Source organism: Echeneis naucrates, chromosome 5 (genome assembly GCF_900963305.1).
Source record: "Echeneis naucrates chromosome 5, fEcheNa1.1, whole genome shotgun sequence".
NCBI lineage: Eukaryota > Metazoa > Chordata > Actinopteri > Carangiformes > Echeneidae > Echeneis > Echeneis naucrates.
In genome coordinates this window covers 15,509,212-15,615,030 of record NC_042515.1, presented here as the reverse complement: position 1 = coordinate 15,615,030, position 105,819 = coordinate 15,509,212, and the positions used below count along the sequence as shown (strand labels likewise).

General features: G+C 42.8%; 1 protein-coding gene across 2 annotated transcripts; it reads right to left on the bottom strand.

Moving 5' to 3' along the window:
• Nucleotides 1-963: 963 nt before the first annotated feature.
• Nucleotides 964-104,280, bottom strand: foxp4 (forkhead box P4). Of its 2 annotated transcripts, none has more exons than XM_029501386.1 (18): nt 104,157-104,280; nt 54,412-54,591; nt 39,074-39,163; nt 28,932-29,054; nt 26,004-26,123; nt 22,250-22,388; nt 19,633-19,834; nt 19,127-19,225; nt 17,574-17,672; nt 14,449-14,536; nt 13,256-13,339; nt 11,208-11,433; nt 10,211-10,287; nt 10,018-10,119; nt 6,516-6,637; nt 5,785-5,851; nt 4,654-4,826; nt 964-4,135 (listed from the first exon to the last, which is right to left on the bottom strand). In XM_029501386.1, the coding sequence occupies exons 2-18, from the start codon at nt 54,580-54,582 to the stop codon at nt 3,988-3,990; spliced, it is 2,130 nt and encodes a 709-aa protein (XP_029357246.1). In that variant the 5' UTR covers nt 54,583-54,591; nt 104,157-104,280; the 3' UTR covers nt 964-3,987. The 2 variants fall into 2 exon arrangements, with proteins under 2 accessions (XP_029357246.1, XP_029357245.1); XM_029501385.1 differs by lacking the exon at nt 104,157-104,280 and adding an exon at nt 87,246-87,858.
• Nucleotides 104,281-105,819: the final 1,539 nt, after the last annotated feature.

Below are 105,819 nucleotides of genomic sequence, written 5' to 3'. Positions count from 1 at the left end.
AGCGTCCCAGACGTTTTATGAAGAACTGAAAAAATGGAAACGAACAAAACAAAAACAAAACTATTAAACTAAGATACCTGCAGCACTTAATATGATAAATACATATACTTCAGCATTAGCAGTACAGTATAGGAATCAGAGCTGAAAGCTTTACAATAGCTAAACAGGTGCAGAGAAATAAAGAAACAAACCCCGAAAAAGAAGAGAAAAATCAAAGGACAAAATGGGAAAGAATGCCCTGGAGAGATAAGTCAAGCATTAATATACAAGAATACATCATGTTATGCCAAGCTGGAGAAAAAACAGAAGTGTTACATGGCGACCTGTGAACAATCTACATCTTTATAAAACAGCTTTGTTTACAGGTGTACCTTAAAGCACGAGTCAGAAATCATCTATGTACTGTATGCAGCAGTTCCTCTTGGTTTGGATATTACTAGTAATAGTGATGAGTTTCATTAAGTGTTTGTTGCTCATCTCAGCATCTCAGTGTTTTGGTGAAGGGGGTACTGCTGTGTTGTGGGTCTTTGGATATCTGGATGGTCAGAGCTTCTGTTTGCACTAACCCATAGCCCTGCTTCTAAGCGTCCTTTTTATGTGTGTGTATGTGTATGTATGTATATGAATGTGCGTCCTGGTGGCACTGACATATTCTGCCCATCATTACCCCTGACAACCAGCTCCCTGCAACACCACATAGCCATTAACAACCAGTTTGTCATTGGCTGAGATCATTAATATGCACACGTACAGACAAAGCACATAGCTGGGAGGCTGTTCACAGAGCTCCGTGCTCATTTCTATCATTAACACAGCTGATAGAAAACTTCTCATATATAGCGAGCACTTCACAACACACTTCAAGACATAGAGAGTGCTTTAGATGTGGTTTAAGGAGAGGTAGTCATTTTTAAATCCATGGAAAGTGAAACGTCTCTATGTTTTTGGGCTCAAGCAGATGTGTTGGGGAATCCGGATCACCAAAGAGCTTTTTTTTTTTTCTTTTTTCTCGTTTTTCTTTTTTTTTTTTTTTAGTTCTTTCCTTTTTTCGTTTGTCAGTCATACAGTAAGTGTAACACAATTTTGGCATCCATTTATCAGAGGAAGAATGGAGAAAAAGAAAGTATTTAAGAGAGTTCGGTCTCCCATTGGCTATGTGTTGAACTGTTTCGAAAAGGAGGTAGTGTTATTTTTGGTTTTTATCTTGTTTCAAGATGTCTGTCTGCCACTTTGTACTTTGTTAGAAATCAGTCTCTATTGTGACAGGAAACAGTCCTGTTTGAACGCAAAGTCATCAGAAACGTCCTTTCATTAAATAAGAAAACTTGTCTGAAGTGCAAGAGCTAGTTTGACAAAAAATATGAAAATGTGAACCCAACTTTGAATTACATGATGTCCCTTGGTTGTTTTCCTCTTACATTTTGTTTATTTCCATTGTTTTTGAGTTGTTCCCTCTTCATTGAGATTTTCACAGATATTTGGTTCAAAGGTGTGACTTTTGTTACCACATTACAGTAGATTCCATCTTCCTGTTAATACACACATTACGAGGGCATATTTTTTTCCTAGATTTAACTTTTTCTTTTATTGTTGTTGCGACAGCTCCGGGTCACAAAGCCAGGCCAGGTTTTTCAACAGAGCCAAATGTTTTCATTCTCTTTGACCTCTATTTTTGTTGGCATCTCAGATTATGAAGGTACACATTTTCAAATGTCAAATGTTCACGAGTGTCTACTCATACAGTAGTGGGGCCAGTCCTAAGATTGTGTTTGGAACACAGTTTAGCCTGAGAATGGGAGTTTCACCTCTAAGTGCTTTTTTTCTTATCTCTCTTTTTTCTTTTTTCTTTTTTTTTTTTTTTTCAGAGGAACTGTGCGAGGTTTGTTGATAGTTGTTTTTTGGCCTCATACCGAATGTGAGTCATTCATTACCACTTTTCATGCAAAAGCTTTGATGTCTCCAATTTCTAGTTTGCTTTACACACTTTGGTTTTTGGAATGGTGAGCACTGTAAGTCATGAACGATTTTCAACACAATAGTTATATGAATACAATAATCAGAATTCAAAATCCGTTGTTGTCTTTTGGCCAGTTCTTCAAGATGAAGGAAACTCAAAAAGGGCAAAATAAACTACAGGGTTTTTGGTTTTCTACAAATTTCTTTGGTTACCTGTAACAAAAATAAAATGGGAATAAGCAGATAACAGATCAAAACAAATGTTAAATTTGGTATGGCACTGTAGAGAAAAGTAATGTATCTATGCTCACGGAAAACAAACAAAAAAATAAATCTTGCGTGCTTCCTTAAACACAAACTCACACAGTGAATTGCAGATAGCTTCTACACAGTAACTATTACAACCATAGAGCTTTGAATCTGAAGCTGAGCAGAGTTGCCACATTTGGTGTCCCACGTAAAGAATTCCCCCTTATTTCTTAATCAATTTGGACACAATTCCAGGCAGAACCTTTGTGGGATGAGGTATTCTCTGACTGCAGTAATAATATATATATATATTTTTTTAAAGCATTACTGATATTCCTCAACTAAATACACAACCGAAAACAAGTGAATGAGAGAGAATTCAAACAAAAGATTCAACTGTTAAATAATCTGTCTGGATAATGGCAACTTTAAGTGCTATTTCCAAATGTCTTGCCTGCTACACTTTGGGGGGAGAAAAGGAGAGGGTGGGAGTTGGGGTCAGGTATCACAAGTTGGGACAATACTGCGCTTTCTTTCTTTTTTTTGTTGTCAATACTTATTTGGAATGGTGTGGACAACCAGAGTAAATCAAATTACAACACAAAAAACAGCATAATTAGAAAAGGTATGTGGAAACAGAACACCACCATGAAAATATTGATCCTCAAAAATAAACAATGACAATAACATCATCAACATAAGATCAAATAAAAAAAAGAAATGACAAAAGCTACCACACATCTTTTCTTGTTATATTCCATAATCAACAGTTTTTTTTAAGTCAATATTTCTGTAGACGCTTCCTCCGTCTTTTCTCTCTGCTCCCTCTATTTTCTTCTCATTCTCAAAGTGTTCCATGTTCATCCCTTCAATCACACTCAGAGGAGAGGAGAAGGACAGCACCAAAATGTCCTATTCCTGCATTCTTTTTTTTGGGGTGGGGTGGGGTGGGTGATGGAGGTGGGTCGGAAAATGTCTTCTTTTTATTTTTCTCACTTAGAAGCAAAGAGTTTAAAAGATGTCCCCTTCCCTCCTTCCTTCCTGCCATCCCATCTTGAAGCCCGACAGTTTAATTTCAATCAAATAAAAGAAAATGAAAAAGCAAGTGATTGACTCAAAAAGGGGGAAGAAGGAGAGGTATAATGCACAGCCCCTGACGACTGCTCCAAACCTATATACACATGATCCCGTGTTTCTTTTTCTTTCTAACAACCACAAACATACACACACAACAAAATAAAACAAAACAAAACACCAGTGTGTCTTCTCAACTGACAATTAGACACAAAAAGGCTATCCAGGCAGCCTGGGACACAGTGAGGAGGGTGTATTCAGAATGGTGGGAGGGGAGTGTCACCACCTCTGGGGGTCTCTAATGTGGAGGGTGAGGTTACCAGGGAGGAGAACAAAATACGGTTCAACAAGTGAATGAATGTGAGTGTGTGCGTTAAGTGTATGCATTAAGTGGTGTTACACCTCTGAGCCAAATGTTGGAAAAGAAACACATGGAGATAAAAGCAGTGCTCCACAGTCTTGTTTTTGCGTCTCAAAGTAACGGAGGTCATCTAACCCTGTTTGGAGTTACTCAGCGTCGTCCTTCGTTGCTTGCATTTTCTTATAAACAAAACAAAACAAAACAAAACAAACAAACAAAAAAAAATTTTTTTTTTTCTCTCTTTTCTCATAAGTGTACTGTAGCTATCTTTTCCTTTTCACGCTGACAAGAGGGCTTGGGGATTGAGCTCGCTATGTCCCTTCCCTCTGGTCGGTTTCAGGTCTGTTTTACTCCAGCTCCTCAGTGGGAAGATCCTCCTCCAGATCGCGCTCATCACTCGGCAATGGCAGGCTGTGTGTGACGCCAGCCAGGAGGGATACTGGCCGACTGTCCTCCTCCACCTCAGTGGGCTCCTCCTTCACATGCACCGGGTGGCTGAGGGAGAGTGCAGACTGATATCAGCAGGGCTTTCAGAGGAAGATGTTCCCCACTGACTCAGCTGCCAAATACACTGATGCTATTTGTACTGTCAAGTTCAGCTACAAGTAGTTAATTAAACAATTAAAGCACAAAAAGGATGATTCAAACCAGGGTGTATTTGGACTCGGTGGGTGTTTAAAACAAGGACCAACAAAACTATGTAAGTGTATGAATTTGCCTGTAAAGTGTCATTTTAGGATTACTAAAATGCTCAGACAGAATTTTATCATTGTAAAAATATTTTATCCTGAATCAGAAACAGCACTTAGATCATAGAACCAATGTCATTAATGAAATCTTGAAGAGGGAACAGATGTTTCCTTTGATGGTTTTTATTTGTGCTTCTGTGTAACATCCTGCTACACTCAGTGTAATGTGGTTCTCTGGTCTATATCCCTATGTCCCTATTTATATGAATTCTAGACAACATTGATCTGCAGCTGAAGAGGTGTGTGTTTATATAGAGTACATACCTGTACTGTTGAGGGCTGAGTGTCGGGCTGCAGCTGCCATTGCTGTTGACCTGCTCCACAGTGGAGCTGACATCATCGTGGCCCACATGCAGCATATTGAGGCTGGCCGCGGATGGAGGGGTCACCAGGGGAGGGCTGTTTAGCAGGGACAGACTGCTCTCTGCCAGAGCTGCCTACACACACACACACACACACACAGACATACAATGTTGCAAAGTCACTTTAATTAAACCTGGGTAACATGACGTCGGAGCTATATGGAACAAACATTAGAACAAATACCCTCGTCTCAAAATTTTGTTAGACTTAATATTTGTTTTGAAGTTCAGTTGATACATAACTAGATGTAAAACACAGTATAATAAATGGACCCAGCAACACTGAATGACTGATGGAGAGCTTTTGATGACATAGTGAAGAGAGCTCTTCCACAGTGAGCGCATTTGATTCCTCTAACATGATAGTGAACTCTATAAACCACCAGGGGGCACTTACACACAGTACTATCCCCACCATGGCTCTTACATGTACATTCAAGCCCCTGTTACAACTGTGTGTGTGTGAGAGTGTGTTTGCATGAAAAGTATCAACAAGAATGTTAAGTGACACCAGGACAAAACCTCAACTTAAACACACACAAACACTGAAACATCAGTGGCTGCAGAGGAGAAAATGAGTGAAGCAACATGGGCAGCTTCTGTTGCTCGCATGTGAGCACAGGAAAAAAGTGGGGAGTGGGGGTGACAAAAGGAGAGGAACTGTGACTCAAAGCAATCATTTTAAACTGTAACCTCAAATGACAACTACTTGAAGCTATAAATCATATCAGTCACAAAATTGCACGTATGAGTGTTTCGCATGTATGCCAGCGTAGGAGTAAGGAGATGGGTGTATGTGCTTGTGTGTTTGTGTGTGCAGTGGGGGTGGTACATTTGTGAGAAAGTGAGGTGGGAGGTGAGACCGTGTTGGTGTAGGAGAAGGAAGTGGTGTGAAAGTCGTTAGGGAATCTGCTAATTATAAGTGGGAATTGATATTAGTGCCCTTGATTGCAATTGGCTGCTTTGTGTGTGTGTGTGTGTGTGTATTTGAGAAAGAGAAAGAGATGAACGGGGAAAAAAGGGGAATCCTTACCTGGTAGCTGGCATTTAGGGATCCAAAACCCAGGCCAGAAATCATGTTTTTCACCAGAGTGGGACTTCTGTACACAAACACACCCACACACACACACACACACACACACACACACACACACACACAACACAAAAGGAGATCAGAGATTGGAGTGAGAAACAGATCAAATGCACATGCAGAAAAATGTCATGCCAGCCAAAGCGCGCTGACAAATCTTAAATAAATATGTTTGTTACAAGAAGAAGCACATACAAACTGTAAACAGATGCTAAAACACATATGAACGTGTCTGGTGTGCAGGTGTGCGAGTGTGTGTCTGTGTGCATGTGTGCAATTATCCCTGGATTCTCTGGCGGTTGGAGCGAACATCTGTTTACATATGCTAACAAGGTTTTTTGCTCTCTTGCATCTCACACAGCTGCTTACTAATGGTGTCAGCAAACAGGGAAAAACACACATACATATACAGACACACACACACACTCATGCAGGACCTACATGATAAGCCAACAGTCCTTTCTTTGATTGCTGGGTTGGCCTATTGATAGTAACAGAGGGCCCATTTAGGCAATCATAGTGCCAAGACCCATAAGCTCACACTCACATCTCACTCCAGTCAAATGTGTGCACTGGCTGTATGTGTGTTCATGTGTGCATACATGCAGATCACTGTGCACCGGTTTCTATGTGTATGTGTGCGTTTTACATGAAGGGTGTATATCCAATCTTACCCGGTCATCTTTGGTGGTCTCCTCTTTTGGTATTCAACTTCATCCACAGTCCACACAGCCCCCTTCACATTCTCAACACGGACAAAACATTTGTGAAGACTCAGGTTGTGGCGCACAGCATTCTAGGTAAATGGACAGAAACAGGAAAGAAGAGCATTAATAGGACTGAATATCAGTCAAGGAAATGTGAGCGCTTTTGTTGTTTGTCTAAGTCTTTATCTCTCAGGGGATTGACAAATAAAGACAGGAGTCAAAGAAGGTATCCTTTGCTTAGGGAATTTATAATACGGTGTCTGTGTGGGAGCAGGTTGGCCCAGTTTTACTTCGTAGATTTAGTTACATTCGTTAAATTTTTTTCTATTCACTACATATTTATTCCTTTCTTCTCTTCTTTCTTTACATTCAGCTATTAAATATTCCAGGATAACAGTTAGGATTGTGGTGGGAACATGCACCTGAAAATAACCATCTAAAACAGAGTTACACATTTAGTTAAGTTATCTATATTTCCTATTGTCTCCTGTTAATTTAAGCTTTTTGTTCTTTGCCCTTGATGGAGGTGAGGACACTCACTCGGCCTGTGCTCCGCACACTGAGTGCTTCCAGCATGTTGTTGGTTACTATAAGTAGTGCGACCTGAGAATAACGGTCCTTTTCACCCATCAGTTTTACACATACACACACACACACACACACATACTGTCACTCATGTACAGTGCTAATGCAAGGCAGCAGTTCTCTAGTAGTGTTATTTTATCTCACAATTTTTCTAATCAGTCATCATCAGTGCACGCACACGCACGCACGCGCGCACACACACACACACACACACACACACACACACACACACACACACACACATTCACAGGCACTCAGACAGGCGGGCAGGCAGGCACACCACTATCTCCGTCTCACCCCCCCAGGGACAAGCCTCCCTTTTCATCTGCTATTTGTAGTTTGTTCATGCCCAATTTCATTACCAATTTTAATTCGTCTATAATTAAATCCTGCATATTCTCTCTGACACGCTGTTCTAAGCCGAGAGGGAGGGACAGGCCAGGCATGCATCACTCCTCACCGTAATTACACACACACACACACACACAGACACACACACACACAAACACACACACGTAATTACACAAGCCATAATCAGTGGAGGAACCCTTCTCCCCCGCATCCCCTCAACCCCCCGAGCTGTGATGCTAAGTTTTGTAAATGAGTCTGACCCCAATCTCTGCTCGCCACCCTGACAGTGCAAACACACACACATAGACACACACACAAATGCCAGACACCAGTGCTATTGCAGTGCTATTTGCATTCGTCTCCGTGATGAAAGCCTAATTCTCCCAGTTAAAACATTAGCAGTCATTTACAGTGGGTCACAGCACATGTGCCACTCATCTCCACTCCCCCTGACTGAGAGAGAGGACAGATGCTGGAGGCAGAAATATTTTGGTAGAGAGATTGGACTGTGTATCATATAAAAAAGAGGAAAAAAGAAATATTACATTTCTTTCAGGAATCGAGGTGTTATGGAACTATGAGTGTCTTCACCCTCTAAAGGTTGGAGCATTTTACTTGGCCCGTTTGTGTTTTCTGTCTGACAACCGCTGGGATGGGCTTCTGGTGTGTGATTTCAAATAGGAATTGATGAAAGCATACAAAATGATCAATGAAAAAGAGTGAATAAACAAGAATGAAATTTGGGATATTACAAAAAGTAGCAATACAGCAAATACACTATTAGTAACAGTGCACACAATATAGCGCAAATGAAACTAAGTATCTACAAAGATGTACTTAAATGTCACAAGCAAAGGTACTTTTAATGCATTAAAATTACTATGATGAATATCATAAATCAGATTTTTAATTTATTATAACTGATCCAATGTTGTCTAAGTAACACATTACAGTGGATAATAGCCTATTTTGAGGGTTGGTAAATCTATAATGATGGATTATCTCTGGTCATTGGAAACTAAACCTAATTAGTACAGTATTTCACTCTGAAATGTCCAGAAAACATATACATTATAATTTGTAATGGACATACTTAAATTTAAGGAACCCCAAATTTGTTCTTCAGAGGAGAACTTTTCAAGCTTATATTGAAGAATCTTATCATGTAGTGAGTGTATTTGTTTATCCTTACTCTATTTTGTTCTTTTCTAATTTTCTTATTTTCACTTCTCTTCTTGCCATACTCCCTTTCTTTTTCTCTCTCTCTTGCCTCTTCCTCATTGATTGTCCCTCCGTGTCTCTGATCAATGACTTCCACTCCCTGACACCACTGCTCTCCTCATGAAATATAACGGCTTCATTAAAGGACATACATCTCTATGGTTCTATTTGACTCACACAGCTGCTATATAAAAACATAAGGCCATGCCAAGCTATATTTAAAGGTCTGCAAGGCCAACGGCACAGGAAGCAGACACCAGGCATTAATAGTTAAAATTCATAAAAGTCAGATGAGGAGGTAAAGATATTCCTGGCTGCCCTGTCTCTTAACCCTCTCCATACCGCATCATCATTCATCTCTCCCTCTTTGGTTTACGGCTTTTAGAGGGAGGCCAGGGTCTCTCCTCACCCCTCCTCCATCACCATTTCTCTCCCTCCTTTCTCCAGTCTTTCACTTTTCCTCTCTCTGGAGGAACTGACACTCAAATTAGTGTGAGGTTTCTGAAGAAATGGGTCAGCACCTACAATGGTGGGATCAGGCCAGGATTGTGTGAGTGCCTGTGTGTGGGTCTGTGAGCGAGAGAGAATTTAATGTGTATGATCATGAAAAGTGTGTGTGCGTGTGTGTGTGTGTGTGTGTGTGCGTGTGTGCACCAGCTTTGCATGTACATTTCTATAATGAGGCCATATAACAGCTCAATGTGACTCTGCTGGGCTAAGTGGGGCCGACTCTCCATGTGCCTTGTCTGAGGTGAGAGAATTGTTTAGTTCCGTGAGGAAATAACAGACAGGGAGAGAAAATGAGAGAAAGAGAGAGGTAGTAAAGTGCCTCATAAAGGATAAACAGCCTTTCCCTGTCGAATCAGTCTTACCTATAAGACTACAGGATAGTCAGCTTTTAGATTTGTGGTGTTGTATCTGAATCATTCAGGGAATAAGTGACAGTCATTTTGTCTGTCTTCAGAGTTTAAAATAACACAGCAAAACCTGCCTACCGGCTTTGTTTCTTTCATTGTGGTCTAAAACGTCTACTTGCGTTGGGGGTTTTGTCTCTGTGCAGAGACCACAATTACTTTGCAGGAAATAAGCACAGCTGATTGAGTCAGAACTGCAGTCCAAACTTTCATTTTCTAAATATGGTGCTGTTCATTTTCACCATCATCAACTAGTTTATTCATTGGTCTGGTTTTTCCCTTTTTCAGTTTTGTTTTCTAAAATGTGGTTTATATTAAAAATGTCATTTATAGGCAAAAAAAATATATTTTGAAAGATGCTGTAGAAGTTATGACTATATATTTGTCTGTGGCTGTACCTTCCATGTGGCTGTGTTTCTTCTGAAATAGGCAAACTTCCGTGTAAACCAGTTGTAGATTTCATTGAGAGTCAACTGTCTGTCTGGAGACTCCAGAATGGCCTGAGGACAGAGAAGGTATGAGACAAAATTTAGAGGAGAGCAAAGACAAAAGAAAGAACAAATGGTTAAATGTATAAACAGAGAGACTTACATGACGTATAAGGGAGGCGTAGGTAAAGGGAGGCCTGACATCAGCGTTCTTGTAGAACTCACAGTTCTGAGCCAGCTCTGGGAAAATAAAAGCAAGATAATCTGAAATCTGCCAGTTCACAGTAAATATTCATAGCTAAATAAATAAGGGAAATAATTAAACAGTCTCAGAGGAAATTCTAATTAAAAAAAAAAAGTATCCTTTACATCACAGACTGGAATGATTGCAAAGGAAAGAGCCTGTCAATGTCCACTCTTATATCGATATTTACTTTTCTTAAGAAAGTCATCATAAATTCCTGCCTTTCATTTTTTAATTAATTCATTCATTCATCTTCAACTGCTTATCCGTTTCTGGGTTGCAGGTCTGCTGAAGCCAATCCCAGCTCACATTGACAGTCAATTAGAGTTTAGAGTCACCAGTTAACCCAAACATGATGTCTTTGGGCGGTGGGAGGAGACCCATGCAGGCATGGGGGAGAACATGCAAACTCCACACAGAAAGGCCGTAGGCCGGGAACCGAACCCATGAACTTCTTGTTGTGGGGCGCTCACCACTATGCCGCTCCCCTTCTTTCATTTTTTGTTGCTGTAATTTTTTGTTTTGTTTCTTAAAGATTTCCAGTGCAGCAACGTGAAGGAATATAATTGATTGTGTGTTCATTCTAAGCCTTGGACTTAAAAATATGTTACATAAAAATAATACAGTATTTAGAGCTGGCAGACACGGTATCTTATTCTGAGCGATAAAAGAATGCGATGATTGAATAAAGATGTGGTATTATTTCTTGCTTGTGGGGGAGGAAACAGAAAAAAAAAAAAAAAAAAAAAAAAAAAGCACTCCAAATAGTGAGACCTAAAATATTTATGATTTGAAGTTAATAGAAATCAATTACCAATTAGATAATACGGGATAATAACCTACATAGAAAAAGGTACAGAGTGGTGGGTGTGGGGATTAAAGAGATGTGGATAAGAGGATATATGATTCAGTCTACCTGAGGCGATGGGGGTGCAGTACTTGTCGGAGTTGCGCCTACGTATGGGCCCGACAGCATGTGTGTGGGAGTGGGAGTGTGTGTGCAGGCTCGAGGAGCTGATGACCGAGGGTCCCTGGCGCAGTGGGGTGATGGGAGTGGCGGCCGAGGTGGGCGGGTGGGGAAGACCCTCTGGATATGCATCGCTGTCCCGCTTTAACAGAGAGCCACTGGAAGCCAGGTTCAGCTAGAAGGAAGCACAGATGAATAAAGGAATTTTTTTTCTTTTTTCTTTTTTCAAATCCGCAAAACTATTTCATCCTGTGTTTGCATGGCTGACTGTACCTTCAGTAAGATTTGGGATAATGCTTATAGCGTGTATCAACTTACTGATGTCAACTTTACATTGCAAAGACAAATTTGTTTAAACTTTATTGGTGTAAAAATCTAGAGTTTCTGGCCAAACAGAGGAGAATTGCTTCAGTCCAGAGAATGGGTTTTTTTATATGACTAACGCTTCCCTCATGTTTACTTTAATACTTCACCATCTGCTAAGTGCAGCTGCTGTTTACAGCAAAGCATCATCCAGATAAGACCAGGGTCAGGTGATACCGAGGGTTCTGAATCATGTATATAATCTCTTCCTGGAAAGTGTTTCTAAACAGTTTTGTCTACTTATTGTGTAATAATATTAACACATTTGGGGCTTAGCGGACAGTCCCGCTGTCCCATCTTATAAAACATTACGAAACATGTCGAAGTCTCCCGATGAGTCTCTGTCCCTTCTGTTTCCCAGAAGAAAACTACTGTACATCGTTGCTTCAGAACTACATACACGCACACACAGTGAACATGCACGTATATTTATATACACAGCACTGGCTGCAATTAACCCTGAGCTTACAAAAACAAAACCACACGACAGCATGTTTCTAAGAAGGGAACACACACATGCACTCTGCGGTGGCAAAGTCTTCACGGACCAATACAGCCCAATTAGGCAAAGCTTTGCACACACATTCGCACAAAACCAGCACTCCCAGTCTCTCTGGGACAGCCGTTGTAGGGCTGCTAGTTTAGGACTAATTAAAACCGCAGTGTGCGCCTATGTGTGTGTGTGTGTGTGTGTGTGAGTGTGTGAGTGTGTGTGTGTGCTGTCTATATGTATGTAAAATGTGTGAATCGCCTGCTCTCTACTCTTCCCCCTCCCTGTACCATTTAAGCTGGCTGGAGGGGGCGGAGCTGTTTAACAGGTACTTCATTAACGCTGCAACCCTGCCACATCACCACGGCAACAGTCGAACCCTGTTAATTGAGGCCAAGCTTTGTTTCCATTCCTGACGCCCCTCCCCTGCCCCTCCTCCTCCAATCCCTGACCCTGAGGCTCGTCTCCAGTGGTGACAGAACACGCCTCTTCCTGATTTCCCATTAGATGTTAATGGCAGCTGATCCCCCTGCGATCAACACATTATCCAGACACACAAGTACATACAAACACACACACACACATACTGCCACTCCGCTGCACACATTTATATCCCCACAAATTAAGACACTCTACCTCTAATTGACAATTAATTTCAACATCTTCATATTTTAATAAGACTCCTCATCAATCTGAATCATGAAATATTCATTAGATACCTAATAACAACTTTGCCAACCAGTGTAGACACACACACAGACACATCAAATCTGTATCCCTTTCATTGGCATACACTAAAAATACAGTGCAAGTTAGATTTGGCTATTTTTTTTCTCATGACTTCCCCTGAAGAGCAAAATACTCTGTATAATGGGAAGTTTACAGTAGACAGAAGAAAGAGGTAAGGAAACAGGTGGGACAAAGAGAAGGGAAATAGTTCCTCTGGTTTCTACATAATATAATAACCCTAAGTGGTCAATAGAGGGCGCAGATATCAAGCGAGACAGAGACAGAGGAACGATAAATTCCAAGAAGGTTAAGAGGTGAAGGAACTGATGAAGAGGAGTGTGTTTGTGAAGATGTAAAAGCGGAGGCCTGGGTCGAAGGGTGAATGAAGAGGGTTAGAGTGCCAGTGTGTACTCACAGGTTGGTTAAAAGGCTTTGGCTCTGAAGGACGCATGTGCAAGTGGGTCATCATGGCCTGCAGTCGCTCGCTCTCTTTTGCCAGCTGTGAAACAAGACAGGTATCACAAAAACCAAAAAAAAAAAACCCAAAACAAAACACTGTTAGTGTACAATATTGACTCAGAATTACAATTACAATTACACCTCAGGCAGAGCGATGAATATGAGAGTCAGCTGCCTCAGCACCTGGAGCTCTTTCACGCACTTGCACTTGCCTACAGACACAGTTGTCCCATTTGACATTGTTAACTACTGTTTAATGGCTTCTGCTACAGCCTGTAGAAGAATGCTGTATTCTGCATGTGTTTATGCAAAAGTACAAGTGCCCACACCTGTAGCCTCCAGAAACAACGGATATAAACTAAGACTGATGGTGCCATTAACATACTCACACACTACATCAATGTGTGCTAAGGTGTAAATATGAGGCATTTAAATACAGTGTCAGTGCTTCTGTGTGTGTGTGTGACATGTTAGGGAGGGAGAGACGTCTGTCCTGATGTGATGTGACACCAGCTGCCTCTCTGTCACTTTGTGTTCCCTGGTGGTGGCTTCAGGGGCTCAGCTAAACGCTGTTTACCACCACCACCAAACACAACCCTAACCCTAATTCTGGACAACACACACACACAAACGCAGTGATGTGAACAGAGTATTCAGGACTGTTTTGAAAACTATGTCAAGATGTGTGTGAAGAGCATGTATCGCCACTTTGTAACTTTTTCACATACACTAGTTGAGAACGGCATTTCACTTCTTATCCAGTGCTGGTATGTTGCTGTTGCTGGGGCATTCAGATGTTTCAAGAGGATTGGGTGGACAAACCAGTTTTGAAAACAAGAGAGGCCATGCAGCCTGGTCCTCTGCTTTCTAACTCGTCTCTCTCTCTCTTTTCTCTTCTCTCCCTCCCTCTTCCCATCTCAGCCTCGCTCTCTTTTGCTGGTGACCAGAGCAGCTTTATAATTGGAGCAGCGATGGCAGCTTCCCTGCCGACTGCTCCTTTTAAATTACAAGCTCCACTGCTCTCCATAAACTCTGCCCTGCCTCAGACAAGTTGCTGCCATTGACTGGCTGACACAGTCTTCATGATTTTGTTTGTGAGCAGATGAAAATTACGTGTGTGTTAATGTGTGCAAGTACATTGCAACTCACCTGTATCTCCAGCTGCTGAACCACCTGCATCTGGACTCGGCACTGAGCAGTGCTGCGGTCATCTAAGGCGTGCTCATTGTTCAAGTGCCTGAAAAAAAAAAAAAAAAGAAGAAGAAGAAGAAGAAAAAAATTACGAGGATCAGCATGTTTGGAGAAATAAGTAGATATCTCCAAATAAGAGGTTTACAACATACACTTAAGTCAACAGAGTCGTTAAATTATTTCAGTGGTCCTGAATGATGAAGTAACAAACTCTTTCCCTTTTATTTAAACTGAGTTATGAGCTGTTTCAGCACTATAAAAATAAATCAGAATCTTAGAGGTTTATTTTGTCTAGTGAAGGACGTAGCAGCTGTGTTTTGTGTGTGTATACTTCATTGGTGCTCAGTGAGCCGTGATCCAAGACAACCACCTGGATATGAGCTCATGTGTTATAGCACACAGCCTTATCTTTAGACTTTCTCTCAGCTAAACTCCAGTCTTCTTATTAACACTGCTGTGTGCGTGCGTGTGTGCGTCTGTGTGCACAGACGTGAGTATGGTGGCGCTGTTTGTTTCCTCCAGTGTGGGAGGACCCGAGACCTTCTGATCTTTCCCAGTGCACCCCTCCCTGCCTCTCTTCCCTCATCCCTTTCTCTCCCCTCTGTCACTGCCAAGGTTATTCACAGGTTGCCGCTGCTCATCCAGTGAGTATGAGTGTGTTTGCTCGCATATCATGGTGTGAGATATATCAGAGTCAAAGAGACTTTTCTCTTAACATGTGCTGGAAATAATATGAGTAATCTACAAAGAGAGATGTTAGCTTGGTTATTGTTAGAAAGTATGTTACAAAAGGAAGCATATGTGTCCAGCTACAATGTGAGGATGTGTGTGTGTGTGTGTGTGTGTGTGTCTGTGTGCGCGCGTGTGTGTGTGTGTGTGTGTGTGTGTGTGCGTGCGTGAGTGAGTGCATGTGTCTTTAAGAAAGTAGAAAGTTAGGCAATATCAAGCGAGGGCTAGAAATGAAACAAAAACAATGATGTCATGGCGTGGCTAATCCAGGCAGATAGACGGCTCAACACAAGTGCACGATAATAATAACAAAAACATGATCTCACCCCTCTCTCGCTCTCTGACTCTCTATCAATCTTTCTAGCTCCCTCTCTCTCTCACTTGTACTTCTGTCCACTCTCCCCCTTCCCACTCTTCTTCCTCCACAACTCCCGAAATGCCTATGATTCACACTCATTCCAACCAAATCTGCTCCCAAAAACCCTCCCCTCTCTCTATAGCTGGGCCATAAACAGTAGCAGGGTTTTTTTTTTTTTTCCGTTGTGTCCCGACAATGAGGCTCTGTTTACTCCTCTGAGTGCTGGCAGACAAGGCTTTAACCCACATTACACCCAGCTCCACTGACCACAGCTAGAGTATTATACCAGAGGACATGGTGGGGGGAGGAGGGGGGGAGAGAGGTGGGCAGGAAGAGGAGAAGAGAAGAAAGGCTTGAAACACTGGAGTGTCCCCCTCCTCTGTTCCTCTGCTCTACCCTTTTCTCTCCTGGGGCGATGACTAAAGCTGGCTGGAAGGGAGCACACTGTTGGACTGACGGCATTATCTGTCACTGCCTCCATTTTTTTCATCTCCCCTCGCTCTGTCCCACATACACACACACACACACACTTTCACTCTCTCTCTCTCTCTCTCTCTCTCTCTCTCTCCTTCCATCTGCCCCCGGGCTACGTGAAATGAGACACCAAACAACAGCTTTCCTCTCCAAACTTTCCCAGCCTGCCTACAAGCTTTGATCTGACTGTCCGATGCCATCACAATCACTACGCGTACTTCTGTGTTTATGCGTGCGTATGCGAGTACATATTTCATCACCCTGGCTTATTAATATCTCCATTGCTCAAATAGCTAAAAGTTCCAGATAATTAGAGTGTGAATTTGTTTAGGGCTTCATTAGAGGCTTGTGAAGCCTTTGTTAGCAGCCACAGTGCCACAGGGAAGTCCAATGTACTGCATGTGACAGATGAGGAGGTAGCAGAAAGTCAAGGCCAAATACAGCATTAATATCTCCCCATGAGTCTGAACTGACAAATAGCAGCATGTGCAGGGGGAGGACAGGAGGAAAACTGGATGAAGATGGAAGCGGCGTGGGAATGAGTGACAGAGAGGTTTTCTGATGTCTTCACTGCTGTGGAAATGTGTTTATGGGTGAGATAATGAAGAATGATTTTCTAAACAGATAGGAGAGAAAAAGACAAAAACAAAGTGTATTTGAGGAAGACAGAACTAACTCTGACACACATATTTAGATCACTAATTTCTACTGATCTTCTAGCGCACAAATTATTAGTGCAGACACACATAGACAAGGAATTATATATGAGCTGTGAGAAAAACTATAGAAGAGGTTAAATTGCAGTGGGAGATTGAAGAGTCCCACAAAAACTATTTTGACTCATGACACGTGTATGCGTGCACCTGCATGTATGCATGCGCGTGCTTCAGAACAGTTGTGATGTGATGCAACAGATTGCAACTGAGGAATTAGTGGGGCAATATATGTGACTGACATTCCACATTTAGCAAATACTGTAGCTTCACTTTGTTCTGCTTCATATCTTGTGCCTACAGGTAATCTGAATCAGAGGATTGTGTCACTTTCTTTCCCGCAATAATACTAGAGACTAGTGTTGTTGGGAGTTTTTACGGACCAGGAATTGTGCTTGTTATCAACTGGTGATGTAATTGCAGTAACATTTAATGCATTCTTAGGAATTTGTGCCATTTGTGGTTAATGTTAGCAGAATATAACCCTAACCTTGAAAACAAGGCAGGCAGCACTGCAAACAAAAGGTGACAACAAGATTTTGGTGATGATGTGATGATGATAATTTTTTCTTTTCTTTTTTTTTTTTTTTTTTAGGAAGGAGTAGGTTAATCCTGTTATTAATAAAGGGAAAACAGACACTATAACAGGAACACTAATCAAAGCTGAACCTCACTGTTTGGTCATATAAATATACAACTTAGCATGTGGGCATCCATATTACATACTAATATATATGAATGCTTTTCATGATGTGATGCATCGTTATCATCTATGACCTCTATGGCCCAACACATAATTGTTAACTTACTTGATGAACTGTCCCATGTCCTCACACAGTGCTTCACAGCCGGGCCACTTACACTCTCCGTGGCCGTAGAGAGGATGGGAGCCAGCATGTTCCTCATGACTGTGGACGGAAAGACACAGAGACAAACTAGTCATCCGTGATCCTTTTTTTGATGTTCATACAACAAATAAACACAAATATTTGCTCAGAATAAAAAGCAAAGTGTTAATAAACTACATTCTCGTGCGCAAACATATGCATGCAAAACCAACTGAAGCAACAGCAGCAACATCAATACAGCCATCTGAGTCTGGTTAGCAGTCATTAGTTTGTACAGTTCACAAAGCCAAGTGTGGAGAGAGGAGGATAGAGCAGATTGGGGTCAGTTACAGAAGCCAGGCAAATAAAGGAATTGGTCCAGCAACCTCAGAGGCACATTTTGAAATCCATGACCTGTCTTTCTAACCTTGGCGTGCATGTTGTGCATGTGTGTGCTAGAGTTGGTGTGTGTTCTTACATTTCAGGAGTTGACACAGAGTCGGCACAAAACCAACCAGCCATGACTGATTGGCGGCCGCTGCCGTCATGTGCTGGTTGTTTTTTTGTGGTGAGTTCATCTGTGAGTGTGCATGCATGCGTTTTTGTGTGTACATCAGTACATATTTATAAGGGTGTGTGTGTGTGTATTTGCATGGGTGTGTGATGATGAAAGACTGCGCCAGGTTTGGTTTGGGCTCTGGGTAAAATAACTGTATCCGTGTATGTGTGTGCGTGTGTGTGTGCTGCAGGTCCAGTAGCACATGTGGTTCAGACCTGGACCTTCGCCGGCGACTGCTGTCTCCACATATATTTACATGACTGTGTATGTGTGTATTTGTATGTGTGTGAGTGTGCACGTGTGTACGTGTATGTGTGTGGACCGGGATCGGGATTCTCCTAAATCAACATCAGAAGGTTGTCTAACAAAAACCATTTGTCTCACAGATGGAAACATGCCTCTCTCCCTGTCTCTTTGCTTTTTCGCCTCTTCCTGATCATATGCGCAGGCTGAGGTTGGAGCTGCGTATGCATATGTGTCTGTGTATGTGTGTGCTGGCTGCGGTTGAGTCAACTCAGGAGCAGCTCAGACAGCAGACATGACAAACTGTTGGCAACCACATTCTCTTCCACATCAGCCACGCATTAGCTTAGCAAGCTAACACACTAATGCTACCCCCTTCACGATGCGCCATAGTCAGATCTGTTAGGATAACAACGGCCCACTGTTTCTGTGGTGTGACAGTGGGTGACATATTGATATGATCAATTAATGGAAGATCTTTTAATGAATACTTTCTCACCCGTGCTGACCCCCTCAGAAAATTAGATTCAGGGTGGGGGTCAACAATGTGCCTGCAGCAAGCTGTGAATCAGTGCTAAAGGACACGTCAGACCAGACCTCCTACAGAGCACTCCTCTGTCTTCGCCTCGTCCACTTGTGTGTGTGTGTGTGTGTGTGTGTGTGTGTGTGTGTGTGTGTGTGTGTGTGTGTGTGTGTGTGTGTGTGTGTGAGAGAGGGTAAATGTACTACTCACTGGCTGCTGGGGGGTTGGCTGCCTTTGGAGTAAAGAGGAGCATGGTCATCTCCGCTGTCTGCCTTGGTGAAGGAGGATATCCACTCAAACAGTCTGGCTCTTAAAGAAGAAGACAAGCCCATGAGCAGCCGAAACAGCCATGGGACAACACAACCCTGACACAGTGTGCGCAGTACAAATACACCTGACACATGCTTTCCTGATTTATCCTCACATACTACATAATACTGAGAGGCATTTTTTACGGTAGCCCTCTCCTGTCCTCTCCATACAGCATGCAGGCAGAACTAACTGTTCCCCGCAAACTTTCCATCAAAGGACCTGGGAGACGTTTTCACCTCAGTGAGGTGAGGGGTGCTGCATGTGCGTGTCTATGTTTGCAGACATAAAAGAGGCGCTAAAAGCTAAAGGTTGCTGTGTTGAAAATGACGGGAGGTCACACACAGGACAGACACACCAAAATGATGTGCACCTAAGGTGTGCTGACAGAGTGTACATCACCATACCTGTCTCTCTTTGGGGTGTGGCTCTGTCCGTTGGGCAGGCTGTGCAGTGGGATGTGAGCACTGGCAGCTTTGGGGAAGGCTGAGGTAGAATTGGAGCTGTTGGTGCTCAAGTCCAGGCCCTCGGCCTGTTTCAGTGCCTCCTCACTGCTCGGCACCCCCGACACCTCCTTCCACAGCTGCTGGAGGTCTGACGGACACATCGCTGGAGAAGGAGCACAGCGTCAATTCTAACTGTAATGAATGAACTTACATGTTCAGAGCAAATATGACGATGTTTCAATTAAGTTAGTTCTAACAAAGCTAAGAGGAATATATACATATATATATATATATATATATATATATATCACCCACACATACACACATTAGGATACTGTAAGTAAACTCATATTGTAAAAAGAAGCAGTTAATGATTGTAAAAATCATAAAACAAACACAACTGTTACTGTCCCCTGGGAGTCATTAACAGAGGAAAATACGACAAACAAAAACAGACGGGGAGGTTTATTTCTCAATATTTTTGTGACCTCTTTATTTCCAAATAATGTCTGCAATTACTTTGGTCCCCCAACACCGCTGCTCCTGTCAGTACACAATGATACCACTACCACTCTGAGCTCTCCAACTCACAGCTTTGTTATTTCATCGCAAGAGAGACCGCTAAAATGCCATACACATACAGACCTCACAGCAATCCAAATATTATGTCTGCTTTCTCTGCATTCTTCTGTGGTCCCGCCAAAACAAAAGTTCTCACTCTGGAAGAATGAAGTGCTGCGTGCATTGATGTATGTGTGTATGTGTATTTGAACCCGATCAATCTGCGCACACACTCAGAGAGTGAAAGTGTAATGGAGTTTAGGCATTGTTAGATAAAGTGTTTCCTCTTTTAACTTATCAGACTGGCTCATGCCACATCCATCCATTCAAATTAAAAAAAAAAAAAAAAAAAGAGGGAGACATGAGATTCCGGTTTCTGGTGAAAGTAAATAGTTTACTAATAAATGTAAAGCACAGACAGATTTGGGAACATTTGGGTGAAAGTGTACCTTGACAAATATTTCTCAAGATATTGGTGACGGATGAAAAGTATTCAAGAAGATGAGAGTGCTCTTATTTACCATAACTGTCTCACTCAACTGTGAAAAAAACCCTATACTTGGCTGTTACAGTCTCACATGCCACATTTCTGGCTGTAGACGGATGAGACATGCATGTGGGGCATGAATCAAATCCCATGGATTTTTTGTCAGAGTGAAACAAATTGCGAAAGTAGTTAAGTCCATTATCACAGTTTGACTTACATTCAAATTTGCTTGTTGTTCTTTGGGGGGGGGGGGTTGTTTGTTCAGTTTTAGTTTTTTTTTTATATCAACTTGGCAGGATTTCTCATGTGCCCTTCCACCATGCTTCAATATGAGAAATTTCAAAAAAGCCATATCAGAGCTCTCCGTGTCGCCCCCACTGCCACCTACCAACCGGACACAACAGTCCATTGAGGCGGGGTAACATTGTGTGCATTTGTGTGTGCTGGTGTGAGTGTTTATGCATGTGTGTTTGTGTGTTTGTGTGGCATGGCTGGCCAGAGGAATGCTCTAGCTCACGCCTGGCTGAGCCGTCACAATGGACCGGCTCTCTCACACTGCAGGGAAATTCCACTCTCATACGGAGGGAGAGTGATTGAAAGAGGAGTAGATGCCAAAGCCAAAATGTTTGCAACTGTCTGAAAAATTATGCCCTTCAATCCAAAACTGTGGCCTCTGTCTTTTCATTTGTGTTCAATTTGTATGCATCGATTTGTTTTGTTTTTTTTTCTCTGTAAGCTGCTAATTCCACTTCATACGCACACACGCGCACACACAAACATACACCCTGAAATATGAACTCACTGTGCAATTAATTTTTTTTTTTGTTGTTGTGCTAAGCTTATTTGAAGCAAGCCTTTGAGAAATTAAATTCATACGATTGAGTTATTTTTGGGGTTTTTTTGTTGTTTTTTAGGGGAAGTGTAAATGTGTGTGTGTGCATGTGACTGTTCAGGAGAGAAAGAAACAGAGCCGACAGGCAGGGGGAAGGAAACGGGCCTGTTTGGTCAACTCTGTCAGCGCTTTAGCAATGTCATGGCCACTTAGGAGCCCCTTTAAGGATTCTCCATGTGTGAGAAAGTGTGTATGCACGTTGGACGTTATGGTGGATATAAAAAAAAAAAAAAAAAAGTCGGATGTGTGCATGTGTGCAAATCAACAGTCAACATTTATTGTTCTAAAACTCGGCTGACCAAGTGAAGGGACTGTGGGAGAAGTTACACATAGCACAGTAATGGCAAAACAATGATGTTCTGGTGTCTGGCTTGTCTCAAGAACAGACACAAGTAAACACATGTGTGCAAGCACATGCACACCTTCAAGCACGGGGCTTAGTGGCATATTTTACCTATTATCCAAATGAGTACCTTCCACAAACCAACCAATCAGGTTTCCTTTTATCTTTTATAGGCTGATTAACTTAACAGGCTTCACATGTGGCAATGGGTACAGGCCTGTGTGTGTCGTGTGTGCATGCATGTTGTTGTGTTGCAGCATTGTCTGGTGAGGGAGGTGTGTGTGAGTGCTCGTACCTTGCTGCAGAGACTGCATGGCGGCAGTGGGCTGCAGTGGGACCAGGCCTTGTCTCTGGAGGTTGAGGATGTGTTGCTGCTGAAGTTGCTGCATCTGGATCAACTGCTGCTGGAAGGCCAACTGCTTACTGCCTATTTGCTGTTAGCCAGAAGACAGAAGGACATGACAGTGGATGGGGAGTTAAGCAGTCGTCCATGTTTTTATGTTGAGAAATCTTTTTTTTATTTATTTTTTTAATCTTGTCTAGCCTGATTTGCATCATTATAAGGAAATCATGACCACATACATTTTGTGACCAAAAATGTGAAAAATCCTGGACTTTTTTACATCTGGAAAAAGCTTTCCCTTCTTTTGTGATGGTCAACTGATCACCACAGTGCATCGATATAACTAATTCAAAGTACACTAAGGCCATAGGAAACAGATTAATGGATGATGAAGGTTAATGATTAAAGGTTAATTGTCTGCTGCTGAAAAACAAAGCGAGACTTTTAGGCCAGAGAGAAAAAATGTTTGCCTGTATTTAAACGATGATGAGCCCGAGCTGTGAGAGCCATGACGAAGAAGCAAAGGAGTGGAGGGAATAGACTACATGGCGTACTGTGATAATCTCGGTGTGTGTTACGATGATAAATGTTCCCTTTCCTGCTCTCACAGTCCGGAGGAGACCTGGACTGCGCTGCGCTGTTTGAACTCACTCTCCCCCGGGTAACCCACAGCAGAGAGTGACTTTATCTTTCACAGATAACTAGCGGAGAAGAAAAATAAATAAAAGCAACTTGAGCAACTAGTCTGTATGTGCGTGTGTGCGTGTGTGCGTGTGTGAAACAGACTGGCAGCCTGGAACTCTTTGAAAAGAGAGGAACTCACAGGAAGGGCGGATAGGTCACTTCCTTTCAGACTTGGTGCCTGGGGAGAAGAAGTGTGGTGGCAGTGTGTTTGTGTGTGGGATGGGACTGTTGGGGAGCTGTCACCAGAGGAGTAAGCACAACAACTGCTTTTTTACAAAAAGAAAACAGTGACAGGCAAAAGAGGAGAAACACATTTGCCCTCCTCTCAATATAATAACATTTAAGTCTTACATTACATTTGCCTGCACCTGATCTTGTTTTGACGAGGGAGGTTTGAGGAACAGGGAATACATCAATAACTGAGAAAAAGTGGTGACTGTTTCATAGCCACAGAGAATTTTTTGTCAAAAGCAGCTATCGGCTATTCTAATTTAAAAACTAAATTTAAAGTCTCCATAAGAACTTCACCAACTGAGGATGATTGTGTGTGTGATTTTGTCTAACTGAAAAGCTACTAAAGGTCGTTGTGGTGAGAGAGTTTTATCCTTTAGTGATTCAGAACAGCCACAAGTCAGTTCATCTAGTCCTGTGAATTACGCATAACCACAGTTACAGCCCCTGAAAACGACCTGCTGTTGTCACATCCTGCATTGCTCATTCTGTTTGTGTTGGAGTGTTTGCGTTGTGTAGTAACTACAGTTTAATGAATGAACATGAATCGCTTAGGCTTTGTCACAGGGAAGTGGCATCATGCTTGCAGACAAAGTGTGTGTCATACTTACACACTTCATTTCTCTAAAGTGAACAGCCAAATTCTAATTTGATCAGGTAAATAATTCATCATGATCAGAATGTTCAGACTGAGCTAAACACCCCCAGCCAAGCCCCCATAGCCCCCACCCCCCCTCCCCGCCAGGCCTGGCCTTCCTGCCCCCTTTTCTACTTGTCTGTCCATTTTATTTCTTCTGCTCCCCCATCTGTCTCTCATTCCCTCCTGAGATATGGCCATAGTTCTTTAAAACACACATTGTGTGTATGTGTGTATGTGTGTGTGTGTGTGTGTCTGTGTTCTGTTTACATTAGCTGTGGCTGAGTGGCCAAAGCTAGCGCAGTAACAGGCTGTCAATGTGATTTATGAGCACATCACACACTGTCTGAGCCTGCCAGTCACACAGATCTGTGCGCACGCACACACACTCAGGACACTGAGAGAAAAACTCGTACACACAAAGCTACGCTGTAGATGGACGCTCATAGACACCCATGCACATGCACACATTTCTTGTGATGGTCAGAGTCAGTTCATTAAGCTGACTCCTGACCAGTTCCAAACGCATCAACAACACACACAAACACTGGCTCAACACACACATACATACTCTCTTTCAATGCATTACTTCCACGCAGACAAGAAAGTGAAGAGGAATTGCAGAAAAGAGGGGAAGGGGCAAAAAGTCACAGCCACTCATGCACAAACACTGCAAAATGGCAAAAGAGAGATTTTCTTCATCTATTGCCTTTACTATCTCCTCCAATCCTCTTTGTTTTAGTTTGTTGAAATGCTGCTTGAGTCCAAATGTGGTTAAAACTACCGAGCTAGGTAATCACTACTTAAAACTGGTTTAGTTTGGAGCTCAAAGACAATATTAATCAGATTAGCACAAATACTTGGAAGCTTATAAACAGCACGAGACCTATTATGAAAAAGGCCGCTGTATCTGTCTGACAGCACCTACTTAAGCAGAAGAGATGCGAAAGTTGACAAAGAAGGTGTGATTGATTTATAACAGCAACTGAGAAACACTTGACTGCAGGAAATGGCCTTCGTCATAACAGCTGTATGCAGCTTCGTAGGGAGGTATATTCTCCCAAGTGTATGTGTTTGTGCAGTGACCCATCACACATCAAGCCTCTCCCTCTCTGCATGTATGTGTAGCTGTGTGACCAGTGTTTGCACTTGTCTAGTTGTTACAGGACAACAAACCTGAAAACTGGGACAGTGGCAGAGCGCAGTGAGAGTGGGAAAGCGCTTCAGACACCCTCTAAACATGCAAGTCAACCACAACTGGTTTGCTTTGGTCACGGTCGAGTTGGTTGACCGCTGTCGGCGAGGAGTTTGCGGGCGTGAGGGGGGTGGGGGGGTTTGTCTACTAGGAGATGGGGATGAAGAAGAGGAGGAAGAGGGGAAATCTAAGATGCATCTCCTCATGCATTTATAAGGTCTTTTCACTTAGGTCTGTCCTCGGTGGCAGCCTCTGCATTTAGATTTTTTTTATTGGTAACTGACATTCATACAGTACACACGCGTGCGTACACGCATACAAACACGCACCCCTACTTGTACACACAGGCTGTGGGAGTAATCTTGTCTGATCGATTGAGATCCTCTTTGTTGTGCCACAATGTGATCCTTGTTGATCCTCTGTTATCCTACTGTACCACAGCTGTGGTTAAACCTAGTGTGTTCATGCACATTAGTGTGTGTGTGCGTGAGTGTGTGTGTGTGTCAGAGAAAGAAAGCGAGAGCAAGGGAGGCTCCCACTGCTAGCGGGGTTAATTGTCAATTAAAAGAGTGGCAAACCCCTCCTACAGAGACCTCAGGCTTAGAGCTGAAGGCATGCAAATGAAAACCCTGACAGGGCAGCGTATGGCTTAGCAGAGTACTCTTTCACTGATATAACATGGCATGCTGATGGTAGAGAAAAATGGAAATCGATATTCACTAAATTTTGTTTTCAGATAAGTTGGACACAATAAATAAACTATAAAAATAGGTTGATGAGAGCAGGGGGAGAAAGAACTGGAAAAAGAGTCAACTTATGCATCCTACATTGTATACATTGTATATGTTTTTTTTTTCCTTTTGCTGGCTCCCATGTCAACCACTTTTAATGTGTTTAAGGGTACTTGTGTAATTCCGAGTGTACTTGAGATAAGTGAGTATGTACTTGGTAAAGTTCACCTCTTTTGCCGCTTGTTTCCCGGCCTGCTGCTGTTGCTGCTGCTGCTGCTGCTGTTGCTGCTGCTGAGTCAGAAGCTGGAGGTGCAACTGCTCCTGCTGCTTCTTGTAGTACTCCTGTAACTAGAGACAGACACGGGGGTTGGCAGGGCAAGGGGAAGGAGAAGGACGCAGGGGGATGGAGGGTGGAGGGGTGGAGAAACATGACACGAGTGAGTCACAACACACTTTGTATCAACCTCAACAATACCACAGTCTTCCAGCAGCGAAATATTCAGACACCATAACTTGAAAACGGGTCACAAAGAATGAAGATGCTTTCTTTTCACCGAAAGCTGCAGTTTATTCTTGTGGCTGTGTGGTTTCTACACAAACCACACGCAACAAGCAAATACAGACCTCGGAAAGCCTACTGAAGAACGTGATGGAGCTATTATGGTGCTACTGAAAAGCTACTGTTTAATGCTGAACCATGTGAATTCAGGTGCTGGGTGGAATGATCTGACTGTGGCACAATGCAGACTAACAGCAAGACCAAGATCTGCTCACATGGACTGCAGCACGCCAATATAAAAGAGGAACAAACATAACAGATAGAAAATGAGTGCGCGTGCAAACACACACACAAAATGACTGAGCAAGACCTTTCTATGTCTCCAGGGAAATACACATGGTGATATGTGATATTCCTCTGTGAATTGCAGCTAAGAGAAGTGGCCACAGGTTATATATATTTATTAATAGATGGTCCATAATGGTAACAGCTTGATGAACTTGGAGAAAAGTGAAGGTGAAGTTTTCTACTATGTTCTTTACCTTAATTAGCATTTAGCTTTATCTCCTGTAATTATGCAGATATTCTGTGAAATTAAATTGACTGCTACTCTAAATGCTATAATTTAAAACTATGGGATTTAACATTGTAATCTCTGGCTTTTATGGTAACATACAATAAGTTGTGAGTCACATCTGCTCATACACACAGTCCTGTGGCCTGTGGTCTGTTGTGTTTGAGTTACTAATCATTAATTTACTCCATTAAGATTAAAAACTTGCTGGCAGACAGAAAAACTCACACTGACCACACTGTGACTGTGTGTGTACACCTGCATGCGTGCCTGTGTGTGTATGTATTTGGGAGGAAGAGTTATCGTCCTGAAAACAAATTGTATAGGTGTCAGTCTGTAGTTTATCTTTGTTTCATGGTGCATCAAATGTTCAAAGAGGCTTTTCAGCAGAGAATGACTTCACAGTGCAGCAGCTGTATCGGTCTCAAATCCGCCTGACCCTAAAGTAACTAGACTACACACCAGTGCCCATCCTCACCACGAAACCGCTGTAATGTAATGGACCTGCTCTTTTTGTGCAAAATAGATTTAAGTTTCCAGTTACAATATTATCACAGCCATAGCTTCAATTTCGAAGAATTCTCTATGCTTTTGTACTATGACATTCCTTCTTGTCCTTAATTTATTTTAAATGCAGGACTCATTCCTTCTTGCTGCTCTTTCTTATCCATCTGTCTTTCGTCTCTTTTATCGCTCCTTAGGCAGAGTTAATCTCTCTTTTCTGCGTCACTAGGCCTGATCACCTCCTCATCACACAGACAAATGCATATGCAAGCACACACATAAGCATGCATACATACACACTTGGCTGGAGAGTGGTGAGTTGAGGGAATAATTAAGTGATAATTAAGGTCTTTTTAATGATTTGATTCAGTGGCTCTGAGCATTAAGAGTATGTGTAAGTGAGGCACTCACCTCTGTAGCCTATTACCATGACCTTGGCTTTAGTGAATACACCAAGAAAGAAAGGCAGAGCAGCTGTAGCATAAGTAAAGGTTAAGGAAAACTTAAAGGTTAAAACACAAATCCACAAATGACTGCTTGTGCAAATACACAACCAGTTTAACAGTGGGCCGTAAACCTTACTTACACACTCTTACACAGTGCCGTATTGCCATGGGGATATGAAATTTAATGCTCTAGTGAGTGATATGTTGGTTGATTGTTCTGTGTGTGTGTGTCTGTGAGGAAAAGTGCCTGATTTGCAGATATACACTAAGTGCAAGTCCATACTGTGGTTAATTAAGTGGGAGAGCAATGTTAAACTCAGTGGTTTTAATAGCTGGAGTGTAGTGTGTGTGTGTAGTGTGTGTGTGAGTGTGTGTGTGTGTGTGTGGTATTATTAACCCCCCCCCCTCCTTTCTTTTCTCCTCGTTAGAGAAAAAAAGAGCTGGTGAAGTGGGTCTCAGTCGTCTGAATGTCTGTTTCCAGAAAGCCAGCACATTTCACATATCCATTATGATACATGTTGTCAGATCTTCCCACTGCAATTTATACTCGCCTGAAGCTACCGCTCCTTATTAAATCTATCCACATGTATGTGTCGTCTGTACGTATGTGTTTTCTAGACATCCCCTATGCTTCAATTACTTCTTTATCCCCACTCTGTTAATAGCCCTCTTCACAGCTTTCACAAGCTTGTGTGTGTGTTTCACTTGTGTATGCAGGAGGTCACAGGTAGGTGTGGCTGAATATTTAACAGATGAAGAGTGTTTATTGGTTTTTGTCGACATGGCGACGCCTTTATCACCTGCTGGGCATCAACACACACTCTTGAATCACTATGATTCACCCGCTGATGCTAAAAAGTGCATGTGTGTGTGTGTGCACAAGGCAGATGTGCAAGTGTGTCCGTGCAGGCATGAGCATGCACATTCTCCTAGCAACAATGCTATAGAGGGGTGTTTGAAATCACAATGTGTGTATGAGTGGATATGTTAGTGTGTGTTTATCTTCAAAGATCTGTGAGCATTAAATGAGAGACAATCACGCCCAGTGTGTGTCAGAGCCTACCAAAGCAGACACATCTCAACATGCTGGCCTTGGACAAGATCCAGCCAGAATGTGTGTGTGTGAGTCTTACCTGCTGTAGCATTAAAGCCTGCTGTTGCTGCAGCAGGGCCTGGAGCTGAGGGGGAGACAAGATCTGTTGCATCTGTTGAGGAGTGATCATCTGTGGACTCATCATCGCCATGGACACAGGCACCTAAAGACAACACAGGGACAAGCGGAGGTTGAAAATTCTTGACACACTCAGATTAATCTTGCGAAGGGAGGAGAGCTCAATTATTGGGAATACTAGGAAAAAAAAAACCAAAAAAAAAAAAACACTCAACCAACACAGAAAACTTTTGGCATGACTGTACCTGCAATTGAATGCTCAACTCAAAACAAACAAACTCATCGGAGGTTGCACATTCTGCTGGTATGGACAGGTAAAATAAGAGGTGTGTTGTCTCTTAGTCTCTGCTGTCAGTCAGTGGTATGAGCCGGCAACACCAGCCAAAGATCAACAGACAGACACACTGAAGTGCGCCATGTATTGTTGACAATTTCCTACACTGGGATGGCATTATAAGAAGAAAAAAAAGTATATTTCTGTAACAAAATGCAGAGGATGAAAGGACATATCTGCAATCTCCCTACAAAATATAAAATCTTATCTGTGTCCATAAACAAATGATTAGGGCTCCCTCTGACTTTCTTTCCACACAGTCAAGCCCGGCTAAGAGAAAAGGAACAACAAAGTGGCTATCTGATGAGATGCCTATCTCATCAGATACAGGCTACAAGCAGTCAAAGACGAGCGTGAGAAAGTGAGAGAGAGTGTGCGAGGAAGAAGAGAAAATCGTGGTGATTCTTGCAAATTTGTTGTGCAGACAGTCTTAATGGACTTGCATTGTACACAGAGAAGAGCAGAGATACTAATCTGATTACAAACACTGCAAAACAAGACAAAAGACAAAATAACCATACTGAATTAAAAAAAAAAGACACTTGCTCATGATACATGAAAAAACACAGTGACAGACCTGCTGACAAAGGAAAATAAACAATGGGGGAACAAGGACATACTGAAAGATATTTAGAGAGCGAGGAGGGAATTGTCTGTGAAGAAGTGATGGCTGTTTTACTGAGAAATAGAAGGATTAGTTATCACCTCGGAAATTGGTCATGTATCTGTATTCAGTCTGAGGTGTCGGTCTCTGTGTATGCATGCATGTATGTGCGTGTGTGCTCTGTGCCAGCATGTGGAGCTCTCTTCAGAGCAGTCTACCTACACACCACCTGAGGGGAGAGCAGGCAAGAGAAGGGACACGCTGTCAATGACAAATTAAGTCAGTAAAGGGCTGATTTAACTTTGTAAACAAGATTGGCCATAAATACTAACACCCTCTTCACCACCTGGCCCCTGTGGCCCCCTCCAACCTCCCTCCTCCCATCCTTTCCTGCCTCCCTTTCTTTATGTGTGTCTGAGAGTTACCCTAGACTCTTTTATCAAAACAGACTTCCCTAACTAAACACATTCCTCGCCATATGTAACAGCAGAAAATAGGCCCGGGCTGGACGGGTGTGTTGGACCACACAGATGAATGAGCAGTACGGCATGTGAAAGAGTGTCGCATGTTTGAGGTGAAGGAAAGAGAGATAGGAGAATAAAAGAGTCAGAGTGGGGTGAGCGAGGGGAAGGGTGGTTTTGTGGCGGTCGGTAATGGAACAGGCAGAAGGGACTGTGGGGTGGGGTGAGGTTACGAGTAAGGTGGGGGTGGTGATGGGTGCTGCTTGGCGTCATGCCAGCTTGCCCCCGCCGCCAGGCCTTGTCAGTCTAAGCTGCCAAATGAAAAGCTGTAATTAATTGCTCTTGTGCATCCCATTCTTCCTCCCTGACAACTCGTACATTCTATTTTATACACATCGCCATTGACATTTTCAAGTCACAGGCGTAATAATTACTGGAGTTATAGCACCTTTCTGTGTGTTGGCTGACGCTCCAATGCCAAAGCCAAATACGCATGCATGTGTGCAAGTGCTGATATACTGTACCACATGTGTGTGCAAATGTGAGTGTGTGAATGTGCACATGTACATGTGCTTAAGGCTGAATGTGTGTGTGTGTGTGTGTGTGTGTGTGTGTGTGCATGTGGCAGGCTGAATGCTGAGTAGTTAAGGTTTGACGCCATTAATTGCCCCTATAATCTAATATCACAAAGCGTAGTGATTATGGGGCATGCGTTGCCACCGCTATACGACACCGCCAGCCTGAGAGCGCAGCCACAAAACAAAAGCCTCGCCATTAGCGATTTGACGGGCCAGGACAAAAGCGCCTCACAATGCAGAATTATATTTTCATTCGGCTTTGTCTCTCCCGGTGAATGATTTCTCCCCTTTCATTGGACTATGAATAGGGAGAGCCTGAAAAGCCGGGCGATTTGAAGTCAGCCATTTATTAAATGCATTTAATTTTTTTTTCTGCTGTCGTCCCATTTTTTTCATGTTGCATGTTAATTTAAAAGTGAGAGATGGGTGGTAGATTAGTGGAGAGAGGTGAAGTTGTGGGGAGGAGGGGAATGGAGGGGCAAGCATAAAGAGGGGAGGACGTCAGATACCATCCATACAGTGAAATAAAGAAAAGAAGGATGTACGAAAAGCAGGAAGAGAGGAAGGAAGGAAGGAAGGAAGTAATAGTTGAAAAATAGATAGATGTATGTGAAGAGTCATGCAGCAGAATTGTGGAGAGAGAAAATGTGGCCTCGAGCTGAAGGCAAAGGCTACAACAGTGGAGACGTGCGCACACGCGCGCACACACGAGTGCTGCTGAACTCAAATATTCTACAGGAGGTGACTGATAAATACGAAAGTTGGATATCGGTAATGGTAATATTTAACCACTAAGATGTCTCTCCATCATTTACATGGCAGAATCAGCCATACGTGCACGCACACATACACACAAAGCAGCACATACATGCAGGAATACACTGCTGAGGGACTGGTGGCTGACAGAGGTCAACGTCTGCCATAGTGAGAGGGAGCTGCTGGAGGGAGGAGTGGAGGAAGGAGAGGAGAAGCGAGAGACAGCCCTGTCGTTTACAGAGAGTGGAGGAGTAATTAGAGGGGATGTTTGAAGAGGGAGTTTAACTGATTAACAAAGGAAGAGAGGGAGCAAGGGAGAACCCGAGAGATGGGAAGGAAAAGGAGGAGAAAGGCATGGAGTCCCAGAGGAGTGAAGAGAGAGAGTGGGGGGATGTAACTTGCATTTCAATGAGGCTCCATCCCTCTCTCCTTTCCTCCCTTGATGACTTTTCATTCTAACAAGGAGGAAAGCCCCACTTTCCATTTCAGATGAAACCTCAGGAAGAGAGGAAAGAGAAATCACCCCATTGCTGCACAGAACCAAGTTTAAATAGAAGGCAGGATTTTTAAACAACTACACAATCCCTGAATTAGGAGGGAACCTCAGATTTCTCACCGTCACTGTCCTTCTAATTAAGGCGTCCAATTAGAAAAACACACCCAAAACAGAGCACTCCCTAATAGACTAATTTGCTTTATCATTACCATATACTTGACCACAATAATCACATTTTGAATAAACAATGAAAGTTCTCTGGTGCCCCTTATTTGGGGGATGATACAAACATATAAACACTAATCCCCCCCCTCCAAAAAAAAAAAAAAAAAAACTAAATACTGCCAGTGCACCCTGAGTACTCTGAGTACTCCCTTAAGCTTTGCAAGCAGGTAAATCTACTGCTACAGTTGTTCACCCCATGCTGGCTTAAAACTATGTCGCTAGTGTGTGTGTGTGTGTGTGAGATGTCAGTGGGTGAGAAGAAAGGAGACTATAATCACAGTCTAAACATGCGCTCAGTCTAAATGATGCAGGTCCTGCCTCTGGGTCTACGGGGACACACAGGAGAGAGGGATAATTGAAAAAATGACAAGGAGAAGGCAGGAGGAAAAGAGAGAGGGAGGTTGACACAGACATCCACTTCTCCTCCTCCGTCTCTTCCTCCTCTGCTGGTAGGGGCAATCCACAGCTCTGTTTATCCTTGTCACTGAACATTACCACCTCGCACTGGAGGGGACGCCTGCCTCTCTGTCACACACACAAACACACACACCCTAAGAAAGGTGTATACAGATTGGCTTCTGCCTTTCAAAAGACTACCTGACAGTAATGTTTGTATTAAAAATGTCAAAAATTATTTCAGTTTATTGCAGAGCTTCAGAGCCCACTCTGATTGGACAGCTGCGATAGTTACGCGTATCGGCAGCAGTGGAAGGAGAAAAGACAGAAATCTGTGCTCATTCATGCAATAAGGCAACGACATGACCCTCTTCTGCCACTGTAGCTGCCAGCAGGCTGGGGGGTAAATTAGGGCCTCCTGCTGATACGCAGCGGGCACCATGCCGTTTCGCGGTGTATAAAGGCTTTAATGGTGTGCGGTCAACTCCCTTTCTTGTTGGCTCAGGATTTGTTAAGTCACAAGCTCAGCGTCACTGCGGCCCGCTCCTTCTTTCAGTCCTGCTAGGTAAACATCTTGAGTGTGCTTGTCATGCCAAGAACTGAGAGGACGGCAAGAGGATGAGGAGGTGGGGGTGGGCTTACTGGGTTGAGAGAGAAAGAGGGCCAAAGAGAGAAGCGGAGGAATGAAGGAGAAAAGCATTTGACTGGAAAAGAGAAATAAGAGGAGTGCCTACTGTGCTGAGAGCATTGTTTGGAGCTCAGGGCCAGGTCTCAACTGGGAGTAAAAGGGCCCTATTGTGTGTGACGAGTAGCCCTCCTCTGGCTAATCTTCAGTGAGGCCAGGGGCCACATTACTCTGGGGGGAACTGATGAGCGAAGCCAGGTGGGGTCGGAGATGTTTTCAGGGCATCAAACTGCAAAACTTTTTTGCTGATCAGTGTTTCTGTCACTCCATTGGGTGTGTGTGAGATAGTGCCAAAAATATAAAGTATATTGAAGGAGGTTTGATTTTTACTCAATATGTGCATGTTTTTATGCATTTCTCTTGATTTCACATGAAAGGAAATTTTGTGCCAGCTCCAGTTAGGTGCTGTCTGCCAATGTAGCTTACAGATGTTTATGTTAGATATCTGGTGAACATCAGCTATAAAATGATGCATAGAAAGTTTATGTAGCATATAGCATCAACTCTGGCTTATTTCAAACAGATGTTGGTGATTTTCTTTTGTGGTTGGCTGGTTTGAGGACACGAGACAAGCCTGGGTCCAAAGTGGTAACATGGGATCCTGAGGACAGTAAATTGGGGTCTCTAGCAGCCTACTGCTGAGCTTGGACTTGTGCACATAGAGACACTCACACACACAGTATCCATGTGTGCAAAACACTCAGCTCTCCGTGACAGGGGCCAGCAAATGTAAAAGGAGGAGAGAAAAAAAAAAACTTCAGAGAGGACAGTGAAAGACCAGCAAGTTCAAGTGGAAAATCCTCCTCCTCCTTCTCATCTCCCTTCATCCCCCACCCAACACACCCCACCCCACCCCCAATCTGCCACCTCCCTCCATCTAACGCCCCAGTGCTTCAGAATAAAAATGACAACACATTTCCAGAAACACACACACACACACACTCATGGCACTTCATTGGGAAGTGTGAGAGGCCGTTATCGACCATATTTCATTACTGATTTCACTCATGTTTCAAATCACAAAATAAGAGTTTCACACTTCAGTGGCCAGACCCAAACCTCTCCTCTCCATCCTTCCCCTCTGTCTGTCCAGCCGTCTGCCCAGAGCCGAACCCATTCCACTGGCTGCTCAACCTCCTCCCATGCACCCTTCACAAACTGTCAGGACCCTATACCACCCCAACACACACAAACGCACACAGCCACTAACCTACACATACACGTGCACACACAGCCCCAATTCCCTCCACATCAAATAAGAGAAACTGCCAGCTAAGCACTTTCTTTGAGTGGACAAAAGGAGTGCTTTGGGAAAAACACTTTGAAAGAAAATAAAAGAAAACGAGAGTAGGAACCACTTCAGTGGTGCAGACTCTGGGGGGCAAAACACTCATCTTTCCACAGAGTTTTGTTGATTAGTTGAAAGACTTTCCCTCAGAATCTTTATGTGTGGTAGTTCTTCACAAATTTAGAGTTTAAATAAGCCAGCTGTGAAACAGTAGACAACAGTTTAGCCAGATATGAAAAAAAAAAATCAAAAAACAAAACATGAAAATTAAGATTTGTAATGTTGATTAAAAGTAGTTTGACTAAAAGAAAAAAATTCTGCTCAAGACTGACATGACTCAGTTTCCTTCTCTTTCCCACGTGGCTCCCTCTTTTTCTCCATTCAACTGTGCCGGTGCCAGCCCTCTCCAGAGAGCAGAGAGCAAAGCTAATTAACATATCTCTAATGAGTCCTTTCATTTTTTTCCTAATTAAACGAGCTCCTCAATAATACATGAAAACAGGACACCACGCTATTCAATTACATACGTATGGGCCACAGCCAAGCACTGCATTAATCTGTATGTGTGCATGCCAAGTGGCAGTGTGTTAAGTGTGCCAGGCGTGTGGCTGCCAAGTGGGTGTATATGTGTGTGCTTGTGCCCACCCAGTGTGTGTGCCAAGTGTGTCCATTGTAGAGAACGTGTGGCAGGTCATGGAGGCGAGCTACGTATCATGCTGGGTAATCCGCCAATTGCCACTCTGTCTGCCAACAGTGTGCCAACCAATTCTCTCGGTTCCTCTTGTGTCGCGACCAGTTAATGTAACCACGGCCGATTACGTCCAAGACCTGCTGCAAACACACACCTGACACAAAGCCACGTAGTGTGGGGAGATTTCAAATCAATTCTATTCCATGGGAATCCTCACTTTTACTTATTTAGAGGGGACTGACTGAGCATGCAACTCTCATGATGCCTACTGCAGGTTGACACCTGGGAGCGTCTGTGTTCACCCACATATCTCTGCAAGCTTTGTGTAGAGGCACGTTAGCCTCAGCTGTTTAAGCGGAACATTACATACTATGGTCTCTACAAAGCAGTACAGGTTTCAAACCTATGATGATTCGTCTATAAATTTAATTTCTTTAAATTCAATGATCTGATTTTATGACATTAAACATCTAGTGTATGTAGGCCTACTGGGAGCTTAACAATTCAGGACGATTAACCATTTGTGGAACATTTCCGTGACATTAGTAACTATTATTTTCCACTGTTTAAAATGATGTGCTTGTTTCTAAGGTCAAATTAAAATGCCTCTTTCATGTTGAATCCTCTTGCGCCTAAATAATCAGAGTATTGTGCTTTTCAGCCACTGTGGCTGCAGTTTTGTTGCACACAATCAATTTCCCCCACAATTGCCTGTCTAGAGACTTGAGCTATTGTCAAGTTTCTCCTGAATGTGACACATGACAGTTTGACATACACATACGCACATGTGCACACATAAGCACACATAGTGGATTGATACCATCTCACACAACCAGCCAAACACAGAGACAACCAATCAAAAAGCAGATATAATCTCAGAGTTTCTTTCACTCTCCACTCAGATCTTCCCTTCTATTATAAATAAAGAAAAGAAACGAAATACGATGGGGAAGGGGCGAGGAGCATGTGGGGTGAGGTTAGTTGACAGGACAAGGGGGGGGATGTCAGCGCAGACCAAGGCAGGGAAGGCAAGACACGAAAAGAAGTCTTCCCGCGCTCCCTGTCTGCCTCTGCCGTTCTCCCTCAGAGAGAAGGGAAAAATCTAATTATCGAGCTCCTAAAGATCTCATTATTGGCTGAGGCTCATTTGCATGTGTGAGAGTGGCCCAGCAGGAACCAACCTGAGGACGGCCATTTTGTGCCTGATGTAAGACACCATGCTAATGTACAGTCACTTACTGCCACCTTCAGAAATGACCAGATTAAATGTCTGGCTTCCCTTGCTCCTTCACTCTCTCACCGCCCTCGGGACGGCAGATTGCTTCACTTACAGGAGCTGAGGGTGATCTCTGCAATTTAAGAATGATCATAAAGCTGGAAATTACAGTTATTAAGAAATTTCTGTGTGCCACCCTCGTGATGCTACATACAGATACACAGACAACAGCTGGTCTCCACTTTGTGATGCGCTGTGTGCGTTTGTGGTTCTGACTGTGAGGGCCTAAGCACTGATAAACACACATACACAGAAGTTATTCCAAGGGTTTGTGTGTGTGCGTTGGCAGGGTCTGCGGGGCCATGTGAGTTGACAGCTCAGACAACAGAGATGTAGCATGGATGCCCTGGAGAGTGCAGCAGAACTTGCCAGGCCAGGCACAGACAAACAAGACAGAGATGGAGAGAGTGGAGAAGCGGGGGCGGGGGGTTCCAGAGCAAGTGAGAGAGCAGACATGGGAGGGTGATACTTCTTTTGATATAAGATGTGCATATGAGGCAGGTCAACTAAACATGCATTTGACCTGCATTTGATCCCATTAATATGGGGCTGCTGTCACAGTGTAATCCCCCGTCAACATTTAAAGGAGACCTGCACAAGATCCTTTTGTCTCCATGCTAAGATTTAGAGATTTACATTACATCCTAACTTTTGCTTGTGCTCCCTCCCCAACACGATGGATTTCTCCTTCCTACCCATCTATTTATGTGTTAGGAAGTAAAAAATTTTAAACATCTATGACATTTAATTGCATTTGGAGCCTGCACACCAAACCAGAGTAATGCCCAACATGAATCTGACCCAGTTCAGGAGGAGGGTCTGTTACCACACTGACCCATTTGGATCAGCTGCCAGTATGGGTTTATACTGTGTCTTGGTCTAAAAAATGATGTAGGCAGGCAATAAAAAGACAGAGATGACAGAACTGTAGGTCAGAGAGTTTATAATATATATTATAAGCTGGCTCATAAATTATATCAGAGCTGAGTTACAGAATAAATGCAACTTTAATCTAAAATCTTTATTTCATTCTCTGACAACCACAAAGTCATCATGTAATTTCTACAACCGTCAGTTTATATCCAAAGTAAATACTGATTCAGATTCCAATTCAAATTTTGATTAAAGCGTAATCCACAAGATCCCCTTTTTAAAGCTTGATTTCACTTTTGACTTTGGTAATAAGCAGTTGTTAGCTCTGTGGAATTTTTTTGCTTCCTAGAGATCACTGGACAATCACACTGAGAAGCTGACAGTCCCTTAACTGGAGGACTTTTGATCTAAGTTTGCTTATTAGCTTAGTTTTTGTCTTTTTTTGCTTTGTGATTGAGGCCACTGCTGTTCATGATAAACACCAAACTATTCCTTTATTTCGCCAAATAAAGCCTGCTTGCTGTTACTGGAAATACACAGGGCAGCTTCTCTGCACCAGAGGGCTTTTCTTGGAAAAACATGACACCAAAGACCAAATATTTATGAGAACAAATGAAAATGGTCCCTTGAAGCATGGATTTTATGTTACGTTATTCGCAGGTGTCATTTGAAACATATCACTTTAAAACATTATTGATGCGACCTGCACATTTTTATTTCCTTCACATGCGAAAAGTTCTATCTTTTCTTTCTTTCTGTGAGCAGCTGTATATGAAATCTGAGCCTGGCATTGTCTTTGACTTGCATCCATCTCCCTCTCTCTTCCATCGTTCTTCATTTACCATACTGCAATGGCCCAGCTGTCTGTTTGTCATGTGCCACATTAGTGAGGAGAGCAGTGCAATAGCCAGACTGCTTGCTGCTCTAGTAGACCCAAGGCCCCACTTTATTGATATGAGACACAGCTACAAATCACATTTGTGCATGCACTCTACACATCACATAATTGTAAAGAACCGCCAGAGGTACTGTCATGTGTGATATCTATCAGCATACATGGATACTAATAGTGTGTGTGTGTGTGTGTGTGTGTGTCCTAAAGTGTCTTTCAGTGGGGATCCTGCACTCCTGCTAACCCCACTTTCTCTGCTAACTGTGGAATTCAGCTCTGAAAACAGCTAGCTACCCAATCACTACAAAGACCTCATTCAGACGCACACTCACAGACACACAAACAATGACCCACACATGCATTCACAGAAAAAGAGAGACACCGACAGAGAAAGAGAGAGAGAGAAGTATGTGCCTATATCACACATTGTAGTTGACGTGGCAGGTTGGTGAAGGCAAAGCTGAGACAGCCAGAAGCCTAATAATATACAGATTCTGACAGAGCAACTCTTGGATTGTTGGGTGTGTGTGTGTGTGTGTGTGTTCTGACCTGCACAGGGCTTTGTTTGACCTCGTTGCTGCTAGGAGAGTTGAGTCCAGAGGCCTGCTGCAGGAGGAACTGTCTGGCTGCCTGAAGCGCCTACAAGTGAGAAATAGAAATGACGCTATTAGAATACATTCAGTAACGCAGGATGTAAATACACCAACACATTTCAGAAAAGTAACACACCTGGTAAAGTTACACTTTATTTTCCAAAGTAGCGTATGTGCACATTCCAACTTTTTCACATTAAGTAAAAGAGGAAGACTAAAACACTCTCGCACTGGCCACTCTCTACATCCTCTGCTTTTTGCCAATCTGTCAGGTCTGATTTCCTCAACCTGAGACGTCTGCCTGGCACACACAGTGCGCTCAGAAATATGTGTCTCGTCTCATGTGCGTATTTGTGTGTCTACGTGACTAAATTCATCCCAACTCAGTCAAATGCTGAAATTCTGATCTCTGGCCATCTCTTCTTTCCTATCTTTGTTTCTCCTCCTTTTCCGTGGTTCTTTCCCTCTCCTCATGCACCTCCACTTTTTTAGAGGAAAGTGCAAAGTAGATTTTCCATATCCTCTGAGGCAAAAGTGTGTCAGCGTATCTTCATGTGTGTCAGTAGCTCTGTTTGTGTGTGTCAGAGTAATGTAAGGAACCATTTGCCCCGATGTGCCCTAAAGAGCTGTGACTAACCACCACCCACCTCTTGGTCTCCCCTCCTCTTCCCATTTCTCTCCTATCTGCCCTCCAGTGCTGTCTATTCAGGCCTGTAACGCCATCGCTCTCTGGCTCTGTCTTCATTCGTTCACTCTGCCCTTGAGTGCTGCCCATTCATCCTTTCGACAATGTTACCTCAGCCATTCCTCCTACTGCCTCTCCTCATGTCTCCTTTGTCCCTGCTACCTTCCACCTCACACTAAATTGTATTTTAAAGTGTCTTTCACTGCCCCATAATATTGTCTTTATCCTTTGCTGTGTTGCTTGTTTCAGTGTGAAAAAGCTCAATCATTCTGTCAGAATGACAAATCAGACCCCAAGGAGCAGACATTTTTGTTGGAATGAATGAGTGTCTCCAAAAACATCCATGTCAAAACACACAAGCCTCCTCGCACTTACAGTAACTGTGAGGTGGTACATAACACAAACACACACACTCGCACACACAAACACAACCTCATGACAGAGGGGTGTGAGAGGGGAGACAGCAGGATGCACATTTGCTTCCTCTGACTCAATAGGGGAAAGGTTCCTTAGTAAATATTGATTTATGAAAGTCTGTGTGTATGTGTGGGTGTGGGTATGTGTGTGTACGTGTGTGTGTGTGTGTGTGTGTGTGTTTGTGCGCATGCATGTGTTGACACCACAAATTAACGGCCAGAATGAAGGACGTTCTTCAGCATGGAGGCTCTTACTCAACCATGCAGCAGGAGAAATCAGTTTTTTTTCCTGTAGTTATGCATCATTTCACAACTTTTGAAAATTGCAATGCTGCAAAATTGTACAGCACGCACTTACCGTAAGTTTTCACATATTTAATGATTTGTCAAATTAGAAGCCCGAGTACATTGAGTAATGTTTAATTATAAAAACAGAGGGGAGATTAGAGGGAGGCAGAAAGAGAGAGAAGTCCTCTGTGCAGTCAGAGTGATGAAAACCATCTGTATCGAGCACACTTGCTACTTTTGCTGAGACCGCAATTAAAACACACACACACGCACACACAGACGTGGCTGTGGATGTGCCTATACAAACACACACACACACACACATGAATTTTAACGCTTTAACAAAAATCTTGGGAACCCCCTCCCATTTACTGGTTTGACCTCAGCATTAAAGCAGGAACAGACATACACACACACACACACACACACACACACACACACACACACACACAGAAACACCAAAAAAAAAAAAAAAACACAACCGCCCAGTTTGTTGGCATGTGGTGTGAATTACTCCTTGAACACCCTGTCTGCCCAAAAGTGAGAGTGTGTGTGTTTGTCTATGTGTATGTGTGTGTGTGTGTGTGTGTGTGTGTGTGTGCATGCACGTGTGTTGGCAGGAGTTGAGGAGGCATGTCTGGCAACAATAAGGGACAATTCCACCCAAATTACCACCCTGATTACCACTATATTAAAGAGCCATTTATGGCTTTCATAAACGCTACAACCAAGCAGAGGTGATGCCTGTCTCCTCTCTTATGCTAGTATTCACCGATGTGTGTATGCTAGAGAGACAAGGACTACTCATGATGTATGTGATTATCGAAATATTCACACAGCATTTGCATTGTGGATTTGGATACCGGTTTTGTCAAAGGTACCACACAGCTACAAGACAGAAAATTACCTTATTATTTTTGTTACAATACTGTTTACACAGTCATACTGTCTGACAGGTGTCAGTGACTATTTAAACTGTGGCTGATATAATAGTGAAATGATGAAGTTGTATTCACCTGTATTGTATCACCACAGTGTATCCAACACCACTGTATCTTTTTTTTCTGCTTCTGTTTACAATATTCGGGCATTACTATTTTAAATATCAAATATTTACAAAACCCGATCATATCGTCAGAGCACTATTCTGTTGAAAGTCAGGGAGCAATAACATGCAAGTGTCCCCTTGACAGACATTGTGGTATGAGAGTGATAAAACCAACTGAGGTGTCCCAGTGTAGAAGATAATGGACTCATCTATCTCACCTCCTCAGACAGTTTGTTACAGGTGAGCTTGTCTACAAGTAGATTACTGATGATGTTCCAAATTCAGAAGCTTGAAACACACAGAAAGAGAGAGGGGGAAAGCGAGAGAAGCTACCAACTGGAGCCAAACTCCCTCCTATATCTACTCCTCTTCTTTGACTCTTCTTCATATCTCCTCTTCACATTTACTTCTTGCATTTTTCTCTCTGCGACCTCGGTGAGCTGTAGGACTGTCAAGAATACCCCCCTACACCTACACACACACACACACACACACACACACACACACACACACACACACCAGCTCCAACTAGACTTCCCCAACTCCTCACTCCCCCTGTGGCATTCTTGGGGGCGCACTGCACCTTTAAAGAAAATATGAGGGAGGCCTAAGAGGGAGGCCCAACAACAGAGTCTTTGTGCTGCCGCAGAACGCACACACACACATGCACACATCTGCACACACATATACACACATCAGTGGTGTCAGACAGGTTTTATTAGAGTGGGAGAGGGAGGGAGGAGGAGGAGGAAGGGGAAGGAGGGGTGAGGAGGTCACTGCTCAGCTTGGAGGCCTGAGAGCACTGTGTGTGTGCGCGAGTGTGTGTATGTGTCAGTTCAGTGTGTGAGTTCTTCTGACTTGTCATCGCTCCCCTCTGTAAATCATCGCCTCTGACACAGCCTTTAATAACAGTGCATTTTTTAATTCAGCAGGGTCACACACACACACACACACGCACTCACACACGTAAATACTAGTTTCTCTCCTTAACAGGATTCCTGAAAAAAACTCTTTTTTTCTTTGAAAAGAGGGAATGTTGATGTCGCAGTCAGAGGATCCATTAGAAGACATTGATAGAAATTATATTTTACTGTGTGTATGTGTGTACCATGATCGTATTGTGTGTGCATATATGTGCTTGTGCCATGGCTGACATGTCAAGTTATGAATTAAATCTCAGATAAGAAAAAAAATTAACAACCAACATGTAACAAAGCTAGGTCTCCTTAGATCAATGTGTGTGTGTGTGCCTGTGCTTGGCTCAGGTTGCTAAAGCAAACAGGTCTGCGTGTGTGATGAATCTGGCCTCTAATCCGCCCTGTGTGTTTGGGTGAGACAGGGAGAGAGAACGCAGGAATAAGCAAAGAAATCTAAACAGACAGAGGGGGAAGGGGGGGTGGGGTGTGGGGGGGGGGGGGGCAGGGGGAGAGGGAGAGAGACAGGTGGGTACCATATGTTGGAGTAATCCGTCAGCACTGACTGAGGTCCATTGTTGACGGCCGAAACGAAACAAACCCGTCCCCTTTCTACCCTTTCCTCCTCACCCCCCCATAGATAAACAGCCCTGGGGCGGACAGTGGGCTGTCCTTGGGGGAGAAGGAGGAGGAGGGTAAGAAGTTAGGAAGGGCAAGGGGGAGGCAGGTGGTATTGGATTTCTGCACTCTTAGACCAAGAGGAGGAGAGTGCAAAAGAAAGGGAAAAAAAAGAAAGGAGCCCAAGTAAGGTTGAGTGAGAGGCTCAGGTTTTCATCTGTCCACGACAGAGCTAAACCAGGCTAGACTAAGCAAGTGATTCAGATGTTTCACATCTCTACTGTGCCAAACAAGTATCCCCTGTCTGCCTTACAAGCTCAGCAGCCTGGCAAGAGAGGCTTGTAATGCACTACTCCTCCACTCCGCTATATCTTTTCTTCCCCTTGAGAGACCGAAGGATGGAAAGGCAGGCAGAAAGATACAGGCTGAAGAGACCTTGTCACACCCTGCTGCTTCTCTACAGACCTGCATGCTCTCTGATTTTGGATCAGCGGGAGAGACTGGGTTCAGAAAAGAGCGCTGGATCCTCTTTTTAGTCCACACTATTTCCCTCTTCCTACTATATGTCCCTTCTTGTGTGTTGTCACTGGAGCTGAAAGCCAAGCTAAAGCTTCATCACTGTTGCCATCCTCATGGGTCACCTTGGTGATCCCTTGTATCCATGTGCATCCATGGCACCAAAAAACCCTCCCAAACTCCAATAAAGCCCCCCAACCTTTGACTTTAATTCACTCTCTCTTTCTGCCTGGGTATTTGCTACTCTACTAGTTTTTCTGCTCTCTTATCTTTGATTCCGTCTTTCTCTGGCTACTCAGGGGGAATAATGATCAGAAACGAAGATGAAACAAGACTGAAAAGATGTAACACAATCTACAAAGGATGTAAATTTGTTAAAAGGATGAAACACGCTACAGTACGAGCTCACCTGCCTTCAGAGGTTGGCCAAATGTTTACTCTAGCACATACTGTGCACATAGTCCGATCACTGAGGAGGTGACTTTGGAGCATTTTTGAATGAAGGCTTGGTTACACCCGCAGTAGAATCTCATGTATCAAATGCATCACTGTCAGTCACCACAGAAACCAGAGTGCTTTCCCAGATTACCGCTACTTTCTTTCTCTCCGTCTCCATCACCCGATCTGTCTCTTTCCCTCACCATGCCTCTCCTTATAATGTGTAACTCTCAAAAGTTTGGCTGGCATCTTTCCAGCTATTCTGCCTTTAGTGCGTCCTGCCCCTGCCCCCCCTCTAGAAATCTGTTACCCATACCCTTATTCACCACAGTCAGTTTTGAGAGGAGCTATGGGTTAGACAAGGCCTAAAATAGACTGTCCAGACCTACCAACAGAAACCAAACTTTGTGAATGCAGCTGTTGGCCTTATGAGAGGACCTTTGCCTTTACTGTCAGTCAAACACTCTCTGCCGTGACAGCAGCTGTGGGAATGTTTTAGGTAGCTAACGGTACAGCCATATTAAGGATCAGCACCTTCATTTGAAAAATGGTTATTATAGATTTGTAGATTTGTTTGTGTTACTTTGTTTTATTTTTTGCTAAATCTACATATAAAGTTTTGTGTAGATACTGTAAATAGCTGAGGGGATTAACAGTCTTGTTGGAGTTGTTAATTAAGTAATAAGACAGGAGAGAGGGCTGCTGAGCAGGTAGTAGCATCTATATTTTCTGCAAAAAAATATCAATTGCACAAAACTGTTTAATTCAATCATGTCAATCACAGCTCAATTTGTTGTTCGCGAATACAAAAATAGAAGAGCTAATTTGCCAATAATATACTGACTTGACATCACAGCATAACTCTTTAATGTAAGATGCAGATTTACTATAGATCAAAGGGGTAGGGAAACAGGGAGTACTATATATATTTAAGACCAATCAGGGGTTTCCAGCGGGGGTAAACATAGTGGGGTAAGGGGCAGCCTAAAGCAAAGCCTGCTAAAGCCGTTCAATTTCATGGTGGGTTACAAATAAACTATGCACTGCCAAGAGTTCGCCCCTTTCCTCAAACTCTTCCTCACGTACGCCTTCTCTTTTTCTGGTATTAATCAGGTCTTTCCGGCCTCCCTTCACCAGCTTTCCTGCGATTTGTTTTTGTTCATAGCAACGTGGACTTCAAACCAGTTGTCCACCAATATATGATCTTAAGCGTCGCTGAATACCTCAATCTGTTTCGGCTGCCGTCAAGCTGGAACTATCTGGGACACCTTCAGAAATACCAGCCAGCCGCAATCCTGTTCAGCTATTTAATGTAATGTTTCCGCAATATAAAGGCACCGTTCGAGAGCTGAGGTTTTAAAACGGCTGAAGCAAGCTTGTCTGGGCCCAGACTGACCATTAAAGAGAGGAAAGACCGCATTCAAGAGCCAACGCCATAAAAACTCACAAACTCCAAAAGAACTTCAAAATATGCCGTAATGTTTGAAAACCCCTGGCTGATTTCAGAATTTTTTTTTTTCTTCACATCCTATTTTTCACAAAAGGGACCTGTTCTAAACTCCAGGGACCCTGCCGTTTTCCAGATGGTTCTCTTCAGTTCAAAACTGTTTTGTGAAACGAGAAAACCTCTCTCCTTCAACTATGTCCCTACACTCATCTAATGTTTCTATTGATTCACTGGGGTATACGCACGGCCATAAAAAGGAGCTGACTGAATACCCAGGACTGCTCTATATCATGACACAATTCATCATCATGTGCGCACACAGAAAAAATCTTCCTAAGGAGTTGTTGTCAGCTTTTCTCTGTTAAGTGAAAGGAAAAGGGCATCAAGAAATAGACAATTAGGACCTCCCTTCCACGAGAATATAAAAGCAGCTCCTTCTGTATTGTAGGCCTCATCTCAGCCCAGGTGGCTAATTGATGGCAAATAGCTCTACAGCAGTTTCCTCACACACACTGACAAACAAATACACGTCATACATTATATACACATATGCAGTTTCCCTGTGGTTTTCAAAACAGCTCGTTTGGCAAGAGAGGAAGGTCTCACTCCATATAGACCCAGCCCACAGTGGAAAACGCACACACACACACACACACACACACACACACACACACACACACACACACACACACACAGCGTACCTTGTAAATTTATCCCTCATCTTGTTTAAGGTAGGTAAGTTAAGTAATATGGTCATGGTCCTGGGAAGACAAGGCAGTTTAGGTGTTAGGTCTAAGTTGGGTGACCTCCAGAGTTTAAGTTGCTTCTCCTGCCCAACAAGAGCAAATCCTGAGAGAGGAGACTGTGCAAGGCCAACCCATGATGAGGATAGCACTAGCCTGGCAACCAGGCCTCACATATGGAAACTGTTTAACTGTTATTATTAATAACTCAAAAAAAAAAAAAAAATCAAACTAATAACACATGCAAGACCCTGCCAAGACTCAGCTCAAGAGACAGAGGGAAAACACATACATACACAAACAGAGACTGTCTGCCATGTGCGCAAGCATAGACAGACATACACAGAGGAAGACGCCTATTGGTTAAACAAAAAAACCCGTTCTTAGTCAGTGGCCTGCCTGCTTCCCTGCCTGCTTCGATGGAAATAAAACTCTTTCATGTTTTTGGTTCAGAGGGTTTTCACACCTGGTTGTGGGAGATGGGCACACCCTAACACCCACCATTGCCACACACAAACACCGGAAGTGGCCACGCACAACAAAGGCCAGCTGCTGTACGAGAAGTTAAACTTCTAAACAAGCACAAAATCTTTAACTTCCCTAAATGAGAAAAAGTGCTGGGGTGTGTTCTATAAAAGGAAAATGGGGAAGTGGGTGTGTGTGTATGTGCACGACACTGTGATTTAGTATGAGGGTGAATCCATCCAGATGTAAACAGGCACATTTTTCAATTAAAAGAACCCAACTCAAGTCCAATTTCCTTTTCTTTTCCTATTCTTGTAAAAAGATTTTTTGACAAGATTTTGCTTTTGCTGATCTTCCCAACATTTATATTACTAAGTCTACACATACCTACAGACACACATTCAGACATACTGAAGTCATGCACACATACACACTCACTATCACCTCCAAAAAAGTAGTTTACACAATATAAGTTGAAGAAGTATTCTTGATAATGAATGTTAACTTATTTTTTTCATTATTGAGCTGTAGTGTTATCCTATATAACAGTTTTTTTATTTTCAAAATAGCCTTATATTAGAACATCATTTTGGGCATCTGAGTTTAGGATTTATTTCATTACTGCTGTATTTTACTTCAAATGGAGTCTTGAGTGTACTTTTATTTTGTATGCTCTGAGTTATGGAGAAAGTAATTAAAAAGACAACAAATATTTTCTGTCAATCAGGTGGAAAAGGGCAGTCACACACTGTCCCAGAGCTCAAGAGAAAATCCTACGAAGGAACGAGAGCGAGGAGCTACATTCCTCTCCTCCTCCCTGTTGACTCTAATCTCTCCTTTAAAATGGCTCACACAAAGAACCAGCACAGACTACCTAATTAGCAACACTTTAGGACTCTGCTGCTATTGTGTGTGTGGTGTGTATATGTGCGTATTCATTGTGTGCATCGCGGGCTCTCGACTGTTTCCAGGGTAACTACTTGCCTAGCAGCCTTGTAAGCGTTGCACATTTTGTCTTTACACTTTACCTTCTCTCATTCCCAGTCAGTGTTTGTCTCTTTCTGTGAGCCCAGAGTGAGGGAAGGAAGAAGTTAGGACTTCCAGAAAGGAGAGACAAGGACCAAGACACTGGGCTTTTGTGTGACCTGGGAGGGGGGGGGTGCTCTCTTGTGTGAGTACCTCTCTCCTAATGAACTACGAAACTGTGCATCTGAGCAGCTGTCAATTAAAAGCAATTACTGCCCTTTCTTTTTGACAGAGACAGCAGTAGACAGTAAACAAAAAGAACAGGCGCGCGCACACACACACACAAAGTCACAGCTCGGTGTCATGACCAGTAATAGTAATGAGGTCATGCAGCCTTGCTCACTGACCTATGGCTTCCTAAAAAGGCCTCAGTCGCCATGGTGATAACTTCTGAAGAGTGAGAGTCAACTATCGACTTTTACACCCTCAGAGACTTCGCCATGAAGAGCGCTCATCCAGGCTCATTTGTGAGGGCGTGTGTGTGTGTGTGTATGTGTATGTGTACATGTGTTATTTACCTGACAGCAGTGTGTAAGTGCTTGGAAACACTTCCATGGCAACCAAACCCAACTTAAACCTTTCAGGTGCCTAAGGTTGTGTTCGTGTGTATAAAACTCAGTCTCCACAACAGAGGGAGGACACACACACACAAACATCCTTCTTCTGCTGAGATCTGTCTATTCTTGTCTCTAAGCCTCTTGACTGGTTGCATCAACCAACTGTGACGGTGTCCATGCTGGCTGATTTGGCCTGGCGGACCATGCTTACTGTCCATCTCCTCCTTATCCTGATACTGGTAACTTTGTAGCAATCTGTTATGGAAGCTCTTAGAATATTATTATTGAATATGTACAGTTTACATTTTTAGACACCCCATTAGATGTTACTTCAGAAATACATCTGTCCATGTTGGTGCCTAAAGAATTAAAGGAGGAGGTCATGGAGGTCATTGAGTGGAAATACGAAGGGAACTATTTGAGAGCACATCAATAGTGAGAGCAAAAATCAGCTCTCCAACACTCACTCAGTGAATTCTCCAACAGTCAATGGCCTCACTGGAAAAAGCAGTAAAAAAAAAAAAAAATTATGGGCACCCATAAATACAACTTCTCAGCATCAATGTGTGAAAAAGTCACTGAATGAAGAATATGGAGAAGGGGTGTAATGTCAAACACGTTACAGATTACATGAGTTGTACATGCAGGTGTGTTTGTACCCTGGTGTGTGTTTAATACCAAGTAAGTGTCTTAATCTGTCAGTTCACACACATCCTAATGTAGAAAAGGTTGGCCAGGGGAGAAAGGGAAGTAAAAGTTAAGGAAGACAGAAAAGGAAAGCTGCTGCTGCTTTTGAGACTCTTAGAGGAAGTTAGTGTTCTATAGATCTCTTTGTATTGCTACGGTAACAGCAGTGGGTGTTCTGCGATGCTAGGCAACCCAACGTGCCCCTCCTCTGTCTCCACGTGACCTCTCGTGACCTGTGAACTACACGGACCTCAAACATAAAGAGGACGGTCAGGCACAGACCCAAGGAAAGCTTTTAAGAGGTGACAGCACTCAGAGAGAGGCCTGGAACTGATTTACTTGTCCGCACACACCACAGGCGGACACACACACGTGCACACGGGTTATGCATGTAGACAGACATACGGACAAGATAGTGACACACATGGGACACAACCTGTCATGCAGCCGCACAAAACCAAGTATAATTCAATTCCATTAAATCTGACCACACTAACAAACCAGGAAATGTGTCTGAAAGTGCACATTCAGACACTCTTCTAATCCAACCTCCCCTTTACCTCTGTCTCCTCTGCACTCCTGACCTGAAAGTGAACTCTGGTGAAGAGCTGGAGGTCAAACAGGACATAACTGTCTGGGTGACCAACATTTACCTCCCATAATTTAGTGAAGGCATGGCAGCCAAAGCTGTAGAGTCACATATGTCTCAAAAACCTCCCTACTGCTGTACAGCCCATAATTATTCAGTCTGGCCTACCTAACAGGAAGTCATACGTTATCTGAATCGTCCAGCGTCACTCATCATCCATTAGCATACATACCAATCTCACATCTCACACATCTGTCCGGAAAGCACTCCTGGCATGAAATGTACTCTCTTGCACATGTGCAAGCTCAGAAAACAACTATCTATCATCAGTGTTTGTGTATATCTAAGATCTGTATCAGCTCCCCCAATCTCCAGTCATCACTGTGGCTCCTTAATTACACCCTTCATTAACTCACATCAGCAGTGCATGTGTATAACTGCCTGAGTGTGTGTGTGTGTGTGTGTGTATGAGAGTGCGGAGAAACAAAGATTGTCAGTGTGTGTGCGTGTACGAAGGGGAGTGTAAAAGGGGAAGCGCTGAGGAAAAAATAGAACATGACAAATGGGAGTGGGGATCGAAGCTCCAAACCAATTTCTAAGACTGCCTTTTTCTAAACCAATGTTCCTTTTAAACCCTCGGGGAAGGGAGACCACCGATACAGTCTGCCTCTCACTTTCCATTTGCACATAAGAGTGCGCTAAAGGTAGGAGCGAGAAAAAGAGAGAGAAGAAAGAGGAAAAAACACTCCGTAAAGGGTTTCAGCCAAACAACAAGTGGCATTCCTCAGAGGAAATGGCACCTTTTTGTCACATTCCCTTTTTCTTTTTTCTCCCTCCTACTTTCCCTTCTTCTCTGCCCATCATCACCAGCCACTACTACTGTAGCTGCTGGAACACCAGAGCCGATTAATTGATGGCAGGGGAAACGAAGGAGACAGAAATGGGTGAGAACGGAGGCGAGAGGGGAGTGACGGTGCTTAAAGTATGGACTCACATCTGCAGCGCAAAAAAAGAGGAATGAGGAACGTTAGGAAAAGGCAAGAATTGAAGACACCTGGTTCTCGTCAGAGCACCCTCCACCCAGCCACACACACACATGCACACACACACACATACATTGAGGTTTGTTAGAATATATCCTGCTTACATTTCTCCTCTGCTATGCATCATTTCATGTCTACACCCGTGCCCAGCACCTCAACAAAGTGCCATACACTCTCTGCTTCATTCTCACTTTTCCACCTCTCCCTCCTCTCTGCCCACAACTCCCCTCTTTGTTTTCCCATCCCTCCCTCCTCTTTTCCCTCGATGATGGGGAAGAACTGGTCTTCGCCCCCTCTTCCCTTTCTTGTCCCTCTCTTCCCTCCCTCCATCTCTGTTCTTTCTGGGGAGGCAGACAAGCCACATTCCACAGGGAGGCCCAGGCGCCCTTTTCTGACACGTCTCAGCGTTACACCCCTCCCTCATCCCCCAATTCCTCCTCTCCAGCTCTCCAATGCCCTCCTCCCCCCAATGTGCTGCCTCTTTACCCCTCCTTTTACCTACATTCCCTCTGGCTATATGTCCCACATCCCCACTCCTTCCTCTCTGGTCACCCACTAAGTCCTTAAGGCCACTAACTATCTAGGATCTACTGGTGACCCTCTTCTATCAATCACTCTATCTATCTATCTATCTATCTATCTATCTATCTATCTATCTATCTATCTATCTATCTATCTATCTATCTATCTATCTATCTAGTGTGGAGATAGAAGACAGAGAGAGGTCTTTGGAGGGATCTGACGGCTGGCGATGGCTGTGATTTCTCTCAGATTCCCAAGGGGCCCAAGGAGAAGACGGCTTTGTGTTCTGACAACACCGCGCTGTCAGTTTTCTGTGTGTGTGTCAGTGTGTCTTTTCTGCTCTACTGCACATTGGCATGGTGTTTAAGCCCAAAACCAGTCTGCACTACACCTTCAGGTGAAAGACTCAACCGTGGAGGAGAAAGTAGGAGGAGGAGGTGGATGAGGTACACCAAAGTATTCATTCATTCATTCGTTCATCTTCTACAGCTTATCCGTTTCCAGGTCATGGGGAATGCTGGAGCCAATCCTAGCTCACACTGGGAGAAGGTGGGGTACAACCTGGACAGGTCACCAGTCCATCACAGGGCCAACACACAGAGACAGACAGAGACCAACAATCACTCACACTCACCAATTGACCTAAACATGCATCTTTGTATGGTGGGAGGAAACCCATGCAGACATGGGGAGAACATCCACCCAGAAAGGCCCCAGACCAAACCTGCAACCATCTTGTTTTGAGGCAACAGTACTAACCACTATCTCACCGTGCTGCTGCACCAAACTAAAACAACCCAATTTCTACAATGTTGTCTGCAACCAGTTTCAGCAACGGGACTGGCAGTATCAGACACGATTGATTTTATGAAGAATGGGCTATAAAGTCCAGACACCTAGCCAAAGTCTTTCATGGAATCAGGGATGAAAAAGAACCCCCCTCAAAACAAAGAAAGTTAACTGAGACAAAAAAATGGTCAATGTGAGGAACAAGAAATAAACGATTTGTTGCTATATGGCAGGTTGATAAAAAAAATAAATATATATTCTATGCTTTATCTAATAATATAAAATCAAATTAGTTTTCTTATTTTGTTTTAAACCTTGTTCAGGTTTTAATTTACCAATGGACATTGAACACAAGCCAACATAATTATACTCCAACTCCAAGAAATTTAACATACTTCACAGTTTCATCAGTTTGCTATGCTCTCTAAGTGGCCACTCAACAGTGCTTTTTGGCACAGAAGCCCTATGTGATCCAGGGGGCAAGGGATCACAGTAGACACACAATGGACACACACAAAAATATAGAGTGACAACACAATGTGTTAATAGAAATTCACAGTGGGACACTTCAGGGTTTATGCAGCATTGGCTCTTGATTATGGCCTCATTTCTGTGTGTGTGTTATCTGTGGTCACGAGAAGGTATCATGACATAAATTGTGGGACAAATGATATCTTCAAAATGACTAACATACAGAAATCGAGCTGTTACTTCTCACAAAGAACAAGGTGCAGAAGTCAAATCCTTTTAATCTGCGCAAACTGAGTTCAACAGAAAGCTTTAAGTAGGGAATTACTGCAATAAAATGACTGGGTATTTACTGCTATATGTGTGGATGTTAACAGTTTTTGTTAAGTAGGGTCGGGATCTGGAGGAAAGGTTGTGCTTGTCTTTCATGGTCCAGAGTGGATAAAAAGAAAGAGAGGTATAGTGAGAGAAAGGAAGAGAAAGAGATGGAAGAGAGAGGGAGGTATGTTTGTGGTTGGTAACCCGCTCAAGAGAGGAAATACCAGCATGTGCATACACACACACACACACACACACACACACACACACACACACACGCAGGTGCAAAAACATAGAGAGCAGAGACACATCCAAGAGAATAAAGACCTGCTTTGTGTGAGTTACAGGTTTAGTGTTTATATGTGTGCATTTGTGCATGGCCATGTGCGTGTGTGTGTGTGTCCTGAGCTGAAGGTTGCTGAGGAAGCAGGGTGAGGATGCAGTCAGAGGAAGGAGGAGGGAGAGCAGGGCAGGAGTGAAGGGCCTTGAGTGTTCTTCATTCACCTACGGCTCTATCATTATAATTAAGGGGAATAATTTTAGCAGCAGGGAGGAAACCCTGATTTTTTTTTCCCTCCGGGTTTCCTCAACGAGAAACTCGGCTGGTCTCGGTGAGCCGAGAAGTCACACTGATGCTTTGTGATGGGTGGACACGCAAACGTTTACGAAGACACACATGCACAGAAAGAGAGAGTGAGAGTGATGTTAATGGAGCTTGTATATAAACAAGAGAATTTCTTCTATCCTTAATCTCTTCATCAACTGCAGCAAATGCCACATCAGTGACTGAATAACGGGAATTACATGATAAAACACAGCAGACATTCTTGTGTGGTTAAGGACAAATGACTAATGTAGAGACCTCTGGTTGAAAAAACATTTGTGAGAGGACGTGTGCCTGTGTGTGTGCTATGTGCAAAGGCCTGAAACCTTCAGAGAGCAATCAGAGACGAGCTATGTGGATTTTTGGGGGAATGAGAAATAAAAATGTAGAATTTCTTCCAAGACGTTCCGGGAAGTTTGGAAATTCCATTTGACACAGTGGCCAGCGTGTGTCTGTGTGTGTGCTTGTGCATGTGTGCGTGCGTGTTTGGAAGGGGAACTGACGCACAGAAGGCAAGATAAATAGCAATACCGAAGACACTACATGCTGACGTGTCAAACACACACAAACACTCCTTGATTGATCAGTGAAAAACAAAAATGCTTCTCTCTCTGCAAACGTGACACACACACTCCCTAAGTATCTGATTCCTATATGTAGTGTGTAAATGCCGTTGTACGAATATTTTAAGCAGCACTGGGAAAAATTGCTTCTCTCACCCCAGCACATTACTGCTTTTCTCAGCTGATAATGTTTAATACTGTATCAGTGGCAACAGCGTGCATATTAAATGAAGAATGGCAAACTTTGTCCCAATGGAGTTAGTCGGCACATTATGAGCGGTGGATAATTAAAGCAGAGGCAAGCCAACCTGTCAGAGCTTTTCACTGTTTGCAAATGCAAGGCTGACAATTACCAGAATGTGGCTGAATATATGTTGTCAGATCTGTACATTATGTAACAGCCTCGTGCGTACGTGTGTACATCCTGTTCCAGGTAATGTATCGTATGGACGAATTGCACAAGAGGGAGGTGTTGCGAAACAAGTCTCAGAGGTACATGAGCAGGTAGATATGTAAACAAATTGTTAAACATACACACACACGCACACACCTGTTGTTGCTGCAGGTGCAGTAAGTCGACTGGACTTATCTCTCCATTGGTGTCTCCGTTAGACCCGCCCTCTCTACCTCCCCCTCCATCTGATTGGCTGCTGAGGCTGCTGACTCCGTTCTGGTTGGACGGTGTCGTTCGAATGGTCTCAGAGGCTGATTCCACCATCATCACTGGCACCTGAGTACAGAGTGGAGGTGGGAGGGCAAGACAACAGTGATTGAACAAAAGTAACCTGGGCAGTTTGAGCAGAATGTCTGCTCCCATCTGAGTGAACAAACAAGGCAGGAAAGCAAAGTAAACACACACTGAGATAGAGACGAGAATCGTGTGTGTTTGTGTACTTGGTGAAAAGGGTTTTTGGTCATGAACCACCATCACACAAATATGCCTAAGTGGCCACAAAGCAACTCCTGGGGCAGACACTTTTTGTATGATCGTAAATGTGTGCCTAGGAGCGTATCCATAGATTTAGATCAGACGTGCAGCAAATCTAAACTGACAAGGCAGTTAATACTCTGCTATATAGTTAAATAATACACACATATCTCCAATAATCAGAGGTGGCATGTGTGCGCTGTGTGTGAGCCATGAGCAGGTTGGTCTTTGAGAAAAATCTGTTTGATGCACCTTCATAGGACCTCTCTAATTAGAGCATGTTCCTTCCACAAAACCCGACAAAACGAGCCGTTCCTGGTTGTGTTGTTGTTTTTGAGAAACAACGCTTCGCAAACACACAGGCACATTTGCCATCGTTAGGAGCCTGAGCGTGGGAGAGAGGAGACAAAGAGACACACACATACGTGTGCAGAACACACACAAGGCAGCTAATACAAAACAAAACAAACCTTCAGACAAGCACGCAGGCTGTGAACCCCTAATGACAAGCTCAATCTCGTCTTTCTGCCTCATCCAGTTTTAGAAATTAACGCACACAAGCGTATAGTTTTAAAGGGGAAAGTTCTACTGCTTTTATTTCAGCAACCCGGAGTGGGTATACAAAACGCCATCGAGACATTCTACCCGCCACCTGTGTGTGTGTGTGTTTGTGTGTGTGAGTATGTGAGAGATTTTCAGAGGCGTACAACACATGCCTTTTGGGGAAACAATAAAAGGCGTTTCATGGGGGAATCTAACTTTTCTTTTCCTCTGAGGCATCACTGGATTTTCTGCAGTTGCCTCAATACAATGGAAAAGAAGAGCTTTTTGTGCCAAGGCACTGAAAAAAAAAAAAAAAGAAGACATTTAAAAAATTCCACAGAAATTTGTATTTTCACACACAAAAAAAAGCTTGTTACTGAAATCAGTGAGGTCAGTGAAAGTTACTGAGAAATTTTATTTTGTACAGAAATGTGGCAATCAGTAGACTTTTTAAAAAGGCATTAAAAAGGCATCGTCTGTCATCTGCTGTTTCTAAGGTTCAAACTTTTAACATGGACAATGAGCCCTAAACCAACTCTTGAAATAGAATTAATTAAATTGCAATTTACATCTATGTCTGTCATGTAGGAAATTAAAAAAAAAAAAAAAAAAATCCCTCAAATGACTTTGGCCAGCACAAAAGCATAAGAACTCCAGACCATCAGCTGCTTAGCTTGTATGAAGTGACAATTACATTTTTTATTTCCGCTTAGGTGAACTAAACCTTCAGGCAGATGCATTTGGACAAATGTCCCCACTGCAGCACCACTTAGAAACTACAAGTTACAATCCAGTCTGCTACCTGGCACTGGTCAACCTGTGAAGTTAAGACTGAGAAGCAGAACATTATTGTGACATTTAGAGCTAGTCACTTAATCTCCAACCTCTATTGTCTTCGCAACACTCTCCCGTTCTCCTTCATTCCCCGTCCTCCCATCTCCTCCCGCCTCCATCCAGACCCCTGCTAGGTCAAACTGCTCCCTGAGGTAATATTATGAAGCAAAGCACAGTGCTGAGTGATCAACAGATCCCACCGCACACTCCACTGACTTTGCACTGCAGTAGAAACTCCTCACATCATCACACGTCTCACTAAGCATGAATCACCGGCCTGCTGCCTAGCCCACACTATACTGCGCTCTGCTGTAATGTACTGTACACCCATCTGCTTCTTACTCTTCCTCATTGACCTTATTAGCAATGAAGGAAATAGTGATAAAGACAGACAGACGGAGCTCACAGGTGGACTAGGACCTAATGGGAAAGTGGGGAGTGCGTGAAGACATGAGCGCATGCCCTCTCTTTCACACACACACACACACGCCAATGTGGTATGCTTCTCTAAAGGGTGTGTACTCTGTCATATCCTGTAATGGGTGTATATAAGCTGGTGTAATGGAGGTCGGGGAAAAGGCAGGGGCATAAATCTACCCTGAAGTATTAGGGCTATGATACACACGCTCTCTCTCTCACACACACACACACACAGTGCCTGAAGTTTAAGTGTTTCTGGTAGTGAGGAGGAGCTGCCCGCGCAGAGGCCTGCCTCAACCCGCTACTCACTCTTTCTGAGTGTCTCGTTCTGCCGATCTCTCTACATGCTCAGACCCCCTCCAGCTGAACCCCTGACCTGAGAGAGTGTGGGGAGAGACATTCCCACTACCCCGAGGGGACTGAGTGAGCGAGGGAGGAGCACAGATCAGAGAGATAAAGAATGTGTTCGGTGGAGAGGGAAATAAAAGGCCTCCTTTGCCTTTTAATTGGGATGGAAAAGACAAGAAGGGAAATGGGACTCAACATGTTTCTGATGACTCTGGTGTATACATGTGTGTTCATGTGTGTGTGTGTGTGTGTTTGGCTAAGAGGCTGACACCTACCTTTGAACTGTAATGGATTAACTCACAGCAAATGCTAGGTGCATGTGTTTATGTGTGTGTCTGATGTGATTGATGAGCTGAGTGGAGCCGGGATGAGTCCTGTTCCAACATGTACCCTATTCAGATGTTCCCAAAGATTTTGCACTAATAATTATCAGAACTCAGGACTCTCCATCTGTTCCTTTCTACTGCTCTGGGTGTATGGAGTTCAAACAAGCTGAGCCCAATGCCCAATGAGCTGGCTCACCGCGGCTGACTCTGAGGCTTTGTTGGAGGGATTGGCTCTGTCAGATTCCTCCTGGTCACTGCTCGTCAGAGCCCTAAAGCCGGACCCATTTCACTTTCTGTCAGTCTGTGTGTATGTGTGTTTGTTAGAGACAGGGAGTTGTGCATTTATGTGTGCATCTGTGTTTACAGCAGCTTAGTGAGATAATAAGTCTTTATCATGTTATGCCTCATGTGGGAATATTTCCAGCAGTCCCAGAACGCCTGTTCTGTTTCCTCCGCCTTGCATCAGCTCACAGGAACGCTGCTTATTAGGCAAAGAACTGAGGGAATAAGGGTGGGAGGGAAAGTAAGGGGAGGAGAGAGAGGGAGGGAGGGGGCAAGGGAAAAGATTGTCTGTACCAGTATCTACACTCCATCATCTGTCTACTTTCATCTGACTCTTGAATTATCTGTCTTTCTCCTACTTTCGGCGTGCTGTCTTTCTGCCTCTGGTTACGCCTGGTAACTAGTGGCAGGTTCAACCCTGGAAAACATTCAAATTTTCACCCTGAAATAGAATCCACACAGGTTATTTCTATAATCTTTGATAGTTCAATCAATATTTGTGAACAAAGGAGACACTCTTCCTGAGAGAGGAATCTGAGGAATTGGAGCTCTAACCTGTTTTGTAATCAGGAAACAGAATTCGGGGCAGGTTTTGTTGACAATTAGTAGCTGCGTGGATTCATAAAATATTTGGTTTAGCTGTTACACCCAAAGGGACTTTATTTTATTATAATTGACAGTCATGAACTAAAAAACAGGCATGAAAAAATTGCCCTGGATGTTGTCACTCTGTCCACAAATTGTTCTACTTAGTGTCAGTGCAGCAGCACCAGGATTTGTCTTTTAAGCGTATCACAAAGAGTCTCAGCTCGTTTTATTTCTGTGCTTTGACAGCAACATGAATACTGACATACACAGTAAGATCATAATTTTCTAAACATGAACACACCCATATTCTTGCAACTGGCAACAACTCCTCCACTAAATAAACTGTGACACCAGCCCCGAGGGAATCTGCTTTAACCCTAAACCCCAGAACAAACCCAACTTTTAGGTCTGGGTTCTTATGTCTCCATTAATCACTTCTTAGGTTCGCTAGTTTATGAGTTAGCCTAGAGCATTGAGCAATATAAACTGCATAAAAATAAATAAATAAAAAGTGTTATGGTTAAGCAGCAAGTGGTGTTATGTGCATAGGGAAAAAAGAGCAAATAAGTTAGTATTATTAATGTCACACATGATCCTGGAGCAGTGACTCAGAGACGAGGTGTTCTCACAGTTTCAGGGAGGCATTTCCTGCACAGCCCTCCACCTCTGTTATATCCTGCGACTGACATCCATTCCACTTCACACCTCAATCTCCATTTGACTACTCTCTAAACACAATAGAAAACATTTTTGTGTCAAAGAAAGCTCATTAATTTTCTTGTGCAAATCTGCACTGCTGCACCTCTGTAATTTGGCTGTTTGGCTCACCATTAATATTGCACAATGTTCTGTGTGAACTGCTAAGAAATTAAGCAGTTAATTTAATTTAATGTGACCTCTTGGATCTTTGAGTTTAATATAAATGCATTTTAGTTAAATGTGTGACCTGAGCTCAAAACATTTAACTGTTTTGATGACAACTACAGCCTGCATGTGTTTACTGTCCTCTGCGATATTCTCTGCTCTCATGACTCTCCCATGACTCTGAAATAATGACAGGAGGCAAATGGAGAGGAAGAGAGATAGGAGGGATATCTGCGTGGCATTTCTGAGCTGACGTGTATTTGTTTCAATGGAAGAGAATTAGGTCAGAGGAAAGCTGAAGAAATAACACACACTCTTACAAAAGAAGCGCACACAAAAGGATACAGCACAACTCTTTTTCCATCACTTCCCCGTCCAAGTTTAGCTGTTTCCTCATCAGCTGATCACTGCTACATGCTAGCCAGGCCTGCAGCGGGAAACGCAGCCAAGTAGTCTCCTGCTAAAGCTAAAACGCTAAAGGTAGCTGCTAACAGAACTGCTGCAGGCTACTCTGGCTGCCAGCCAGCGCTAACAGGTTGGCTAAAAGCAAAAGGGCTAATGCTAGATGTCTGCGGCTGCCCTGGCCCTGCTCCAGTGCTAACAGGTGAACTCCATTATCCCGCAGACAGATAGTCAGTCAAATGTGGGCCAATATCTACTACAGGCTGGCTGGTGGGCTGGCTTCAAAGAGAATCGTCGACTCAGAGAGAGAAGCTAGTCGTACAGGCCTACGGCTTGACCTCCAGTGTGCACTACAGCTGGCTGCAGGAGAACGAACTTTTGTTGTTGGGAACCAAACAGAATACGAGAGGTCTTCAGGGCCGATAAGGAAATCCCCTGCAATAGTAGCATGGGGAGTTCTTCTATGCTTTTGTAGCACTGTCTGCCATATGGCGTTCTGTTTGTGAGAGCACTTAAGCAAGCGTTTGTGTTTCCACGTGTGCGTCTTTGTGAACTGGCCGTACAGTATGTAACCTGCTACATATGCGTCCTCCTCCTCCTCCTCTCCGACACATATATCTCTGTGTGTGCATGTGTAAAATTGTGTGTCTGCTTGCCCGCCTGGTGTTTCTCTGAAGACAAAGTCCCTGTTTACAGAGCCCATAAAGATTAGCCTCCCTCGGTCAGGTGGGTTGTGGAACCATAGGTAAACACACAGCACATTCCGCACCGGTGAGATCGCTCCGTATGTGTGTATGACCGGGGCAAACATACACTCCTGCCTTCACCTCGACCCTTCCTTCTGAGTGCAGTAAGTGATTTACCAGCCTGCAGACTGTTGTCTGTTCGAAATACAGACAGACACCAAGATATGCACACATACGCACACACATAATGCACACACAAATATTTGTAGAAGGAGCGGACTTCATGCACACCTCATTAATCTGGGCCTAAAATCACGGGTTGTACATTCCAAAAGAGGTAAAGCACGCATACGTGCATGTTAATTTGTGCCAGTTGGAAATCATCCCATGATCATGAGGATGAGTGTAATACCCACAACCCCCCCAAACCAACTCACTGTCCTGAGAAATTATGGAGGCTGAGGTCAGGCTATGACAGTCCACGCCACTCACACTCTGATTGTATTTAACATGGTGGAAAAGGGGTGAAGACGGGAGGTGGAAGAATGGAGGGCAAAAGGCAGAGGAGCTTGGAAAAAGGCAATGTGCCTTTATTTGGATCTGAAACCAGCTAGTGCGCCGCGGAGCAATTAGCAGCTCTGTCCTATGAGAGCTCTTTATTAGAATGACCTTCACAGTGAGGGGGGAGGCGGGGGAGACAAGGGAAAGACAGGGGAAGGGAGAAGAGGAAAAATTTAGAGAGATGAAAGGCTGTCAGTGGGGAAATGGACAAATGACATGAAGGTGAAATAGATGAGTAAACTGAGACTTAAGTACACTGAGATTTAATTTTCGTATTTGCGCGACAGATGTAATGTGCAGATGGTGTGTGGTGAATTTGATCTGTCTGACCCTTAGTCCACTGTGTAAAAGAAGCAGATGACAGGAGATGACAAGAATTCATAAATGTGCGCACACACAAATGCAATTTCAGTCTTCAGTCCTCAGGTCTTCTAGTGCCTCACAGGGCAGCTATCTCTTTTTATATCTGTGTTTGTCAGAGTGCAGGTGCATGTGATGAAAACACATGAATATTCACTCCATTTAACCATCAGCAAAGTGAAATCCTTCAATCCATATTGAGAGAACATTGTTACCTTCCTGACACTGAAATCCCCCACCTTCACCAAATACACAACTAACTTTCTATTTTTAATTACATGCGGCAATCTGTATTTATTGCATGAAAGGCCCAAATTTTCCCAAGAGGCAAATTTGTTGTAGGTTCCTTGTGGGTAATAATTTTCAATTATAATCAAAATTTGCATTATAAGGAAGATTAAATAAATAGATTGAATAATACCTGAAAATGAGTAGAACAGACTACAATGGATAAAAAAAATTGTAGTGTAAAAATATAAATAAATAAATATCAAAGTGGACATGATATAATTTTATACATCGGCTTTCAAGTTGGGCACTTTGCATTTCCGAGTTAATTAATAGATTGGATCAGAGCAGGTTTAATCAAATATAATTGAATAAGTCCACAGTAAAAACAGGCCAGACTTTAAAGGAGACATGCGGAGAAAATGATAGCATGTCCACTTTTCAAATTAATTGAATTTTAGTACTTTTGAACTTGGTCCAAGCTGTTACAGAGGTAATTAATTCACATCCTATCCAAAAGCGCTAAAACAAGATGATATCCCTGAGCATTCAGTATGGGTGCACGCACACACAGACACACACCCACCAACACTCACACAGTTTTTTCCTTCCAAAAAAAGCAAAATAAAAATCAACAGTGTTGCACACCAATGACAGTCTCTAATGTATTCCATGTAATTGTTAGTTTTTGCCTTCTTGTAGTCCTTGTGCTCTTTCCTCCTTACTTTTGTCTTGCAGGCCACAACTGAAATATTAATAATTTCTCAGGCAGTTCTCATTGTATTAAAAAATGTCTCCTTTATAATTTATCAGAGAAAGAAAAATCTTTGTTATACTGACAAGCATGCTAATTAATAGAAGTAGAGGGAACATTGAGAGAAGTCAGACTAATTTGGAACATGCTAATATTAATAGAATAATTTATGGCTCAGTATAAATAAATTAATAGAGTAATTCATTTGAAAAAGGGATGCCTTCAATTCAATTTAGGAAAAAAGAGCACCAAAAAATCTGCCTCTTGGACAAGGACATTAATAACAGTGCTCTATCACCAGAAAAAGAAAAGGAGACAAACTAAATATGCACTGTTCACTTTTAAAACACATCAATATTTCAGCCAGTTGATGAAAATTGGATGAACAACACTTGCATTTCCTGCCTTGTTATTTTCATTTGGTGTTTAAGGGCTTCTTGACTTGATTTGTGCAGAATCTGCAAAAGGCAGCTAATTTTTTTTTTTCTTTTAAATTAGATGTCTCTTGCTCTTCCCATTGGCTTAACGCAAACTAACAGCTGTGAGCCAGGCAGTGGCTGAGCGAGGCAGAGAAATAGTTGGAGTGTGAGAGAAAGAGAGAGCAACAAAGGCCCAGAGTGAGGAAGAGAGAGAGAGAAGTGGACTGGGTCATTACTATCCTTATTACTCCTCATTAAAATACACCCATCACAAAGACATTCTGCTGTGTGTGTATATGTATATGCGTGTGTGTGTGTGTGCGTGTGTACTACGTTTCTGTGCTTTGATATGCACAGGACCAAGCATGTGCATGTGCATTTCTGGTGTCCCCAATGTGCACGTGTGTGTCTGTATGCAAAAGTGACAAAAAAAGAACAATATAATTGGAGAAATGTACGCAGTAATAATAGGTATTCAGAAAATGATAATTCATATTAAACAGGGTGCACAAAGTCAGCCTCATTTGCATGTTTTAGATTATATGCATTTCAAAAGTAATTTCCGCAGGGCATATGAATGACATTAATTCCCGGGCGGGTTCTGCTATAGACCTCAAACTATCAAACACTCAAACATTTAACAGATGAAAAAAAGAGGGAGCTTGTGCCTTGGCAAGGGGAGATTTCAAGGTTAAAGTATTTGAATGTGAATTTTTTAAACTTCTGTCTTGGTTTGTTTAAAGTTGCTCCACAGCGAGACAAAGACTTCCATTAATTTGGAGATTCACTGAACCACTGATATTTTGTTCTTACTCAGCTGTGTGTGTATGTGTGGGTATCGATGAGAGAGAGTGTGTGTGTGTGTGTGTGTGTGTGTGTGCGTGCCCGAGAAAGACACCTTCCTCCTAATCCAACACTATTTCCTTTCCAATAAGCCTGACTTTCTCTGACTCATTTTGTGAGTCATGTGCTTGTGTCACTCCCGAAACAGACGAGCACAATCCCACATAGCGAGCATAGACAGAGCTCCAACGGCCCACAGTAACCGACCCCAACAGATGAACCGGGAAGAGAAAGTGAGGATGAAGAGGATGAGAAGGATGTGGCGAGGGAGGGGTACTGGGACAATGGGAAGAGCAGAAAGAAGGAGAGGGAGACAGAGGGTTCCCTCTCCTCGCCTGTTCATGCTGAGAGGAAGACCCCAGGGCAGGAAACGGCCTGGATGAATGTGTGATTCCAGTGGAAAACTCTGGATGCCATGGACAACATTCTTCTCTTATTAGGGAATCTGGTCTGCAGCCACATTATAGCGCCTGACTCATTACTGCGTATGTGATTCCATCAGACAGACACATGTTACACTGTGCACACATGCATGCACACACACACACACACACACACACACACACACACCCTCAAGATGTTCCCCACCTGTTATTCTACTAAGTTTTGGCCAAGGCACAAAGTCAAAGCCAGCAAAGGGCGGGGTGGGGGGAGGGGGGGGGGCAGTGAGCAGAGAGCAGATAGTAAGGGAAAGCTAAAGCGCTCAGCATGTCTGTGTCTTGTTTGTGGTTTGTCTTCATCTGTAAACAGCACTGCTGCTGTGAGTATGTTAGTATGTCATTATCTCATTAAGAATTGATGGCTTCTGCACAGACGGTTCAAACTGTTTTGTTTGCTAGCATTCAGCGTCTGATATTGTACAAACACAACAACCACAAAACACACATATCCTACAGCGCAGCTGACACGAGGATACAAGAAGAAGATGGGATTGAAACTCTTCCAGACATATTCGCTAAACAGATTCAGTGTAAATCCAAAAACACTGATTTAATAGGATGTACGAGGAGGAAAAAGGGAGCATTCTCCCTTTTCATTCCTTCCTTCCTCTCCCATCACTGTGTCTCCTCACCATACGTTTTTTATTTTGTTGCTGATGTGTAAACACATTCACTGATGTGAAGCATGATGTGTAAGCAGACTTCAGAGGCGGAGGAGGAGAAGTGAGAAGGAAGAGGGAGCATATCTAGGGGCACTAAAAGTGGGCTAATTGGGGCCTGGGAAACATGCTTGTTTTCTCCCTTGTTCTTTTTCCCTGTTTAATTTTTTTCCCAGCCAGTCACAGCAGATCTGCTCATCTGACGAGGACAAGCGGAGAGAGCAAAGAGGATTAGAGTGTGTGAGACTCAAATCATTGCATACACATGTTCGTATAGATGTGCAACTGCACACATGCTGGCACCTACATAGAGATTTAACGTGCCATAGGGCAGCTGTGGGGTGTGTGTATTGAACAAGATCTGTCTGTCTTAACCAAATGACCAACAGGGTGCAGGGCTCTCCACCGATCCACTCTGCCTTATCAATACACCATTGCTCGGCCTATTCAGCAGCAAAAAGCTTTCCTACAGCTGCAGCTCAACACCGGATCGTTATGAGCAATGCAGACAAACTGCTGCTGAACAGACTGGCCCCTACCTTGAAGGCCCACCACCATACTGGCTCCCCCAGGCTTGGATAGTTCCACTAATGGAGGTCTCCACCGAGCCCCTCGAGGGCTCCTAACCACCAAACAGGGCTCCAAAGAGTCACCCCCCTTCTCTCCAGAATCTCTCTCTGTCAACCCCCTGCCCCTCAATCGTTTCTCCATCCAAATGGTGGTTGACCTCCACTTCTTTAATCATGGCCATGACTTGTCCTCATGTGTTTATTTGCATGTGCTCACACTATCTCTACCAAGATGGAATATATGTGTGTTTCAACTGGTGACTGTAGAAGTCCAGCTCGACCGTTTCAGGTAGTGGAAAAGGGGAGGGAAAAAAATTCCCTCCCTCCTACCCTCCCCCTGAGCGTTGCTGGGATCCCTCACCGCATGACTTCTGACTAGTCATTCTCCTCGCCCCTGCATTTGTCTTCTTTAATAACAGTGAAAATAGCAAGAGGTGAAAAAAGAGAGATGGAAAGAACCTGCATATTTGTCATTTCCGATTGTTTACTTTTTTCACGGCAAATTGATTTTTACATCTCCTGTTACTGGAAGCTCTCTAAGCTCGATTGCCAGGCCTGTCTGGCTCTGGCCTCGGCTGCCAAGCCAGTCTCTGGGCTTTATGACCTGGCTCTGGGGAGGACTTTTAAGGCTTTCAACTCACAAGCCATTTCAATGATACAATACTGCTTTTGTCCTAACCACCTTTGTTGTTTTCTTTCTCTCCTAGCCCCCTCTCACTCTCTTTCTTTTATTCTCTTTTCATCTCTCATTCACAAATCCTTTTTCATCAGCTAAAAGTGAGTTGCAAAGACTCAGGTCTTTTTTCTTGCCCATACCTGTTTGTTTGCAGCAAAGGTGGACTTGTTGCATCATGACAGGTTGCCTATCAAACAAGAAAATGCGCGCTATAGGACACACACATCAAAACCCACCAGCTGACATTTAAAGATTGCTGTGGGGGGAAGCTGGGTTAAAGCAGGCTAGAGTTTCTCTGTGGTGGCTGGGCGGTGCGCTGTGGTTCGGATTGTCCCGGGTTCTGGTAGGACTGAGGTTTGCCGGCAGGGACCTCCAGTGAGCCAGGCAGCAGGCCTGAGCTAAACTGAGGCCAGAGCCAGGAATAATCCTCAGTGCAGAAGGGCAGACCTAATGGTGTGTTTGTAAGGGCGAACCCAAACAAACAACCTGCAGTTTGAATTGAAAGGCTGAGGGTTGCTTGGGCCAGATGCTGTCGAATGGGAGAAACACACACAAACACACAGTGTGCATGTATACAGAGAAGCAGGGGCTGAAATAGATTTGTGGCAAAAGAAGAAAACGTACTTCCAGACTTAAGTCATGGCATCAGCCTCAGCTCTGTGCACATGTCGGGACTTCTGCCTTACACACAGCCTCTATTGGTGTGTGTGTGTGTGTGAACGCACACTACATGCTAACCAAGGTTCCACAGTTCCTCTTTATATTCACACTAATGAGAAAAAACGGCCAGAAAACCTCTTCTGTAATTACTCCCCAAGGAGTGAGGTTTCAGTATGGCCATGGCGCATAAACAAATACAAGCTCACACAAACCTACACACAGATGTACAGTATGCTGATACATCTGAACCAGCATGTGGTTGACATTTATATGCGCTCACCTGTTGAACACAGTGGGAGCATGTGTGAGAGCGAAAGGGAGAATATTACTAGCAATAATATCATATCATTTTGGAGGTAAGGACATCTGCTCATTAGAACTCTGCCAAACAGGTAGTGTGTATGTGTGTGTGTAAACAAAAATTCACACCATTCAACTCACAATTAGACCCTAAGCAACACTGGCAACACAAAGTGGTTGTACTCAGCCCAGTCTATCATAATGACAAATCTAAATGATGATTTGTCACAAAAAACACTTTCTTGTTTTACGTACGTGTGTGCGTGTGTGTGAGTGTGTGTGTGTGTGTATACGTTGCGTCACAGCAAGAGAGCAGAGGACTGACAGAGAGATAGTGGGGCATCCATAAGGTCAATGTTTTTTGAAATTGCTGTCTTTGTCAGTCTGCATCAGTTCTGACTTTTTTATATTTAATAGGCGCTTTAATTCAGCCAATGTTGGCCGTAGCAGCTTTAACAACTACAATGCACTTATTCAGCCCACACACACACACACACACACACTAAATTTGAAAACCCACTCACTCACAGACAAAGAAGCTGAGATATATGACAAAATCAGGCAATCATTTTGTCTGTCTGTGAGTGAATATTTAGGAAAGGAGTCTTTGAGGCGCACACACACTCCCTGCCCAGTATTTGTGGTGGCGGAGCACAGCTGGTAACATCTGGATGTATTTTAGAAGTGTTTACATTTCCAAAATGCTGAAAAACTACACAGAAAGACAGAAACAGAGAGACAGAATTCTGAAAAACACTGCAGGTGCCAGAAGAGTAATAAAGAAAGGAGCAAGTCCCAAACGAAGATTGTTTAAAATCTATCACTGTGGAGTTATTTCACTTACACACAGACGCACACACACACACACACACACACAAACTCATAACCGTTGGCCAACTGCAGTTATTGCCATAATCCTAGTCCAACAATAACTGACATCTGGTGCGCTAATTGGCAGACTACAGCTTCTCCATCTGACTGTGTTTTGTCCCATCAAGCTTCCCTTACTGCAGCCGCTCAAATGAAAACTGAGACTCTACGCATCAGCTTCACTTCAGAGTGTGTCCTTACTGCTTACCAGCTGACAACCACTCTTACGCGCTCACCACTACACACCACACGGTAATTTCCACACACACATACACTCACGCATGCATGCAAAAGCAATACAACACACACACAGACACACACACACAGAAAAACAGCTGCATTTCCATTTTACTTCCCCTAAATGACGAAAACACAAAAACAGTTGGACTTCATTCAGTCTAATCAGGACTGACACAGAGTACAGCTCTGTGAGGTGACGTCAACAATGAAGAGACACACACGCACACATACACACACACACACACACACACACACACACACACACACACACAGTCTATAGGATGTAATTTCAGTGATTGGGTGTAATTTACCAGTGTAAGCTGAAACCAGGCAGGCCAACACAACTGATCCCCGCTAGATCAAAAACAAGCCCTACACACTGGGGTACAGGGCCATACACACACACCACAGGCATAAATTCAAAGTGTGCTAAAATGATTATACTCACAATGATTTGTGTTGTTGAGTCGTGTAGCAAAGGCCTAGGTTGTCTGAGGTGCTACAAAAAATCGACAACAGACTTGACTTGACACGAAATTAGTATTTGAATGTTGTCCCACACAAAGTGTCCTTGGGATCATTCTAATCCGCTCAGGTATGCCACTTTCCCATGGCCCACCCTAACCTCAACACACACACACACACACACACATACACAGGGGAGATTATTAAAGCGACCTCGTGGCACATGGAGGTTTCTGATGGATTTAACATCAGGAATGATTGTTAACTTTTAGGACTAAAAGGACTTGGAGAGACTCCTGAGAAAAGCGGAGCTCTTAGCCAGACACATGGATCACATGACAACTGGGCTGCGGCAGCAGGGACCCCTGGGAAAACGGCACACTGCCATCTCTAAGATCACACAGACTCAGGAGCCAAGTAGTAATGACGCTGTGGAGCTATATCATATTTAGGTACGAATATAACATTCACATGTGAAGAGGGTTGAAGTGGATTTTGCTGTGAATATGTACATCACAGTCAAGTAGTTAACCAAAAAAAAAAAAAAGATAATGACCGTGAAATAAATTAAACCTATTAAGAGGAACGTATGCTCAAGGTGACGGAAGAAATTAATTTGGCTCAACTATTGAGACCCATACCTCCACCCCGCTATAGGATTTCTACCAAACTAATTATCACGCTCCACTTTCAGAAATAATAAGGAAAGTACTTAATAGGTTAGGATTCACCCCTGCATTCATATGTCCATTTAACATCCCTACTTTCATGCCCACACACTCTTGCCTTAATGTAATTTCATATCCGTGATTTAAAATAAGGGAAGGAATTATATTTCAAGTGGTGTGAGGATTAGTATATACAAGCAGTGATATTAAAATACTGTACGCTCCTCTGTGTGTGCGCTTAGCCTTCCTGAGTGGCTAGAGCGGAAGTAAAGATGTTAAATAATGTTTTTTTCACAGTTTAGGAGAACGGAGGAATTACAATGAAACCACAGATCTCTGATTAGTCTTCCCTCACTGTATATTAATTTGGTTCCCTCTCTGCTTTATGCTGGTTTGAAGTTTAATTTTTAAACAGAGCGCAGATATGAAAAGACCCCCAAGTGTGCGCTTCTTTGCCAGCAACAGAAGTCTCTTTATCTAGTCAGCCATTCGCTCCAATTATAACAACATTCAAATGCAACTATTGTTTCATTTCAAACATTCTTTAAAATTAAAACCACTTTTTTGTGTTTTTATCCCTCTACTTGTGCACCACTGAATTTGCATTCTAGAGCCTCAGGATATGGAGAAAGTGCAAAGTCAAAATGCAGGTTAGGCCACTTTTGTTCATTATCAGCACAACAAAAGTTATCATAAAATAAGTAAATGATAATAATTAAGCCCCTAAAAAGTCCATAAGACCGATTTTATCAAAATTATGTTTTTCACTGCTTATTTTTCAAAGAATTGAAATGCACGTTAATCATGCATATGTGAGGAGCTTTTTGTGAACTCCTTTTTTCGTATACAGTCTATCTTCCCATCCTTGGTTCATTTCTCCTTGTGTGTTATGTCGCTGAGCTCTGTGTTGCTGTCACTTTGTGCCCTGTGAAAGGTAACAAGGCTGTACTCAGTGAGAAAAAAAGGAGTCAATATCCTTCTGAAGCCTGAGAGGCTTACAATATGTCACTACATCTCAGGGCACACCCCTCACACCCCTGTGTATCCTCCACACATGCACAGTGCCAACCTGACCACAAGCACTGCTTCTCCTCCACAGGCATCAGCTGAACCACTATCAGAAACATGAATGTGAAAAATAAAAAACTAAACTAAACCTGTATAAAAAAAAATATGGGGAGACAGAGAGGGAGAGTCTATTAAGTGCTGTGGTTTTCTATTAAACTGTAGTGAGTGAGAAAAGGGGAAGAGGAGTTCACATTATCTAAGAGAATTCCAATTAACACTCTCCCCCTCAGTAATTAGCTACTAAAATAGCTAACGAATAAACCCAAAATCCCAACCCTGACGCCACTGCTCTGCCTAATTAATTCTCAAATCAGGAGCATCTGATGCGGAAGAGAACCTGATAGTGTAGATGACAGACAGACCGGTCAGAATAAGGAATAAGAATAATGAGGAATACCAAAGTAATTTGGGAAAATTATCTGTCTGCTTGTAAGCTCACAATTTTTGTTCCTCATCGTTTCCGCTACATTCGTGTGACTTCTTTTGGACTTGTGACATGCTCTTGATATTTCAAGAGACAAAAGTACAGAGCTAGATTTCCTGTGACAGAAAAGTGTAGATTATTAATAGGTACACTTAGTCACAAAGACTTTATTCTCGATCAGGGAAAAATGTTAAATAACTGAGATGAAATTGAAGATGTAAAATAAAAGGAGGGCCATACTGAGAAATCTAGGCTAAGGAAAATGAAGAAAATGAGGAAGGGAAAGCTGACTCGAGGGACACAGTCAGTGGAAGCAGATATCTTTTAGCCGTCTGCCGCTCATTTGCTCCCTGACTGGTCAGTTCTTCCACTGTTTAATGCAAACAGATGAGGCCTTTTCTTGCTCTTTTTCCAAATCCTTTCTTTTTTAACGGTGGCTTCTTGGCCTCTGCAGCAACGTCAGCACAGCGTCTATTAAAACAGCATGTGGCCTGTGCTGTTACACACACACACACACACACACACTGCAACACACAGAGAAAATCTCTGCACTTTCTGGATGCTTTCTGGGGAACTTCTAACCCCTTTCCATGGAGTGACATCTGGAGCTTTGGGTGTTAAGGTGCGCCTCAAGTTTTCACACATGTTGCTAATGGTGGCACATATAAAACCAATATGGAGACAGACCCTGTACACTCAGAGGCAGGTATCAGTGCAAGGTTTATTAAGATGGCATCTATCTCCAGTTCCTATCAGTGGCCAGTGCTAATGGATAATAAGACAAAGATAAACTCACTCAGCCAACAACCTATCTTGCCACAAGGTGCGCCGTAAGATCCCACTATAATTATTCATCTGCTCTTCAATATGCACATGGTGGTCTGTTTCATCAGACAGAGCTTGTCAGCAATACTGGAGCTCTAGCAGTAACTTTTAATATGCTGAGATACCCATCAGGTAGATTTTGCAGCGATTTTACAGCCAACGCACACCCTCACACAAAAGCTTATGTAAACTACATCTCACATGCACAGACACAGTGGCACATTATAAAAAACACACGCTGTCACATGCTGATCTGTATCTGGACAAGTCAAACTGTGATAAAGTCATTCTACAACTACAGCAATCGATGGAAGTAATTTATTTACCTCACCAGGCAATTTCTGCTCTGTCTTCAGAGAGACTGAGAGAAGGAGGAAGAGCGAGAGAGAGACAGGGAGATTTGGCAACTATGTGTGAGTGGTGTGTAAATTAATCTAGCAGCAGCGAGATCTAGAGCCATGTAAAGTCCATAAAACAAGAGGAGGTTAAAGCAGCTCACATCATACACACACACATCAGGCAAAGGTCCAACACCAAAACCACTTCTTCCAGAGAGAGGAGACGTGAAACGTCATCTCAGTTCCATTAATATGATGTGCTATCCCTGGATGCCACTAAAAAGAAGAAAAAAGAACAGTTAAGAGTTCTTTCTCTTCTTTTTTCTTTCTTGCTTCCTTTTTCTTCATTCAAGAGCAACACACGCCAGAGAGAGGCCCGTCCACGGTCCTTAACTTTAACTCAATGAAATAAAAGGCACTTAACTAAGCCTCAATGATCGATACAAATACTGCTGCTGGCTGGTGCTAACACAAGCACACACACACACACACACACACACACACACACTTATCCTTCCTCCTCAGATGCTCATGCATATGCATGGCCATTGTGATTTATGCATCCTGGCGGGGGTGTGAGCGTATCTGAGAGCAAGGCCAACACACAGGTCAGCTCATTTGTAAATCAGTTGCCTATTTATGGATGTGTATATGTGAGTGTTTGTCAGTATATGTGCATAACTATGAGTGTTTGTGCCTATAAATCTGTGTGTATGGGCCTTTGGGTTGAGGTCAGTGTTAGAATCAGGCTCATAATCATTGTAGCGCCTTCATTCATTGTATTTATTGAATTCTTTCCAGCTTCTGCTCATGGTGAGTGTAAATCACACAAGTATGGGTTGCTATCCGTTCTGTGTGTGTGTTCCAAACCGTGTCTGCTGAGTGCTGACTAGTTCTGCCAACTGCCGTTCTGACCCCACTCTCTGCAGCAGGAAGTCACAGAGCTTTCTGACCTTTCTTATTATTCCCATGGAACACTGGGGAAACGCCTTTCGAAAAGAAAAAAGAAAAAAAAAAAAAAACGCCTTCCCATCAGAATGGTTGTCAGTTAAAGAGGTCCCCGCGGCCTCTTCTGTCCTGTGCAATGAATTATGGGTAAAAACAAGACATGACCTACACCCAAAGAGGTGCTGACTGTTCAACGTACATCAGTTTGTGGCATAATCTCAGAACGTAGCCTTCTTTGCAAACAAAGTGCATAAAAGTGTGTGTTTCCCTTTGTGGAAATTCAGGGGTGTTGCTCCACCCTCCTTCCACCTCCTCTGAACAACAGATTTGGGCTAATAGGGCAGCTGCTTGTCCCCCCTCCCCGAAAACGCTGCTAAGCTGCTCCCCCTGCAACCCCTCCACAAAAAAAGCCCAGGAGGAAGCCTGTTGTTTTCAACTTGTTTTTAACATGGCTATGAATGGAAAAGTTCACACTGTTGTGGAAGCACTAACCCTGAAAAAAGTTACATTTAATTTTGTCCTCTATTTTCCAACACATTTCCTTAGAATATATACTCCTAGCTCATTTAGAAGACAGCGATGAAAGTAATGAAAGACACCATGCCGTAAAGCTGTCTGTTCATCCATCTATACATCTCTCTCGCTGTCTGTCTTCCCTCTCTGTTCTGCTACATTGTCAACACAGGCAACTGTCTCCCAGGAATAAACCCTGCATTAAGCTGGCCAACAGGCAACCATGGTTTGTAATGTCATCACATCACTTGCACACAAACAGTTTGCACACTCCACAATATATATATATATATATATATATATATATATATATATATATATATATATATATATATATATATATATATATATATATATATATATACATATATATATATATATATAGGAGGACTACAGCAGAAAATGAAAACAAGTGCTTAGGTATCCTAAAAAGGAAACATGAAAAATATTGCATGTTATTGCAACACAAAAAATTAATACTAGAGGAAACGCTATGAAGATAAAAACCCATAAAACACACACAATCAACCCCTTGTGGTGTGTGTAAGTGAGCGCATGGAGATATTTCAATGGATTGAAAGCTACCGAGTGTGAGTGTCCAATCACATAAGACACCAGGGTCTAACCTCCACGCATGCTTACGTGTGTTTGTTTGTGTGTGAGTGTGCATATTCGTGCACATGAAAGTGGTAGTGGTTGTGGGGGTGGGATGAGAAGGGTGGGGGGGACGGGGGGGGGGACGGGGGGTAACTGGAGCCAAACTGTAAGCTATATGCCACTTTGCCTCTGGTGCCATCCAAACCCTCCGCACCCACCCCCACCCCCAAAACCAGAGACTCACACACACAAACATTTAAATGTGCACTTTCTCATATACACACTCATATGAACACACATGCACATACACAGGCTTCGCTGGGAAAAAAAACCCCTCCACTTCATTAGGAAAGTAAACACAAGTGCTGTCTGAAGTGGCTAATTAGAGACTAATTACTCCCTGCTCGTTACTAATGCAAATTAGATTACGCTGCTTAACTTCCTCGTGTCCACAACGCTGCTGTTAATTGAGGCCTTTTGAAATTAAATTACCCGCTAATTAGCATATCAAAACCATTAATTCTGAGCAAGGAGGGAAAAAAACAACAACAAATGCCAAGTTTTGCTAATGAGTTTTGCTAATTGAATATGTACGCTCAATACAGGGGTCTGTGCCAGGAATACCTATTCAGCTGATCAGCATCCGTGTGCAAATGTGTACGCGTTATATGCGTGTGTGAACGTGAGCAGCCAGACAGAAACACCATGCATCATAAGAGCAGCGTATAATTAGAGGAGCCTTTCCATCTCTCCAAATGCTTTGTCTATATTTCCCTCTGAACGCACGGCTCCACTGATGTTCAGTGTACGGGGTGCGAGGGATACAGCTGAGAGAGGGGTGCCAGAGAGGATGGATATTCATCTCATGAGAGCTAAAAGAGCCACTGTATATGAATGTGGAGTGAGTGAGTGTGTGTGTGTGTGTGTGTGTGTGTGTGTGTGTGTGTGTGTGTGTGTGTGAGAGAGGGGTTAGCATTTGTCCATGCTTTAAGCCTTCTTTGAAGTAAAGAACTCTGTGTCTTTGCTGCTCTCCTAAAGCCTCGGACCCCCTGCCAGCTCTTTCTCTGCACCCCCTCCTCTCTTCAACTGGCCCCTCTTCACCTCTGCTACAATACCTGTCCAATTAGGGAAACACACACACACACACACACACACACACACACACACTCACATATGTACATAGGTACACATTTTACGGCCACTAGTAGGTGAATAGCCCAACTTTGCTTCAATCAAAGCTGAATCTGTCCTTTCTCTTTTCCAGCTGAATAGATTATTTGAAACTTTGTGGATTAGAAATGTTGAGCATATTCATGGCTGGGCCTACCTGCTCATGAATACAAGAGGAGAGACATAGAAGAGGAGCCAGGAGCTATTAGTTACTTTAATCTGCTGACGAAATAAAATAATCATACATCTAAAGATCCATCTCAGCTTTGCATGTAAAACCAGCAGAAATAATATAATTTTGAACAACTCTCCCTTCGCTTCTCCTAAATATCTATCCAATCAGGGTGGTGAAAAGCCCCATTCAGGTTGGCCCTTATAAAAGTTTCATCTTATTACACTTTCCAACTTCTCTTTTCATTATCCCTATAACGGCAGATGAAAAAATGAATGGTAAAATTGAGAGGTAGCCATACAAAAAAATTAAATAACCATGATAATTAGATGTAAAGATATTATAATTCCTTTAAGAGGATGCATAGAAACTGCTGCTCAACAATATTTGCCCTAATTGCTAGAATTATCATATTAACCAGTTACCATTTGAGTAAGTTGATTAAAAAATTGATTATTCGTCTATTTCTTTTAGGAGTTTCTTAATCAAAATCTAACATCCTTGAAAAATTAATTTGAAGCCGTTTCTTATCAGTTAATTAAATCGGGTTGGAAGTCATTTTTTCTGTGCGGCACGATTAGAACGGTTCTGTTCTCTTCTGTTCAGACACCATGACGTTAGAGGGGGAACTTTTCACTGTCTCATCAAACATTCACAGCCACAAGAATAGGACTTCTTTGAAGGGCCCGTCGACTTTTTTTCCCTTCCAAACCTCTGCCTTTCTGATAAATTGCGCTATACCCAATAGATCTTTCTTTCTCGTTAACACATTCTCATTAACGGACAGAGAAAACGAAAAGAGAGGGGAGGGGAAGCGGGAAAGAGAAAAGGGGAGCAGCGTGGGGAAGGGGGGGGTTGGGGTTCATGTGTGCAGGGAGGGACGCGGCAGTGGAAACAAGAGGTGGGAAAAACAAGGCATAAAAAAATTGGAGCCAATGGCAGAGATAAAGTCAAAAGGAGAAATGAATACACAGATTATTTTTTGTACAATTTTTGTCATTTTTGTAATGAAAAAGATTTTATGATACACACACACACACAGACAACGTTGCCTGGGTGACAGCCTTGGGGCGGCCTGAGCTGAGACTAAACAACTAAGTAAAGAGCCAAAACAAGACCTGCTGTTACTGTAGGAACAAAATATCGGTCTGACTCCCTCCCTCAGTCACCAAATGCTTGAAATGATTAAATGGTCATTTTGTTAATTTATACATATAAATTATTGTTCGTGAAAGCAGTGTTTGACAGGTATCTACAAAAGAGAAATCTCCTAATGCACATTTAAAAGATTTCACTTACTCCATATCAATTCAAATTTACAGCTTTAAAAACTACACATCAGAGGGTGACTTCATCTCAGAAAACTAGTTTTCTATTTCTGGAGGAAGACTAATTATAAAGCTCTACCCCTGGGAAAGAAAAGCCCCTCTTGAAGGAGAGACGGAGGAAGAGAGTCCATTCAGCACTGGCGTCAGTGGAATATAAGTTTGTCTCTCTCTACTTCAGCAAGCAGCAGAGCAGAACCGACCAGATACAGCGCTCTCCACTCATCTGTCCATCCCCGGCTCCTCAGGGGAGGTGTGGAAGGATTGGAGAGGGAGGGAGGGGGTTCAAAAGAAGAATTAAAAGGAGAATCATTGAAGATGCGCAGCAGTATGGTGAGTCTCTCTGATTGGATAATGAATAATTATTAGGGCTCGGCTAGTCGAGTTATGCAGAAATCTCAGCTTGTCAACAGCCAATCAACACACTACTTCATCAACCAATCAAACCCCAACCCAATGGGGTGCGGCGGTGGTGGTGTGCAGGCGCCTCTTCGCTTTTCCATCTGCCTCTTCCCATATTTCTTTTCCCTTTTCCCTCTCTTTCTCTCTCCCTTGTATAACACCTCACTCCGTCTTTGGTTCAGCTGCCCTCATCTTTCTCCATGGGACACAGAATTCTCAAAGCCACAATTACCGCACAGAACTATCAATTTCCCCTTCAATTAACCCTGTGGGAAGAAAGGGGATGAGGGAGAGAGCAGAGAAGGGGATGAGAGATTCACATTTGGGATGAAGAGGTCCAACCTCCCCCCCCCCCACCCGCAACAGACCTCCCTCAGGGCGCAGTTATGTGTTTGGGATGAGGGGGAAGAGAATTACACCTCCTCAGGATGAACTTGACCCCACCACTGAAGGTCAACCAAGTTACTATACGGCGCAGCGCCCCATCTTCATTACCAGCAAATAGGCCCAGCCAGCGTTCCACTGGCACGAATGCAAACTGTATGTTAATAACCAGCTCTCAAACCATAGCGCAGAGCTGTCAAAAGCTAAGAGAGAGGCAAAGATGGAAGCAGAAGGATGGAAGAAAAGAGAGGAGAGGGGGAGGAATAAGAAGGGGGCATGAGCCAGGAGTTGTGTTTCTTAGATCAGCGACTAAGGGCCTGTGACCTGCAACAACGGACGACTGTGACGGCATGCTCTGTACTCTGCTCCCCCTCTCCTCCTCCTTTTCCTTGCTTGCCTGCCCCCCCACCCACCCAAACTCACTCAGCCATCCCCCGGGGGAGCCACTCCACCAAAACCAGCCTTCAGCAAAGTTTCGCAGGCAAACTTTTCACAAAGCCCCCAGAAGCCATACGCCTGCCTGACACCATGGAGCATTGCAGGGTTTCATTGCCACTCACTCTCCCTCCTATCGTCTTTTTTGTACTTTAGTCCTTCGTTCCTCCCTCAGTCCCCTCCCTCGTTTACGCCAACTATTTTCTGAGGCTAATGCACACTGTTCCTGGCTGACCTTTAGACAATGGAAACCTGCAGCGGCAGAAGTTGGCGATTAGGTCTACAGGTTGCATATGGCAGCACTGACCTTCACTGGGCAAATCAGCAATGTGACGTCTGTTAATCCAACGAGCCAATGGCCGCATTCGGACCTGCTAGTAAAAGACCTCATTCTTTCAAGAAAAGCATCACTGTTTTCTCAAATTTTTACTGATTATATATATATATAAAAGACAAGTCTGATGCTGGAAATTATGAGGAAAATAACAAAGTACTTGTATAATGTTTGTTGTCGTGCTGTTTTTGTCAAATAATGGTGGATAAAATCTCCTCTTTTTTTTTTCTTGTTTTTTTTTTTTTTTTTACAGCATAGCACAATTTTTTTGTCCAGGGACAAGTACTTAGACAACACAGCGCATTCAGTTTCATTATAATCACAAAATGAATAAAGCTAAATTTATCAGCATAATTCAACACATTTTCTTACACTGCACATTATTCTCTGAAAGAGCAAAGGCACAAAATCCAATGCATACAACTAATAATTATCAGGAATATGTGTTGATGTGCTGCAATGATCAACATCTGCCTATCTTTCGTGAGACGTCTTTGCATTCAAAGCAAAATTTGTTACATAATGAAAGCTGTTTTAAAAAAAATCTCCTTGAGGTTTTCTATTATGTTTTCAATTTCATGTTAAACACAACACTTTCTTGTCATTTTATCACACACTAAAAATAAGGAAATAAATAAACAGCCTCTGAGGGACTGTTGATTGATCTTGCACTGAGTCTTGGCGTTTCAGTCATTTATTAAAAATGATTCCTATTGAAATGGGGCCTGAGAGGAGGGAGCAAATGTTGGAGGTAAACTGTAATGACAGCTTCGATGCAATGAAGTGGCCGAGGGAACACAGAGCCGTGATAATTAGTGACAACAGGCATTACAGAGAGAGGAGGAGAGAGGGAGAGAATAGACTGAGAGAAAGAGTAGATGGATAGGAAAAAGTGCAACAGAATACGAGATGAAGAGGAGAGAGAGAGAGAAAAAAAAGACAGCAAGTGCTGAGTCCTTCACAGTGAGTGACTATTGGAGCTCCGACAGGGAAAAGAACACTTTCCGACCAACCACGGACCAGAAATGAAGGCAACCCTGGCAACTGTAGGCATGCATGCTGGGAGTGTGTGAGTGTCGCCTCATGAATGACACACAAACATCGTTCCTGATATATTTATTTGACAACTGATACGTGGAGTTGTGGTACAAAAATACAATAGCTAGCTAAATGAAAAGGGGCCTGATATGATATTCTTTTTTTAGTTCGCATATGTCTCATTATAAGTCGACCAAAGCTGTCTTTGGAGGGAGGAGAATACAAAAAGTCTGTCTTTAAACATTGTGTTGTTCCTTTGTAGATATAGCAGAGCAGCCAGAATGTGACAGCAGTATATTTGAATTGTGTTTTTCTCTTTTAATCCAGAAAAATCATTTAATTATTTGTTAAAAGAAAATGTAGTCCATTTCTTCATTTTAAAACTTGAATTGATGTATTGAACTTGAAAAAGAAATACTATACAAAAAAAAAAAATAATTCTAAAACTTTAATTAACATTAAATCTGATAACAGTATACATTAGAGCAGAATCATATGCAGCCAGTTAGAATAATTAAATGGTGAGCCAAGAATTTAAAAACTGCTAGAATCAAACATTGCACACCTCTCCTCAAAAGTAAATCTATTTCCTTCTTTCCAGCTTTTTTTTTTGTTTTGTTTTGTTTTACAGCACTCGGCACTCATTTCTTCTCACCCTCTAACCAGCATCCTGCCGGCGAACAGCTGACACTCCTTTAAGGCCAACGGCCCACAGTGTAAACACACACATGCACACACTGCCTCCTCTCTCCTCAGGAACATGAGAGCTGGCTCTAATTCACAGGCTGGTAAAGCTGTGGTGGACAGCAATCTTGATCTGGCAGGATTAGGCTACTTTTATTTCCCCGAGAGCTACGGAGGAGGGAGAGGGAGAGGAAGGGGAGGGAGGAGGGTGTGTGTACATGGGGGCACGAGTGGGGGCTCAAATCCTTCTACAAATGTCAGACAGCGACCGGTGACCAGAGGCCGCAAAGATATACACACTCACACAAACGCACACACACACACGCATAAACACTCCTGAAAAAACCCAAAGTGCCAACCAGAAAAGAGACTCATCACTCTCCGTCTCATCAGTCTGTGGAAGAGGAGATGTGGGGGCAAAGAGGGCAGCAAAGGAGAAGGAGGAGGGAGTGAGGGAAGGAAGGAGGGAGCAAAAGAGGGAGGGGTGAGGGGTGGATGTGGGGGGCGGGGGATTACACAATTATTCAGATAACAGCTGGGAATAATCTAGTGGCAGATGTCTCTCGGTCAACAATGCCCACCGCACACGAGCGTGCATGTGTATGCACATACACATTCACAGAGTTTCAATGCCCAGCAAGCAGCAACAGAGAATACGAAAAAAAAAAAAAAAAAAAAACAGTCGCTGATGAACTAGCACAAACACAGATTAAAAAAAAAAATCTTTCTCAGAGGTAGATGAAACACTCAATAAAAATTATGTCTTTTCCTGAGCAGTAAAATGTCAAAAAAAAAAAATGGACACAAGTTGGAAAGTGATCACTTGTTTGCTTTTCTTCTCCTCCGACAGCCATCTGAAAAACAAAACCTAAAACCTGAGGAATTCCGTCCGAGGAGAAGAGAGGTGGAGGGTCACCATTGATTGACAGTTAATTGTAGTTGCACATGCACACACTCACTCTCTCAATAAGCATACACACACACAGAGCGGAACAGCATCCTTCATGTCAGCTAGCGATCTCCAAGACTCCCGAAGTCACTTTCCTCCCCGCCTCCCTCCCCTCTCTGAAAGGGCACTATAGAAGCCATAGAGTCTGCACCCCACTGGGCAAAGCCTGTACAGTCTCTTCACCTTGAGAGCCACAGCAGAAGAAAGGAGACATGGAAAAGGAGAGGAGGGGGAGGACTGAAGCTGAGGAAGGGGTGCAGAAAACACGTCTGAAAATACACACTCTAAAAATTATGCCTGAACATTTCCTTAAGAAGTTTCGCAAAAGTACATTTCCAAGCTCTCAAGAAATCTTTCTGAGGTTCCGTTCAGTGGCGGAGAAAAGAAGGCGGTCCGAGTGAGCTCTGTCAATCTGTCAACCCAGGCAGCCTATTGTGATTTTGTTTAACACTGGTTAACAGCTCGTCCTGTCAGGGGATGGATCATCCCAGAGCGCCTCAAACGCTAATAGCTTAAGTAGGCATCCCATGTCCCCCGGAACTAATACCACAAATACTAATACCATAAAAGAGCTGTGCACGCCAGCACCCCAGCCTCACTTTCGCCTGCGTTAGCCAACACCCCGATACTTTACGGATTAGACACCATAATGAGATGCATTTAAATGGTTATTACCTCCGAGGTTCGGGATGGAAAGGAAGCGGAGATGAGGAAATGCTGGTTCAAGCAATTCAAATTCTGATGCAAATCAAAAACTAAAATGCTCTAAAATGCTTGTCAAAAAGACAAATTAGAAATCAACTAAAAAGTAAATCAGCAAACAAATCTGAGGTATTATGATTGGTCTCCGTTTACGTCAGGATCTCAGAGGAGTGTAAGATGTAAAAGTGATTTCAGTCTGGTTGCAGTTGAGTTTATGGACCTGGAAGTGAATGCCTGCGTGTGCTCCTTCTCTTCAGTGAATCTCAGCATTTTATCAGAGCGTCCGTCCGCTCGGCAGATTTTACCGTCACAGCACTACGGACAGACGAGTGCTCAAGGGCTGTGTGACGCTGCTCTACAGTCAGATGGTTTATGAAATGCATGTGCTTGTGCGTCTGCCTTTGTGTGTATACATAATATTCTGAGTGCTGCGCCCCACAGCTGTCACCTACCCTTCACAGCCATCCTTTCAATACACATTAAAGCAGTGCTGCACAAACTTTAGTCACATTGTTGTTCTGAGCGAAGCTTTCCACTGATCTGTTCCCTCGGTTCCCTGCTCGATTGACGGCTGCTCTGTCAGTTTGTCGCAGCACTTTAGAAAACACCAACGACTCTCTGATGAAGTGCTTACAAAAGGTCATAGGGTGGAGGCGATGGAGAGGAGGGGAGCCGACTACTGAGAAAGGGAAGCAGGGGAAAAGGAAAGGGAGACGGGACAGAATGAAGGAAAATCCATAACACAAACACAGCTGTCAGAAGCGATGCAGAGTTAGCAGGGGACACAATGACCGATGAGAGCTTTTTCATGAAGAAGCTCTGCTTGAACACAACAGGCGTCCTCACTGTTTCTACACACAACGCCGCTCCGCTGTTTTTCTGCTTCCATTGGCCGCCTCACGTGCCCTACCTGGCTGTGCAACTGACCTCATGATCCGCTGTGACTGTCTCTGAAACCAAACTGGATGGCTCAAACTGTCTTATTTCATGATCTGCTCTCATCCCAGAGACTCCACAACCACAGCCCTCTCCTCCCAGCTCCAGCTCTCTGCTTCAGCCATGGCCTCAGGTGCCAAGCGCACTCTGGAGAGGCTGATCTAATGCTTCCTCAGCTATAATGACCCACGCCTAAAACCATTGCATTGTCGTTTCCCTCCCTCCATTCAGTCTTTCACTCATATGTTCTATCTCTCTTGCTCTCGCTTCCTTTTCCCCCCCTGCCCATAGGAAACAGTCTCTTCCGCTCTGAGCTGTTGGGTCACTCCTTCCCACATCCATCAGCTGTTAATGGGTCGGTGTTCTATGAAGCTGGAAAAACGTCTCTGAGCCGACCTGCCTGCCAGGCAGCCCTCTCACACATAGAAAAACTCATCTGAAACGCACAGACATGTTAATGACCACTGGCTAAACCACTGTGTCAAGCAAAATGATTAGCTTATCAATCAGAGTGAGAAAAGTGGGGAATTTTAGAGGAGTGAGATGGTGCTGCAAGAACGGCCTGCTCTCGCCACATACGCAATGACAGCTCATCCAGTGGAGACAAAAGGCAAAGGAAAGGGTAAGAAAAGACAACTGCTCTCCCTCTCACAGGTGGCCAGCTTCCTCACAACCGCTCAAGCCACCTCTCATGCTTTCATGCTCCTGCTGTCCTGCAACTTCTTTCTGTGCGACACCGCCTTCTGACCCATCATAAAAGCACATCTCATCTTTGAAAAATGTGTGGGATTTATTTTATGCACACGCAGACGGACAGACACACACACAGTCGCACAAGTATTCAGCCCTCAACTTCGCCTAAATAACCGGTTCAATTAGAACCACATGTATAATCAGGCCCGAGTCTAAAGCAATGTGGCGGCAGTTTCACTGCACAGTCAATCATTTCAGTACACAACGAGAACATTGCCCCACTTGCTGGCTGACAATGTATAATAACACCTACATTTTACCTATTAATCCTTGGCAATATTTTCAAGAGGTAAGCTGCCATTGTTGCTATTGTAATTGAATTTAGTGGCTACATATGGTGATGTATAGATATTCTTTTTCCGCTTCTGTCAATCACTGGGATTAACTGAAAAGGAATTATTTTATTTTCTAAAAAACTATGGCACACTAAATAATGTTACATTTCAACAAATAATTAGACGGCTGTTACAGCCTGGAGAATATCTTCTTCCATTATGTTTCCACATTTAAAAGGCCAATACACATGTTCAGTTCAATCGTGCACACCCTGCAATAACGGCAGCTTCAGGACCAACACTTGAAATGAATCCATTTAAAACATGCTTTCATTCCCGGCACAGAAAGATTTTTTTTTCCTTTTTGGTTTTTCTCAAACCCCATCTAAAGGATATTGAAAATTTAACCATTTCAGCTTTAAAGCAGGTAACGCACTAAGTGCTGCAATAGAAGTAAACCTGCGAGTATCCATCTCGGGTCAAACCATACATGTATAGCAGTGTCGTATATGGGTGCTCTTCAACATCACTTTGGAGCCAGAAGCCCACTCAGATTTGTGGGTTTGGGATAGCAGGAGGGCTTTAATGAAGAGAGAGTGAGAGATGGAGAGACGGACAGGCGAGCCATGAAAGCTACCGACGCACAGGACATTTAAAACTTCAAATACTGTCCATTTTCACTCAAGCAGGACAGGTGAATTGAGAAAAAAGCACTCTCATACACACACATTCCTGCACTCAGATATATACGCTCTTCCACACATATGTTCACATGTGCTCATACTGGAGGTAAGGACTCTCTGAGTGAGTGTATGGACTAACACAATCATGTTGGTGGCTTTTAATCACGCTGAAGGGGTTTTAAAGCACATGAGATCCATAGCCATTATTGCCTGTCTCTAGACGGTCTCATACAAGACTCCAGTCACACCCCGGCACACAGTCACACACACGGGACCAAGCTGAAAATCATCATTTAAGCAATGTGTCAGTAAGCATAAAAGAAACAACCATCTGCTGGAGAACAGTCTGAAACCGATAAAAATCAGCAGCGACTCTTACAAACAGTAAAAGAAAAAACTCGACATGGAAAAGACACAGCTGTTGGGAGCAGAAAGAAAAGCGAAGAGGGAAAAGTGTTGAACCAAGTCAGATGAAAAAAGGTGGCAACGCTGAGACAAACACACAGACGCGGACACACAATAGCCAAGAGGGAGCAGAGAGAGTTTATCTGCGTATGACACCTCTGGCTTCCTGCACATGTACAAGCTTTCCCCCCCAAATAACTTCTTCTGCCTCTTAAAATACCCTTTCCTTTTGTTTCATTGTCTGCTATTAGATTTTCATGAAAAGGCTCTGACGGAAGTTATAGGCCATCAACCAGCAAAGCCGCATACAGATGTGATAACTGAACAATGATTTGATGCTGTTGGTAAATGTTGCAGTGTTTGAACAGAAGTAGAAATAAAAATCTATCACTGTTCTGTCAACAAGTTTCGCTTTTAGGAGAGGGGGTGATAATCAGTTTTATTTTAGATGCAAATTCATAATTTTATTTTATTTTATACCCATTTACAACACTTTAAACTGGGAGAGCTCAGATGTGGGGACTTCAATGTCTCACAGATGCAATGTCAATTACTAAAAATCTCGTTTTTAAAAAAGGAAAATCAGTGTCACAAATGATAGAATTATAAATTCTTAAAAGGGAAAAATCTGCATATTTAGAATAATAAACAAGTATAAAGAAAAGATTCATCCAAAGAGTACAAATAGCAATTGTGTAATTATTTTAGCATTGTTAAAATTTGCTGTTTTAATTATGAAATCCATTGTTTCAGCCTAAAATGGAACGTGTTAAAAATCTATTCCAATTTTGATTATTTAGATAATCAAGCATGCTTTTTCATGAAGACTCGATCTTAATGGGAAATTCATCTCGTAGAAATAAACTTTTTCTTCTTCCTTCTTTATTTATTTATTTATCTATTTTTTTACTCAACTCTACATCTGCATGCACTTTACACCGGGAGCCACCACAAAATACCTGCTTTCCGGTCTGACACCAGAAAATTTGACAAGGTCATAAAACGTGATGAAGAGCTTTTTCATTCCCGCTGGATCTTCTATTAAAGTGCAATTAAAAGTGTGTCATCGCGCCGCGGAAATGCCAGCACAGAGGACAGGTGGGGGGGTCGGGGTGTTTGGCGTGGGGGGGACTGGTGGTGGTGGTGGTGGTCATGAGAGACACACACACACACACACGCACACACGCACAACAGGAGAGAGAGGACACAGTAAATAAAATTCATTATACCAAATGCCCCGGCGCCCATCAATCACGGGGCAATAATGCCCGTGTCAGGGTGCGCACCCACACGGCCCTGTATGCTTTTCTCTCATTGACAGACAACTAACAGCAATTAATCGTCATTTCATCAGTCCCTCTTTTTGTGTGCGTGTGCGCGTGTGTGTGTGCGTGTCCGCATCTTTCCATCATGTGAGACCTGAGTCCATCTGACGTGCGGGGGTGTTCCGGCTGCTGTTTGATATTTGATGATGGGAGTTTGGTGGAAAGAAAAGAACAGCAGCAACTTTTTGTTTCAAACCTATCACTGATGAAACACGGCGACGCGACGAGAAGGCGAATTAAAACCGGGAATCTCATTATGATAATGTTCAATTAAAAATATTCAGGTCCAGGAGGAAGGTTTTTTCTGCGGTGTGGGCCTTCTCTCGTGACTGCAAAGCCAAGGGAAAAACATGGGTCATGCAGAGGTTCTGCTACAGACTTCAACCCCCTCAATTTCTAAATTTAATCTAAGTCTAAATGTCTGCAAATATATCTTAAAATTGTACCCTCACGTGAACGAGCAACGAATATTTTAATGAAATTAGTCAAAATTCAAGAATTATAAAACCAGTGTCACAGTGCTCCTACAAAACAAGCCTGCAGATCCGATCCGTTTCATATTCAGAATTTAAACTTTTGACTGTGCAGGAACAATTTTATCCAAAACAACCATCTGTTTCTATCAGTGCTTTTTATTTCATCGGGCCGGACTCTGTGGAAAAGAGAAGACACTGAGCTCTCACGCCGCGGTTTAAATTTCCTAAGTCCAAAGCGTTTGAAAAAGAAAAAAAAAATCATCTCCTGACAAACTGATCTGTCCACATGAGAGCTTTTTTTATGCCGTTCTTTCTTAAAACAGCAACTCTCCTTCTTTCACCGATGACTGCAAAGTCGGTTTATTATTTACAGCGTCATTAAAATTAATTGTCAGCAAACTAAATTCACCAGAAAATAATCAAATCAGAAAATAGACAGATCTAAATGCTGGGCACTGTGTTACGGCTGAGGGGTGATGACAAAGCTTTCAGGCGCTTCTCGGGCTGCTGTGTAAAATTATCAGCACATAACCTAAGTCGGGTTTTTATGATCAAATCCCTTAACAAGCAGGACGCGGCGGTAAAGTTAGTTTCCTCCGCGCAGATTCACTCCCGACATCTTAGTTACACTTCCAACCTGTGAGACAAACTTTGTTAGTGCCATGATCGGAGACAATGACACTCTGGGAGCACCGGCCCTGTCCCTCCACCGAGCTGCAACGCTTTGATGAATTATCGATTCATTTGTGGAGAACTGCGGGTTAAGAGAAAGTACATTCGGACTTTAAAGGCATTCAGGAGCTCCAGAAAAAAAAAAAAAAACTTCTCACACCGTAGATTTTCGGTGTGTTGAAAATCTGGGAAGGATGAAAACAGCTACACTTCAAAGAAGACTTTTTTTTTTTCCTTTAAACGTGGCTGATAAGTTTCGCGTTCAGCTCTTCAGACAGAACAACAACAAAAAAAGAAAGAAAAAAAAAACGAGCGAAAGTTGAAATGAAACGTGGAGAGAAGAGAGTGTGAAAGGAAAGGAAAAAGAAAGTGGCTGCTCGGCTCTGCAATGCTCTACAACACGCCATTATATCATTATAGGCTGAGTTGGAGGAGTTTGACGAAACAATGTGCGATGAAAAGTTGGATGTTTTTTTGTTGTTGTTGTTGTTGTTGTTTTAGAAAGTCAGATGTGAGGAGCAGAGAGTTTCAATGGGAGCGCAGAGTGAGGAAGATGAAAGAGGGGTGAGGAGGAGAGGAGGGGGCGAGAGGAAGGAAAAGTGAAGATAATGCATCAACCTGTTCTCTCGTTTTCTGAAGAAGTCAACTTTCACGCCAGTGGTTGGACCATGTGGACAGCCCGCTTCTGCTCCTCAAACCCCCGGCGCGTCCACTCTCTTCTCACGGCGACAAAAGAGGGGGGGGGACACAAACCGACGGGACGAAAAAATAAAAAAATAAAAAATAAAAAATAATAAAAAATAATAATGGAAAGAAACAGAGAGAAGAGCAGAGAGAGAGAGAGAGGAAGAGACAGAGAAATCTATGATCTAAGACCGCACGACCATTACTTTGGACGACAAAGCGTGCTCGTTAGTCCTTTTCCTTTTCCCTTTTGTGTGCGTCCTCTCTCCTCGGAGTGGCCCCTCTGGAGTGAAGTCGGAACAATACTGCCGCTAAAACTCTGCCACTGTGCGCAAGTTGCCGCGGAGAAAGCGCGCAGCTTCTCGTCTTGTTTCGTTGCGTCTGCTTCCCCCGCTATCTATTCAAGAGGCTCTTTCAGCGCGTATAACCTCTCCACCGGTCCGCACTTCTTGGCATCCCGTCTGTTGCTCGCTCGTTCGCTGGTAATCAGGGTTGAATCACTGGGGCTGTGCGTGTGTGTGCGTACGAGTGTGGAGTGGAGTGTGTGTCGGTGTGTGTGTGTGGTGTGTGTGTGTGTGTGTGTGTGTGTGTGTTGCAGGGGGACAGTTTGCTGCGCTACCGTAATGCCTCTAAAGCAGGTGCGCGTTTTCATCCCTGCCCTATCCTCGCAAAGCCCTGGCGCACAATAGAAAAACAGCAGCCTGCCAGAGGTATCGCTCTCTCTCTCTCTCTCTCTCTCTGTCTGTGTCTCTCTGTCTCTCTCTTTCCCCCTCAATGCCCCCCTCTCTCCCTCTGTGTGTGTGTGTGTGGAAGGGGAAGGCACTGATCTTTTGACCTCTCTTTGCATCCCAGCTGAGTTGTGCTATTGTGGAGGCAGAGAGGAACAGATGTTAGCTTGCACAGAGTTTGAGCGCAGAAACAGCCAGAAACAAAGCGCCATCACCGAAATGCAACTAGTCTACTAAGCAACACTTTCTCCTCTAGACTTTTAAATGATACTTTCAGACTGATTAGTAAATAAAAACATCATTTAAAAAATGCACAGCACATCAGTTTACAGCCTTTATGCCAAAATAAAAGACTTTATAGATGGACATTCATTTTTGGAAAATGCTGCATGACATTGATTTTGTCACCCTGAGAAATGTTGTCTTCCACAAATAAAATATAATCTTAAAATCAGTTTAATTGAGTTCACTGTCATTACACACTTACCTTGCAAATTGGATAAATTTTACTGTCTGCCTAACTCACCATGTCCTTTATGTATTTTGGAAGCTTGACAACTCCTTTTGCAGAGTTATTACCATCTTTTTTTCTTCTCCTCACAGCCATATTAATTTACTAATTGATAGCATAATCAGTGTTGAGATTACTGTCTCTGATGAAATTTGGAAATTACATCATACCTGTCGCTGCAACAAAAAAAAAAGTGAGGGGTAAAAAAAGAGTGCCATAACTCAGAAGAAGATCTTGGAATAATTTTTGTCTTAGCCATTAAATGGGATTCTGCCCTCCTGCCTTTTCACTATCGAAGCTTTTACCATTGGAATATGATGGCAGTCCATCACAGCTCCACCCAACAATGGGCCACGACTGCAGTAAATCACAACACAAATCATTAGCACGATCAATACCACGAAAAATATGTGCGTCTATGTCAATGTGTCTGTGTGTGTGCGCATGCGTGCACAAATGTTTGGGTGTGTGTTTATGTGCGTCAAAGTATATGAGCACTATTATACTTATTTTTTACTTCCTCACATTTCTTGTGAACCTGACAAATTTTTAGCCTGGAACACTTTGTTATACGTGTCCAATAAATCTCCAGGGACCTGACAGTTGCTAATGTGAGCAACTGGATGGTGATGACTGATGCTTTGTCTAAGTGGCTGCTATCATGAAGGTGCACTTCCAAGTTTGATCTAAAAAAAAAAAAAACCAAAAACAAAAAAGAAAGAAAATTTGACAGTACAATTAATAGACAGTTTATAAGTGGATCCAAGCAGGCGTGTTAGCGGTTACTTGACAGGCAAAAAACCTGGGTCCTGTGACTGAAAATCTGCGAGAAGCACAATCAAGAGCAGAGACTGACTCATCGTTGTGCCAGCGGTTGTGTAACTGTTGGCATTTTGACTAAAGATATCAATCACCCCCGCCTGTTTGCAGAATCATGATTTGTTTGTTGTTGTTTTTCAGTTTGGCTTGTGATTGTACAACGTCACATGACTAAGTTGAGCATAGGAAACTCATAAGACTCTCTGTGCTGCATGGCCTGAATATAGCCAAGCCAGGCCAGACCGAGGCGGGCCAAGTATGAAACCAGATTAAAATAGAGCTGGCCTGGACATCTTAAGTCAACACCCTCATTCTTGTTCTTACGGAAAGGAGGAAAAATGCTGTTTGGCCCTCTAACCCATCTCCTATTCCCATTTAGGAACCCTTCTCTCCCTGTTAATCAGGGGGAATAATTATCAAAGTGGACAGGTAATTAAATTAAAACATAAGTGGCTACATGAGCTGAGTTGGCTGTACTACAAGGTTTTCCCTGGCTTAATTAAAGAGAAATATGGGAGTGCTCACCCACAGTGTCACAGAGCTGGTAAAAATGAGGAAAAAAGCCCCTGCCACTAACTTGAATAACTCAATCCGATCCGTTCAACGCAGGATTTTAGATTGATAAAAAAAAAAAAAAGAAGAGCAAGAAGAAGAAGAGGTTAGCCTGCCCAGTGCATGCGTATGTGTGTGTGTGTGTGTGTGTGTGTGTGCGTGCGCGTGTGGAGGAAAATTCTTCTCCATTGCTCATTCCTGAGCGAATCAGTTCTGCAGACTGTGTTGTTTGTTTGCATATGAGAGCAAAAGCATATGTGTGGCGGTGAGAGTGAGGCGAGGGAGAGCCGAATGTGTGGTGAATGCATTAAAAAACTGCGATCTTAAGCAGCCATCTGGGAATAATGTCGTAAAATAAAGCTACAATAAAATAAAACTTATTGCTGTTGATGTTTACAAACAATTCCCCACCAAATACCCACAATGCCTTGAGAATCAAACCCAAAGAGAGGCCTCAAACACACAAACAGAGACGCACACACACAAATAAACAGACCCAGAGCAGGAATCCAGTGCACAAAGCATATTATCCAAACATTCACAAACACACTCATATGTGCCCACAGCCACTTTGGTACACATACGTGTGTGCATGTTCACAAATAAAGACAAAGTGGGAAGGCTGCATACAAACACTCACATAAATAGCCACACACACAAACACAAACACTCCACAGCCGCCTCTGTGGTTATGCACAGACGACAACAGACTATAACTGAAAAACAGCACTGCTGTCTCACGGCTGGGTGTATTAGAATAATAAATGACTGAGAGCATCCACACAAAGCTTTTTTTTTTTTAATCTCCTGCAGTACCTGTGAACGTGTGTGTGTGTGTGTGTGTGTGTGTGTGTGTGTGTGTGCGGCCTTGCTACAGATAGTTGCATCTACGTTGGTCCGTGCACATACACTGATTGCTCAGAGGATCACAGCCAATCACCACCTGCTTTCTATTAGCCACTCATAAACATGTTTACTGTCACAGCTGCTCCACAGCATGCACGCACACACACACACACACACGAACAAAGAGAAAGAGACGTACTAAGAAGATGTGTTTATCACGTCTCTCTCCTTGTCTTGGCTTATAGTTGGAAGAGAATAATTAGTTAGTCCTGGCCAAGGCAGCGGTGGTGTATGTGTTAACAAGCTGTTTTAACACACTCTCACACACATTTCTTCACATATGCAGGGACGGCCGGGGAGAGTGAGAGAAGATCTCATTCTGTGCCTCAGGGGCTCACTTTATTTTATTTTAAAGCACTTGTGACCCAGCAGTTGCGTCCAGGAATGAGTCCCCAGCCAGGTTGTCATGTAAATCTGACAGGTACACACTCAAGAAAGTTACAGCTGTCTGAAACGCTGAAGAGGTAAATTAGAGAAACCTGTACAAAACATGTATTAGCATTGGATCTGGGTTGTAATGAATATCAACTTGTTTCAATTTCCCAGAGAAAGTGAATATTGCTATTTTATCACAAGATTCTGAGAGATGGAATTCTATGTCTTCTGATGTGGTTATGAAGTGTTTTGATTTTTGAAATGTTCAATATGATTGATTTGACCAAATATAAAGCAGTGACAAACAAAAACATACACACACAAACTTCTTCTCACACACACGCCGTCACACACTGACACTTGGATCAATACAGTGAAGGAAGGAAACTCTTGATTACTGTGCTATATTTCTTGTTTTCTTAATTAAACACTGCGCTTCGGTGCACATATTAAAGTTAGATGTCAGCCACTGGTTCCACAGTAGTTCAGTCACAGTCATGATTTCTCTGGATTATTAGGACGTTTACTTTAATTCTTATAATACATTTGAATTATGCACATTTAAACTTCTGTGATATTTTGAAGTCACAACTTTTACTTGAATGGAGCATACTTATAAAGTCGAAATACTGTATTTACTCCTTTCACCTACATATAACATAATGTTAACATTATTTGTCCTTGGCAGTTTTGATTGCCACATTTTTTTATTTATTACAACCAACAATAAATACGAGAAGGTTTTGAGCTTTTGTCCCACAATGGGTCAAAACAAGCTTTATGTGGTTGTCACAGTAAATTCAGTTCTATTTTGCAACAAACTGGGGAAAGTTTTACTCTGTGTGTGAGAGTGTCAGCAGCCTCGTGATGCTGCATGCAGGTTGACAGAAATGTGCCAGTTTAATGTGCATTTCTCTGTTTTGGTCAAACTTAATAGAAGACAAGGGGATAATAGGCCTGAAATCCCGTCTGTTCATCTGCTCACGTGCAGGATATACAAACATGCAGTCAAAAAGACACACAACCGCACATACACACACGCATACACGCATCGGCTGCACAGTCCCTCCCTCGGTGCGATCTTGTATCAAAGCAAACAAATGACATGCTGTCTTTTCCTCTCTCCCCCCACTGTATTTTTTGATGTGTGGTTGTGTAAAATGACACGCCGTATCTCTTCAGCTGACATTATCACTCGCCGGCATGCTCACATCTTCCGGCCGCACGCCTTTCCCACAGGACTTCCTACAGCAGGGGTCTTTGTCTCCAACAGCATCGCGCGCGCACACACACACACACACACACAGATGGGGAAAAGCCACTATGATTTTACCTCTGCATTGTGTGCTGTCAGTGACTGGTACAAGGAAGAGAGTGAAGACAGGATGGAGGGATGGAGAGGAAGGATAGGATATGGCTGGCTTTCTAAAGTAACCTTTGAGGTGTGTGTGTGTGTGTGTGTGTGTGTGTGTTTTAGTTTTTTATTTCCTCGGGATATAATGTGTGGTATTTCTCTGCTGTGCTGGAGATTTTTAATGCAGAGGAGAGAGATGTAACCCAGAGAGCTCTGTCACATTAGTGTGGCCATCAGTGTTAAGCTGACACATGTAATGGCCCTGATACAATAACCAGCTCAAAACTCTATTGTGCATATGGTAGTAGGTTAAGAATCGGGACGAAAAAAAAAATTGAGAATTTGAAAATGCAACAACCACATCTATCTCACTGGTATTAGAGCACCTGCTATACTTCAAAGAAGGGATAACTGAAACATGCTAACATTACATGAAAGCACTGTATTGCTTTTGACATTGAAAATGCATCAATACACAGATTTGTTTTTTCTTTTTTTCTTTTTTTTTTTTTTACAGATAAGTCACCTTTTCCCTTCATTCAATAATGCATCACAGCTTTTTTTCCTTGTGTCATTGAAAGCCATTATCAGTAAATCACTTTCACTCATTTGAGAGTGATAAAAATAAAAAGTCTATTTTATTTAAAGTTTTTACAGCCTTGGAGACTTCACACCGCTGAATGTAATAAGTTTTTCCATATACAATTCAATATGGGATTCACCATAGCTGGTTATTGACGTTTACTGGATCTGTTTGTAAATGTGAACTGTGGCTGTGAAGAGTTCATTTATTTCTTTTGACTTACACATTTCAGTTCTCCAGACTATTCATCTGCTCTTCTTTAAGAACTCTTTCTTTAAGCTATCTTAAAGAAAACAGACAGAAACAAGTGGTAATGCCAGTGGTTTCACTAACCTGAAGGTAGCAGTGGACTGTTTATGAATGTGACTCTTCTTGTCGCAATGTGTCCTTGTAAATTTACTGTGAAATATAGACACAGACCACCGAGCGTTCCACAAACGGTTAGAAACACTAATTTCTCCAGCCTGTCGAACATGCATGCATCAATACAGCTTTTCTTCCTGTTTGTATTTAAAGCGTTGCAATGAAAAATAACATCACTACCCTTTGCAAAAAAATGGGATCATTAAACTTCAGAATGACTAGAAAAAAAATGCGAAGGTTCTGGAAAACTGACATTGAAATGTTACAAAATACACTGTACAAAAAAAAATAAATATATACATAAAAAAAAAAATTAAATTAAAATAAATAAATAATAAATCCTCTCACAAGGATGAAGGGAAAAAGACGTCCACGGTGGCAGCATATTAACTGTTGCCATGACCCATCCTACTGATCTGGGAACATGTACATGAAATTCAGTCAGTTTTTCATTATTACAGGTCACTCTGTGTGTGTGAAAGACACAGAGAGACAGTGAAGGGCATCGGAGGTCGTTAAATTGCCACAGTGCTTTTCGTCCTGTCAAGCGCTCATGTGAGCCAGTCTTGAGTGAATTTCAATAATCATACTGAAGGACTTTTCTTCTCAGGCCATATTCTGCTAAATGTATCTCTCTCCTTCTAATTCCCCTTCACAATACGTCTGGCTCAGTCTACTCATCATGTCATTGGTCCCTTTTCTATTCCCCTGTGTTTGATTCTGACAAATACATGGATTATCAGCCAGGGGGATTTTTAAATATATGGCTAATGTGAGCTTTCATGCCTGTGCTTTAATCTGCTGAGTATTTAAAACCAATCTTAAGGACGAGAGAAAACGCAGAGGTCAGGCTTTTTTCAGTGCCCACCCAGCACCGGAGAAAAGAGAGGGAGAAAATGTAAAAATGGAAGTGAGAAAGGGGAAGTAAGAGAAAGACAATAATTTCCCTTTGATTTAAATTCTAACCAGGATTAACTGTGGAATCGCAGGTATCAAACCTCATCCAGCAGAACGGCTAGAACTCCCTCAAAGAAAGGAAAAGTTGGTCCCCTCCTATAGGTGTGTGTGTGTGTTTCTTTCAGCTTTTTCACCGATCACATGCCCTCCAATGCCAGGGAATTTGGACCTAAAATGAGAAAATATATCTCTCACTGTCTGTTTAACGGGGCAATGACACAGTACAGGGAGGGATGAAAGCTCCATCATTCGTCTGTCCGTTTGCGTCGCTGTCAGTCGGGTCTACTCATTTAGAATTCAGACTCTTTCTGCTCCTTATTACTGTCTTTCACCCACTTTTCCTTTCATCTTTCTTCTTTTTTCTGCTCCTCTCTTGTCCTCTCCTCTCTCTTCCCTCTCGTCATTTTGTGTACATATGAAAGGCAGACAGGGCCTTTGGCAGCCACTCAAACAGGATCAAGTGTGTGTCTGTGCTGCTGCGTGTTGGGCTAAAGAGCAGAGGGTGATTTGTGGCATTACCTCTACAGCTTTAAACTGCATCAAGAAACTTACAGACCTTTTTTTTTATGACTGCAATATGAGGTACTTAACATATCACTGCAATAAAGTGCAACAGACGCAGGGTCGAAGAACTTAACACACAGACATGCACCCATGCATAGGTTAGTGAGGATACTGTAGCTGATAGTGGAGTAGGAGACTGATGTACGTTCGAGCTGAGGGAAGTTTTTATAGTACAGATTCATATGTCTCACCCAGGATAGTTAAGTAGGCCAAAGCTGATATCATCTGATACACTTGTTTGCTCACCAACCATACAATCACAGCCCGTCCCTGCTGAGGAAGCATTCAAACTGCTATTTGAACATCAATGCAGCATGCAAATAACATTCACCACCCCTTTTCAAACCTGATAAGATAACCACAATGCCTCGTCTGGCAGCGCAGATGTGTGTTGCATCCTAAGGCTATGCTGCTGTTACAAAACACTGCAACTGAGTCTTCTCAGCAACTTCCCTTAGAACAAGGGCAAGAAGTTTATAAATGTATGAACACTGTGAGTCTGCATGTATGGGTTTAAGTCTAAGCTCGCGTGTGTGGGTAAAAGCACACAGACTTATTGGTAAGAGAAAAGGAAATGGAGAGAGGATTAGAGTGTGGTGCGGAGAGGTGAGGTGGCCCTTTAATTTGGAAATTTTGATGTGAATGACGCACATCTGGCTCCCTCAAATGATGGATTCTGCTGCACATGCAATATGAGAAAGTGATTCATCCGTCTTTTTCTTTCGTCTATCCTTTCCTTCCTTCGGCATCCCCAATCCCTTACCCCAGCCTTCCATATTATCTACACAAAACTTTTTCTCACTTCACATCGGTTCCTCCTTCCTGATTCCCCGACTCCTCCTGTTGTAGGGTGAGTGCACTGAGCAGCAGCACAGCCTCTCGGCCTGAAACCACAGCTGTTTCACACATGAGCTTGATACACATAGCACATTTTCACCCCTTCTTCAGACTGAAATAAGAATGTTAATTTCCTTAGTGCGAACCTTTTAGTGGCCAGAACAGCTTCAACACCTTTGTCATATTTATATTTTAAGCATAACTGGAGGAATGCATGAAGCGGCCTTTACAATTATCCTCATTTCTAAGATAGATAGTTTGTCCCCACTAATTGAGTTGAAGATTATACCGCCAAATGAGCATTACATTATTAGTGCCAAGCACCTGAACGTGTCTTTACACAGAAGACAAAAGATATTGTTTCGGAAATGTATCTAAGTTCATTTATTTATACTTCTTTGATGAAGAACAGCACTACACTAAACAGTGCTAGGTAGATCTGGTGAGATCATTGCTTTTGAATTTTTGTCAAATAATGGTGTGCAAGGTCTTTGGGTGTAGTCTTCATTTTCATTGTTTACTGTGCAGTTATTGTGTGCTGAAGGAGAACCAGGTGGCTGCAGGTTTCTCAGTGAGGTTAATTGTTTCAGATGATGAGATTTTTGTGTTTGTTTGTTGTGTGTTTGTTTACGTTTATCTGTGTGTGTGTGTGTGTGTGAGTGAATGTACATGGGATTGCGCGGGTGTGAAAGGCTGTTGTTTGTGCCTTGTCATGTTGTACACTTTATGGAATCAAATCAAACAGGCAACGCTGTTAATGTCGAAAACAGACACGAAAGGATCGTAAATCTCCCCTATGGGAGGCATAAACTCCTCTGAATGAGCACTTCATCTTTGCTGATTACAATGTAATTTCACTTTATAAATATGCTGAAGTAGCCGCATGCTGGTAATTGCTATGCATAGCAGTTTATTTCATTAAAGCCACTGTTATCTGTTTGTCAAAGCAAACTCACACACGTCATGAGAGACAGAAGTAAACATGATCACACGTATGTGGACCTGCATCTAATTTGTGTGTGTGTGCAAAGAATTTTCTATGACCGTTGTCAGCCAGTTCTGTCATATCACTGAAAGAGCTTATTCCTCCTTATCAAAGTCTGTGTGTGCTACATCGGTCTGGTTTTGCGTAATTTGTCTCATGTAATTAGAAGCATGTATTGCGTAAAATGAAACAAACAATTTTGCTCAAGATGAGTGATTTCTTTTTTAATATATATATACTGTGCCTGTGTGGCTTTCCTCCGGGTACTCCGGTTTCCTCCCACCGTCCAAAGACATCATGTTTGGGTTAATTTGTGACTCTAAAGTGTCCGTAGGTCTGAGTTTGAGTGGTTGTTGGTCTCTGTCTGTCTCTGTGTGTTGGCCCTGTGATGGACTGCCGATCTGTCCGGGGTGACCCCGCCCTCACCCAGAGTGAGCTGGGATTGGCTCCAGCACCCATGCAACCCGGAAACGGATAAATCAGTTGTCCATTGCCCAGTTGTGAAAATGATATGTCCTAACAAAAGCACTGGGTTGAGTAAAATATGTCAATCTAAGCATATGAACTTCAAATCCATTTTCCCAGCCACCACCTCTTCAAGCTTCACTGTATCTTTCCAGCTTCTTTTTGAAAAAAGGGGCTAATTCAGATCTAGATCCAGATCCAGATTCTTAATGGTTGCCCAGCATCTACATGTTCATTCTCAGGATGTAATGCTCCAAGAAGTACATGAGAATTAGTAATGTCAGTAACTTCATGCATGTGACAGGTCAGGGCGGTGGGTTTGGTATTACAGGTATCTTCAGCACCTTCACAGATATTTCAATATTTCCCAACTCTTAATGGACATTTGTTGGTATCTTTCATATCGTCTTTGACCGCAACACCAAGCCACAAATGCAACAGACTCTCTCCCTGATGATGAGTCTCTGCAAACAGTTTAAAATTATTGTGACAAAACATTTCCCTGTGCTGAGCGACCTACCCAGTTTCACACAGCACATATATTTCTTCACTTAACTCATGCTCAGAATTTACAGCTTCTAATTTAAACCTACAATTCATTTAACTAATTAAAACTCTCAAATCCAACACAAGTCTATAGTGCTGGTATCTAAACATTTTCACAAGGACTGAACCAGATATCCCCAAGAAAATAATGTTTACTGACACACCAAAAAATGAGACCACACTAGCAGTGATGCACAAGGAAATGTTTGGCATGTCCCACTTTTTTTTTTCGCTGACTTGCTGCCAACCAAGTCTGTATTGTTTTGTGCAGTTCCTTCCTGAGTTGTCATCCAGCCAAATCAAATAAATAAATAAATAAATACAATAGCATTAAGATAAATGCTATATGACCTCATATCCTTGTAAACAAAATAGCCTATCCTGAAGTAATTCCAGTCAACAAGCAGCAGTTCACGGCCAGTGCACTCTAACACACAAACATATATTGTCAAGACACAAATAAGACTTGAGCTAAAGGTGTGATGTATAAGATCATGTGGGGCAGAATTTTAGGTCAAACATAATGAACAAACACAATCAACAATGTGTGAAGGAACCACAGTGTCTCAGAGATGTTTTTATGACCAAGACCTCCTTCCATTGTATTTCAGAGATATTGTGATATAATTATGAAATTGGCATGCTGACCAGCTATCCCTGTCCCATCTTACCGTCCCACTTTGGGCAGTAGGTGCCATGTGAGTCAGTGCAGCATTCAGTCCAACAAAAGAGGATAAAATTGAACAGCTTCTGCCAACGCTGGAAATTGGGCTACAGCTCCTGTTTGTGGCCTACCGACTGTGGCAGTTGGCCCCTGGCGGGCAAAGAAATTAAGTTTGGTGTCTAGCTCACAATTTCCCTCAAAACTCTCCTTTCTACCACCCATAACTACTTCTGATTAAATTGACAGATGAGATCGCTGCCTCAAAGACGTTCAAACTTTAATTCAGTGCAATCAAAAGTCCCAACAAGGTTTCCGTAGGTGAAAATGTGGAATTATAACCTCATGTTAAATTTCCTTTGATCACTAAACCTGTTTTCTATTGTCAGTTGATGACAACGCAGTTATAGCCCCCCACACAGACACAGACGTACAGACACACTGAGCTGATTAACTCTGCACAAACTCATGAAACAGGCATGGCAGCTAAATGTCTAGCAATGGATATGTATTGTGTACGCTGCACTATGATTCATTCAGACATCTCTTCACAAGCGCAGTCAGGCTGGTGGGTGCACTTGAGCGGTGATCAAGCCAACACTTACTTTTTACATGCAGGTACAACAGTGAAACAGTGAGTGCAGCAAAGGTGTAAAGGTTCTTGGCCCATCGATGAATTAAAACTGTGAGTTCATTATGTGCAAGTGAAACAAGAAAACAATCAAAAAGGATCCCCTCAAGACACCACATTATGAAATATTGCTATGCTTTTTGTCAGTGAAAACAGTATTCACCTTTTGAGCTTGACAAAGCCTCCACCTAGCAAGACTGAGAGCTGAAAGAAGACATGCCTTGCTATTTTGATACTCCTTAATCAGAATCATTATATTCTTTTTAATATCCTTCCAAGCCATTCAGGAGATAATTAGTGAGAGTAAAGAATAAAAAGAATGGCACTTCAAAAATGATATCTTGCAAACCCGAGATCAGATCATTTGTTGAAACCAAACAAATATTTATGAGTCTTGATTTTGTTCCTTGTTGTCATACTGTTCAAATACTGATAAAGATCATCAAGGGTCAATACTATTTTGTTAAAAGTTAAGAGAGCAAGGTGCAATTTTCTGGATCCCAATCTTTCTCTGAACTCTGTCGTTTCAGGTGGATTTGAAGTCAGAAAAAAATTACTCTTTGAAAATGACTTTGTTAACAAATGAGGATGAACACTCCTCACTCCAGTTTGTGTATGTGAATATAAAACCTTCAGCGTGAGTAACACCGAAAGGTAGAAATGATTGAACATTTATTACGGTTATTGAAATATTTAGCTCTTGCTTGCAGTGGAGAACACAGTTAATAAAACATATTTTCAGCCAACATTTGAGTAAAACAAGCATCTTTTCTAATCTGTGCAGTAGGTATAAAGTTTCCCAGTCTGTTGCCTGCAAAACCCTTCAATCCACTAATGATAAAAAGCATTTTTGAAAGTTGTAAATTATTTTTATATTATATTAGATGACATTTCATAATGTCTACTCTAACCCCTGGTGCCTCGTCTCATTTTGACCCTGTGAGTTCACCACTGGAGCAGATTGTCTGACGTCCATAAGCTTCTCTGTCAATCTACAATGGCCTCTCAGTCAGTGTCCATTTGGCATGGTGTGCACACTGATGGATTTGTAAACATTAGGACCAACATGTCCACGCGCACACATACAATTTCTCCCTTTCACACTCACTCCATAATCATCTGGACTCAGGTGTGTCCAGATGATTATGGGGCCATAAGGTGACCTCTGACTCCATCAGCACAAAGGTAATCCTGTCACTCCACAGAAGAATCGCCAGGCCTTTTTCTGCTTTCTTACTCAAACATAATTCTCCCCATTTGGCATTTTGACATCATATCTTCAGTCCCCTCCTCAGTCACCCCGAGCGCAGTTTTCTTTCTCTTCGCCTGGCCAAAACAGAGCCACAATAACTTTATTTTATTTTTCTCCCTCGCTCCAATGCACAACATTCGCCCCTTACCCCTCTATTCTCCTTTAAATGTCTTTTTTGTACTCCTCTGCCTTTCTTCTTTCTCTTTTTCTGACTTCCAAGGTCAGACAGGACAAACAATGCCACTGGTGTCTGTCTGAATGTGGCTTGCTACCCACCACCACTGCCACAGTTGCCTTGGCAACACTCTAACCATTAATTTTCAATTAAAGCAGACAAAGAGATGACAGCTCAGGGTCCATGGAAGATGTCAAGAAGCAGTATTAATATACGACAAGTGAGCATAATTGTGTGTCCATTTTCCTCAGCTCTCATCTATGCTATCAGTGAAATGTGAAAGCGGCAGATAATTTGAGGTTGTGGGAGACGCTGGCCACTGTTTTCTTTTAACCAAGACACCTCTGATGTATCTCTCTGTGAAATATTGCATTCATCATTACCTTTATGAATATTTTGTCAGGGATGTTATTATTTTCATTATCACTCTATCACAAAGATGTTATTTCACTTGCGATTCAAACGCTGACATGCACACACAAACACACACACACACACACACCTGTAAGCTGCATGTGGTGCGAGTACTATGTGGTGCACTGACTATATTCCGCGGGTAGTTATTTGATTTCCATTATCAAACCATTCCAATAAGACCTCCAACTCATGCAAATATGTGAGGTGCTCTCCATCTCTTTGTCTGGTTCCGCAGAACCAACAGTACACCCATTAATGCACACACACAAACACGCAGGTGGACCGCAGAGTAAGGCCTTGGGCAAAACAGATGAAAAAAAAAAAAACAAAAAAACAAAAAAACAACACGTAGCAGTGGGTGCTCGGCTTTACAAAATATGAACGTATTTTATCCGGAATACGGTGTCTGAAAAATGGATATCCAGTGGCTCAGAAGAAGAAAAGAACACGACACAGAGGCAAATACTGTGGGAAACGCACCATGAGGAACATGGAAGTATGCACAGTGAAGCCGAGCGGGGACAGAAGGAGGCATCAGGATGTAGAAGCAGAAGTTCATACAGAATTCAGTTGGATCCAAATGCTCTTTGAGATTTTCAGATGTGGATAAGTGATGTCTGTGTGTTCACAGCATTCGACACTGGCACTGCTTTGTACAGTTATGGAGGAAATTTAGTAGCCATTACACAATTGAGTAATTGGTCATAAGCCAGGCCACAGAGATGCTTTTGAAGCATTAGGTAAGTTAGTGTGTAATGCAATCTACTGTGTATTATATTGCGTGAACATGGTGGGTTTATGTGAGTTTGTGTCAATGTAAGGAAGCTATAATCAGAGATAAGGTGAAAGCAAAAACAACTGAAGCTGTCTTGTTGGCAACATCTCTGTGAGATTTTTTTTTTTATTCTACTCTGACTAATTTTTTTTCCCACAATCCCTCACTCCTGCTTTTCCCTCACCTCTTCCTATCAACCCACAGTCAAACTCCTCTTTTATTCTCACTCACTCCCTCTTTGCTTTCATCCCCAACCGGTCTGTCTATTGCTCCCTCCCTCCCTCTTCCTGCCCACTGCTGACTGTGTCCCTTAAATCACACAGTCCCTAAACTGCCCCATAAAAGATGGCAGGTTCTCCCCGGCCTCCCCCTCCCCTGCCCCCGACTCTCCTCCCCTCTGTCTCCACACATTACTGCTTTAATTAAGGTAATTACTTTCAGAGTAGTACTAATCGGATCCTCTTCTCTCCTGGTGGACACACAGACACACACACACACACACACATAGACTAGCACACAATTTACTCCAACGTAGATGAAATCCAAGCAGAAAGGACAACCTCCAGCTCTGCTGGTCTTTCTCAGCTCCTTCATACTGGATGTCTAATTAAACCAGTCCCAGCCAAGGCCCTGCTTCAACACTTTAACATTATTTGGCTTGTGTGCTTCAAGAGCTCTCTTTTCCTGCTTTTTTTTTCTTTTCTGCCCTCAATCACTGTCGCTGCAGCAGCAGCTGAAACATCACTGTGTTGTGTTACTGCAGATTTGTTAACTTCAGCATCTGGAACCAACTGAAATCTGGTAATATAATCACACAGAACAAAAACACAAAATCAAAACTTTGGTCATTATGACAAAAAAAAAGAAAAAAGAAAAACACTCAAAGGAATTTTTGAAAAATTGTGTCACATGTCAGTAGCTTTAAAAGAGGGAGAAAACTGGACACTGTGCACCTTACTTGTTTAATGCTGATGTTTTCTTTTCATTGATGTTTCTTTGATTATTTTATTTCTTATAATTTTCTTATAATTAAAAGAAAGTCAATTTCTTGGTCCCATGTTTGAAAAAATTGTGTGTTTTTTGCTATGTCTGCTACATACATCTGCACAAACTGTTTCATTGAGGGATTGTGACATTTTATTTATGATTCAGCAGTTACAATATGAGCAGTCTGAGGTCGGGGAAAGTATTTGCTGTCCACAGATGGCTGTGAAGCACTGAGACAAATGCATCTCATAATGAGTCCACCATTGAAGCTGTGTTCATGCCCCTGATCTGGTCACATACGAGATCTGATTGGGGAGGGAAGGCACAGACTGAAAAACTCCAAGTTCCAGGAAAAATATATTCACTGATGGAAGCACCAAGTGGCTGCTAAGTTTAATTCAGTCGGATCAGCTGCGGATGTACAGCTGGTCTGTCACAGGAGAAGCTGTATTCCTTCACTTTCACAACCATCCCCCCTCTCTGTTTCCCCCAAAGGCACCTTGACTGATAATGAGAGAGGGAATGCAGGTATGGCTCAGACTCAGGGGGGTTTCAATTAACATCGTGCAGATTAATAAAGAGTAATAAGGTGGACTGCATTTATGTGTGCGTGTGTGCATGTGTTTTTTCCTTGCAATCATGTGTACGAATGCCCGTGTGTGGTGGAAAGACCCCTGTCGCTCAGCGTGATGGAGAGAACGGAGAAGAATAATAGCTGTGAGGAAGCAGAGGCAGAATGTGAAGTGGAGGACCCTTAGAGCACTATTCTGATTGGGTATTTGCCCAAAATTTCTAATTGGTCATCTGCTTTGTGTCACTACAGCGTGATTAACAGCGGGAGATTCCAGGGTGATTGTTCCAAAGACACAAACACGTGTTTGTTCGTATCTGCAACATGGAAAAGCAGCACCAACCATAAAGAGGAAGAAGAAAGCCTATTTTGCTGAATATCAATAAAGTAATATGTTTTACAATGCATATTTGATCATACTATTTTTAGATATATTTATGGTTTATTTTCTCAGCAGTGTATTAACTTTCCAGAAGTGTTTCCATATAGAGTCCATCTCATTGTCAGCAGCAGTCTGCCATTTGCCATGTGGGAGCTGTGAGTTACGGCTAATGCAGACCAAACATTCACAACTACATGACAGCTTCACAAGAAAAGGTTTTAACTGATGAAACATGAGATGACTTTTAGAAGCAGTGCAATGTTCTTGATGGAATTATTGTCATATCCAAATATCTACAGGTGCAAGTATGTGTGTGTCACTTCAGTCTTCACATTTGAAGAAATACTGTATAATGTATTATTCATCGAAATGCATCTACGAAACAGTTTTGACTGCATATCATTTTTTTAAACATCCCAGTGTGTGACAGAACAAGATGGAGCACTTACATTTAGCAGCTGAATGAATTGCAGGCGATGGGATACACACTTCCAATATTTTTCTCAGCAAATCCTGCATCGTGCTGAGCAGAATCCTACAGCGTTTGCAACATAGAGGCAGATCACTGCTGCTTGGAGCACCCTGGTAAACAAGACCAACTTCTTCTTTAGTACAGTCTAAGACTGCTAACCTACAGTGTGCGCAAGTGCAGAAGTTGCTCCTCAGTTGAACTTCTACTTCCTTACCAAGAATTCTAGGACACGTTACTGGTTGCTGTTACCAGCATTACCAGACTGGAAGGACAGAGGGCTACATTTAACAGTCAAAAGAGCACAGCATGGCGCAAATACACTTTTGGGCGTGTCCATTTATTTTCTTGATCATACTGTGGTGAACAAATTTAGTCTACATGTTAATGGGACTGTGGCACATCATGATTTTGTGTAGCAGGCAGAGCAAATTCACTCTCGCTGAATTTCAGAGCGTGAACACATATTACATGAAAATATGACTCTCCTGATAATGTGATCACACAATGATTTCAAACCATGAGACTGAAGATGAATAGTTTGAAAGTGTCTATCACTTGTCTAACTGCATTCACCTCCTTGTCAGTGGAGTGGTGGTTCACATTAATTTGAAACTATCCACATAGCTTCAGACCATAAAAAAAGGGTTGGGTGTTTTTCTGTTGTTTTGTTTAGTTTTTTTCCTTTTCATTGTGTCTTGTTTGTCTGGTGACACTCCCTGTTGCATTTCCCATGATGCCTCACAGAGCATAAAATACACACACACACACACACAAACAGACCCAAACACACCCTGGTGCCTATCGCTGAGCTGTGTTTGTTTTACAGAGTTGATTCATCTGAGCTCAACCAGTTTCACTCTGGCTCTGACTTCTGCCTACAGTGCTCTCTCTCCCTCTCGCCCTCTCGCTATACAGTACAGTAAAGGAATGCACCTACAGCTATTTCTGTTCACCTTTTCATTGTCGGGCAGGCACATACTTCACAGGTTGAAAGTTGAGTCTCTACCATTCCCGCTTTTTCGTGATTGCTGATTGTGTTTGTTTACAAAAGCAATGTGACAGGTTTCATTCATTTCACTGTTAACTTAGATTGACTATGCACTGTCAAAGCTGGAAGCGTTTGTCTCATTTATGTAGCACACCCTGAATACCTCAAGCATGCAGGAGAAATATTTACATTAGCAAGGAGTGAACATGAGGTATGTTGTTATTGGTGAGTGAGAAGGCATTTGTTGTATTTACTGTATGCGTAAGGGTGTGTGTGTGTTTGTGTGTGTTTAGACACACTGAACACGGTGTACACAGGCCTACAGATCTGAGGGAGAGATAACACCTGACATGTGGTGAGTGCGTGAGAAGGACTTGACTGCGTATAACTTTACTGTGTTCTAACCTTGATTTATAGAGCAGTATGTTTTCTGCTCTTCTCTACGTCTATGAGTGAGTGTTTAGGGGTGAAAAGGACGCTTTCCCTGCGGCTTGTACATATGGGTAAAAACAAAGTCGCAGGCCCCTGGGGTAAGCAGCTGCAAGAATGATTGAGTGACAGTTGGCTCCACCCTAACGCATTTGACTGAGGCACATATAGCAATAAGGAATGCATTGAAGGCCGTTTAAATGTCAACAAATACCATGTAGCA

Coding starts and splice junctions, on each gene's coding strand:
- foxp4 (XM_029501386.1), bottom strand. CDS start 54,582: ATGATGGTGGAATCAGCCTCTGAGACCATTCGAACGACACCGTCCAAC. Junction 14,537..17,573: donor GACATGGGACAGTTCATCAA/GTAAGTTAACAA, acceptor TTTTTTTTTCAG/GCACTTGAACAATGAGCACG. Junction 5,852..6,515: donor AGACCACCAAAGATGACCGG/GTAAGATTGGAT, acceptor GTTTGTGTACAG/AAGTCCCACTCTGGTGAAAA.